This window comes from Psittacula echo (assembly GCF_963264785.1).
Source record: "Psittacula echo genome assembly, chromosome: 4".
NCBI lineage: Eukaryota > Metazoa > Chordata > Aves > Psittaciformes > Psittacidae > Psittacula > Psittacula echo.
The window spans coordinates 30,946,949-31,090,282 of record NC_137738.1 but is presented as its reverse complement, the minus strand read 5'-3'; the positions used below and the strand labels follow the sequence as shown (position 1 = coordinate 31,090,282).

General features: G+C 43.9%; 3 protein-coding genes across 10 annotated transcripts; 2 read left to right on the top strand and 1 right to left on the bottom strand.

Moving 5' to 3' along the window:
* Positions 1-71,344: 71,344 nt before the first annotated feature.
* On the bottom strand, positions 71,345-90,343 carry URB2 (URB2 ribosome biogenesis homolog). Of its 4 annotated transcripts, none has more exons than XM_080616509.1 (10): positions 90,228-90,343; positions 89,809-89,967; positions 88,451-88,627; positions 83,426-86,801; positions 81,354-81,514; positions 79,668-79,778; positions 78,516-78,758; positions 77,397-77,487; positions 76,074-76,213; positions 71,345-72,151 (listed from the first exon to the last, which is right to left on the bottom strand). In XM_080616509.1, the coding sequence occupies exons 2-10, from the start codon at positions 89,932-89,934 to the stop codon at positions 71,954-71,956; spliced, it is 4,623 nt and encodes a 1,540-aa protein (XP_080472635.1). In that variant the 5' UTR covers positions 89,935-89,967; positions 90,228-90,343; the 3' UTR covers positions 71,345-71,953. The 4 variants fall into 4 exon arrangements, 3 of the variants coding, with proteins under 3 accessions (XP_080472635.1, XP_080472636.1, XP_080472637.1); XM_080616510.1 differs by lacking the exon at positions 90,228-90,343 and adding an exon at positions 90,173-90,218; XM_080616511.1 differs by lacking the exon at positions 90,228-90,343 and having other exon boundaries at positions 89,809-90,040.
* A 37-nt stretch (positions 90,344-90,380) lies between these two features.
* Positions 90,381-111,648, top strand: TAF5L (TATA-box binding protein associated factor 5 like). 4 transcript variants are annotated; one of them, XM_080614803.1, is made up of 5 exons: positions 90,381-90,585; positions 95,205-95,349; positions 98,871-98,975; positions 101,616-102,340; positions 108,196-111,648. In XM_080614803.1, the coding sequence occupies exons 2-5, from the start codon at positions 95,208-95,210 to the stop codon at positions 108,991-108,993; spliced, it is 1,770 nt and encodes a 589-aa protein (XP_080470929.1). In that variant the 5' UTR covers positions 90,381-90,585; positions 95,205-95,207; the 3' UTR covers positions 108,994-111,648. The 4 variants fall into 4 exon arrangements, with proteins under 4 accessions (XP_080470929.1, XP_080470931.1, XP_080470930.1 ...); XM_080614805.1 differs by lacking the exon at positions 90,381-90,585 and adding an exon at positions 90,838-90,875; XM_080614804.1 differs by lacking the exon at positions 90,381-90,585 and adding an exon at positions 91,101-91,588.
* A 5,757-nt stretch (positions 111,649-117,405) lies between these two features.
* On the top strand, positions 117,406-141,133 carry ABCB10 (ATP binding cassette subfamily B member 10). 2 transcript variants are annotated; one of them, XM_080616880.1, is made up of 13 exons: positions 117,406-117,920; positions 127,559-127,759; positions 128,110-128,312; positions 130,053-130,187; positions 131,771-131,917; positions 132,440-132,575; positions 134,963-135,058; positions 136,391-136,600; positions 136,870-136,949; positions 137,929-138,109; positions 138,353-138,396; positions 139,901-139,935; positions 140,523-141,133. In XM_080616880.1, the coding sequence occupies exons 1-13, from the start codon at positions 117,566-117,568 to the stop codon at positions 140,812-140,814; spliced, it is 2,115 nt and encodes a 704-aa protein (XP_080473006.1). In that variant the 5' UTR covers positions 117,406-117,565; the 3' UTR covers positions 140,815-141,133. The 2 variants fall into 2 exon arrangements, with proteins under 2 accessions (XP_080473006.1, XP_080473007.1); XM_080616881.1 differs by lacking the exon at positions 134,963-135,058.
* Positions 141,134-143,334: the final 2,201 nt, after the last annotated feature.

Genomic DNA, 143,334 nt, shown 5'->3' with positions numbered 1-143,334 from the left:
AGTTGCCCGGCACTTGTGGGGGCTGCAGAAGGCTGTTCTCCTCTACCCTAAGCACAGGACTGTGAAATAACCCGTGGGAAGCTCTGCTGGAAGTTTGGAGTCCTCTACTCAAAGCCACAAACCAGCATTTTCTCAAGTACTCTGAGCAGTATCTGTGTAAATACTCCCTCCCTTGGCTGGAAGATTAGGGGAAAAACAATTGCAATTTTGTTGACTTAAATTCAACATTTGAAAGCTTTTAATAAACGAGACATGAGGGAGCTTCTGTTGTGGAACAGAAATTGCCATCTAATTCCACTGCAACTTATTGAGCTACAGGCATTTTTGAGAAATGCTATACAGAAATGCCAACCCTTGTCCAAAATGAAAAGACACCACTGAAGAGAGGATGCTTTAAAGCAGATGATTTGTTGCCCATTTGGCAAGTGATGCAGTGTGGCCTCTGTGCTACAGCACTGAACTAGCACTCAAAAATCCTGCTGAAGTCCCAGGTTGTGGACACAGGCAGTGGAAATTGGTCATTGCCAACCTGACTCCTACCTGCAAACTGAGAATGCTCAGACCAGGAAGCTTTGAAATCTTGGGGTGAAAAAAAATGCTTCATTGGAACATGAAGGTGGTGTTGCAACAGCTGGTTTTTGGAGGGAATCATAATCTCTGTGCTAGATGGCTTTATATCAATTTGTTGTGTTTAATAAATTATCAGCAATGTACTCATTTCATGCTCCACTCTGCCTGTTTCTGTGACCCTGCCAATATGAGTGTCAGGAAGGCACAGTTGTGACTAACCAATTCCCCACTGCCTGCCTCTGCAGCTTTCCTCTAATCTCAGCTGAATAGTTTCGTTACATGACATGTTAACGCACCAACAGAACTGGAAAGGCTGAGTGCTCCTCTAGGTGTACACAATGTAAAATCATTAGGTTGCTTAAGAAGCTTCCCAAAGGCGTTCTGTCAGCAGTTAGATAGCAATTACAGAATTAACTCCAACAGATCACGTCTCCCCCTCACTGGCCAACGAGGGGATACCATTTCAATGGAAAAAAGATATCACCTTTCAAAAGAACAATAAGAACATGAATAGCATATGGGAACCATTCACTGGCTACTACAGTATGCACTTGCCAAGCACCCTGCAAATTCAAGTACTGCTCAGACCAAGCTTCCTCACTACCTGCTTATTCAGCTAACTCCTTAGGGTAAGGGTAAGAAAACCCTAACATATTTCAGCAAAGTCTTTCTCTAAATCTATCACCATTGTGGGTCTTTTCCACTTTTGTTATTCTGCATTGCTTTTACTTGCACCTTAGTGTGTCACCTGGAGAGTTCCTGAGGCATCCACATCTGGAGTACCAAACTCACAGCTCATATACAGGCCAAATACAGGCCACAAGCACCAAACCTCATTCACAGGGACCAGGCAGCATTAATTGTCCCGGTGATGGCCACCTCCTGCAGGATCCCCAGGAACAGCAAGAACATCATGGATAGCATGCACAACCATACGGTTGAAGTGACTCTGTGAGGCATAAAGCCCATCAAGCCTCACCACATGGTAATCCTACAGCCATCGTGACAGATGTTCACCCAATCTGATCTTATAGACTGCGGGACTGCGGACAAGCACTGCAAACGACCTGTGCTTGTGCAATACATTGATGAGGGGCTGTCATTTGCAGCGATAGACTGTATGGTGCACAGGCAGGAGATCCAGTCAGATAGAAGAGAACTGGTGTTGGCATCCAGCCCATTCTGACACCAGAATAACAGCATGACCCACCCAGCTGGAAAGTTCGGGCTCACTGCTTTATATTTGTCTAGGCAAGAGCCTGTTAAGTGTTTTTACACCCTTTGCTTATTGGGGAATTGGTTAAAAATGTTCAGCTCTCATTTGCTCCATGAGGGAAGTATACATCATTTTACATTTTTTTGCATCTTTTCTTTCACATTTTTTTCCTCCAAAGGGGGGAAAAAAGACTACTAGTGGAATGCCATTCAAATAAAGCAGAATCAAACCCCCAAATTTAAGAAAATTAAAAACCAAACCAAAACAAAAAACACCCGAAACCCCAACCAAACCCTTCTGAGTTTTGTTTGCCAAAGCTCTGTGTGATGTTCTTAATAACTACAGATCCTGCTTCATGGTAGCTGCAGACTCATTCATCAGTCAGATCTTCTAGTTAGATGCAGCAATCACCGCAAGAGGCATCTTTTGACCTGCGTAGAAAAAGACATGATAGAGCAGAGACTGTGGACTGGGCCAGGGAGGGGCAGGAAGTGCTCAAGAAGGACTTGATGAGGTGTGTAGGTACTTGTTCTGCCAGCATGCATCTGTCTTGTAAATATGAGAATGAACTCTTCAATACTCCGATTTCTATTCTCACATAGGGAACAAAGGAAAGAAAATCCAATTCCAATCCATAGAGCTGCTAAAAGGGCAGCTGTGAAGGAGGACAGGGTCTGAACAACTCAGGGCACCTAAAATAATGAGCAGCTTAAGTTTAGGAAAGTATAACTAGACAGAATGCAGACAAAACTGTACAGGCTGCAGCTGGGTCCTGTCTGAGGAAAGCACTGGGTGTCAAGTTCACTTTTCAGCCCTCTCCATCATTATTCGCTGAGCCTGGAAGAGAAAGAAGTGCCACAGGAAAGCCTGACCCTCTTGGCCAGCTCAGTACCTGCTGGCTGCTCCAACCATCACCTGGCCCAGCCATCTCGAGCACATGTGGGCATTTAAAACCTCTGACCTCACCAGAAGCTCAACACCACCCAGCGAGACTCCAAAGGCCACCTGGGGACCAGGTCCTTTCTGGTGTTACCTGAGGTACCCTCCAGTGCCAGAGGACCCAGGCCCCTCCAGACCACCAGCTGCAGCCCTGGCATGTCATCCAAAGTTGTCTCAATTGTCTTCTAAATGTCCATGTGGCACTTACTGGATCACGGTTTCCCATTCCCCTCCAGCAGTAGAGGCGGGGTAAGTTGAGTCCATATGTAAATCAATGCAGAGCTGGGGCTTAAGATACTTAGCTCCCACTGTGAGTTAAGATTTTCTGATTTCATGTGTAGAGTGCCCTACACATTTTTGCTGTTACACAATCATTTTAAAAGCCAATGAGCCTCCTCACCTTACCTCAGGTACCACCTTCTAATCACCACACAAAATTTTATCCTCTCTATATAAAAAAGCTACAGCAACAGACTCGCCTGCAGAGATAATTAAATGCCGATGCCAGAAAACATGAAGCTGGAGGTTTGCAAAATTTCCCTATGCCTTTTTATCCCCAGCTTTTTTGTTCATGGAGAAGGAAAATGGGAGCTTGCAATGACAAGAAATTTAAGGTAGTCTGTGAGTAGTGCTTTTTTCTGTGAACAGAGAGGGAAGATTTCATTAATCTATTTATCTGACAAGGTACTGCACTAACTTATGCACAGCCACGGATTTTGCTCAGTGTGTGATATTATACTACACGACTGCCAATGTTTTTTTTGGGAAATATGTTTTGGCTGATTGAGTTGCTGTACCAAATCATTCACTTCCCCGTTTTCTCCCTCTGTTTTTTAATAAATATGGCCTGCCATACATCATGTAGAGGCTCTCCCCATCGCACACAGCACAAAGCAGTGGTGTAAATCCAAACGTGAAGAAACAGAGATAAGAAAAAAAAAAAAGGATATACATGTCACCAGGCCCATGTCACTAGCCATAGGTGGAAAATGCAGGATGAGGTTAAAAAGCACAGTGGCTAGAAAATTGCCTGTTTCAGGTGTGTGCTTAGGGGCTGAGGTGCGTGAATTGCAGAGAGAGAAGATAGCAGCAGAACCAAGCCTTTAGCTGGACACCAGCCCCATGTCTTCTGGCTCCAGCCAGCATCTTTGTCCAGCATCTGCTCTGTCAGGCCTCCTAGGAGAAGACGGTACAAGAGCCAGGGCTGCTGTCCACACACACACAGAGGGTGTTGTCCCGCTGATCTCTTGGTGGATTTCAGCAGTAACCTTGCCAATGATATTATTGGCATCGCAATTGTTTTCCCCATGTGTCCTCTTCCATGGGCTTTTGGTGACCTCAGCATCATGCTTGTATTACTGTCACTTCCTCTTTCAATTGCTGCCACTGCTCTGGTTTCTAGGAGAGCTCCCCACAGCTCTCTCCTTCCTGCACTGGAAGCTGGGAATAACCTGCTTCTCATCTCTCCTTTTCTTCTTTCCTGCACAGTCACAGCTCTCAGTCAATGATGCTGTTTTCCTTGCAGATGTCTCCCTATTCCACCTGGCTGTGAATAGCCTTATTCTGCCTCACATGGGAACCAAGGACATGGAAATTATACATTTTTAGTATTCACTAGGGACAGAAGCTGGCAAGGGATTTACAGTCAAGTCTTTAATAATCTGTTCTAAATCAGACTGCAGGGCTCCACCCTTCTCCTCCTCCTTAATCCTGGCCTGTCCGTCACTCTCAATGCAAACAAACATACTCTTTTTGTCTGCCATGCATGTTTCTTTCCCATCTCTTCAACTGCGAGGTCGTATGTGTCCTTCCTTCAGCTTTCAGGGCTTCAAGGCTCTGTCCTTGCTTCCACCCTTTTTTCTTTCTGTATCATTTATTATACAGAAAATGATGCAATCCCCCAGTGAGAATATTACTCTGTTACTCATCATCTGACAGCTCTGCTGGTGAAACATCCATTTCTCTGGCTTTGACTTGACTAAAGCAATCCTGCCCTCATCCTTTCATAAGGCTACTGCTGCAGAGACCCACATCCCTAGCCCATAACCTTGACACTTCACTATTGCTCTGACAACTATTGTTCCTTTATCTCATTCTGCTCTCTGGATGGGTTTTTATCTTGAAAAAGTAAAGTATTCTTTTTGTTTTGTCCTTGCACTCCTTGCACAGCATGTACCACAGTGGAGCTCCAGTCCACAGTGCGAAGCTCAAAGCACTGTTACCAATCAAAGTGATAAAATGATAAATACACTGAAACTGGCAGTAGGCGTAACCAGCCTGATCTAGTTTGTCTCTCCTGCTCTCACACAGGTGCTCAAAACTGACTGACAATGCTGTTAGAAGTGAGGAGATTTCAGATTCACAAGCCATAGTAACCAGCAGGGGGGACTGCAAGGTACTGGATACTTGTGTACCCAGCCTCCAGGTCTGGTGTCTCTACACTTACCTGTATAATAAATTTACACAGATTAAAAAACTCACCTCTGTAATAGTTACATTCAACAGGCTGCAGGCGGCGGGGTTCTTACCATCTCATCTTCCTAAGGCTGTTGTCAGTGAGAAAGCCTACCCTTTGGCTATAAACTATACTTTTCCTTCATTAATCTCTTCTCCCATTATCACTCTTCCCGCATACTTGCTAGAACTGATTGAAAAACAGAGATATTGTTCTACAAAATAAAGCAAAGTCATGTTCATTTGACTGAGTTTGAAATGGAGCTCTTCTCTTTTTTCCTCAAATCCTTCTTTTTGTTTTACTGGATTTTACTACAAGCACTTATCTTAACCAACCCCCTTTTCCCATTAAATGATACATTTGTAAGATTTTCATTGAGATGCCAGATGATGCAGAGAGAACAGCTGCAGCATGAACATCTTCCAGAAGAAGAAAATGTGTTGCTTGCCTTTTGCAGAGCCAAACAGCTCTGTGCCCAGCCCTCTTTCTTTTTCCTCTTCCTGTCTGGTGGCTGGGGAAGGTAGCAGCCCTCCATGCTCATCCAGCAACCTTCAACACGAGTGCCAGAGGTGTATTTGGTGTTAGGAGAAGAGGGCAGCTGGAATCAGATGTTGGTGACAGTATCCGTGGTGCAGCATGTGGCTATGTATGGTAGAAAAAAATGAATGGGGAAAAGGAGGGGAAAGGGAAGGAGGAAGAAGAAAGGTGTCTTTTGACATCAGTAAATATTTGAAGTAAACATAAGATTAATTTTGCAATCTACCCCTTATAAAACCGATGCCGGATGTGGCTTGTTTGGTTTTCATCTGCCAAATCCAACAAATGCTATCGGGGTGGAATTTGGCTATACTTACAGTATTCCAGTAAAGAAACAATGGTCTAGCTGCGGGTAAAGGAAAAAAAGCAACACAGTACAGCAATCTTAGAGTTTGTTGGAAGAAACATAAGAAACACTAGGACATGAATAGCAAAAGGGCAGAAAAAGCAAACAAGAAGAAAGCATATAAATATTTAAAGAAAGGAAATGTCATCAATATACTGGAGCAATGAAAACTACAGAAAAATAATGGGTCAATAAATAGAGCTCTTGGGGAAAAAAAAGCGACAAAGGAACTAAATGTTTTCCTTGCCTCTGAATTAGTTAAGAAAATATATTAACAATAAAACCCGTGGAGGACATGTGTGGGTATTAATGAGCGCGAACTGGAGATTAATGAGATTAATGAAAGAATGCAAAAGAGCGTGTCGTGTAGGATGCACATACAAAATGCCAGGCAAGTATGAGTTAATCCACAGTTAATGTTGGAGATCAGGGATCAAACAGTTGGACCATAAACTGTACATTCTGAGAGAATTATTTATTAATTGTGAGTCAGGAGACTTTGTTGACAGGCGAATCGTGACAGACGTGGGTTTTCTGCCGCAAATAACTTGCTTTCAGAAAGATGAGGTAAAATTGAATTAGATTCTCAATAAACTTCAAATTATGTGGATGTGACAGCCAGGAGTGCCCTTTAAAAGCCTGTCCCAACAGAGGGAGCCTTGGCTCACGTGAAGGTCAGAGTTCAATACTATCAGTCCTGATTTTCTCAGGGATAATACAGAATGAATGAGGAAGCACCAAGAGTTTTCTATGGATGAATTAAATAATAAAAGCATGACAAGATTTTTGGTGGGCAACAGAATTGAATTTCAGAGTAAATGCCAGATGGTTTCTAAGAAACAAACAAAAACAATTCATAGGTAAGTGGATGCTGAGGTAAAATCCAATTTTCTTTGCAAGAATCTGTAAAGCAGAAGTTTTCTCTTTGTCTGTCAGAAAACAATTACTTTTGGAGCCACATTATTACTGATTCTGATGCAAGAATAATGTGCAAAACATATTTGGAAATTATGCGTCTCTTAACCACTAAAACAAAGTGGTTAAGAGACCTACAGCGCTGTACATCTCAATTAGTATAGTAATCTGAGGAACAGTAAAAGTCTTTGAGTTACAAAGGAATAGCCATAATACCAATCTCACCTTTACTGCCATAAATTGGAATTTTTTCTAATGAAACAAACAAACAAGCAAAACGTTGATGTAAAACATGCATATATGTGTATAAGGGGCCTGGTTTTGTATGATTACGTAATTAGAGAACATAGTCTCTCCCCAAGGATATATAAAGGAAAACTGTAAACTTCATTATGGTATTTTTTAATTCCTTTTTGCAAATAGAATAATTATCTCCTAGTAAGTTTCGTTTTAAGGGAAGGTAGTGACAGGAGCTAATGAGTTGCAGACAAACAAAACCATACAAAATGGGGCTGAAGAAAAGCAAGAAGGGACAAGACAAACTGCGACCCTTTCCACGATGTTGTATGTTTAAGCAAGAATTTCTAATTGAGGTCATTTCACTCACCAGAATTAGAACACCAGCTGAGGGGAAGGCGGAATATGTATCTAAATAATTTAAGGAGGATTATTTTACAGAGAGAGCAATAAGGAGGTGGCACAGATATTCAGCAGAAATAGAGAGGTCAGACAATGCCGATGTGAGCAAAATCCTGCCGTCCATGTGGAGCTTTAACTGATGCACCTTTGAGGTTAGCCAAGAACCCAGAATACTGTGGGGAGCAAAGAATTTGTCAGCCATCACATCTTTCTTGCAGGCTGGCTATACAGGGCCATTCATATTATATTGATTTCTGGGAGTGCTTTTGCTTTGCTTTGGCACACATTTTACACATTTACAGGCCATAAAAACCAGATAGAGTTATAAGCTTTATAAAGTTATTATATAAATTGTATGGTTTATGAAAGAGGAGAAGAGAATTCAGATTCACATTTTCCAACCAGTTTTATGATTGAGAAATGCCAGATCTGTCATCAAAATCCCCCCAGCAGGAAGAAAACATGGCAGAAACATATCAAATGGCAGAAAACTGGGTAATTATGGAGGCTTCACCTTTCACAGAAGGTCTGGCAAAGCTGCATTTCTTCTTACCTGTGTGAAGCCACTGACGAGCAATTGTTGTGGAATCTTGTAGGGCTTACCTGAAAAAACAAAAAACAAATCAATTTTGATTACATCATCTCATGTTTGGAGAAAGAAGGTCTTGATTCCAGGTTTACACATCCATAAAGTGATACAAAAAGCTAATATCCATCAAAATTCAGGAAAAGAATTTACAAAATTTCATTATGAAACTTAGTACTTGTTTACTTTTCAGCTTTCATTTAGAGCTTCCAACCATTTTCAACATGTCTTGCATGATGTTATCCTCCTTTCACAGCACTTAAATTTAGGCAAGGGAAGAGTTCACATGGACTGCCTGCCATCCTGACAAGAGGGCTTGAAACATGGGCTAGCATGGAATGTCCTTTCCTTGGTTTTCCTGCTGTGCTCTCTGGATGATGGTGCCTCCTGTTAGCTTCATGCTCACACGCATACAACACGCACACAACACGCACAGGTGCAAACACTGAAAAGAAGGGATCCCTCTCAAAGAACAGCCTATTGAGGCTGACTGACTTTGCAGTCAGACTTTGGCCTTCTCAGCCTCCACCCAGCGCCTGCTTCCAAAGAGCTGGGAGCCCAAATCAATATTGTCTATAATTTCTCATCTTGGCAAAGGCACACACAAGAAAAAGGCACTTTGTGTGCTTCTTCAGAAGAAAACAGTCCTGCACCACTGAAGATCATTTTTTCTGCCTTTCATTCTTTGACTTAGTTGAATCCTGGCTTTGTCCTTTATTGCTGTTATAGAGATAACTGAGACAGAAGCGTTGTGTAGCAGTCTAAGCAGGAAAAACAAACCAATTACAAAATTGTAATCCAAATCCCAACATACCTTGCTTGGTCAAATCTTAATCCTGCTCCTATAGAAGTCAAAGAGTCTCCATAAATGGTAAGGAATTAGCTTGGACAGTAAAGATCCCTGCTTACTATCAATCTGCAAGCTAGCTGTGTTTTATACTCTTATATGAAATAAATTATAAAAATCATCAAAGGCAATGTTTTTATCTGAGACTTTATCTGAGGGAGTATGAAGTAGTGAGGGAGGCAACTCATTTTATTCATACCAGCCTGGGCAGCTTGTAGGAGCCAGCTCATGTCTGTAGGAACAAAGAACACGGTGACCATTAAAAGCTGGAAGGCAGGATACTCAAAGGGATGGCTGTGATCAGCCTGAACATGCAGCTGAACATCCAGTGCAATAGTTACATGGAGAAGAAAAGGAAATATCAAGGAGGCAGAGGAATCATCTGTATAAAGCCAGTGAAACTATTACAGTAATACTGTGCCCATTTCAGAGACTTACATATAAATGTGTTGGTTAGGTATGCAGAAGGGATCAGTGGGCCAGTCTGGATTCCTGAGGTCTCCATGAGCTACTTCTAGAAGGTCTTTAAAAGAGCACAAAGACAGCAGTGGGCATATGGAAATTTCTAAATGTCCATTTATTGAAAAAGATGAAAATGGCTGTTCCAGTTTGACCTCTCGTATAACAGACCTTCATGTGCTCTTTCAAAAGATTTACAGTGATAAAGAGCCTGCTAGAAACCTTAGGAAGCAGATAGATGGCTAGGAACTCCCAGTGTTAAAAAGAGTGAATCTTGTCTGGAAATGGAGCCTTGTAACCTCAGCTCCAAACTGCTGGATGTTGTTAAACCTGTAGGGTGAGGAGCCCTCTAGGATCAGATTTCTGTTCTTGGTGTAGCTATGTAGGCTTCCATCAAGTCCTTTCTGGTGTTGCTGTTACCCAAAGCAGCATCCCCCTTTTTGTAAGTGCAGCCTATTCATCTTCTTCCTGCAAGTACCACTTCACTTTTGGCTGTACTGAAGCATACAGTACTTGTAGGCTCCCATTTCAAGGAGTCATTCAGCTCAGTGGCATGTCGTATTTATTATCCTTACTCCACCACCTTTGGCAAGAAATGTAGGTTTGCTTTTAGGTCATTCATACAGCCAAGGGTTAAAGAGTACAGGCTAAGAAAGCAAGCAGTTGCATATCAAAGATGGTTCTATAGTTAACAGCAGGTTTTGGGCCCAGTTTGCTAACATATTTTTAATCCCATTTAAAATGACATGTTACTTTGAAAAATAAATAAAATTATTTATTAACATTTATTAGAATTATTTATCTCAATAAGAAAAGTTTTATTACTATAACAAATACATAAGAAAAATATGAATACATTACCCCCAACACCTCTGCCACCAAATACAAGTGGTACCATGCTGATATTGAACAATTTGTTTCCCTTAATCCTAAACTGATACGCTGGAGGGAAGGAATGCCATCCAGATGGACCTTGACACACTTGAGAGGTGGGCCAATGCCAGCCTCATGAAGTTCAACCAAGCCCAATGCAAGGTTCTACACATCGGTTGAGGCAATCCCAGGCACACCTACAGGTTGGGAGAAGAGGTTCAGAGCAGCCCTGCGGAGAAGGATTTGAGGGTGTTGGTCGATGAGAAACTGAACATGAGCCGGCTTCAGTGTGCATGCACAGCCCAGAAAGCCAACCGTATCCTGGGCTGCATCAAGAGGAGCGTGACCAGCAGGTCGAAGGAGGTGATCCTGCCCCTCTACTCTGCTCTCCTGAGACCTCACTTGGAGTATTGTGTGCAGTTCTGGTGTCCTCAACATAAAAAGGCCATGGAAGTGTTGGAACAAGTCCAGAGGAGGGCCACGAGGATGATCAGGGGAGTGGAGCACCTCCCGTATGAAGACAGGCTGAGAAAGCTGGGGCTGTTCAGCCTGGAGAAGAGAAGGCCGCGTGGAGACCTCATAGCAGCCTTCCAGTACCTGGAGGGGGGTCTGTAAGGATGCTGGGGAGGGACTCTTCATTAGGGACTGTAGTGACAGGACAAGGGGTAATGGGTTCAAACTTAAACAGGGGAAGTTCAGATTCGATACGAGGAAGAAATTCTTTACTGTAAGGGTGGTGAGGCACTGGAATGGGTTGCCCAAGAAAGTGGTAAGTGCTCCATCCCTGGAGCTGCTCAAGGGCTGGCGGGACAGAGCCTTGGGCAACTTGGTCTAGTGTGAGGTGTCCCTGACCATGGCAGGGGGGTTGAAACTAGACTATCTTAAGGTCCTTTCCAACCCTGACCATTCTGTGATTCTATGATTCTACTGCTAGGTATGGTTCTTTTTTTGCCTTGTTGTTAATGAAATCACATTATTTTGCTCAGGCTCACTGTCTATGTCAGGTTGATATGCTTATAATTACCAATATCTGTATCTTCTGTTTCTCCAGGCAAACAAGTATTTCTAGCATTCCCATGATTTACCAACTTTAATAGCCCACACATCAACTCATCCAGCTCTTTAGAGCTCTTGCTGCAGCCAGATCTACTGGTTAAAAACAGCCAGCTTATTAGCTCTTGCTTTGCATATTGCCAAGTTACTGTTGGAAGGGAACAGATTTCATCTTCGCCCTCGGTGAATTCTTCATGCAGACTTTTAAAAAAAATGCTTGGAACAACAAGATATATTGAAACTCTTTGCCATTTCTACATTAGAAACATGTTTTTGCAGACTAGTATCATTGTTAGGACTTATTGTATTAAGAAGCATCCTAAAAATTTTGGTTTATTGCCATTCACTCTCTTGCCTTAGTTTTTTTCCTTGTGTCCTGTAACTTCACTTAGACATTTACTGGTTTTCCACCCTTCTAATTTATATTCATTACTATCTCTTTTTCCTCTGCATGTGCGTGCATTTGTATTCAGCCACATTTGCCTATTTCAAGCCAGCCTGGTTCTTTTTACCGGCACAAATTTTTTCCTCTTCCTTGGGCAGCTGTGTGGCTTTGAGGCATGCAATAAGCGATTGTGTAAAATTCCCAATTACACTTCCCATTTTAAGACCATGAGAACAGCTGGACAGGGTGTGACCAAAGGCCCATCTAGCGACCTTCCAGCAATGGCCAGCTTGCCTGGAGTACAATCAACTGAGTAGCACAAACACAGCCAGTGGCTCCCTTTCAACTCCTCCTGGGTCCTATGTGTCCCCCGGCACAGTGTGAGCTGGTGGCAGGGACGTTTGAATCCTGCTGGGCTTGCTGGATCTTTCTTCCCTTCCTTTGCCCAGTCAGTTTTGGAATCTGCATGGACTTTCAGCAGCCACACAGCCCACATGACAGGGAACATTCAAGTTTGATTAGAGGATGGATAAAGAAGTGCCTCTTTTTGTTCCCTCTGTCTTTTCATTCAATGCCTCCTCATCACTGCACTCAGTCGTTGCCATTCACATTTTATGCATCATTTTCAGTTGTATTCTGTCGCCCTCCCTCCTCAATCAACTCCTTTCCAAGCTGACAAAGTCTAGTCTATTTAACCACTCCTTGAATGCAATTATTTTCGCCGTATCTGTGATCACTCTTCTTGTCCTGCTCTAAACCTTTCTACTTCTCCTTTACCCTTTTTGAGATGCAGGGAAACAAAACTGATCATATTACTGTGGTGTCTTGCATTTTAAATTTTTCTCCAGGATGATTCAGCTTTTAAAGGTTTTCAACTTTATGAATCTGGGCTTTTAAACTGCAGAGTTTTTCTATGTTACTGACTTGGACTTCAGCTTCTTTGAACACAATAGAGACACTCAAGCCACCATCACTGTTCTTCAGCAAGCAGCAAGTTTCAGCTTTGTGTCCAGTGTACCATTTTGATGAGTTAATGCCTAATTCGGAGCTCTGCAAGGCTGGATGCAGTCCCCAGGCAGGAAATTGTCAGCTATGGGATTTGGCAATTCTGAGGAAATTTTGTTTCTGCCTCATAAAAGCAAAACACATGAAAGGTTTGGATAGAAGCTGCAAGAATAATCCAAGATGGGACAGCCTGGTTGTACAGTAAAAGACTAGTGAAGCTTAATGCTTCTAGCTTGTTCAAGAGAATATAAAAGATTACTTGATCCTGACTTACAAACACCATTATGAAAGGGATTTCTGATGGCAGATGGATCAGTAATCTGGTAGTGTAAAGGTGTAGTAAGATATTACAGCTGAAAGCTAAAGCAGGACAAATCAGATTAGAAACAAGACAAAAGTGTTAGCAACAAGGGCAATTATCCAAACAGCTTAAAGGGTTGTACCGGATTCTGTAAGGCATGATGTTTTCAAATCATAATTAGCTGTCTTTTTAAAAGATGTGCTGTTGCTCAAGCAGAAATTATGGTCTCCAAGCAGACATAATCAGAAAAGAGGTTTTAGCCTGTATTAAGCTAAAGGTCAACCTAGATGATCTTAATTATCCCCTTGGCCTTAAGATCCATGAACCTAGAAAAGTGGGGATAATGACACATATTTAACTATCTTGTATTTTGAATAAGAAAAATTGGGAAAACTGTTCACAGTGAGTAATTGATTCCATACATTTAGGCAGATTTTTTGCTCATAACATATCTGAGAGCAGACCATTAACTCCTCAAATCTGTTTTTCAGATGTGATGGACAGCTATTGTGCCCAGTATTTTACTCAGAATTTGTGAGCTGTGCTGCCTAATTGGCTAGCTAACGGTTAACATGGTAGTTCACCTCTGTGATTGATTAGCATGAAGGCAAAGCAGATAGGCACATTTAAACATTTCAAATTCAGTTCAAGTGAACATGTGTACGAGCATGATTTTGAAATCCATGTTCCTTCTTTAATCAAGCCCCACAGTGTCATGGCTACTGAGGAGTAGGCAGGAAAAATGTGTAAGCATCACTAAAGCAGATTCATTTATTTCAAATGCTAAGGTCTAATCAAGCCATAGCAAAACATTACTTTGCTCATCAGTTATTCAGGTCTAGGTCTAAGGATGCATTTGGTTTTGAAAATGAACAAGTTCCCAAGCCGTTTACTTATACAGTAGGTAGTACAGTGAGGTCCTTCTGGGGCTAATGTAATCGAAACAGCAAATACTCCAGATACTAGGTGTTTAAAAAAAAATGACTGCTTTCACCTAATGTAGGTCAATATCCATGGGAGGAGGTATGGCATACCGAGTGACAAAACAAGTGCATGGACAACTCACTTGGGTTGCAGTTAAATATTACACAAACAAAACTGGAGTATTAAGATAGGGTAACCATAAAGAGGAACATCTGTTAAAGAAAAAAATCTCTTTCAAAGGAGATCCTCTTTTGCTGATGAAACTCATGTAAATAATTTTAGGACCATGAAAAGAGATCCCTAGTGGTGGTGAGGCACATCTGCAAGTGGTCCACTATGGAAAGAAGAGGGCTCCTCCAGGACCACAGACCCAGTAAGTCATGCTTGTGACACTGGACCACAAAAAGGAAGGCACAGAAAAAGCAAAGAAGTGTCTTTTCTTTAGGAATGTGTAACACACAATGCACTTATTGAACAAGTCTTTTATTACCAAGCTGCTTGCTAGCCATCTGCCTCCCCATCCAGTGCACACAGCTGCCCACACCTACATCTGCAGTGCTTATCCTGCAGCCCGGACCCACTGCATCAGTTCCTGGGCAGAGATGCCAGGCCACAGCAGGGAATGGAGTGATCCCTCCTGGTCAGACTCCAAGGGTCCTGCTAGCAACCTGCACCATCACCATGAATCAAAAAGATGGTCCCCCTCCAAGTGCTTGCTGTCTCTGGCACATCCACCCCACTACCAGGAGATGTAACCATGATGCACACAGACATGACTGAGCTGGTCGTGGTCAGTTGTGAAAGCACAGGGAGGCAGCCAGACCACCAGCAAACACTGACAACCCACAGTGAAGCCTGTGCTTCTGCAGCATCAGATTTGCAGCCCACCCTGGATTACAAGCAGTCTGGGTATTGTGACACCTACTTCAATGCTGTATTACAGCTGCAGTGTGGAGATACCCTGCACAGAAGCCAAATGCCTGCAGATGATTACAGAAGCACAGTTGAGTGCGATTAACAGTCATTTGGCCTGCAGTGAGCTTGCGAAATGAGCACAGTTTATATTACACAGAGACGACAGGGAGCACTGGTGAAGGCTGCGACAGGCAAGAGGAAGTAGCTGACTGTGTCAGGGGCCACTTCATTTTTCACCTGCTAGATGGCTTCCCTATTACATCTCCAGCCTGGTGTGGAAATCACACTTGTTCTGTGCCTTCAGTTCAAGGCCAAATTGGAGGCAATATATGGCTGCCTTACTTCCATGCATTTTCTGATGGGAGATGTGAACATCAGTTATGAAACCGCTTGGTACTGCCAGCACCTGGGGGGGAGTGGTACCCCTGAATCTCAGTAAAAATGTGATGCTCTGTACCAGACTAACGTTAGCTCTGTTGATGTCAAGAGCTGTAAGAGCATCTGTGCTCCTGGAGGCACGCCATTGTAAGCAAACAAGAGATAACGTGATGATTTCCTTTCTTCCCACCCATGAAAACAAACTCCTGAGTCATAAAACCTTTGAGGTAACTGAGAAGTACCCGCGGAGGGCAGTGCCCAGCTCAGCCAGTCAAGCACACTAGGCTGCCTTCTCCGCTCCCCAGGGATGATGGCACACAGATGCCACACAGCTGCTTCCTCGTGTTTGGGAGGTGCAGCATTCAGGTGTCTAACCCATTGCTGCAGGAGCTTGTTTCTGCCCCTGCAGAAGGAGGCTGATTTTGAACCTGCAGAAAGCCACTGACACCACCAAAGTCCCTCTTGTCATCTCCAGTGACAGTGTGAAGGCAGACATGGAACCCAAGGTCTGGCCTTTAATTCTTCCCCAGCAAAGAAAACACTTACTGGCACGTGTGTAGCTGTTTGCAACCCATGTATGCTTGCAGTGCTGGCTAATAAATGCCCACACTGTCAGGCCATACATTGCTTTATTGCAGTGTGAGCAGCCAGGACAAAAACAACTGTCTCCCCAGTGCGTTTCCAGCCAAGATCAAAGCTGCTCTTCTATTTCCTTCTGGGTTTGGTGTTTGAATTAAGTGGAAGCTGGGTTAACCCCAGCTCTAGATGCTGAGCCACTAAAAAACTGTTTCATTGCCAAGAATAGTGGTCAGGGTTTAAAGTGCTTTGAAACTGCCTGCTCTGCCTTCGACAGTGGTGGAGCAGTACTAGATTTCTCAGAACAAGTTCAATCCTAGTCATGACCAGGACTAACCTATGTAATGAGCCCTCTAAGAAAACAATCTCTCTTTTCCCCAGATGTGAGCTAACCTCACAAACGCCAGCAGACGTGGGAGGATTTGTGTGATGATGGGCAGGGAGGACTGGGTGCCTTCATCCTAAGAATAGGGCGGGGTGGTTATGGTAAGCAGAAATTCAGATTCATGTCTAGTCTAAGTCAGTCACAGCAACTCCTACCTGTTCTCCCTTTGCATTCATGAGGTTAATGTGGGTTCTCTACAGGCCAGAAATGGGCTCTGGAAAAAGGCCACTCTTTTCCCTCCCTTTCTTTCTCCCTCTTTCCCTCCCTTCTTTCCTTCCCTGTGCTGACTCAGATCTTCAAAGCCAGCCCTGAGCCTTTTCTCTACTACAAGGGTGGGGAGAGCTGACAGTTTAAAAACTCGTGGAAGTTCATGGCTTCATTTTAGGGATTCGAAGGGTTGTTACACTTCAGTGGGTGCAGGTACAGCTTACTTGGGATCTGTTTATCCATAAAACCAATCAACCTATTCCCACCAGCTGCTGTGTGAAGGCTGAGGAGATAGGACATATAAATGTGAGACCTGTTCTTTGATTAGTATGGTTTGTATATCAAGGTTTTATTAGCTTTTACTGCTGCCTGCAATTGCTTCATGCTAGCCTCTTCTCAAATAGCTCCTCTGCTCTCTCTGCTTTCCTTCCCACTGCATTTATGTGAACCTCTTTATTGTCAGCTCCAGTGAGATGATCAAGTTTGGCATTTGCTGCTGGACATTTCAGGTTTATTAAACCTGGTAAAAAATTTCTAACTCTGTAATGCGCTCATGGCTGGTTAACCATGGGGAGCAGAGGGGGTGGCCCTGGTGTACCCGTGCAGGCACAGCCTATGCTTGTTCAGTAACCATACTGGAGGGCAATTCCTGGGGGATGAGCAGGAGAAGTGGCAGGGAGGTGATGTAGGGTGGCTGTAGGCACTCATGCATCCACCTACCTGCCCATGTGTATTTGCCGTGTTCAGGGATACATATTCTAGATATGCATACTCAGATATTTTTATGTCTTAATGCCTGTGCCTCCTTTTAAGTGGACTACTCTTATCTAAGTAGTCTTCCAAAAGCCTTTGAAAGGCCAAGGTTAACTTGAGGAATAAGTAATCTCTGTGGTTTTTTCCTCTCCCTTTATTCTAACCACAAGCACTCTTAGTCCACTATTAATGAGCTCCAGGGACCAGAGGAGGTTTCTTGCCTTCTCCTCTTAGTCTCACATAGAGCTTTTTTTCCTATTTGCCTGCACTTACACTTCTGCCTTCTGTTGAGCTGTGGAGAACTCTCAGCTCTCCTCTGCAGGGGTCTGCCTCTCTTCACTGGATGCACACTACCTCACTGCCAAACTGAGCTAAATGCTTAAATAAATATTTCCAGCATCTGCCCGTTAAAGAACTTGGTCCTTTTTCCTACAGCCCAATTCAAAAAGACGTGCACAGAACAGTTTTATAATGTGGGAAATAAACACTGTTTTCCCTGTTTTCCCCTCCAGTGATTGAAACTTGGAAGAACTGGGGTGTTTGGCTCCAGTATTCCCAGAAATTTGCTACTGAGCTGAAAAACTGCATGAAACTTTTCACATCAGGAAAAGTGTGTGCTCCAGAAAGTTATGAGAATGTGAAAATGAGAGATAATCACGGAAAGTGCTTTAAGCCTCACACAGAGTGGTCACTGCTGGCAATTTGCATAATAACCCTGGGAAATAAGCTATTATGCTGCATGACAACAGCAATAATTAAATGCCAGAGCTGGTCATTACAAGAGTTAACCACTGATTAATTAGTCTGTTTATATCAAAAATCAGGATTGGCTTCACTAACTAACAAATTGCCTGCATACAGCTGTTACCCAAAAAGATCACTTGTTAGATAATTGCTGAAGTCATTTTTAAATTGTTTTAATTAAGTTTCAGTAATTGGACTTCCCCAGTTTATTTTCCCTTTTTTATGGAATGGGGAAGAAGTAAACAGGCACTGCGTGTGTGTAGGTAATATAAGGTAACAAAAGTATGATTGGAAATCCATAGGAAAACAAATACTTGTCATGATCCTCTTGTCCTCCCGAAGGATTGTAGGAAACTAAGGAAAATTATAATTTAATTTTATTTTATTTACTTTGCTTCACGGAGATTTGGTTCCTACCTCACTCCACTTAGTAAATTCATAACAGGGACAGAGATGCTCAAGTCAGTAAATCTTTGTGTGCTCATTCAATTTATTATGTGCGATATTAGCCAGCCAAGTGATGTTGTGGGGGCCAGTTTACAGCTGGGTGATAAAGACGTACTTATAGCTTCATAGTGCCAGGCCCTCTCTGGGAAGCTGCAGTTTGCCTTTCTCTGCCTGCCCTCCAAGGAAGGCTCAGTCAGCTCCCAAGCCTGGCAGGAGGCAAGGGCAGGGGCAGCCATGCCTGGGGCAAGAGAAGACAGGGGACCAGTGTTGATGGTGACAGCAACAGGGCTGCCTTCCCCGAATCAGCCTCCTGACATTGCCAATGTATCAGATCAAACAAGCCTTGGCATACGAAAGAGAAGAAAGTTCTTTTGTTCCTGGAAATTCAATTATAGGGGGTTGCCGTAAAGGGCCTCTTTAATATGTTGCCCCTCTTTGCATTATCAGTCATTATTGTATAGCCTGCTTTTAAAGAAGACTCTTGGGCATCATCGCAAAGGGTTTCTGCATTGTCTCCCCTATCCAGAAGGTCACCTTGTTAATGACTTCATTGATCCATACTTTTTGCATGGTTCAATATGTTATTTTCTGCCACGTTATTTCAGTGGTGTGGAGCTCACCTTTGGGACACTGTCATCCAGGCATGACACTTAAGTTTTGCTGAAATACAGTTGTTTGACAGCTTACTGGGTAAGGTTCAATCGTTAACATATTTGCAGGCTCCAGGTCCAGAATAACAGTAGAGTAATAAGGCCAGAAAAGCAGGAATAATCGCATTCTGTTATCACTTAAAGGGTTAACTATTTGGACCACACCTAAAATACGGGCATATATACACCTCGCTTGTCCAGAAGACAAACACAACCACCTAATCCATGAATTCACATCAAAAGTTTCCTCCCATACTGAACATTAAATTACATTCAATTTATAGCCGTAAGCTACCTGTGTGGCTCTGTTAATACTAGTTCTTACAGCCATTTTTCTTTCCTCTAAAGAAAATGTGATTGCTTTTTAATTGAGAAACAGTCTTATTGGAGAATGGCAAACCCAGAGTTATATCCCCTAGAGATTTCAAAGCATGTGATGCAGTCGCCAGTGGTGTGAGCAGTGGAAACAAGAAAACTCTCTGCTCATCCTTGCTTTTTTGAGCATGCTAGTGTACCCACACTTGCACCTCCCATCCAAAGCATCCTTGAGCAGAACAACTACAAATACATCTGAAAAATCACAGTTGGGTTTGAGGAGGAAGGGATGGACACTTCAGGAAAAGAGCGGAAGGGGCACCTGTGTGCAGGGCATTGTGCTTACCATTTTCAGCCGAACATCAGAAACCACCAGCGAGTGAATCCTGCTCTTTATAGAATCATAGAATCAACTATGTTGGAAAAGATGTTTAAGATCACCAAGTCCAACCATTACCCCAGGACTGCCAAGGCCACCACTAAACCATGCTACTGAGGGCCTCTATGTTCATCCCAGTGGTTAGTCCTGGTGAGAAGTCCCTTGCCCTGGTGATCCCATGCTTTTTTCTGTTGGACTCAGCCTTTGTCTCCTGGCCTGGGCTGTGACTACCAATGAGATGGACGGTGATGGATTGTGGGGGTGAATCGGATGCGATGTCTCATTAGTAGTATTGCTGCATTCATTTTCACCTCGTGTTTGTTGAAACCTCCCTGTGGGGCTTTCAGCACAACTGCCCCATCAGATAGCTCCTCATGCCTGCCACATCCTGCCCAAGCAGCAGCCCGACTGTCAAGCCCCTGACAGTGGAAGGAAGAACGCTCGCTGTCAGTGTGATCTTCCACACCCCACTAGCAGAAAAGAAGAGATAGAAAGGGGGAGAGGTGGGCAGCCTGGTGCCGCTGTGATCGATGACTGCATCAATGGACTCATGGAGAGTGCAGGTGTAGCTGAGCACCCTTGCTGTCTTGCAGAGTGCTCTGTGCCTCTCTGCAGAGAAGCCACTGGCATGGCCAGGCAAGCCCCTCATAGGACACCCAGTGCCCTTGCTCACCCACAAACACTTCTGCCCTCCCTTAGGCTCCTAGCTGTCCTTCTGTCACAGCACAGTGACTAATCTGTATTCTCACTTCTCCTTCTTTACCACTGTAACTTGCAAATGCTTGCTCTTACCGTTCCCGTTTCCCAGGTCCTTTTCTGACACCCCTTCCCCCCAGGCAGCCCTGTAGACCTCACACAGAAGCTGTCTAGACAAATCAGTGAAAACTTGGGAAGCACTTGAATGGTACCACAAGAGGTTAGGCAGGAAAGTTAATCAGGAAATTGCCGTCCATATCCTCCACTGCACAGTTTGAATCATGGATTGTAAATAAGGCATGAGATGCACTCTGAATAATGAAATGATGAAAAGTATGAAATAGCTGATCATGAGATCACAATTTATTTTGGACAGTGAATGTAGGAGAGGTTCCCAGGGAAAAATTAGTATGCAAGTACGTAGGTACGAAATGAAAGATGATACAATGATACATATGGAAATGGGAATCAAATGAATATTGCCCAGGCAATCCTAAGTCTAACCATTCCTATATTCCAAGAGCTTTATTTTGCCGTTTCAAAATCCTCTTACATGCAGAGGATCAAGGCCCTGTTCTAATTGCTTATATGGAAATGCTCCCAACATGGAAAAGGAATTCAGTGATCAATAAAATAGCATTTCATGGTTTTGTTTTGCTATTTTATTGAAGTTTGATTTGACTGTATAGTGGAGTGTGGGGTTTCAGCCATTTCTTTACTTAGGAGGAAAAGAGCTTTGCTGAGCAAGAAAGGAAAAAAAAAAACCCAGAAAAAACCCAAGTCACATAAAAGCTGTTCTTTACTTTTGGTATGTTCAGCACTTTCCTGAGTAAAGTTCACAGAACACTCACATGAATAAAGCAATTTTTTTTTGTTTAATTGGATTGAGCCTGGAGAGAGAGGAAACCAAATAAATCTTTAAGAGGAGGCAGGGAGGAATAGGGGAAAATACTTCAAGGTAAAGTGAGAAGTAGGTAACACTTTCAGGGAAATTTCCGAAGGCAGAGTATTATTTAATGCTGGGTTATTTTCCTGCACTCAAAGCTTTAAAGGCAGAGGGTGCCTGAACTCATTCATAACACAGGTCACAGGATTTCATTCACCTGGTCCTGCTTAAGAGCCATACCAGTGAGTGGTGAGCTTTGCAGCTGTCCACACCAGTGGGATGAGGAGGATCCCAAGGCAAGCAGCAGGATTTCTGTGCCATCCCTCCAGCATAGATCCATCCTATGTCACCACCAGAAGTTTCTAATTTGATTTGTTCCCCAGCAGTGAATTTCACACAGCCAGAATCCTTTCTGGGTTTAGAGGCTCTGGGAGCTGATGGAAGACTCGGAGTGCCCCATTAAGAGTACCTGCTGACTTCATCACCCTGCTGGGAAACCTCATGGGTGCTGGGATGCAGCTGGCTGGGCTGCAATCCCTCCTCAGAGCTGGAGGCCCCATCCTATATGAAGACAAGCTAACTACCAGTGTCTCTACATGCACTCGGTTAGGCTTCAACAACATTGGCTCAAGTATAGATCAGGATGGAACAGTGGTAGTCCAGGCCGCAGCAAGTACTATGATTCCAGGCACATTTTTACACAGCACCGTGGGCTAAGCTGCCATGATTTTACTGCTAGTGGTGTACAAATTGGCCGCATTCAGACTAGCTCCCCTTTACCTGTGATGGCCACAATTACAGTCCAGTAGCCCGAGTAGCTTTGCAATGATTCCTTTTCTCCTTTAGGTTATCAATGAGAAGGAATAGCTACCTGCTCTGAGTAGCATTTCTCCATGCTGTCTCACAACTCGACCTCATTCAGGTACACTAAGGAGAGCTGTAGAATGGCAGACCCAGTGTATAGTTTATAGGCAGTAAATAAGTAAGTATAGGTAAGTATAGGTAGTTAAGAACCCACACACTCCTGTATTTCTGTTTGCCAGTTCATTTCAGAGCTGTTGATGGCTGTTGACTTCGGTGGGGATTTAACTACAGGGACAACAGAAGAGCTGGTTGGAAGAAACATTCCTGTAGGTGTGCTCCTTGGCAGGGCTGTGAAAGGAGACAAGACTTTTGTAATAGTGAGTATCATGATAGTGTAGGCAAACCCTGTCAGCCAGCAGGCAGCTTTTGGTCCCAAATGGAGCAGGGCAGTGTGACAGCGATAGTTGCTTGAGCACTCTGCACCTTCTAGTTATTACCTGCAAATGAACTGTTGCAGACTGGTGTCCTCATTACAATTATCAGAAGCTGCCAGTGTGCATGTCACGGTGGTGATCCCAGAAAGAAATCAGAACTCAGCTGGAATAAAAACTGCTCTCCTTCACAAGAGTGGATCCTCCAGAGCAGGATGGAAATACACCAGTGGCGTGCTGTGATTTGACACAGCAAACACAACTACCGCCCAGGCTGGATGTGAACTGGACGTGGTTGAAGGGGAAGTCAGGATGTGGACTTCCAGCATGTCTCAAAAGCACTATAAAAATAGACTAAGAGATAGCTTATTTACAAATGAGATGTTATTTTTAGCACTGGGGAGAAAGGAAGTGCAGAAGGCTGTGACACTTCTTCACACTTGTTCATTTACCCAGGCTTCCCCCAGAGAGATCAGCAGCCAACACAGGGTAGTACAGAAGGTTTGCAGTGGGAGAGCCAGTTTATGCAATTTGCTTAAGGAAAGAAGGTCTTTTGTGGCACTTGGTGCAGAACAAAAACATGTTGTTCTTCAGTACGGGGCGAGCTATCTCAGGCAAATGCTACCTATTCAACAAGGAGATGAAGAGGACCAGATGGAAAGATGAATTTCCTTTTCTAGGATCCAAGAGAGTGGGCTGATGCTGTTGCAAGCGGAGATGAAGGCTGAGTTGGAGAGTGAGGATCTGGCTGCAGATCTAAAATTTGCTGGGTGGAGGGGGAGAGAAGTGCTGGCCCAAATGTTTATAGAGAAACTGTAAGATGAAGAAAACTAAAGGTACTTCACTGTAGCTCTGACCTTCAGCATTTTAACACCTGCTTTCCATCTGTGTGTTTCTTAAGTGAAGATGCTTTTGCCTTAAAGAACACAGACAGGAACACCCCACCCCACATTTAGGTGAGAGGATGGTGTTCACTTCTTGACCATGGCAGTCCAGCTGTCAGAGTATCTCTGTGCCAGCATGCAGGCCTGTCCTCTGTGACCAGGGGTGTCCCTCAGGTGAGCACAGTCACACCTTACAGCTACCCCAGCCTTTTATTTGCCTGTGATGCCCCAATACCCCTTGTCCCTGTCTCCTCCCATACACCAGATATTCCCACCCTGTCTGTAACCCTTGTCTCTCTCCACCACTGAGGAGAGGTGTGCCTTGCCTCTGCACCTTCCTGACATGAGTGCATCCTCAAAATCTTTCCTCACCAGCTCCTCTTTCCTGCTGTGTCCCCATGGGGTCATTCTTATCATTCTTTCCTGGCTGAGAAGCATTTCACTCCACCTTCCCATTGACAGGTAGCATCTGTGCTGCCCACCACTCAGCACTGACACAGGTTGATGTGTTCCCCTCCCGCTCTCCCCAGATAGCCGCATTTCAGAGGCAGCTGTACGGCTTTTTATAGATGGGACTTAATGTCACTTGATGGACCACAGCGCTATTTTTGTGCCATGTTAGCACAGGCTTAGTATTCTGCGCATGTGAGTGCTTCACCCAAGACTAGTTGCTGAAATATAAATACCACTCAACCAAAGTTATTTAGAACTTCAGTTGGATCGACCTGATCTGAGCCAATTATTTTCCCCGGCAGAATTAATTAGACTGCATATAAAGTGAGTGAGATGTGAAAGACGGGTCTGCGGAATTACTTATTCCATTAACAGTTGGTTTGGGGGAAAAAAAAGAAGAGTTCCCGTCCTTGACTTGGCTTTGTCACGGCCTCGTCAAGAAGAAGGGAATCAGGGCTTTCACATGGGAAGCTGCTCTGCTGGCAACCACAGTTCACTTGATGTTAGTTTGCATCAACAAGCTCCCTGCTCTCTTATAGTCATGATGATAAGGGCTGGCTGTTTACATGCTGTTGCAGAATGCAGGCTCCCTCCCTGCTCAGAACAACTGTTGCTCAGACCTCCTCTGAGGAGTTTATTGCCAAAGAGAGCAAAATGTAGATAGTTTGCAGCAGGTACGCAAGCAGGCATTTCTTCACTGAGTATTACTTGGAGAAAAGCCAGGCAGTGCCTGTACACAAAGCTGGGGGAGCAGCTTTGAAAGCATGGGAGAAAAGTAATACTGGCTTCAAAAGCAATTATTATTTTATGGGAATAACTCCAGCAAGGTGGGGAGAGATGGAGAAATGTTCACGTTTCCTTGGGGCTCCTTTTTCCTCCAGAGCTCAAAAAAAGTGAGAGCAGCCCTACAGCTCCAGTCCTATGTGAATACTTGGTTCTGATGTGACATACATCAGACAAAGCTATTTTTCTTTTAAACACAGCATGATATAAAGGTGCGACTGAGACACAGGGCTGGAAGCTTCCCAGCGAGAGGAGTTCATTTTGTCCCACTGAGCCTCCCTGTGCCCATGCCATAGCTGATCCAGTGCTTTCATGCTTCCATGCCAGATCAGAGGTCTGCTTGTGCCCAGGTTTGTAGGGATTGGGGAACCATTCCCAGCCCCAAGAGCTAAGAGTTTACATCTCACAGCCCATAAACTCTTGCCCTCTCCTTTCACCATCCTCCCTGACAAAATCCACCTGGGCTTTCCCTGCATAAAACACTGTCCCTGGTGCTACAGTCAGACAGTGGGGTTGTCTCCATCAGCAGATGAGTCATTTGTGTCCTCTTCTTTTCCCAAAACAACTTCTTTTGGGTTTCAGAGCCTAGGTGTCCAGCCTTGTGGGAAGGCAGGCTAGGAAGCCGGGGAAGTCACCACCCTTGTCTCTGCAAACAGCTTCACCTTCAATGCAGTTTCATCCCAGCATGATTCTTCTTCCACTGGATCCTTGGATGAAACTCCTCATGGGTAGATTAATGTGAACAAAGCAGCGACCTTCAGAGCATCTGATAGTGAGAAATGTATTGCACATAACCCTGCAACACCCATTCCCAGACTGCAGGGCAGACACAGCACGGGCTGCCACTGCCACCTCTGCCAGGAACAGACAGAGCTTGGGGCTCTCCTGTGGTACAGCAGAAATGAAAAGTAGTACTTCCTGTTTTGTGGGGTTATTTTAAGCACCGGTATCTTGTTTCCTGAGTCACACTAATGCTTTGCAGTTAACTATGCTTTGGGGAGGAGAAATGGACTATATAGTCTCCCAAAATCTCTCCCCTGTCCCATAGCCTGGCTTGACAAGAAGATCAAACGAATCTTGTGAGGTATTTGGCTTCATCCCCTGCAGCCTCTTACCTGCTCTGGAAAACTTTAAGTGCATGCAATTTTGCAATATCCTTCTTCCCTTCATGCCCAGGGCTTACAGCTCTCCTATGGGCTTTTGTTACACCTAATCTAAGGATATGTTGCTATATATTAAGTCAATTATTTCTCATCTTACTTGTAGGAGACACAGAGGAAAGTAAAAAACAGTCCTCTATGTATTGCGATGTTTGTAATTCCCCTCAGTCATCTGCTTTCTAGACAATACCAAAGTCCCACTTATGTTGTGCCTTCCGAAACTTCCATTTTTGCTGCTTTGCCCAGATTGTCTCTGACATGATAACCAAATCTGGGCACATTGTGCCAGGTGGGATCTCAGCAGCGCTGGGTGGAGTGGCATAAGCAGCTCTCATACTGTCTGCCTGCTAACACCTCCTACCCAAAGATTCACCTTTCTCTAAACACCAACATATTATTGGCTTGCTCAGTTTGCAGTGCGCCAAAAGCCCAGCTCCTGTTCTTCAGTGCTGCTGTCTCAGCACTTATTGTGCAATCTGGTTTTATGCATTTGATTTCTATGTGTGGTACTCCCAACTTTCCTCAGAATGATTCCATCTCACTGGGTCCAGGTCATTTCTCTAGCTCATTGAGATCACTCTTTTCCTGATTATGTCCTCCAAACTCATTATAGCTCCTTCCCAGCTTGATGCCTGCTTTCCATCATCCACCCTGATAATGAAGACAGTGAACAGAAATAGTCCCAAGGAAAAAATTCCCCCGAGGAATCCAACTTTGAATGTCTTCTCAATTTTACAAGAGACCAGTCAGTACATTTTTTCAGCCACTTGAATGTGATTTCATGGTAATGTCTTTGTTAATGAAGATTCACCCAAAAAGCTATTGAATACTTCAAATACCCCTTCATCATGTTTTATCTATTTTCTGTGTCCATTAAATAATGGAGTTAGAACTCCCTTTGCCTTAATCCTACTCCTCACACATTCAGAAGAACTGTTTATGTTGCCTTGTTGCCTTGGTTTTACTCTTTGCAAAACTCTTTTTTTTTTGGATTTCAAGTAATGAATGCTCCTGATGCAGCTATATAGGGTTTACTGTAAGCTCTATTGCTCGTCTGCACTGAGACAAGCTGCTGAATTGCTTGCAATATAGCCACCAGCTCTCTGCACTTCTTCACACAGAATTTCTTCCCAAGAGACCCTGCCTAATTGCTCCCTGAATTTGCTGAAATCTGCTTTTTTTCAAGTCAATGCTTTCATTCTGGCATCCTTAGACCCTGAAATAGCCAGTGATTTGTTCCCTGTCCCTGGGTTCAGCAGATGAAGCAGATATGGAGAATGTCCAACTCTCATTGCATAAATTGGCCCCCTCCAGGATGGAGATGGATGGGCAGGATAGTCTAAAAACTGCTGCACTCTTTGATGTGCCTGATCTGTAGGTGATTTTCTGACTTTGACTTTCAGTGTTTCAAATCGAGTGGCTTTTGTGAGCACAATAAAGAAAGGGGGAAAATTGCTGTCAGTTGAGGGCGGGGGAGATAAAAGGTCTGAAGTGACATAAGAGAAAATTATGTAGTTCTGTTCTAATTTGTTCTGTGAGTGATGGACATGACTAGCAGCAATTAGACGAAATTACTGGTTAACTGGGCAGCTGCCAGGATGGACAGAACATAGTCTGGCATATCCAAATCAGCTATCATGGGACAGGAAGCTGGAATTAATCTAGTGGGACCAGAAATCATCCAGAGACTTTAACATTAAATGAGAATTATTTACTCTAACAGAACACTAAAATCAGGAATGAAAACCGCAAAGCAAGTCAGGAAATTCAGTGACCAAGTTCCTTCAGCTAACTTTTCACATGAGTGCACTGAGAAATGAAGCACATAGCTTTTGGTGCCTCATGATATATCACTGTCATTGCGACAGTGAGCGAAGCCCTTTACTTAGAACTTCTGGGGAACAAGGGAAATCTTGACTTTTTCTTAACAAATAAGGGTTAAATACTGCAAAAACAGGTTTAGAAATATTTTAGAACTTAATTATAGTATTTTATCAACTTATAGAGGCAAAATTACATATGTGACTTTCTCAGGAACACTGGCACAGAGCCACATTACAAAAATACTCCTTTGCACATACATCAAGAGAAGACCAAGTGCATTTATGATGCATAGATTAATTCTTCCTAGACATCACAGCCGCTGCTCCAGAGAGGTTCACAAGCCTGACCCTGAGAGCTGTTGATTACCTACCAATAACTTCAACAAACTTCAGGAAGAAATATAGATGGCCAGTGTCTTAATGATGTTACCTGGGGATTTTGACAGCCACTTGGGCACCTGGATACTTCTACAAACCTAGACACTTTTTCCATATCTCTAGCAACGAGTTTCATCCAGATGAGGGTCTCAAAGTCTGATCAGAAAAGGGCCATTCTATTTCAGGGAGGATTTCAGTAAGTGGAAATGTTACCTCTCCCAGATTTAGAAATTGGTGCTTCAGTGGCAGCAGAGCACCTTTAGCAAACCTATCATCAGCTGAGCTACAAAGAGGTTTGTCAGGGTTTTTCTAAGCAGCTGTAATAATTTGGAGTAAGGAGTAACCTGGCTTTCTGAAGTAATTACTTTTCTGTTCCCTCTCCCTATCTCTTTTTCAGAGGCCAGGTTTGCAAGCAGCTTGGCCTGTTTCTCATTTTCATGCCAAATTGCTTCTTCACATCCATTCCCTCCTCCAGGCTGAAAAAAGGAGTATATTTAGGAGACCGTGAGGCTAATGTTTTCTGACAGCCCTAAACAGCATAGGGCTGGGGGCTTATTGACTGCTTTCAAAGGAAAATAAAGCCCATCCAGCCTGCCTTTCAACCAAGAGCCCTGCCTCAACAGGCTGCCTGCCCAAAGGGCAGGGTAGAGCAGAACTGGATCTGGCAGCAGCCTGCCACTTCCTTGAAATGCACAGGCTGAACCAGAGCAGCACCAGAGGGGAGATGCTGCAAAAGTTTAGGTCAGCCCCAAATCATTGGTTAGGTGACAGCAAACTATTCCTTCAGCCCAGCTCCTCAGGCCTGCCTACGACAGACAGCAAGCGGATGGGAGGACATGATGCTTAAGGCTGGTTTGAGCCTGCCTTTGGCTCTGCTTGCAGCTGGAGCATGCTTAGTTACCAGTCCTGCTAAACTGACAGCCAGCCATGCTCAGCCACAGTTTATTATATAGACAAGGCCACATACACCAAGAATGCACACAGCGAGCCACAGTTGTATGCTTAGACTACATTCGCAGTGGGTTAAGTCTGAGCACATGGACTCCCAGAGAAGATGTCAACCCATAAGATCAGAAATGAAGTTACAGTCATGCATGTGTTTCCAGACTGTGGTAAGAGTGAGGTATTTACCTCACCTTCCTTTTTCCAGAATAAGGGTGTGAATGTGGATTATGACCATAAAGATGACAGGCTTTAAGTTGACTCTCCAACTTGCTCCTGGTAGGATGTTCATTTTCCCTTATCCTCTGGGTCTTTGAATTTGATGCTTGCTTGTCTTATAGAGTAATTTGCATTTTGGTATATGAGTCCAAGAAAGAATAATAGCATTTTACTTGTGTAAATGACTATAAAGTGCACCAGGGAAGGGGAAATTAGACTTTTATCTTTTGAAAGAATATTGAAATAAAACAGAGGAAGCTTCAGACTTTAGCCAAAGGACATTTCCTTATTTTGAATTTAAAATACCAAGAGAGTGGTATTACAAATCATAATTACGGAAGTAAAAGCTTTAGCTAAGGTTGTGTTGCTAAATACTCAAAATGACCTTCTGAGCAAAATCTTACCCCTTCAAAAAATCCTCCAAAATTAATGTATTCATTACAGTACTCAAAAGATTTCCATTTCAATTTATTGTCAAGGTTGAGAGGTTCTGAATAGGACTCCTGGGGAGAAGGGCAACTTTGCTATTAAAAAGATAGCACTTTGCTGCCTGAAAGCAATTCCAAACACTGACTAATTCAGCCACAGAATAAAACAGTGGCACAGGACAGCTGTGATTCCCCTTGCAACTCCCATTTCATAGTTGGGAAGCTGAGGCACAGGTGCTGAATACCTTCTTCAAAGCAACAGTCAATGACAAGGCAGGACTTGGACAGAATTTCTATACTCCAAGTATGAGCGGGCTATGAAGACTCCACACAGGTTATCAGGAACTTCCCTAAATGCCCCCCGTATAGTCAGAACAATCCTAATTCTGTCTTATGGCAGTGAAAGGGTGAATAACTATCTTGGGGGAGGAAGAACTTTTTCTTCATGACTCATATGGACCATTTGGATTTAAGTGGTTTTATTTATTTTTTTGCATTAAGGAAAAAAATCACCCACACAAAAGCTGTGGATGCCCAAAGAATCCATTTGACTAGCAGCAGTATCCATTGCTTCCCTTCTGCTCCTGGAGAAGACTCAGCCTAGCTCCTGAGCAGAGGTTTCTGCTCAGTGGGGTTTCTGTGACTCTTCCTGGGTCCTTAAGCCTAGAAGTGCCAACTGGAGGAAGACTGTGGCCCCAAATGTAGTTCTGTGAGGAGAAAAGGCTATGAACAGCAGCTCTGGAAGCTGCCTGCTCAGTCGCCCATGTGTTGGACAATGTGGAGGATGCAGTGAAAGCCGGAGTTTGTCCAAGAGCCACGCAATTGCTGAGCTTTGAGAACAAATCAAGCAACAGACAAGGAAAATATGATTTCCTTCAAAACCTTCAAAAAAAGACCTGCCAATTTAGGTTTGCAATGGGTTTGTGTGACAAGGTTTTGGTAGCGGCGTGGGAGGCTACAGGGGTGGTTTCTGCGAGAAGCTGCTAGAAGCTCTCTCTATGTCCAACAGAGTCAATGCCAGCCGGCTCCATGACAAGCCCACTGCTGACCAAGGCTGAGCCCATCAGTGACATGGTTAGCGCCTCTGGGATTGCACAGTTAGGAAAGGGAAAAAGTTACTGCACAAGAGCAAATGCAGCCAAAGATAGCAGTGAGAATATTGGAGAGAAATAGTCCCACGGACAAAAAGGTCAGTGAAGAAGGGGAGGAGAGGTGCTCCAGGCACTGGAGCAGAGATTCCCCTGCAGCCCATGATGCAGCCCATGGTAAGGCAGGCTGTCCCCCTGCAGCACATGGAATTCCATGGTGGAGCTGATCTCCACCTGCAGCCCATGGAGGACCCCACACCAGAGCAGGGGCATGCCCAAAGGAGGCTGAGATCCCATAGAAGGCCCACACTGGAGCTGGCTCCTGGCAGGAACTGTGGCCCCATGGGGAGAGAAGACCACACTGGTGCAGGTTCGCTGACAGGACTTAGGACCCTGCAGAGGACCCACGTAGTCTGTTCCTGAAGGATGCACCCCGTGGAAGGGACCCATGCTGGAGCAGTTCGTGAAGAACTGCAGCCTGTGGGAAGGACTCATGTTGGAGAAGTTCATGGAGGATTGTCTCCCATAAGAGAGACTCCATGCTGGAGGAGGGGAAGGGTGTGAGGAGTCCTCCCCTGGGGAGGAAGGAGTGGCAGGGGCAACATGTGATGAACTAACCGCAATCCCCATTGCCCGTCCCCCTGCACTGCTGGGAGGAGGTAAAGAACTGCGGAGTAAAGTCAAGCCTGGGAAGAAGGGAGGGGTGGGGGAAAAGCGCTTTTAAGATTTGGTTTTATTTTTATTTTTCATTATTCTACTCTGATTTGATTGGTAACAAATTCATTTCCCCAAGTCGAGTCTGTTTTGCCCATGATGGTAACTGGTGAGTGATCTTTCCCTCTCCTTATCTGTACCCACATACTTTCCATTATATTCTCTTACCTCCTCCAACTGAGGAGGGGAATAATAGAGTAGCTTTGGTGGGCACGTGGCATCCAGCCAGGGTTAACCCACTATACAGGTCAAGACAAAGCTGTGGGACATGTATAAGTGTGGCTTCACCAAGTAACCCTCTAGCTGAGGTGAGCCATCTATCTCAGTTCAACTATTACTACATCAAGCTGAGAAGGGGAAAGGCCTAAGAGACCCTCCACCAGTCTTTAACAATAAAAGACACTTGTAAAAGTGACTGTCACTAGGAAATAGACTTTGAGGTGACAGGTTTTCTGCAGGAATAGGGGGGAGTTTTGAATAGAAAGGTCCAGATTTAATTTCGTTCTTGATGGATCTGAATCCCAAACAGTGGAGGATCTGCATCTGAGCCAGGGGGATGACTTACGGAGTCTTACTTATGGAAAGGAGGAAAAGGGGTTTCCATCATCTCCTAGAGTTTAAAGTTGGTAGTAAATCTTTCAGCCAAACATCCTGCACACTGTGAGCTATGGATTCTGCTTCTCTGCTGAGCCTATGTGCGTTTGACAGTGTAGGCTATGTCCAGGTAAGGCGTCAGTTGACTCTCGACATGAAGGAACTATCTGCACAGGTCAGATAAAAGGTGAATTTCTTTCTTTCCAGTTTTCTTAAGGTGGAAAACTGGGAGAAACACTCATGACCTAAATCCTCAGACTCACAAGCCTCTGAGATAAAGCTCTGCTAAGAAAAAGTCCAGCAGGTATGGAGAACACCTAGTAGTGTTTCCACAGACATTATTGTTTGCTAAGATACAGTCTGACTTGATGAGTTACTACCACTTCCATTGTGCAAAGGAATAGCCAAGTAGAACTCTTTTAGAGGTGGATGCAATTCCAGTGGCTTCACTGAGATGAAACCTACCTACCCCAGACTGGAATCTGACCAAGTGCGTGAGACACTGGCAAGTGTCTTACAAAGAGAATACTCAGAAGCATCAAATCTGTGGCTGCCCCATCCCTGATAGTGTTCACGGCCAGTTTGGACAGGGCTTTGGGCAACCCGGTCTAGTGGGAGGGGTCCCTGCCCATGGCAGGGGGGTTGGAACTGCATGATCTTTATGGTCCCTTCAAACCAAAACCAGTCCCTGATTCTATGAAACTGTTCTGTCAAATCTATGATAAGCACCTGATTGAAGTTATGCATGCTTAAAAAAAATCCCTTGAAAGAATGCTCCCCAACAGGTAGACAGTGCATTAATGAAAGCAAGTATTTCCCTCAAATTATGCCAGAGGAGAAGCTAATTACTGGGAGAATGAGGGAAGAAAAGGATCTCCACCTCCTGCAATCTGAGAGTACTGTGCTATTTTTGCCTCTTGAAATCTAATTTCCATGAAACATTTCTGCAGAGTGCATATTTTCTGAACATGAATTCCTTAGCAGCCTTACTAATACAAATGCCGTAATTCCGGAAAAAGAAGAGACAGTTCCCTGCTCCAAAGGCCTTTGACTGGGAAAGACTATTTCAAACAGACCTACAGCTCATGCCATGGCATTGTAACCACTGCCCAAGTGGGAGTCAGACTGACAGAGGCAGACTCAAAGTCCCCACAGGCAGGTGGTGGGGAGTGCACGTATTATCTCCAGTGGCATAGGGTTATAAATACAATATATAAAATATAACTAGATCTCCACTTTGATTTTAATGTTCTCTGCCAACTCATCCTGATGGCAGATTCTGGTGTAACACAGTGAACAGCATTTGCTTGTCTCATTAGCTGGTTTCATTCAGTGGAGTTTACAACAATAATGACGTAATCTGCAGAGCATTTCTGCGAGTATCTGTATGCTTTGAGCACTGCCACTTGAACGTTCCCTGCTTCTTCAACTCCTCTTCAATATCATTTTTATCCCATCTGCACCACTCTTCTGACCTCCTGCCACTCAGCAGATTTCAGAAAAACACTTGTGCTTTTCCCAACTAACCTCACGTTCAGAAGAACAAATGTTTCATGTTCAGAAGAACAAATTGGCATGCTGAGACAGGGTCAGCCACTGTGAAGCATCTGCCCGAAATCACTGTGAACGCTACCCTGGCAATGGGCTGAAATCCCGTCCCTGGGAAGTGGGAGTCAGGCTCAGCGTCTGCTCCGGAGACCACCACGACAGTATCACCAACAGCAGGAGCTCTGTGGCTGCTGCTGTGGGAGATACTGCCTCCTACCCCAGTGTATCTGTGGAGTGGGCTGGCTCACAGATGCCCTGGCTTTGCCCCAGGAAGATTGCTGCTAGATATCTGCAGTGAAGAACAAAACTCCTAGGGGTTTTATCATTGCCACTGAAGATGGAGAGAGATGCATGGCAGAATCCTGCTTCTAGCGCTGGTTTGGCGTTGGCACTTGAACTCGTGATCCTGTCCCACATCATCGGCCTGTGGTGCCATCCCATGCCTTCTGCCTTGGGAACGGAGAGAAAGCCAGCATAAGGGGACTGGTAGGTGGTTGACAACTTATCTACTCATCACCCCATCATCCCTCGTTGTTTCTACGCAGTACTACATGAGGTTTGGACCTGTCAGCATTAGCCAGTCTTCTCCCCACAGGTGGAAGCCCTTCTCAAAGCACGCACAATATGTCAAGGGCTATGGTCAAGGTGCCAGTTTCCACAGTGGGCACTCTTGCCTCAATCTCCGAAGAACCATTGGCTGAAGGAGGAAGGAAGAAAAGCCCTTTCTATTGCTCCTGCAGGAGCAAGAAGAAAACAAAATTTGGTGCTGCCTCTTCTCTGAAGTTGATGTTACCCTTGGCATGAGCAACCAGCCAAAACTCAGGGTCCTGCGGGTTGTTTCCATTCTTAGGGGAAGCTGTGGCAGTCTTCTATGCCTTTGATGGATCCCTAATCTTTGAAAAGTCTGGTTTTCCTGGACACCAGAAGACTCAAACAACAGGAGACTGCCCTCTGCCCAGAGCCTTGACTGAGAAGTCCCCCACCTCTGGCACTTCTTTTAGTGCCAGGCTCTCAGCAGCTGTGATGCTGAAGACTTTCTCTGCTGCCTCCATTCCCAGTTTCTGTGGGTTTCCTGCTCTCCTCTCCCAGGCACACAAATTGCCCTTGCTCACACTGTGCCCTGAGCATGCCCCCAGGTTTAGGCAGTGAACAGCCACTGTTATTTTAGCTCTTCAATGTGAAGAGCTCTTACTTTCTCCATAAAGCTCTCGGAGAAAACATCTTATGCTCCTTATGCCATAAGAAAATCTGAAATATTACATACATTACATTAATGCTTCAGAGGCTCATTTACAGCCCTATTATAACTGCTCAATGGTAACCTGGACATACATAGCAGCATGACTGTCACCATGGTCTGTAATGTGCTGACCTTTGCATACACAGCAGTTTTTACTCTCCCTGAAGCATAAACCAACAGCCTCTGCACAGAACAAACTCAGAGGCAGTGCGCATTACTGTACCCTGGAGCAGTGCCTCTTTTCTCCTTTGGGATCTGGGGAGGGAAGACATGCAATAAAAGGAATTATCCATCCCGATACATCTGGCCTGTGTGCCATGTCTTCAGAAGCACCCCCCTACCAGGCTGTGCCAGCAATGTGCTGCCTGATTCTACCTCAGTCACATCCAGGCCTTTTGCCTGCCCTGTCAGCCAGCCATGGCTCAGGCTCTTGGTAGCACAGAACATTCCCGGGTCCACAAATAGCCCTCAGCGTGCAACACCACTTCCTCTCTTCAGGAACAAATAACTCAGTGTGTGGATTCAAAGTGGGACACTTGAAGGCTCTTCAGTGGCTCCGCACATGGCAGGACCGAGCCCGGCAGCTCTGACTCACAAGCAGGATGGTGCAGCAGGTCTTGCACGCAGGCAGTTGCCTTGCTCCTCTCTGGGAGGCCACTGGCCCCACCGCAGGTAACTCAGGTGGACCTAAGGTGGGTCCTGGACCAACATATTTTGCACACGAAAGCATAGAAATGAAATGGGCATCAGAGTATAAATTGAGTGGGATCCTCAATGGAGAGGACTTCCATGGAGGGTGGAAAAGGGAACCAGCTGTCCTGAGAACACTGTCTTCATTCACAGGTCAGAGCCTTCACTGAGAGCAGGGTCAAAGGGATAGTGAGGCACCCATGAGCCACGCACAACAACCTTTTTTAAAGTCTTCATGTGTTATACTTTCACAGTTCAATTTCTTGCAAACAATCCCATTCAGAGGCATAAATTGTAACTTGCCAGGGGAAGGCTGTTGGGAAAGAGAATTTTTGAATTTCAATGGACTTTGAAGGCAGAGTTTCTGCTCAAGACAAGCTCACACCTTTCCTGCATGGAAAGTTGTATTAGAATGAAATCCAGTTAGGGTGAAAATGCACTCAAACACAGAAACCCAGCCCTGAGCCCCAAAACTACCCAAAAAAGTATTTTTATTTTCTCTTTCGTTATTTTTTATCTCAGCTATTAACATTCTGCTGGTATCTCCATTCACATGTGAACTGGACATGTCCCTTCACTTAAATCTGTCTGCAGAAACAAAAGCAATACTCTTACTCTTGGTAAATATAGGTAAAAGCAGAGTGCAGGTGCTCCTTGCAGATAAGGTAAAAAAGCAACTTCAAGTATTAGCAACAACTTTCGAATTTTTAGTAGCTGTGTGCCAGAAAGCTGGGATATGAATACATAATTCATCTTTGTCTTTATTCAAGCACAAAAAATCTGGGTTCAGAGACAGGTTAAGTGACAGGATTTCTCTATTGTAAGAAAAGACAGCACTGAGGTTATGTTCAGTTCTATCGGACATGAGCATTTGATTTGTTTCGAGTTACAAGATCAAACAGTATCAAAAGAGGTGCCCATTTGGGGACTAGCATCTGAATTCCAGCTATGGCAAGAGGCCACAACAACAACAGACTCATTTCTAAAAAGATATAAACATGATTGATCTGAATCACCCAATACCTTGACCAAGGCAACAAGCCACAGCAGGGTACAGGCACACCACAGCCATCAGCCAAATCACACACACCCAGTGCAGAGGAGTAGGACCAAAATCACCCTGGTCCTCTATCCCACCTCTTCTCCATCAGATAAGACAAACCACGACACCCTTAGTCTCACCAGCACTGCCTCGCTATGTGTCATGAGGTTTATTCCAACCCTGGCAGTAGGTGCTGCAAGGGGGCAAGGCAGACCCTGGCCCCTCATGCCTGAGCTCTTCACACAGCGCCAGTGTGGGTCTCCATTTTCCATATTGTTTGATGTCCAAGCATGGCAGGCCACACAGAGCTGACAGCTCACATGGTCTTATGCCTAGGGTCTTATCCCTACGGTCTTATCCCTACAGTTTTGTCACTTTTCTTCTGGAAACAGGCCAGGTTTCCAGAAATGATGCTGCTTTGGAAACCTGGCTCTCAAATCCAACATGCCTGTTTCCCAGGTCTGGAGGAAGGTGAGGGGCAGAGATGCTCTTTGGGTGGTTTGGGGGATATGAAAGTGTTGTGTGAAGATGTCTGCTTCAAAATGTCTACCTCAGGGCAACTAAGAAAGTTGTCCCATGGACAACTACAGCACTGGTTCCTAAAGGCACGTGACCAGGAATTTTTAAAACTGATTAGCTACTGATACGTGTTTCACATTTGTGTCAGCCCCGCACAGTGAATTATAGCTTCCCAGATCTTTTATGTGTTGCAGTTGAATTTCTTTTTTGATATTAAGGACTGCATTCTTTTTCTTTGTAATATATTTTTAAGAGTGACAAGAGATCGATAAAAACATGCAATTTAGGGATCTATAAAACCCACATAATTTAGCTTCATATCTCATGCTTTAATAAAAGAAGACATACCGGTCAGCTGGTTTGCACGCAGGTATATATATCTATGTCTCTGGTTAGGTTCATGTTAGGCTTTGTGCTTTTAAGCTATTTAACACTTAATTAGGAAAATCAAAATATAATTAAAATATTGCAATGTGAGTCTCTTCTCCTCAGCTGCAATGAAAAATAACAGCCTGCCCCCATTTTTTGCATGGGAAAGAAAGAAAAGGAAGCATTAATCATAGAATCATAAATCACTCCCTATCCCTTGCATTTTTTATGGACATTTGTTGCAGTTACACAAATGAGCAGTGTTTTTCTATAGACTTTCCTCTGTAGGCCTGGATGACTGTGACAGACAGTCAGCAGCCAGCCTCATTTATAAATAACTTCTGGCTACTTAATGTGACCCTGCCTGGAAAGCGAAAAGCTGTGAAGCAGAGAGCCCTGATGCTCTCCACGGGGATCTCATTCTCCGCATAAAGAACAGAGCTACCAGCTAGACAGAGAGCTCAGAGCTGCTCAGCTGCTTGCCAGCGACTCTGCGTATAGAATCAACCAGCCACACGAATCAGTCCCTTGATCGCAGCCACAGTCACACCAGGCCAGTGGAAGAAGCCAGGAGAAAACTCTCCTTCTGTGAGAGTGAGTGGCAAGCTGCTGAATCACTCTGGCAGGCAGGAGTCAGCATGTCTAGGGGAAGGGAAAGTCAATGTCTCCTGGAGGGAATATTAATAATAAAAACCAAAGCAAGGACATTCAGGACTCAAACAGATCTTTGCATTTAGTCAAAAAACATTCCAAGAGTGGCTCCATGCACAAATTAATATTTCAGGAGCCATAAAACAATATTCATTTTATATTTATGATACAACATTATTCATCCACTAGGGTTTCAAAGTGTTTTACAGCCGTGCACTAAGAAGGCATCTCGTTTGCTGTGAAATGCAGCCATCTTGTCACAGGAGTGGTTGACAGGACTGTCTAGGGCACAAGGGAAAAACGGCTGCCATCAAGGAAATCTCACAGAGCTCTGCCTTGCTGCTCCTCTTCTCCAGGTCTAGGATGAGTCCGTGTACTTGCAGGAGCTGGGCTTAGGGAAACAAGTGGAAAAATTAGGTACAGCAGCCACAGTTGAATAGAGAAGTTTTAGACAAATTCTTATTGAAACCTGACTGGTCCAATGCGGGTAAATGAAGATGTAATAACATGCAAAACAGATTTTATCTTCCTTCCCCTCAGTCAGGTGGCAGAAGAAACTATAAATGTCTGTCAGGAGCAACTCCTGTTTTGGAACTCAGAGCAAATCCTCAGGAGCCACCAGCACTGCAGCAGGAAAACCACCGTGGGGGAGATCCTCTCCCTGCTGGGGATCATCCCCTTCTCAGAAACTGGAGGGGGGGGCTTCCATTTCTTCTTCTCTCCACCCCTGGCAGCCTTCTCCCAGCACAGGAAAAGGGATGCAAAGTTAACCCTTTGTTTACTGGGGACACTCGTTATTCACCAGCCCATGTATATATACACCCCTTCCATAGGCTGAATTTACGTGAACAGTCAATTCAATCAGTGACAACCGGTAATACCCTTCAGAAGAAAAAATGCAGAATGCAACACCTCTGCCACCAAACTAAATAATCCCGTATACATAAATATTCTTGAAATACAGAATCTGTATCAGAAGCAACAGAAGTTGTGATACGGGATGTGCTTTGTTCCAGTCTTATGCAGATTAAGAGTCAAATAATGCAATTTCAGAGACAGACACAGCCCCAAATCCAATTTTCCTCTCAAATAGAAGTACAATAAATAAAATGGGTGGCCAAAACAACCTACATAACTCCAAGCAATGCCACATACTTGTATTTTTCTTGTGTTTAGGTATATGTGTCCATACACATGTACATAGACATGAATATGAAGTTATATTTACTGAGAGACGACGTTTGCTTTTGGCCTCTCTATGGAGACTGAGTATTTCTAAAATAACCATTAGAACTCCAGAGAGAAGGGAAAGTGAAAAAACTTTTAATTTTCATCTGGAAAAGACTTCTGCTTATTGATAGGACTTCTTTCTGCTACAAAGTTTGCTAGGAAAAAGAAGAAAGAAAATGGTAGCTGCAGCTTACTTAGCACAAATGCAAGCATAATTTGGTGGAAATGTATGTTAATAGGCATCTGAATCTGATGATACAGAGCACAGCAAAGAGCACACAACCTCCTATAGCTCTCTGAAAAAACGAGGACAACCAACGTGTGCCACTGGAGGGTTTTCAACTGAGGTACACAACGAGCCCTTCTAGCTGCGTGTGGCATACCAGACAGCACTTGTAGCTGCTTGAGAAAGACCTTCAAGTCCCCTAGGACAGCAAGCCAGGTGCTAGCACTATTTTACAGCCAGGGGAAGGATGCATCACAGAAGGATTTGCCTTGTAAGAACCTCTCAGCTGGACCCTGCCAGTGATCAGCAACCTGCTCTCCCAAATCCCACCTTCCCCAGCCTAAGCACTGCCATAGGCTTGCTGTCCCCCTCATGCCTGAAACTGCGCCTAATTTTATAGTACTGCTTCTATCTTTAAACATTCACTCAACATACTCTTAAAGAAAGTTTCCCCCTACGCCTCTGTGTACGCTGGATTACCAATCACGTGGGCGCTATGTAAATGCTTGCAGAGTACAGCGGAGTATTTGGTGTAAAAATATTTAAGAGTTCAAGGGGGAGTTAGAAATCTATAAGATCAGCAAGCCAGGGTAAGAGGCTAATTCAACAGAGCTTAGCTGGGACTGTGCAAGCAGCAGAGAGGGATTCCAGCTGTATCTGAGCTCCAAGCAAGATCACCTGTTTAGTGGTGTCATCTCACCCTAGTAAATTTCCATTGCCTACTCATGCCTCAAAACTTGACATTGTTCCCAGCTTCGTAGAAAAATAGTAAATTTGTGGGTGACAATTAACATGTACAGTAAAACTTATATAGATGAGAAAAGGGATTGCAAGGGGTCTAGCCTGTATTTCAGTCCCAGTCCCATTCCCAGAACCTCTAGTAAATTGCAGGAACAAGCATTTTCCAGCTCAGCGCTGTGATGCTGTTACCTGGGTGCTTGTATTTGTCATGACACACATACCCAGGAACAATCTGGAAGGTGGGTCTTTCAATTCAGACAAGAAAATCTTTTAAAAGCAACCCACTCTTATAAAATGATAGCTCTCTGCTAGTGAATCTAAGCCAAGAACTCTGGGGACAGTGAACACCTTAATGTTCATTTAACATTTGTCTTCTATTAAAACCCCTGATCACCCCATGGACTTAATCTTCCCAGCCATAAAATGAACCAACAGTATTTACTTACCTGGTTTGTGGCTAGAGATGTCTGCAGTAAAGGACTTGCAGAATGAAGTAATGAATGAAGAAAACCTTCTTGTCTGCCACAGTGTTCACCATTTTTGGAAGGACATAGTGTGAAGAGCATGTTGAGCAGCTGAGGTATCTGATAGACTGGTTTATACAGACAACTGTGTCAATCATAAGCATAAGGCCACTGTTGAAAGGCTCTGCAGGTCAACTGGACATTGCTGTGCTGTCCCATTGGGACAAAAGGATGAGGTGGATGGGATGCGGTCGCGGGAAGAGCCCCTCTCTGCAGCACCAGCATGTCTGGGAGAAGGCTTGACACAGGGCAGGGCGTACAACAGGGAAGCAGAAGTTGTGCTGAAGAACAAGTCACTCTCCTATCTCAACACTATTGTTTACACCATGAAAAAAGTTTCCATCCCAGATTCCCTGATCAAGTTGCAGCACAACCACCATAATACGATGTCCTGGTTTAGCAGTAGCAGTCATTTTTTCTACTGGTGCAGTGCTGTGTTTTGACTTTCGACCTGGGAATAATATGATAAAGCTGATGTTTTCAGTTGTGGGTCAGAATGTTTACCCTGACCAAGGACTTTGTGAGTCTCCTGCTCTGCCAGGGAGGAGGAGAAGCCGGGAGGAAGCAGGGACAGGACACCTGACCCAAACTAGCCAAAGAGGTATTCCATACCACAGCACGTCATGCCCAGGAGGTAGAACGGAGAGCCCCCGGAAGGGCTGGATCACTGCAGGGTGGGGGTGAGGTACCGGTTGGTGAGCGGTTGTATTCTCTTCCTTGTTATTTCCTTTATCATTATTACTATTAGTGGTAGCAGTAGTGATTTGTGTTATACCTTAGTAATTAAACTGTTCTTATCTCAACCCGTGGGAGCTGCATTCTTTTGATTCTCCTCCCCGTCCCTCCAGAAGCGGAGGGAAGAAAGGTGGGGGGGAAGTGGACTTTGTGGTTCTGATTTACGGCCTGGGCTTAAACCACGACAGTTCTTTTTGGCGCCCAACGTGGGGCACGAAGGGTTGAGATAACGACAGATCTGACCGGAGTGTGTCTAATCGTATTTGTGATAAGCATTCAGTGTTTTAGATTAATAGTCACTCGTCACAATGCTGATTTATTGGCTCTCAAAGTTGTTGTTTTTGATCTCACAGTCTCAATATGCCGTAGGTTACTTAGAGCCGGTATTTGCTGTGTTGGTGTTTTTCAAGTATGGGGCTTGGGCTAAGGTTGTTGTCTCGTTGTATTTTGTAGCAATGACTTGTAATACAATAGAAGGATTGATCATGAAACTGATCTGGCTTGTGTTCCCAGTGTGGTCACCACCTTTATACTTTGGGATGGACGTGGCCATGGACTTGTACCTGGCCGTCCCGCTGCTCTTCACTGTCCTGGCCCTCGTCCTCGCCTCCGTCTTTGTGAGGCTGCGGGGAGCCGAGGGAGAGCGGCCCCGGGAGCCGGCGGCGGCCGAAGCAGCCCGGGAGAGCGGCCCCGGGGACCAAGCGGCGGCGGGAGCGGGGCCGGAGGCCGGGAAGGAGGCGGCTGCCGAGCAGCGGGAGGAGGCGGCGGAGGAGCAGAGCCCCGTGGCCGAGTCCAGCCCCGCGGCGGCCGAGAGCATCCCCCGGCAGCCGCTCCCTGCCGAGCCCCGCGAGCCTGAGCCCCAGGAGGATGCAGGAGACCAGGCAGCATTTCCCAGCAAGGCAGAGGAGGAAGATCTGGACTCGGAAAAAGAGAAGCTGGTGGTGAGAAAGCCTTCAAGCACAGCAGCTACACTAGCCCCAGTGACAAGTACAGCAGCATCATTTGAGAGTTCTGAATGGCCTTTGGGTACCCTTGGGACCTGCCTGCTGATTGTGATGGGGATCAGCATGTTGGCACACACACAAAGTGTGTTCTACCCACGACCATTTTGTCTGATCCTGAGAGTTAAGCAGAGTCAGGTTTGGGTCTTGTCTGGGTTTAGACAATACAGGGGGACCGAGAGGTTTTCCCCAAGGCTGGACAGTCATGAGTGTCAAGGTGTGTGGGACAGTATGGGCGAGTATCTAATCCACTGGGCCCCTCCAGTGCTTTGGAAGCGTCGGAGATGGAAGGCAGCTGTGTGGAGTCCCCGACAAGTTGCAGAGACTGCTGCAGGGGAGGGTGAATCATTTTGAGCCTGATGGGCCCATGACACTTCAGGCCATCAGGGCAGAGATGCAACATAGAGATGGACTCATGATCGAGGGGTGGACTTTGCAATGGGCCTCTCTTGCTCTGAAAGACTGTTACAAGTGATGGTATATTGAAAATGTGGGATCTGAGCATGACATGAATGGTATGGAATAAGGGGTGGATACTGTCCTGGTTTAGCAGTAGCAGTCATTTTTTCTACTGGTGCAGTGCTGTGTTTTGACTTTCGACCTGGGAATAATACTGATAAAGCTGATGTTTTCAGTTGTGGGTCAGAATGTTTACCCTGACCAAGGACTTTGTGAGTCTCCTGCTCTGCCAGGGAGGAGAAGAAGCCGGGAGGAAGCAGGGACAGGACACCTGACCCAAACTAGCCAAAGAGGTATTCCATACCACAGCACGTCATGCCCAGGAGGTAGAGCGGAGAGCCCTCGGAAGGGCTGGATCATGGCAGGGTGGGGGTGAGGTACCGGTTGGTGAGCGGTTGTATTCTCTTCCTTGTTATTTCCTTTATCATTATTACTATTAGTGGTAGCAGTAGTGATTTGTGTTATACCTTAGTAATTAAACTGTTCTTATCTCAACCCGTGGGAGCTGCATTCTTTTGATTCTCCTCCCCGTCCCTCCAGAAGCGGAGGGAAGAAAGGTGGGGGGGAAGTGGACTTTGTGGTTCTGATTTACGGCCTGGGCTTAAACCACGACATACGACCACTAAGCATCTCTCTACCCATGGCTGCTCTCAGCTGATGCCTCTTGCAGAACAGCGATCTTTCTCTTGTGTCTCCCAAGGTAAGGGCAGGGAGCAGATCTGTGCTGCTCCCCTGATGATCAGAGCGCCAATTAAGGACTGCCTTTCAGTGCTGCAACTCAAGCAAAAGTCAAAAGGCCGCACTTCACTCTATTTGCGTTTTCCTTCCACGATGCTTGGTCACCAGCAAATACAGGAATAAAACATTATAACAGACAGCTCAGATATATCCAAGTGGTTCTCTGCTCTGGTGTCTGGTCAGTACTCAACTCCTTTTGCTCTTCCCTCTGTTTAACATGTCACGCTGTCCACACACACAACCCCTCACCCCCTTTTAGGGCATAGAACCTCATGCCACCTCATCCTACACTGCCTCACTGCTCCTGAGCCTGGTCCACACAGCCATCAACACAGGTGACAGGCAGCATCATTGCTGGGCTTACTGGAATCTCCCTATCAAGCACACGACAAGCACAGCTCAGCTAACTCGTGCCCCTGCCGAGGCATCCGGTGCCATCTGCTGAGCATTTAAATACTCTTCAGAGGATGGAGAAGGCTGTGTAGGATGAGCTGGGTTCACAGGTAGGTTTGGCGTGGGACTGGCCACAGGCAGGGCCAGATGGCACTGCAGGACTCATCACAAACACAAATCTCCACACAGGGTTTCTGGTTACCAAACAAATAATTACTATGTCCCTTTAGGATGTGTATAGCATGTGCCAGCACAATTACCACACGTGGAGCAGAAAGGGACAGTGCCATAAAACAGCAGTCAATAATGAAAATTATCCCAGGAGGGAAGGCAGGGAGGGAGAGACCTTAGCTCTTCCTCTTCTTTTTTTTCTTTTCCCCATGTTTAGCTCCTTTCAGTTTCTCTCCCTCAGCTTCTTCCATTGTTTTTTCGATCACTGCACAATTTTTTCCACAGTCAAATATTTTCAGTGTTTTCAGTTCTTGATGGGTGCAGGCTTCTCCTTCTGCCAGGCAGGGACAGAAATGCTGGAAGGCAGAAGCATAGCCTCTTTCAAGTCGGTCACCCATGAAGGCAGCTACAGATGACCCGCAAGCTCTACGAATGCAGCCCCGTCTTGAAGCTTAATGCTCTTGTAAGGCTGCTTATGGTAATAGAACTCAGCATTCACTATGAATAATCACAGATTTTATTTATAGTGACAAAATGAGAGGCCCTTTTATGCAATATTCGCTTGGGTTACCTAGGTCAATAGCAGCCTAGTCACAGTGACTCATACTGGGGAATTCAATATTTTAAGCACAGCCCAGTTTTAGTCTGAGCTTGGCTTGCCTTCACTAACTGCCTTGATCTCATTTTCCTCCTTCGCTACCCAAAAGAGACTACAGCATTCAAAGTATTCCATGAAGTACAGCACCTGGCTCTTCTTATCCTATCAGACATGAGTCAGTGATCAAAGACACAGAAAGGGGTGCTCATGCTGTCTTTTGGAAGAGTTTTGCCCAGTGATCTATAGAAAACAGGGGCACATGTGTAGGATGGGGCACTGCAGAGGCTCCCAGCTGTCGTACCAGGACACCATCCCTGAAGGATCAGACTGTTGCTGCTTTTATAGTAAAGCCACCTGAGGACCCAGGCAGGTGAGTGATTCATGCAAGGTCATGTGAAAACCAAACAGAAGATCTGGGAATAGAGCTGTGAAGCTCTCAGGACAAGACCCCACCAGGAAATTGCCTGCAGGTTCAGACAACTGAAGGAAGAGTGATGCTTGCTGAAGCTTTTTGCTCTCCCTTGACATGTAATGAGCAACCTGTTCCTTTTGTCCAGGCACAAGGTCCCGCTTTTCCAGTGCAGCTTCAAAGAGGATGTGCGAAAGCATCCCCCACTAGAGGTACAAGGTGGTACAAGGGCTACCCTAAAGCAAAGGAGGGAATAAAAGTGTCAAATAAACTGCATCATTTGGACTGGAGGACTTCCCTCATCAGGGACCTGAGAGCTCTGCCATGACAAGCTCAGGCAAGTCATCAGAGAGGATTTTAGCTCTGTACAGTCAAAACCCTTAAAAACAACAGCAGTGAACTGCTGTGCACCGGTGTGCCTCCAGTCCTGGGAAGATCCACCCAGCCTGGTCCCACGATGTATGAACAGAGAAAAGCCACTGCACAAATCCACCAGGAACTAAGGGAAAGGAGGAATGTAGTGGGCACACAATCTTTTGTGATTATAAATTACTTTACAAGCTTTCATGCAAGGATAAGCTCCCTTATTTTTTACCTTATGGAGTTAACTTGGGCTCTCATTGAACACATGGACCCAAACCATGGGCCTGAAATACCTGACAAGTCAGGACAGATTAGGAACAGCCCTGCTGGAGTCCACAGTGCCTCGAGGACTGCTGGAAGGCAGTTCAGACCTGGATGCCTCACATTGTGTTGGGGTATCGATTGACCCCTGCACTGCCAACACACTGAGTGCACAACAGGCAACAGGGCAGAATGTTCAGTGGCTGTGTCAGCCCCAGGAGGTGATGCGTGCTCTGCAACTGGCTTTTAAACATGCCATTCGAAAAGCTCCCTGAGATTCTGCAGCATGCAAGCCGCCACCATTTTTCACACAATCATAATTTCAGGGTGTCTTTTATTTTTCCCCCAGTAAAACTGGCCAGAAAAGAAACTACTCTGAGACGAGAACTAAATCGCTCTGATTGAAGTCTTTGCTGTTTAGAAGGCTCATTATTGGAACAATGGACATAATAAAGTGATGCTTGTTTACATGACTTTTCCATTAGCAGAGGAGAATTTGTGGGAGGTGTAAACTTCCAGACATTCAATTTGAGCTGTTTAATGAAACATTTTAACTAAAACGAAAGGGTGATTTACCACCTAAGCTTATTGCTTAGTAAAAGTAGATGAGAACATTTTAGGTGCAAGTAAGAGATCAAGCCTACACTTTGTTTTTACACATTGCAGTACTTAACAACACATGCAAACTTCTCTGTGTTGTTACCCAGTTACAAACCCAGGCCACAGTCACTATTTCCAGGAGGTCCGTGACAGCCCTACTAAGTCTGCTCATGGAAGGAAAGGCTTCACTCAGCAGTCTCTAGTTACAGGGCTGGTCCTTCAAGGGCAGCAATGTCTGTGTTGGTGAAGGCATCATTGCTGTATGTCACACAGCATCTTTGGCCAGAGCAACGGAATCTCTTTTAGTAAAACAAAAACAACCCAAAAACCCCAAATGTTCAGCTAAAAACTGAGGTAATCCCTCCACTCTCCAGCAGAGCTTCTCCAGCAGGGAGATGTAAAAGGACTATCCGTTTACCCTGCAACCAAAACATTGCTTACTTCTAAAGAAGCAACAACTCCCTACATCTGTCCTAATGTGGCCAAAGTAGTGTGAAAACAAAACTTTGGTGTAAGACTTGAACAACAACCTGTTACCCACCATGTGAGACTCAAAGGGATTTATCATGCTCTCTTCTGTCCAGCCAAACCTGTTTGGCTGCTGAGTAAGGACAGCTCTTTGTAATTTTTCTGTGGATGCGATAGCAGGAAACAGCTGTCTCCTACACTGAGAACACTCATCTTACTGGGCATGACCGCTATCGTTGTAGGAAAGAATGCATAAAACAAGAGGAAGTTGTAGCTCACCCTACTGATAAACATGTTGACATGCTAGTGTGCTTTAGAGGAGTGCAAATGGAAACAGAGGTCGGAGCTGGTCAGGATGCTACCCCGTCTGTCAGTACGAGAAGGCACTCTTAGCCACCATGCTGCCACGTGGAAACATCACTTGTTCTAAGTTGATTATTGATCCTCCATATAGCTGCCTCTTCTGCAATTAAGTCTCTAGAGAGGATAGGGGAGAAAAATAACTTAGGAAACAAGAAGTATCAATAGCTGCTGCCGAAGTTCTGAAGAGCTTTATAGATTTAGGATGCTGGAACAAACACCACAAGCTTCCCTTGTAGAGAAACTATATTCTTACACAAAAAACCACCTGGGAGTTAGATTACTTCAAATGGAGTTATGAAAGGAAGGAATTCATACCCTGGAGTTTAGCTTTTGAACGTATCTTTATAAATAACAAGTTCTGCTGTGGATATACTGGATACAGCAGTCCACGGCTGACTCTGCTCTCCTAGGAAGGGCAAACATCCTCTGCTCTAGCACCAACATGCATTTCAGATGGTCTGAGCAAAAGACCTGAGGCCTCTCAGTTTCCCTATACTGTAACTCACTTCTAATGATGAATTTGCACTGCTTCATCTCCAGGATGAAAAAGTGTGCATTTCTATCCTCAAAGCCCCTGCTCTTCCATACCAGCAGGTCAGCAGCAGTAATAGCTGCCATTAGCTAATAGCATTTGAAGCATCTTTATGGATCAGCTGTGAATTTGTGCATGACATCCATATATAACATAGAGGAAAGGAGCTCCCTGCACATGAAATTTAAAAGAAAAAATAAATAATGTAGAAAATAAATCCAACCCTGGAGGCAAGCCAAAACCAAGAAATATAAGTGATGAGATGACATCAGCGTGGCCAGTGCAGTTCTCAGTTTTGAAGGACCTGGTGAATACACAGTTCTTACATTTGGCATTACAAACCAGAGAAATTCTGCCACGGGAAAAAAAATCTTAAATGCAGTTAAGATGTCCTCAAAGTAAACGTATGAAAAGCTTGATTTGTCCTGATGGATGGATAGACATTGTCACAGTTCACTTCATCTGACAGGACTAAGACTCATACATGGTACAAATTGATTCAGGAAAGAGACGACTGCCACGTGCTATTACTGCTATATTTGATCTTAATAACGATGTACTATAAACAGATTTTGTTGCATGGCTGCTTCAAGGGAAAAAATAGAGAAGCCCAGCAAGAATCAAAAATTCTCCTGGGCATGCTCCCCTTGACTTTGAAGGGTGGGAATAATCAAGTTAATTTTTGTCCTGCTTTCCCCCTTTTGTCCTCTCCATCCACCCCATCATCACTGCACTTGGTGCTCTTAAAGGATTTGCTAAAGGCAAGGGAAGGAAGGAACTAAATCCCTGCTGCTTGTGGCTTCCAGATGTTGAATCTAAACACTCTGGAGCTTAATTCTTTTTCTACCCTGTTTAGAAAAGAAATTCTGGTTTAGTTTAACCTTCTGTCATGCAAGACAAGCAGAGCTTTAGGATTCCTACACGCTCTGGCCACTTGCCCCAGTGTCATTGCCTGGACATATAGAATGGCTGCACCTCTGGGGAGTTTAAATAAACAGTATCACTGAAGGATAAATGCAAAGCAGTTAACCCTCCTCTTGAACACACAACTTTGTGAAGCAGAAAATAGGCAGTGGTAATGTGGGGGCGCAGGTGACATCCTCCGCTCCCTCACCCAATGCACAGCACAGCAAAGGCTGGAAAACACATTCCCCAAGTTCCGTTGGTAGACACTCCACCTGCAGAGGAGAAGCATCCAGCCTGGCACACAGAGCCATGCCCTGTGTCCGAGCAGAGAGAGCTCTGCCCCTGGCGCTGCCCAGCACTTCCAATCCAAGGTGATCCTGGATGTGTCACTGCCTGTCCCTCTGCCAGCAGTACAGCAGCCTCCCATGAGGAATGGGGAAAAAAGACCTATTTGTTTACATGGGATCAGTCACTGGATGTTTGCCTTTTTTTGTTTTTTTTTTTTAACTCCATGAATAGCCCTTATTTCTTCTTGGACGCTTCCTGCCAATGAGAGCAGAGGAGAAGGGAAACAAGATACAATCAGTGTGTTAGCAAAATTCACCCTTTACCATCAGAAAACCCCTAAAGATTTCCCTTTTTCTTCCATTTCCTTTCTAAAGCAAACAATTGAAAGCAATCCACCAGAGAGTATGATTCATCATAAAAATCTCTCTGTCTAATCAGAATGCCCCAAAAGATTTTTGTCGTCTTATAATTATGTTTTAGCAGCGCTCCTTCACAGCTTAAATGAACCAAGGCAAGAAATCCCTTGGAGTCCCACAGCCCGTTATCTGATGGGCAGCTTCAGTCCCAGGTCACAAAGCAGAAGTTAAAATTGATTTCATTACTGTCAAGGGCAACCTGTCTGACACCAGATTATCACACTTCTTCCCACCTTCTTCCACTCTCCTCATCCCAGCACTTGTGGGCATAGGCACACGTGTGCTTACACACACTTAGCCCAATTTCCTTATCCATGTGTCATATCTCCAGCAGATTTTGACAGCTATACAGGTAGAGGCTGTGAGCTGAGTATATTTACTCAGAAAAATATTTAGCTGTAGCACGGTGAGCTGGAAGGAGAGGGAATTGGAAGGACATAATGAAGAAAGCGGCAGCAAATGAAAAGATAGAGTGGGTAAGTAAAGAAGAAAGAGCCCTTAACAAAAATGCACAGCAAATAGAGAAATGCAAAAGATTGTTTCTATGGCAATGTAAGTAAGACTGCAAAACTGCTGTCTCCGAGCAAATGTATTTAAAACAACACATGATGCAACTGAGGTAACAGCCTGTGTCGCTAATGGCAAAACGATTTAGCAGCGCTGCGCCTCCAGCGACCTCCACCCCTTCACCACCAGTTGCAATGGGAAAGCACTGCCGCACATTGCGGTGTCAGGGACCTTCTGCGGGCGGCAGTGTCCCCCCTCAGCGGCCATGGCCAGGCAGCACCGCTCAGGCTGCAGGGTTGTCCCTCCCCACAAACACAGGAGGCCCCAAAAAGCAGAGCAGCCAATCCTTGCCAATAAAAGCTGCTCTGCCCCACTCCTGCTTGCCTCCAGCACTGCCCTGGAAGCCCACAGGGCTCCCAGCCACGCTGGGGTACTGGGGGTGTCAACATGGCAGCTTCAGCAAGGCCTCTCTGTCCCACCACCCCACTGACTCCATCACTCGCGCAGGGCCAGCCTGAGTGGGACCTGGGCTGCTCTCAGGACTAACCGGTGTCCTTCTGCTGGCTGGTGATAGGTTTTTGGCAGGAAGGTGCGAATCTGGGGAAGGAGGGGATCCGGAAAGGGCTCAGCTGGAGCAAGGAGAGGGAAAGAGCTGCCATGTGCCTTTTTAGAAGCTTTAAATCACAGACCATAAGAGAAGGCAGGGGACAAGATGGGGAAAGCAGTGATGCTCATGGTGGGGTTTCTCAGGCAGACAAGGCATTGAAGTGACCGTAGGAATGGACAAGAGTGAGGTCTGGGCTTGGCTGACAGGAGGTCCTGGGCATTTCATGTAACGACATCTGCTCCATCGCTACCTTCACTGCAGCACTGGTCTGTACAGGCAGGCAAGGGAAACAAGTCTCCCCACACACAGATCAGGCTCATGGCTTGACCCAGCCATGGTGACTTGAATGCTCCCCTCCTGCGCAGTTTTGGGGACATCTTAGACACATGCTGAATCCCCGATTGAGCCGTGTTATGAGATTTGCTCCTCTATGGCTCTTGCTGTCCCGTGTCACAGTCAGATCACTGCCTGCACCCTGCCTCTGGAAAGGGAAGGCGTGCCAGGGCAGGCAGCGACAGGCACTCAGTCAGGCTAGCCCCATTACACACACTAACTGCCTCCTCTCTCACAGCATTAGTGCCATCAGTTCACCAGCGATCTGTTGAGCCCTCCCTGCAGCTTGCCTTAGATTGTTGACAAAAGCTTAAGACCTTCAAGCTGTGGGCATATAATGTACCGTAAAATAAAACATTACTTTGTATGTGATAAATTAGAATTAATTTTTAGGTCAAATAGACTGAAATAAAAGCTTAAAATAGAAGGGAAATGAACTCAAGTGCAGGCTGATGAGCCTGTTCTTAATCTGCTGCAAGGAAGGCAAGATTATTAAGAAGAGAAATCAGTGTTTCCTCTACATGTCCTTTCTCAAAGACCCTGGCCGCATTCTCCTGGAGACATACAAGACCTTCCTTTCCAAACCAGGATTCAAATAAGAAGTCATTCAGACATTTACCTCCATGCTCTGGGAGGCAGGTGGCCACATGCCAGCAGCCCCAGCCCTCCCAGCCTGGTACACCAGCCCCTCTCAGTGACCCTCAGCAAGCCATCTGTGTTGTATCAGCATCAGAAGCAACAGGCAGAAGGTGACAGGTGCACTTGTCTAAACTAAACGATGCTGAGTGGTTCTTCAGTGAAGGACTCGCAGTGTAAGATGTAAATTGAAGTGCAAAGGGATTGCTTCAACATACATTCTTATCGGTTTTGCTGCTAGATGCCCCTCTTTCAAGCCATGTGGCATTTCAGTTCCCTAAACTCTATTATGCCTTATTTATTTCCATTTTCTGAACAGTAAAAGCGATAACCTAGCACCTCAGGCACTGGGCTGAGGCTTTGGAGAGCCGGGTCTAGCTCAGCACTGAACGTATAACCATGGTAATACCTTTATTGAAAAACCAAGGATAGTAAGTCCATGCTGCAACTAAATCCAGGTTATAAGAGCCTCATGTGAGGGCCCATTGAGTGCTGAGGGCTTACACTGCTACATGCTTTGCCTTTGAATCAAACTCGGCTTATTTTTTTAACAGCAGCTTATCTATTCTTAGCGCTTTTCCATGTGCTATGCCACTGCCATTTACCAACACACAGCTGGTGTCAGCTCCATTTCTCTGCTGTCAACCTGATTAAAACACTAGTGAATGAGGCGCTTTCCCTACAATTAGCCACCTTTGTTCCCCCCAAAAAGCTGTATCTGGATGTGGTTTCCACTATATTAACCAAGTGGTACAGAGCTTTCCCATGGCAGCCCCTTTCTCCAAGAATGTTGCATGGACATCACCCAGCTGTTTAATTCTGGCTGTCCCCTTTCTGCTAGGTACGGGAGCGTGCCCATGACCAGAAATTAATTACATGTGCAAGGAAGGGAAGCCAGGCTGGTGCCTGAAAAACTCTTAGGTTGTGACAACCTGCTTTTATTTCTCAGTGATCCAGACTTCACTTCATCCATACTCTTCCCTCCCACTTTAAAAGGCAAAGCTATCCTCAGCCTACTGCTGGGATGGGCTGAAAGACATATTTCCTGTTCACAACAAACACTCCAAATTCTCTCTTTTCTTCTCCCTTCAAGTTCAGGGTTTGTTTTGGTGGTTAGGGTGGGGGGGGTTGTAAAAATGATCCTTGTGGAAGCAGCCTGACAGCCCTGCTGGCTGAAATCTGCTGTTTATCCACAGAGAGGGAACGTTTTGTGCCGCCGAAGCTTTCTTATTCTCATCACCTACATGCTGCTAGTCTGCTTTGAAGAAGCACCTCTAGAGGTGAAAGCATACTTCTGTCTCTAAGCTAAATTCAATTCCTGATCTCTTTGCAGAGACTAACAACAAGGGAAACATTTGGCATGATTGATGGGAGCCAAATGAATAATTCATGGAAGATCATTTATTTTGATGAATTTTAGCCTCTTTTTCTGTTTGCAAATTGTCTGCAAGTAGCTTATGAACATCTCAAACGTATATGGGATTTGAAATTAACTGCTGGATACTTTCCGCAAATAACTCCTAGCCTGTAGATTGCTCATGAGCCATTCAGCAGAAGCATTCCAAACTCCAAATTCTAGCCATGTCGATTAGCTTTGATTGCTCTCAAGAGACAGAAGCTCATCTATGATGCTGGTGTAAATGTGGAGGAACTCCACAGGCTGTGCTGGGACATGACTCCAGGTCAACTTAGGTGTTACCAGCCTCAGAACCTGACCAGAAGAATAGTTCTGTTCTCCAAGCAGGTAGGTAATGTTTAAAATTAGGTGTCCTCGGTGACTGGAAGAGGAGAAAGTAGAAAATCATTTTATGCTTACATATTTTTCCATGAATCATAGAATGTTTTGCTCCACTAACTCTCCCTGACAGTAAACATCTGTATCTTTAACATGCCTGGCTATCAGTCAGAAACCTGTCATTTTTACCTGATGAATTTCCCATCAGTTACCATGACATTCCTGCTTCAAAAAAATCCATTTGCTAAAGCAAAGACAGGACCAAGCTCACCATTAGGCTGTCTCAGCTCCACGCCAGCTTTGCTCCGCCTAAGTCAGCATCATAAAACCGGTGGGATACAACAGAGAACTGTTGCAGGGGGAAGTAGCTTTTGTTTTTATATTTTAATGACAGTCTTGTAGTAAAGCAGACCAAGAGAGGGCTTCTGTTGACAGGGTGCTATTTTGGGGAAGCAGAAGAAAGATCTCTCATTGAGCTAGATAAATCTGGATACATGCTCATTGAGCTAGATAAATCTGGATACATGCCCATTTAGTGAACACTTAAGCGGTGTTTGTCTGAGCCTCGTGGTCCTTGTGCTGAATTCCTGCTGGTTTTCTAGGGACCACTACATCTATTTTACACAAGGCCTTAAATGGCCAAGCAGCTGGGAAAGCCTCTCAGTCTGTCACTCTAATCACGTGGAGTACATCTGAACAAACAGCCCAGCAGTGAAAGGCCAAGTCACCTGCCCGAGACCCATGGTTGTCAGCTAAGCAGGCAGATAAGTGCCTATCTCAAAGCTGAAAATCTGACTGAAAATCCTCTCTGATCAGGTTCTCCAGCTTCAGCAAGACCTCAGCTGCTCAAAAGTCAAGACACACTATTGCAAACATCAGGGAACAACCCATCTGAGCTCTGACAGCTAGATGTTGGTTTTCTCCACACTACTCTGGCTGCGGAACAGGAAACTCTTCATCAACATTAAGGAGCAGTTCATGCTGCTCCTTCTTTACCTTTCCACACCTCTACTCCCGAAACCAAGACCTGCTCCCAGCCTCTCAGCCCTTTTCCTGTTTGCCACAGCCATGCTTTGCTGTATCATGCTTGTTTTCTCGCTCCAGTCCTATTGCATCAGAAACCCAGGGACAGATGAGGAGGCAGGGTGACAAACACAAGCACCCTTCACTGCAACACCAACAGAGGCAGAGGCAGGTGCTGTGCCAGGGTGGGGGATGGCATTTCCTCGGGGCAGAGCATAAATTGTGTGGCACTCCCAGCCCACCCTACATTGGTGTCAGTCAGCCTTTTGCTGAAATACTTGTAAGCTCATCATTGCTGAAGTCTTTTTGGCAGCCAAGTCTATATTTAAGACTCTAATCACAACTGCACATGTTGTAAAATCACCCTAAAAACCAATTAGCTTTTATCTAAGCTTATGTTCAAGGGGCAATTCAAGATGTGGGAGCTGGCACCAGCTCAGGGTCTGTGTCTCTTTGCCATGCGTGCCATAAAAACAGTGTATGGCACGCTTAAAAGAGAACAAAATTATATATAATGGGAAATTAAGAGGAAGAACCATGGAACAGCCTTCATAAATTAGGTGGACAGTCAGGCTGTATTATATGCACATGTGTATATAATCCAACGGAATGAACTGCTGTGAAAATGCATATTTCACTGAAGAGTCTTTGGGTGTTTTATTACTCACTAGTTTCATTTCATCAACGGGGGGGACTAGGGGGTGGGTTCTGTTCATTTTGAGAAAAGTTCAGGAGGGAAAAATAAACCATTCCAGCTCATATAATTTCTGTAGAAGGAAAGGGATGGTGTAGGAGAAGGAGATATTTGTCAGGGTTCGTATCCAAATCCATCACCAAGGTATCCTGTGAGTTCTGTTCAAACACATTAGCTGTGTTACAGACATCTACCATAATGTCATTCCGGACAGCAGCCATACCTCAGGACATAGGCTGATCCACAGCAAGGTCTACATCTAAGGTCCAGCAAAAAAAAAAATTCCCTCTGGAATTGAACTCCAAAGAAGTCTACATCTTGGCTTGAAAGATTCAGCACTCACCATGCTGGGAGGCACAGAGTTTGACTCGATAGCCCTTTGATCTCTTCTGGTCCTTTAATTGCACACTGTGAGTTTCTGAGCAACTGGACATTATTTTCCATGCAATCCTCCCTACAAAAATAATCTCTTTATTGGTCTGTAGTCCCCACTGGTCATATTTCATAACCCAAGACCCCAGTGCTTCTCACTAACTCCTGGTGCACTGAGAGTGAACCATAAAGCAGCTAGTGTTTGAACAGCTGCCAGGAAGTGCTCCTACTTGCAAGGATACTGGCTTGCTTTCCCAGGCAGTGGGTGCTTCATCTTTAAAATCAATCTGATGCATTGGCACAAGCCCAGGGAGTGTTAGTCCATCTGCTGCCTAACTCCCGGTTTGTTTGCAGAGGCTTGCCGTCAGCTGTTCAAATGCCTCTTTTTTCCCCTCCAAGGAATTTCCCTTTTTTTCCCCCTAGCCTCCACTAGGATCCCAATAATCCCCACTTTACTTTCTCTCTCTTAATCACCCTCCAGAAAGCTATGGAAAGAAGCTTGGGAGCACACAGTGCAATTAACACTACTTCTTATTTATCTGGCACAGCAAGCACTGTACCATGGAGTAGGTGAAGCAGGAGAAGCTCAGGTTTCTGAGGCAGTGTTTGTTACTATCAATCCCAAGCTGAACACTATTTCTCTGTGGGGCTAGAGAATGGGATCCTACTTTCCACATTTTCCTCCCACCTCTTGCAGAAATAAATCACTGCTGGTAAGAGACCAGTAGAAGACCTCACCAGTCACCTGCTGCCTCATGGTGGTCTCAGACAAACTCCTACTGCTTTGGCACTTCTATCACAAACTTAGCTACTGCAATGAACAAGGAGGTCTGGAACTGTGGGGAAGTTAACGCTGCTGGCGGATGCAGTAATGTGTTCTGTGGCTGCTAGCCCCCAGTCTGAGGGGATATGCTTTTCACAGCCCAGTGAGTACCTGGATACCCATGAGGAGGGGCTTTCCAAGCCTCAGCCTTCTACAAAGGCTGTTAAACTGCCTAACAAGTTCAGTGCCAAGCCTGCCACAACAAAATTCAGAAAGGCATCCACCACATAGCACCTGGCTGAACCCAGCTTTCTGCTGGAGGGATGGGGCTCTGCACCACACTTGACACACTGTCTCCATCCCTACCCTTCTTCACCACCTTCTGAATCTAGGGAGAAGACCATGTCCCAGCCAGGTAAGATTTAGGGCTGTTCAATCTCTTGCGTGGAGCCCAAGCTAGCTGCCGCAGCAGGATACACCTTGTACATGGCCTTGCTTGTTCCTGCCTGACCCTTTGCAATAATGCTCTGGGAAGAACAGCAGCCAGCCTCCTCCTATTCTCAGTGCAGGGCAGAGGTGAACACCAGCATGGACAGGCACTGACTGTAACCCCAAAGAAGAACCACTTGAGGATGGGACAGTTTTCTCTTTGGCGCTTCCCAAGGTCACTGAACACCCCCCTGGGACAGGGGGAGAGATGGGATAGACTTTAACAGCATCCAGTTCTTCTGTCTGTCTGCAACCCCCGCTCCCCCGCTCATGCTGTGCCCAAGCCGTACGACACAGTGCTTCTGTCCTGGCTTGCAGTGGTCCTGCTGCCCCAGCCCTGAACAAAGACTCCCATTCAGCCCGGACTGTGCAGTGGTTTTAGGCTACAGATAAAATCTACCATTGTTGCCAGCACTGCAGCCCAGAGAAATTAAATGCAATTTGCCTTTGTTCCCAAGCACAGACCCCCATTTCTGCAGCCGTAGGAGTCTTTACAAGTACGCTCTGTGCTCCCCATTTGTTCTCCGTGTATCACCTGCTTGTCAGATAATACCCAGCAAGGCTGCAGGATTTAGTCTTGGTTGCAGCCTGCTCGTGTGCAACAGCATATAGATAATCTTTTAGGGCTGTAGCTAAGCATGTATCTTGTGCAGTGGGACGTGTTTCAAAATGGAAACATCAAAGATCAGAGATCAGGCAGTGGGTCAGCAGGCAATGCAGCTAAAGCACAGCAGGTTTCCCACTCATAAGGGAAAGACATCACTACTTCGAAGCCTGGCCATCCACAACTCCTCCATAGCTGGGGCAACAACAGTACCTTGCCTCCAAATCTCAATGCAAGAAATCCTGTTCCTCCAGCCATTGTCCCTTGTATCCAGAAATAAGAGGATAAAACTGAGCCAATGAAAGTCAGGCTTGAGATCAAAGAAAAATTTCCATGACATTAATCTTTAAAGGTAGGAAATAACTTCCTGAGGATACTGAGAAAGCTCTAGTGTTTGTTCTGCTTTATCCTGTAACAGAAGAAAACAAACAGCATGAAGAAAAAAAAGCCAAACCCCCAAATAACCAACTTTTTGATAGTACAGATGACATACTATATAATTTAATGAGCTTGGTTTGCCAAGACACTTCTGATGTACCAGAGACACCCATCTTGTGAGTCCTCTGAGTATACAAATCTCTGGACACCCACAGAGCTCCACTATGATCAGCTGAATTTCCTGCAGACACAATCTGAACCCTGCCTACTGCAGCTCTGTCTCCTTCTTGTGGTTGGATCACAAATACTGCCAAGGCAGTTCAGTCTCTTGATAAGGAGATGGGTCCCTCAGCTCACAGTTCTGACACTTGATTAGCCGCTACAGCTCAAGAAGACAGTGCTTATCTGCCAAGCTGCAGTGGCAGACTGCATACACACTTAGCCTATCACAAAAGTGAGATAAAAATACGTTTGCTTAAATCTTTTTCATTGCAGCTTACGCAAATACACTTTACTTCATGTTTGGTCACAGCGAGCGCTGCGGGCCTGAGCCTCCAGCTCATAGCAGGTTGTGTGTTTAGATCCACAAATTCCAGGTTCAAGCCTAGATGATGATGATGCCTAAGGCCATGATGTTAGATCAACACAGGACACAGATCTGCACAGAGCTGACAGTAAGACTAAGGTTTGTAATTTTGTATCAGGCTTATCACCATCTGATTAGCTCTATCCACTAGCAGCCATCACTTACCTCTCTAAAGTAACAGCATTCAGGTCACCAGCTTTGCAATTTGTGAGCAGTGAGGCAGAAAAATCTCTGATTTAGAATAGATGAAGCTCCAATTGGCTGATGCATAAAATTAGAAGCTTTATTTAAAATAGCCAAATATGGGTTTCCCCCCACATTTAGAAATCTTCATCATCTGCACATTACCTCACTAGCTTCTTCAAACACACATAGATATTTGCTCTCCCAACATACCAAGGGAAAACTCCATGAGTCAGTTCCTGGTAGAGAGCACAGAGAGCTGGATAGTCCTCTGCCAAGTGGAAACGATTAAAACCACAAATCAGCTAAAACCATATGGCAACAAAACATTGGTGTTTCTCCTGCTCCCTAGAAGGGCAGGGCAGAGTTCTTGCAGATGTCGAGAATCTGTCCTTGGCCCACAAAAAGCAGATTAGCGCATTTGATCAACTCTTATCTGCGGAAATACCCGACCCAAGACAGGAGGAGCAAAAGGATCAACACAGTAGCATGGCTTCACACAGATGGCACATAAAGTGTCATCAGACTGACAAGTGACAGGGCTTATGATTTTCGTGCTGCTGCAGAAGTTAGAGGAAGTGAAGGCATTTCAGAAAATGCACGTTGAAAACAAGAGTTGAAAAAAGTTGAAACATTTAGAGCAGTAAAGCTGCTGAGTGGTCTGCTATAGAAGCTGACTTCCCCTCAAGCGGTCTTACGTACCACATTCATGTCTCAGACCAGTTTAACATCTCAGAAGCCTGAGAATTATGGACATAGTCATCATATCTGGCTGAGAGAATATTTCACGCTCAGTACTGAGCTGCAGCTTTGCTTTTCTTTTAACAATCACAATAATAGCCTGTATTTTTGGAACCTAAGGAATGCCGTACAACAGGCAAGAATTATTTCTGTAATCAATACACAAACAGAGGAAGTGCATGAAGGGGTAAAATACTGCAGATGCTGGGATATAGCACTAGTTAGCGAGGATGATAAGCAGCCTAACAAGGATGACCCTGGCAGCACCAAGAATTAGAACCTAGGCAAGATGAAGAGCCATGAACCTAGGTATCCACAAAAGCTGAGCACAAAGCCACCTCAACCTTTGCTCAAAGAACAATGGAGGACATTACCTTTAATAAAGGCTACAACACAAGGCACCTACACTTACTACATCCCAGCTTATAGTTCTATTGCCAATCAGCCACAATTGGGTAAGGCTCATTTCCAGTGGTAAACACCTTGACAGGGAAGAGTAGCATATCCTGTGGGAACTCAAAGCCAGGAAAATGGAACCACCCACACTGTAACACACACCACACAGTCTTTAAGACCTGGTTTTCAAAGCTCTAGAAATCCACCATTCCAGCTAATATCTGTCAGCTGCAAGAAATTAGTCACGTTGTGGCCCTCCTCACCTGCAGTCTACATAGGCCTCAAAAGAAAAGGAGGAAGGGGCTATCACAGCACTGCTTTTTGTCTTAACCTATCTCATTCTGCACTGCAATTCCCACCCTAGCTGTCTCTTGTAATAAAATAAATACATTCTTGAAGTACTATAAATAGAAAGCGGGGCAGACCTTGCTTTGAACTGAGTTTCACTGGGGATCTCTACTCTGCTGTCTTCCTGCATGCTTTCAATTGAACTTTTCCTACTAGCTTTGAAACAACAGCCCAAAGCAGACTTGCATCTGAACCTGTGAATGTTTCTTTTTAAGATTGTCCCAGATGGATGGACTCCTAAGCTGTTTGGTTCCCAAACAACAGGTTGCTATCACTGCACCTTAAAGTAATGAAGCTTAGTGGCTCACATCATTTCAACCTTTCAAACAGGCTGAAAGATCAGTTCTAGCTACAGAGAGGAAAATGCATCACAAGCCCTGTGACCATAAACTTCATTTGCTCCAATCCAATTTCCCTTCCTCCCTTCTCTCTTGCTACAGAGCCTGAACAAGTCTCACTTTTGTGCTGAAGCCCAAGGCACATCTTTGGCATCAGAGGTTTTACTGCAGTGTTTCTGCAATACTTTGGCCACCTTTAATCAAGGTAGCTGGGATGGCAGTACCTGCAGTGCCAGGATAATAAGGGCTAAAGGGAAGTCAGCACCCCACCCAAGGCAATTTGTAGCCAGGACTGATTCTGACTTTTGAGCTTTGGCACCATTTGTCAAGAACCAGTTTTCCTGCTGGCTGGTGCTCTGAGTGCCTGCATCTACAGGACAGCCCTACTACTGGGCAGGGAGGGAGGTTTGGGATGGGGCCGAGCTCTACTCAGTGTTCAGGACCAACAGTGCTCTGGAACTTCAAGGGCAACTCTGTGCATCCCCTTCAGGTACTAGTTTGAGTTTCACCAGCCATATTTGCCCAGCCTGTGTGCCAAAGACCGCTGCCCCACAGTAGAGACCAGAGAGTGCAGAAGTGTGTTAGCTTCTCTGCAACTTGGTATTTGATTTTTAAACCATCCTCCCCAGTGGTTTGGGGTATTGGATCAGTCTCAGAGCTGCAGAGTCTGAGGTGAGACTACAGCTCTGCTCCCCTGGTGCTGCTGTAGGGAAAGTGGTGCAGTGGGGCTGATAAAGCCTATGTGCTTTGGTTAAACCACCTGAAGCTCTTCCACCTGAGTGCTGTGAGAAGTGACTGCCAGTGGTGGCGGTAGGCACTGCTCTTATAGCAGCAAATAAACTCTGGTCACTTCTCAGTGCACAGATTCATCTTCCCCATTCCCTTTGTAGCCTGCAGGCAGTCTGTGGCAAACTCTACAGAGCCAAAGGTGTCAAGAGGAAGAGTTGAGCTTTTGTGACAAGCAGGCAGGTGGTTAGGAAGGATCCTTCTATTCCTATGACCCCCTCCTATCACAAACACTTCTATTTTAAGTCAGGATTTTCTCCCTTCAAGATCTCAGGCTAGGTTAGCTTTTTCACTAAAAGAGGATGCTGACAAACACCTTCCTGGTCTGACGAAGTCTGAGCGAAGCTGTGGGGGTGTCAAATCCACATTAACTGAAAGAGTTCTTAAAAATATATATCTAATATTTGCTCCGTTTGGCAAGTCACTTTCCATCACAGTGGCACAGGCAGACTACTTGAACTTTCAATTAGGAACTAAGAGGTATAAGAAAAGGGCTCATTCTCCATGTTCTAATAAAATCTACATTTCAAAGTCAGAGCATTCATCCTGTATGGTGTCAGCTGTAACATTTTACTCCCTTACTGCTGTAGGGAGCTCAGTAATGTAGCTATTTACAACTTACTGCAAATCTGTGTTGCTGCAGAACAGCTCCTACCTATGCTGGGTTGTTTTTTTTTTTTGTTACAACCTCCTCCACTGCATTAAAGAGCCCTCCCAGCACCTCATCTGTTGCCCTGCAGAAGTATTTGCATACCAGAATTGAAAAGCCACTTCTCAAGCTCCTTTCCGAAGGCTACAGTTCATATACAGTGGCTAGCTTCCCAGTTTAAATAAATTACATGTATTTACAAGCTTAACCAATAAAATATTAATAGATTTTATTATAATTAACATTAGTGGTATTAGCCTTTTTGTTCTTTTCCTGATGTTGGTTTAATAACACTGCTGAGGTGCTCTACTTAAAGCATGGATAGAACACAACTCCTGCCCCTGAAGAGCTTAATGTCAAAAATTTGGCTTTGTGGAAGATATGTTGGAATTACCCACAGGTTATTGGATTTGCTACAGCAGTAACTATATCAAGCTCAATGGACTGTGATGGAATACACAAGAGGTATGGCCATATGATCTAGTAGTCCCTCCTGGTCTTAAGCCTGTGAATCTAAATAAACAAGACAGGAAGAAGACAGAGGTGAAATCACTTAGCAAAGAGCAGAGCCTAAGATGCAAATCACTAAATTCACAGTGCAGCATCCCCATTCCAGCCACTAAGCCACTAATCGAGTCTCAGAGCTTTTCTGAGCCATGTCCCCATTGAAAGAAAACATTTTGTGTCCTTCCACCAACATTTACAGTGAGAGTAGGAGCAAAACAATATACATATGGTAACAGATACACCGTATGTGTGTTTGTGTGTGCTTTGAGGGAACAACAGACAATGCTTGAAGGGTAAAGATGGGGAAGGAAAGCAAAATTTCATTCACTTTGGATTACAGTTTTCAATGCCTTAAACCCCCAACATAGTTGTTCATGACCTTCTTCCACCTCCTGGCTCCTGTAGCTTACCCACTGTGAAATACTCCGCTAGATTATACTGGCTCTCATAAAAACACCTAAAATACCAAAAGCATACATAAAAGTCAAACTTTCATATAGGCTTTCTGCATCTTGCAAATCCAAACTATTTTCATATTCTCCTCTCCTGCAGGTCCCATTCACCCATGAGCTCCTGTTTTGCATGTATGTGTTCTAGCATAAATGTTGCATAGCTGCGCAATTAGACGTAGCTTAGGGTAGACAGAAGCAACAATGGCTGCACAGCTGCCATCTGGAGTAGCAGGGGTAGGTGGAGTTACACCTGGAATGAAATTGCTCCTCTCCTTTCACAATGCAGCCTTGTTTACCTCAGTCTCTCGTTCTTCTCATCATCCCTGTTCCCTTTCATGTCTTTGCTATTAAAGTTATTAGGAAAATTATTCATTCAATTGCTTGTAGAACCTGCCCAAAGATAAATACATTCAGCTTAATAAACCTTGTTAGCAGGAAGGAAAGGGAGAATGCCTAATTAATGTATTAATGATTATAAAGCATTTTCAAGATGAAAAGTGCCATGAGCTCTAGGGGCACATTTCTGCTCTCTGAAGTCCCTAGGAGTCATGTTCAGAAGCTAATTCTAAACATTACTGCTACTACAGTGTGTGTAAGGGAAAATATATTACATTGAAAAATATATTACATGAAAATATATACATAAAATATATTACATTACAATAAAATATACTACAGTGTGGCAAGGGAAAATATGCATGTACCACAACAACTCCTCAACACCATGGATCTGCATAGAGAGATTAACACATCTTCCAGATACTGCCTGTGTTAAGATAACACAGCTCCTTATTCTCCTCTAAAAACAGGAACGGAGGAGTGCCAAGAGGAGTAATTTAATGCCATTCACCCATGCTCTGTGGATACACGGCCCAGCTGTAATAGAACCAAACTTACTTAGAAAGAACAGATTGAAACTTCACACCTTGGAAGTCGAACACTACCATTTCTTACCACTCACACTAATGGGTTTTCCCCAACTCTTGCTATGCTAAGAATCTCCCCTCAAACATGAGCTGCTGGGACAATCCCCTTGCTAATAGATGGGATACAACAGTTCTGGTGATGCTTTTAGAGAAATAGCAGCTTAGGGCAGAAGTGCAGGCAGAAATACCATGAAAGATGATAATCCCTAGCTATTGCAGGAAAAGGCCGTGTGGGTCAAAGGAGATTTCCAGCTGCTGAAGTTTCCATGGCTCAGGAACAAAAGTATTTCTCCTAATCCAGATAATATAGCACAGGCTGAGATCATAGACTCATAGAATCATAGAATAGTTAGGGTTGGAAAGGACCTTAACATCATCACGTTCCAACCCCCCTACCATGGGCAGGGGTGCCTCCCACTAAACCATGCCACCCAAGGCTTTGTCCAACCTGGCCTTGAACACCACCAAGGATGGAGCATTCACAACCTCCCTGGGCAACCCATTCCAGTGCCTCACCACCCACATAGTAAAGAACTTCTTCCTTATATCCAATCTAAACTTCCCCTGTTTAAGTTTTAAGCCGTTACCCCTTGTCCTGTCACTACAGTCCCTGATGAATAGTCCCTCCCCAGCATCCCTGTAGGCCCCCTTCAGATACTGGAAGGCTGCTATGAGGTCTCCATGCAGCCTTCTCTTCTCCAGGCTGAACAGCCCCAACTTTCTCAGCCTGTCTTCATACGGGAGGTGCTCCAGTCCCCTGATCATCCTCGTGGCCCTCCTCTGGACTTGTTCCAACAGTTCCATGTCCTTTTTATGTTGAGGACACCAGAACTGCACACAATACTCCAAGTGAGGTCTCAGGGGAGCAGAGTAGAGGGGCAGGATCACCTCCTTCGACCTGCTGGTCACGCTCCTCTTGGTGCAGCCCAGGATACAGTTGGCTTTCTGGGCTGCGAGCGCACACTGAAGCCGGCTCATGTTCATTTTCTCATCGACCAACACCCCCAAGTCCTTCTCCACAGGGCTGCTCTGAATCTCTTCTCTGCCCAACCTGTGGCTGTGCCTGGGATTGCTCCGACCCAGGTATAGGACCTTGCACTTGTCATGGTTAAACTTCATCAGGTTGGCATCAGCCCACCTCACAAACGTGTCAAGGTCCCTCTGGATGGCATCCCTTCCCTCCAGTGTATCAACCGAACCACACAGCTTGGTGTCATTGGCAAACTTGCTGAGGGTGCACTCAATCCCAGATCTGAAGAGCAGATTTGCCTCTTTCCTGCCATAAGAAATCTTCCTTTACAGCAAGGGAAAAGAAGTTGCTTAGGAAGTCTCTTAGATGTCGCTGCACAAACAAAATATGAGCTGCTAATAACAGGTTTCTCAGACACATTTCCTCTGCATGTGGTAGCAGGAGGCACATACTCTGGGCTCTCATTATGGGCTTAGGTTATGAAAACTTTCATGGACATATTTTAAAATGTCACTCTGCAGAAATCAGGTACTAGCAGCTCACATTTGCATAGCTGTCTCCTGAAAACACTGAGCAGTCCCGACATAGCCTAGAAAAGCAAGTTAAAGCACACACTAAAACAATAGCAAATTTCACATGCATCTAGTGGGAAGGTGAAAGGGGAAGAAATTATGCTGATAGTCTACACGTTTTCTGGTTATCGCTTGTGATATTTGGAATAAACCAAACAATGCTGCATCACTCATCTCTGTAGCAGTTAAAATAAATAACTAAATAAAATCTCAGTTCACCTCGGTACCCACAGAGCATTAAACATTCTGTAAAGCTCACAAATCCCTTACAGGGAAGACTCATGTCTGTGTCAGAGACCAAAGAAGGTAAGTCCTCAGCAAGCAAAGCACAAAGGCGACCTGCAGGAGGTGCAAGAACAAAGCCACACCAAAGCCCCGAGCTTTACTCCCAGCCTCCAGTGCTCAGGATCAGCGGCACCCCCAGGCCTTGTGAACAGGAACAAGCAGAAACACGCTTGTGTTCAGTCACACTGCACTGTGCTCAAGTGGCAACGTTTTTTGCCAGGCTAAAATCAGCATCTGTTTGTTCTAGCATCTCTTCTCACGTGGTAAGCACGGATGGCTACTTTCCCTGAGAGTTACTCGCTGGATGAGGAGTAATAAATCAGCCTTCACTCCATAAGTTAATACACTGTCCCCTAAAGCTGAGGCTTTTTTGCTCAGGCCATGTAATTTACTCGCAGCAGTAGCTGATCAAATTGTCATTTATGGATTTGTCTGTTTGTGCCCCCACATGAAAATTGGATTTTTCGGTAACATGGTCATTTACTCTTCCTCTCTTTTCCTGGGATAGCAACAAAATCCAGACCCAACCATCCCACTCGCTGAGGTTACTGAAGGGAACTCCCACATGCTGCTCTAAAACCGGCATGGAAAACTAAACACAGATCAATCACTTCTTCCTGCAGTGTTGTTGCTTCTCCCACCCACCGTCTCTCGCACCTGGCAGCGTGTTAGGACAGCGAGTGCCCGCTCACAGTTCACACTGCTGCACACATGGAGGCCCGCCACTGAAAGAGGTTTCTAGGGGCTTGCAGTACACCAAATAAAGCAAGGGGTGTTTAAGATGCACTGGAAACCAGGAACAGCCTGGTTTTCAAAGCTGCCCTGCTGTCAGCCACCAAGAGCTTCTTTACCTCTTGTAAGCTTCCTACTCCTGCCCAAAATCAGATCATCAACAAAGTCATCTCATCAGCAAAGAGCCTTGGCAACAGTCTGATTACATCCCAGACCTCCATTCCTACTCTTTTTCTTCCCTCCTTTCCTGCAGCAGAAGCAGCTCATGGTCTTAATCCTTTGGACAACAATGTTCAGCTTTGTGAATGTTCCTGAAAAGCCCCAGCACCGCCCTGTGAAAGCCTGCAGAACCAAACCCTCATCAAGCGCGGGCTGCAGAAATTAAAGCTGAAATGGCATTACAGTGACTTCCCTGCTGGAAGAGCCGATCAGCTATGGAACTTCTCCCTTCAAGAAGCAATTCTGAGTCCAACTGCCACAAAAAGTAATCAAACCAACAACAACTGCTTTGGGGCAAAAGTTGGTCTCCACTAGTCTTAAAAGAGAAGCCCAGAACTACGTGTCAGAATAAGACTTTTCTGACACAAACAACTCTATACCTAGAAAGGACCAAGCAGCCACTGCTAGAAAGTTGCTGCAGGCCTGTACCTCTTGCCACCCTACGCTTGCATTAAAAGATGCCTACAAAAGAAAAATGGATTTTGCCATTTTTCAGTCATTGCGATCTTTAGAAATAGGTACAAAAGTCGGCACGCTTCTTTGTGAGGAAAGGGACAGCAGTACAGCTTAGGCATCTGGAGTACCTTCATTTATTCTTCTCAAATTGTCTTGCAGATGTGTCAAGGGGTTTGCTAAAGGGCTATCCCAGACTAAAAGCTCTGGGAAGGTCACAGGGACATACTTTCTTTTACAAACTTTCCAGGCTTTAAAGTCACAAATAAAACCCAAAAAAACCCTTTCATACTTAAAAAAAAAAAAAAAAAAGGTAGGTGAATACAAATCAGCACTGCTCCATAGCAAGTCGGGTTTCACTTCCACTTGGCTGTGACTTCAATCTTACAGGGTTGGTATAACAACAGAAGCATCTTCCTTTTTGGAAACTTTAACCATATGCAGAGTACTTCACTGATCATAGAGCAGCAGATGCCAGCACTGCCGGCAATGATACAGTGGCACTTCTGTAGGTTTCTGATGGAAAATTTCAAGCAGCAGTTTCACTGACAAAAAAAAGGAATCATTTCTCTATGCTTGCAAACACGGTTCAGGACACAAATGCAGCTCTCCACCTGCATGGTCAGAATCTGCTTCAGGTAGAAAAACAACTGTTGTAGCTCAAAGCAAGTGTCCTTACAAGTGTGTAACATGCAAAGATTACAGAATCCCACTATAGCTTATACTATAACTTGGAGTCATAGAAACATAGATTTACTAGGTTGGAAGGGACCTCAATGCTTATCTGGTCCAACTTTCCTTGGCAAAAGCATGACCTAGATAAGATGTCCCAGCAAATCTTAAAAGTGTCCAGTGCTGGGGAATCCACTGCTTCCCTGGGGAGATTATTCCAATGGCTGATTGTTCTCACTGTGAATAATTTTCTTGTGTCCAGCTGGAATTTCCCCAGGACTAACTTGTGCCCTTTATCACTCATCTTTTGCATGTGACTCCCTGTGAAGAGGGAATCTCCATCTTCTTTGTGGCCACCCTTTAAATACTACAACATGGTGATAAGGTCTCCCCTAAGCCTTTCCTCAAGGCTGAACAAATCCAGTTCTCTCAGCCTTTCCTCACATTGGCACGCTTCCCAGTCCTCTGATCATCTTTGTGGCCCTTCTTCTGGACCCTCCCCAGCCTATCCACATCTTTTTGCATAGCAGGAACCAAAACTGAACACAGTTATTGCAACTGTGGCCTGACAAGCACTGAGTAGAGCAGGATGATTTCTTTTATCTCTGCTGGTGATGCCCTTGTTGCACCCAGCATCCTGTTGGCTTTCTTTGTGCAACAGCACACTGTTCACTCATGCTGAGCTTGTTGTCTACCAGGACCCCAGGTCCCTTTTCACAGTGCTTCTCCCTAGCTGAGTAAAGCCCTGCAACCTGTGCAGGGATTATGTTTTCCCAGGTGCAAGACCTTACACTTCTCCTTGTTGAACTTCATAAGGTTGTTGTTAGCCCACTCTTCCAGCCTATCCAGGTATTCCTGCAAGGTGGCTCTCACTTCCAAAGTGCCCACTTCCCCACTCAATTGGGTATCATCAGCAAACTGTTACCCCTGTAGATATTTAATGGTTCAGTAATAATGATATAGGGAGCTCTCAAAGTACTCTTTATTCATGCTATTATGTTTTAACCCATAAAGGAAGCTACAGAAGGAGCCTTCTGTTATCCAGCAGCCCTGGACCCACATCAAGTATACAAATAGGAAATTACTGATCCATTTCACGCTCGAAGGAAAGTACTCAGTACATTGTCTCCTGCCAGCAGATATGAACAGGAAAAATAATTTCTTTCTAACCTCACAAATAATTTCTGCCATCTTACATCATCATCTTTTCTTGCATTTCTATCCACAGCAGCAGGTAACTCAAATATCAAGCCCCACTTGCAGATAAGTAGAAAAATCAGCTGATTTTCACAGCAGCTACACAAAACCAAGGGACAAATAAACCTAATATGATCTTTGCCAGCGATGACTGTTCTTCTTGCCCATCCTGTCTCTCACTTTATATTTGAGTCAGTTTTGGCACAGCAGACTTGAGCACTGCCCCTACACGAATAACACGGGCTGAGACACAGGCTGAGCCTGTGCAGCACAGCCAGCACAGGACCAGCACAGGACCTTGATATCCCAGCCTGTGAACTCTGCCTACAGGATGTATGTCTGTTAGCACAGCAGCAGCCAGAGAAGCTCTCGGAAGAGATGCACTGGTTCAACAGCTGGAAGTCTGGCCAAGATTGTGTGCAGGACTGTGCTTTTAGGTTCACTTGCACAACTCTAACACTCGAGTGAAACAAAGGTTTCGATGCTGTCCTTTAGCTTTGATACGGTGCTTCCTCCAAAACTTTCACCTTCCTGGTGCTCAGAGCTCTTAAACGAACCCAGTCTAGGAGAAGGGACTCCAAAACTGCAATTTCAGAGGGTGTTTTTGTACCCTTGCAGGATGACGCCACCGTGTGACCAAAGAGGAGCACTGCACCCACATTGGTATGGACTCGGTAAAACAAAGCCTGCTTTCTCAGCAGGTGGTCCTCTGCCAGTGACTTAATTTATTCTAGCTTAAAAAAAAACCAACCCAGAGCAGTTCTTGGACAAAGCCCTAGGATTAGCAAGTGAAACACAGTCTTCTTTTTAACCCCTTTGTAACTTCCACATAGAAACGCTGCTTTGTGTTTCAGAACTCTGCTGCTTAGCCTGGAGAAGGAGGAGGGAGGCCTGGGGACAAGTAGCTGTTGCACAGCATATTTGAAATGAAGGTTTAATGTGGCAGGGTTTCAAGTTTTCATTCATTCAAGCACTGTGTCCCTGTTATAGTAGGAGGTTGTTATTTCCATTACCCCGTCAGTTACTTGTTTTCATTTCCAAGCCAAGAAGTTAATATTGATAAAAACTTTAAAAGTTCGTATTAATGAAATAAAACTCATACCAACTCAAAGAGTCTATCTCCTTTAAAGCAATGAGTAAGCTGTTATTTACTCTGTGGTCTACACTCAGAAGCTTTTGAGCTATGTGTGTGGCTTGCAACCATATGGCTACATCAGGGGAGCCTTGACACTTAGACGCCAGAAATGCTACCTCACTTCCTTCCTCCCCCGCTCCAAACCTAGCGCTCCTTTTTATACTGTTCTTTCCAGATCATCTCCCAGTGCTCATAACCTTCCTTCCTTTTACTACACTATTAACTGCCTTCACCCTGGAGACCCCCTCCGTTTGTTGTCCATCGGGCTGCACCCAGCTTACACCCATTTCCTTTCTGGGACCTACTTCTCTGTCCCACTGCCTGGTGGGGCAGCAGTAACTGCCCTTCCCAACACTGGCCCACATCAGCTTTTCAACTTTGAAATAAAATACAGAAATGGCACAGTGGTGTACAGGGTCCAGCTTGGATGGAGTTAACTTCCTTTGCAGCAGTCCACCTGGTGCTGTGCTTTGCATTTGCAGCTAGAACAGCATTGGTAACATACCACTCTTGTGGCTACTTCTGAACAGCGTTTGCAGAGCGTCAAAGCTTCCTCTCCAAGCCTACTGCTCAGGACGTAAGGAGGATCATCTCCAGTTCAAAGGACGAAGTTTAGCCAGCACAGGAGGCTCCACATGGCAAAGCTGGAAGAGGTGAGCAGGCACCAACATGAACTGCAGAGGTAGCTGCCCCAGGGCTCAAGGCAAAGACTGCCCAGGAGCCACCTGAGACCTGATGTTCCACCCCAGTCACGGTCCCAGTGGAGGTCTGTGATGTACCAGAAGCGTCCTGCCAAGGCCACAGCCAGTGGGACAGCGCCAAGATGAGCATGAAGGGCTTTATGTTAGACAGCAGCTGCCAAGCCAAGCCATGCCATGCTCCTGCCCTGGCTGCCCCAAGGTCCAGCTCCACCTGCCTCCGCACACCACAGCCTGGCTCGCTTCCCTCCCCTGCGCCATGTGGAGCCTTCTGCCTGAGCCAGACCTCATCCTCTGGATCTTGCTATGAGGCAGATGGAACCAGTAGAAGTGGTAAGCCACATTCTAGTCTTCCTTGCCCATGCACTACCTGTAGATTAAAGCACACATCACACGAGAGTATTGAGTTTTTACTAGCTGTGTGCAAATGTGAATATCGTTTTACCACTTACATAAGAGTTTACATCTTTAGTCTCTATCATTTTCAAGGAACTTCTGTAGTTTAGCTAATGAAAGGGAGCTGTTTGATAAAGCTTCTTACAGGCTCAAATGTGATTAATTTACCACAGTTTATTAAATTACTGTCAGCTGAGCTGCAGTAAGTCCCAGGGCTTGCTCTTAAAGTGAATGCAAAACAACAAGCCTCAACTTAGATCAAAAAGGTCTCAGATAGGTCTTGGTAATTAACAGGCTAAAAATGTACACTGAAAGTGACCAACAGACCAGATGACTAAGTGTAATTGCTTAATGACAGTAAATCGACCAGAGATCTAAGTAGTCAGTCTTTTTGATTATCATGAGATCACCGGATAATACAGCTGGGGAGGAAATTCAATAGGTCAGACCAGGTTGCCCAGGGTGACACTGAAGAGCAAAACCAAACAAGCAAAGAGATATAAGCTTTCAAATGTTTTACTGTATTTGCACAGTTCTGTACAGTAACCTACTGCACAAATTTCTTCAGTAACAAAATGTAAAACAACAGGTACAAAAATAAGCACTTTGAGTGCTTTAATCTTGCTTACTATGTAAGGGAGTGCAGGAGTTATAACCCCCAGTGGCTTTTACACCAGACTATTGCTTCCAGAGGAAAAAGCACCATGCAGTGCTAAAGCCTAAAGCCTGACAGCTGGTACCAAGCTGCAGCAAGCTCCCCAGGGCTCCCAGCAAGTTCACTGGGGGCCAGCAGAGGTCCAGCAGGACCAGATCTAAAGCACATCCTCCCTCCCTACTCTCCTCTTTTCCATTTGAAGGCTGGCTGTACAGTGATAGGTGCAATCCATGTTTAGAGGACCCTCTTCAGACTTGATCTCACTAGTCATCCCAAACCAAACAGCAACTGAGGATTTTCTGAGCACTGCAAGATCAATTCACAACTGATGACGTAGCACCAGGCAGGAATCATCATGCAGTGTACTTTTCCTCCCCGTGTTTTCTTGCTTTGTGGTAGTGGTTGTAATCATTATACAGATCCTTAAAGACCTCCCTTACACCTGCTGGTAGTGACGTATTTAAGAACTTGATGTCCCGTTCAATGCAAAGGTCAAGAATGTGATATATCCCTTCTGTGAGATGTTTCTTCACAGCTGGGTGCAAAGTCACCTAGAAGAAGAACAAAACTGCATTACGCTTGAAGACAAAAAGGCAAGAAAACATCCTCTCCACAGTCAGTATAGATGGAATGCTGACAACGTGTCATCCAGTGCATCACACCATCTGGAACAGCCCATTAGATAAAATCCAAGATTTTGGTGCAGTATTTTCCCGATCTTTGCAAACTTGTTTTGCAGAACAAACGTGCCCCTTGCAATAAAACCCACAGAAGTGCTGCTACTACACACATCAGTACTGATCATCTTGGTATCACATTAAATCCCTTCAGCAGAAACATTGTAATTAAAAAAACCCAAAATACTTGTGCTGGATTACACAGTTCAGTAGATTCTGTATGTCTCATATTAGCTGTATGCTCCTAAGTCTCAGTTTCAGATGAGCTGTTCCTTTAGGCTACATTGAGCAGTCAATCAGTTTTAACTTATCATTTAACAACTTGTTATTTATCTGACAATTTGTATCTGAGGACTTCAATGTACAAGCCTTAATAATAGGCGCATTCAAGAAGCTCAGGAGATGTGCACTTCCTTGATCTGTTTTAACTTCAGGAAGCAGGTACTTTCCTGAAGTCATGCAGAGTTGAAGGAATACAACGAATGACTCAGGACTCAGTGCCCTGCTCCTGCCATTACTCCTGCCCAACCCAGAAACCAGCAGAACCACCATTACAACCAGGAACATACATGCTGACTCTGGAGTCCTCTGGTGCTCCAGGCTAACTGAAATCTGTCCTGTGCTCACAAATCACTTGCTAAATACTTCACTGCCTGAAACAGTGCTGGCCTCTGGCATCATCACATTATTTTTGCCACAGAACCATGTCTTATCTTCTCTGAATCCCCAATTCACTTTATGCCTCCAGACCTAAGCCGCTGCACTCTAGGCCTAACGAAAATTACATAAAAAGCTGTCATTAAAATTCAGACTTCTTTCTTCCTGAGGCAGCTAATAAACTTAGTGCTAACGAAGTGCACTTCTAATCACTGTGACAGACTCGTGCTCTCTTCCTGCCCTAAATGTAAAACAGCTAGTATATATTTTATTAGACCTGCTAACACAGCTGAGAAAAACACATAGCAGGCATTAAGGCACATAAGCATTTCTTTGGATCTGTGACCCTGAAGAGTTTGCGTGTCCAAAAGGTTGTCGTTCTTCGCCTCTGTGCTATTTGATCTATTGGCTGGTTATAACAAATGTTATTTCTCCCTACGTCATGCGCTAATTTAACAGAACAGTTGAGCTTCATGACTCCCAGTGAATGCACTGAGCTGTGATCTCCCCTCCTAAGGCAGAGAACTGACCGCAGAGAACAAGGACAGGAAAACCCACAGCTATTGACAAGATGGACCAGATGTCCCACCTGGGATAAGCAGATACCTCAGAGCTGCAGTTAATGGAACTGCATCCCTCACTTCACAAATTAATCTGGACCCATGCCTTATTTGTGCCATTCTTGCTTTGCAGTGCAGTTTCTATAAACACCCTCCAATACCACTATGGGAAGCAGAATCACAGAGTTAAACAGCTGCCACTACTGGCTGGCAGTTAATTATGCTAGTAAGTGTTTTATGGTCTATATAGTTAGCACAACCAATCTGTCAACCACTACAGAGCTCTTGATGTGAGACATTAAAAATGTGAAGAGGTATTTCACTATTGCTGTATTAAGCAACAGTTCATAGACAACAAGGGAAAAGCACTGTCAACAGTATGAAAGAGGCTATAGATGCCACCCAAGCCAGCAAGGAGTCTTTCTAGATTAACACAAAATAATTCACAAGGATATTTTATTTCCTGGTACAAAGAGGAAGTACTGAGGGAACTGTTACTCAACTACTTCAGGAGTAAGCAACTGTTTAGGCCAGCAGCTTTCACCAGTTTTAGCTTGCACACCCTTAAAAGGGTTCCAGTAAGTGTGCAGATCCTCATATACAGATTTAAATCTACCAACGTGTTTTTCATAGTTACCTCTGATGGACCCCCAGGGTTTTCAGAACACAGGCTTAAAGCCACTGATGTGGACTCAGACAAGATGAATGGCTGAAAGAGTTTTTCTCTCCCTCTGCAGCACAACATGAAAGATGTGCAGTGCCCCTCTTAAGACAGGCACGCTGAGGCCTCTCCTTCCTCTGATATCCACCAATTCTCACCAGTCTAATGAGCAAATAAATCATCACCTATTTGTGATCTATCTATTCTGTCAGACAGAAAACTGTCACAGTGTCTGGTGGCTCACGCACCAATTCCCCTCTCTAAGCCCAAAGGTTCCATGCATACATTACTGATCTGTGGTTTCAGCTATCATCCATCACCTTCCATTTCCCACTGAAAGCATTGCACAAAACTTTCCTAGAAGTCTCATGAGACTTTGCACTCCTGCTAATACTGAGGTAAGTGTCCTTTCAACCTGAAAAGGTCATCTGATGATCTGAGTCAGGCTTTCTGACTTACATCCAGCAATGAACAGATTACAGAGTTCAGAGGCAGAGTGGAGCATCTCCCTTACGAGGAAAGACTGAGGGAGCTGGGTCTCTATAGTTTGGAGAAGAGGAGACTGAGGGGTGACCTTATTAGTGTATATAAATATATAAAGGGGGAGTGTCATGAGGATGGAGCCAGGCTCTTCTCAGTGGCAAACAATGATAGGACAAGGGGTAATGGGTATAAACTGGAACACAAGAGGTTCCACTTAAACTTGAGAAGAAACTTCTTCTCAGTGAGGGTGACGGAACACTGGAACAGGCTGCCCAGGGAGGTTGTGGAGTCTCCTTCTCTGGAGACATTCAAAACCCGCCTGGACACATTCCTGTGTAACCTCATCTAGGTGTTCCTGCTCCGGCAGGGGGATTGGACTAGATGATCTTTTGAGGTCCCTTCCAATCTCTAACATACTGTGATACTGTGAAATAGAGCAGAAGTAGCCTTAACAGTAATTTGTCCCTAGTATTTCCTGAATTACTATGTTTACTATGTAAACACTAACCAACTTATTTGGAATGCTAAATAACATGGCTAAAACCTGATATATCCCAGGTTATGTCAAGCAATAGACAGGCTAAGGCAATAGAGAAGACAGCCAAATTTAAGCTCAGTAACAACCTTCATGGTTAGTTACACAGGTTATACCATAAGCTTTCAGAAACACAGCACCAGTTAGGATATTTTTGTGGTAAAAGAGCCTAAAAACAAAAACTAAATTCCTTTCTGTATCTCAGCCCATGCCAGAGCCCCAAATAATCAATTTGCAGGTACTTGCAACACAAAGCATTCAAACTCTGGTGATATCTAAATCCATTAGGCTGAACAGAACAACAATTTGAACTTAGGTCTGAATGTGAGAAGCTACTGACCTGGCTCTGGCATCTGTAATAGCAAGGACAGCTCTTTTTAGTAAGGACTGGAATGATAACTTTGGTTCCAAACGAGAATTACTGAGAAGGTTACAATTGTCCAGGTTGGGAACAATTTTTTTCTGTTCACTTACTCATTTAGACTGGATTAAAAGGCATTTTCAAAGAGAAGTTTTCTCCATTACTTTGCCAGATGGAGCCCTAACTGCTATCAGTCCCGGACAACTGAGACTAGCTAGGAGAACCTAACCACTAGATGAAGAAAAAGCAACACCCAACACGACAGAAAAGCAAAGCAGTTCTGTAAATAGGTATTGCATTGTTTTGCCTTAGAAGAAACACAGCTCACACCTTTAGAAACTTTTCCCGAGCTGGGTAAAAAAAGTTCTCAGGAACTCTTGCTCAAAATAACCGAGTCTCAGTCAAACCTGTATCCCCATGAGACATAGCAACGTTTTTCACTTCACAATTTATAAAACTTAACACAGTTGCCTCTGGAACAGGAACTCCAAAGCTAGCACAATACCACGGCACTTTCAAGACGTATGAGAACATGTTACCTTCTGCAATTCAGTCACATACTGAGCCACAATGAAAGCAGAAAACACAGTGAAGTCCTCCATTTCTGCAGCTATATGAGTATACATCCGTTCCAACAAGTGTGCACACCTCAGTATAACTTCAAACTCATCTGTGTTGCCTAAAACAGAAAGAGAATTACAGCCTGGTATTTGAGGCTTAAAAAAACCTAGGGAAATAACCCAAACAATCACCCAGTCTTAAATGATTTTTGAACTACATGAAGCCAACACCAATATGCCCACTTTATCTTCTTTTCTTATCAAGCTATAGCTGAGAGGCCCCCACACCTCCACAACACACCATATGGATCTCTTACAATGGTTATTTTGTAAGAGCACACTGAGTCCAACTCCACATGCAGCGCAAGGCAGAAAGTATGTTATAAATGCTGAAGTGCTAAAAACAGCAGCTATGGTCCCTTCCATGATTCAGTCCTAACTAGCACTGTGGAGGAGGGAACAAGGAGACAGGAAAATTGCATTCTCTTCTACAGAAAATCAGAAGACATATCTTAGAATGTCTACTAAGACACTCTTAGAAACAGCATAGTAAGAAAGATCTATAATAATAGAGCTCTATTATGTGGAATATAGCAGCAGAAGCCACTTTCACGTGATCCGTTATGAAAATAGAACAATCTTGCAAGGATAAACAGCACTTTTTTCAACCTGAGGATGCCACATATCCGTAAGTTTCCCGTGACCCTTGCCTTATGTAAACATATTGCAGAAACAAGCGAAATCTCAAAGTCTGGCACCCATCTTTCCTTCATTTCGAACATATAGATATATCATTTAATCCCAGCTGATGCTTGAGATATGTGTAATGTTCTGGCTTTATGCTTAGCATAATGGTGACAGTTCAGGTCTGGAGTAAACATAGTTCCAGTTTCAGGAGACTCCATTTAGTAGGACTGACCGGGGGCTATAATTCAGGCATATTAGCATGTATCACTAGAGTTCACAGCCACCATGCTTTCAGGCACACGAGTTGATAGGAAGAGCCCAACAAGCCTTACTAGTTCCTGTCCACTTACCAGCCAGGCAGTGGAGAATACCTTAATCATCAAAAGCAGTGCTGTCTGAATGCTCCACAGGAGTTACCTTCATAAGCCCACAATAGTACAAACCTCATCCTCAATTTTACATAAAAGACAGAGAGAGCTAACAGTTTCAGCGCCACAGCTAAGTTTTGAGGACTTTGCTTCTGATGTCAGACTACCTTGTTCTGCATCTCCTCTTCTAGAACATATATAAATTACAGTGTGTACATATAATGCAAAAGTGGAAAAGATACGGTACCTCTGTCTCCTTTTTGACGTCCTTCATGCATGACAGAAACAACCAGACGATGGAAACTGTTCAGAAAAGATGGTGCTGCTTTCACCAGCACCTGCAAAGACACAAAATAAAAACATCTGAGATTACGTAGTAAAACAGAGTGAAGAGGGTAGAGGTACACCACTCCATAGTCTGAGGGAGATGAACTCCTGTGAAGAAAACTATATAGCTTATAGAGCTGTCAGGAGCAGGGACGATCTTTTCATTCACATCCACACAGTATCTCGCACATGAGAATCCTGGGACAGAACTGCAGTCCTGGCCATATGCAAATATAAATAACAAGTAAATGTTATATTAGAGTTACTTCATCTCTCCAAAGCAGCATTTGACTCAGTACCCTAATGTCTAGGGAATTTGCTGTTGCTGGTAGAGATCCTGTGCAGCCAGACAGATTCACCGAACACAGGGTCCAGTAACACTACAGATCACTGTGTGAAAACAGCCTGGCTAGGCAGCTTTCTACCACAGGGTTTTTGTAAGGGCATTTTAGCAATACGTACTGAATTGCTTTTAGAATTTGACATTTCCCCATCTTTCACTTTCTTCACTCTCAGTCCTAATACAAATGCATGAGGCCCCTTTCCTTTTTAGTTCCACCTCTGCCTGCATATTCCGTATATTCCTAGCATGACTTCACTTTGCCATGCCAGAAGGCTGACAAGAACACCAGGATGGTACAATGTTTGAAGGTCACCAACTTCTAACATGTCTAAGCCCTGTTTTTAAAGGACTGCAGAATCTTGATCTCCAGTGAGAATGAGGTCCTAGATCCTGAGCCATCTGTGCTTCCAGAAATCCATCATTAAAAAAGGGAAAGTTTTCTTCTAATCTAGCATCAGATGTTGATAAGCAATCTGCTGCCAAAGACTAATAATGCAGGCATAAATCAAAGCAGGAGAGCAACTGAAATTATGTGATGTTCAGATTCTCAGCCTTTTAAATGACAACTGATACAAGGCACTTTCAAACTATCGGAACAAATTTCAAAACCATTGTTAAAAGAAATTTGTCATCACAGGCCCCTGTGCTGGTTGTTTCTAACTTTTCCCCCCTCCTCCCACCCCATCATAGATATACCTTTGGATGACATTGCACAATAGAGAAGAGCACTTCATGGACTCCCAGGAAGACACCGCGATAGTCTTCTGTCTTCAGATGATCAAGAGGGACTGTTAGGAGAATGCTGAATGCCAATGCCACATGGTGTGGATTTATGAGAACCCCTTCTCCTTGCCTTAGCAGAGCTGCTACAGTCTCTAGAATAGGTATGACTATGGTGGAAATCAGTGACTGGTCCTGACAGGCCTCTTTGGTTTGCATCTACAAGAAGACAAGAAAAAGGTAAGGAGGAGTGTATTAGCCACCTATGACTTCTATTCACACACCAGAAAGCCACTGTGCTCTCACTTGAGTCCATATAACTAGACTGGCAGGGACAGTTTGCACTTTAACCATTTTTGTGCAACTGCACCCTGGGTGAGGGTGACTATGATGCATTTCAAGTGAGCATTGATGAGAGTGTGGAACTGGAACTACTCCCCAGTCCCCTGACAACCAGCACCTCTTTGCACCTCCTCACATGAGTGCACTATGCTGTTCTCTCTGTTACACACAGGCAAAAAGTGCATGCTCACGAGTCCCAGGCATTGCAAGGCCAACCTTAGACAAATTCTGGTCAATAGACACCATCACTACAAGAGAAGAAAAAACCCCCCCCATCACTAAGTTCGTATGTTGTACATATGAAGGACAGGAAACTTGGGTTTGGTTACTTTCAGTTTCATTTCCCCTTCATAATTCAGTGAATTTATATTATTATTGTTTTAATATGAGTACTCTTTTCTTCTTGTTTTGCTGCTGTGGACTCCTGCTGTAACATGTGGCTGACAGTTACCTTCTCCTCTGGACAGGAGGAAAGACAGGAGACTCAGACTCTATTCTCTGCAGCCTAAGAAGTTTCTCCCAAGCTCCAGATTACCTGGTGCAGTCCCAGAGAATTAATGATAGTAGAAATGGATGACCTAAACACTGCACTATGGGAACAGATTTACTTAAGGAAGGAGGAGAGAAAGGGTCTAGGCCAAAAAACAAAAGTGCAGGTGAATCTGGTGTGGATTTGGCTAGTATCATAACTTTTTTTGCATGCCTCTGTGCATGTTAGATGTAGCCACTACAGACTCCAAAAAATAAAAGGGGTAGGTAATGAAGTTATAATAACAAGATACTTACAGCTAAAGCTGTGATTATCTGTGGGCTGGCAAACCAGAAAGCTTTCTCTTTGTCTCCACTTAATGGGCAGCTGAGCAACAATTTGGTTAGCATAACAGCTGACAATACTTCCTGCAGAAAGCAGATTGATGATCAGTCACAGGTACAAGATGCACTGGCTCCTGTCAAGTATAGAATTGCTCTTTCAAGGGCAGTGGCAATTTTGAGCATTATCAGAGCGTTGACACATGCAAGTCCTCTCACCAACACATCACTTTGGAAACTGTGAAGCAAGCAGCAACTTAACAAAATTCAATATGCTGAGCAGCACTGGCCCAAATGTACTGCATGCTACCTTTATTTTAGAATCAACTTACTGTACAAATAGGCTTAGGCGATTTTGAAGAAAGGAAAGCCTTCAGCTGCCACTAGGTAATGGAGGGAAGCAGAAGAAATACAGGGACACCAGTACACCATACACCAAGAATGCTGTATTTGGCAGAAGGGTTTGTTTTTTTTTAACTTGCTGACTGATAAAAGAAACATACTACAAACTACACTCAGGTGGCAGGAATTATATTCACAGTATAAGAATTCCAGATAGACTTGGATATATCCATGTCTATTTCAGACATATTCATGTCTACTTCTAACAAATAAGAGCCAGATAAATCACCAAGTTTAATCCAAGTTTCATTCTCAAGTCATCGAGCTTTCTATGGAGGATACAACTGGCTTTTTTGCCAAAAGTGTTCCATATGTCACCACAGCTGCTTAAGCTGCTCTGGAAAAAGGCATATTATGTAAAAAGCTACTGAGTGGTATCTAGTTATTACAGACTAAAAGTCTTTATAGAGACAAATACCAAAAGCACTGGTGCAGTTTTGGTTTTACTTAAAAATGCCAGTATTTCTGCAAGTGCCTTTAACCCTGTTAAGAAGAGCCACAGGCAAACACTGGTTAAACTCACTGGCTGCTAGGATCTGTTGAGAAAACACTCCCATCAGCAAGTATTAAAAAAGAATGCTCCATCCCTGGCAGCATTCAAGGCCAGGCTGGACAGAGCCTTGGGTAACATGGTTTAGTGTGAGGTGTCCCTCCACATGGCAGGGGGGTTGGAACTTGAGGATCTTAAGGTCCTTTCCAACCCTAACTATCCTATGATTCTATAGGAATCCAGCGTGGCATTTAGCATCACAGCTGTGTGACTTCTGTTGACAATACACGGAATTAACACTGCCGAGTCCTTAAGCTGGACAGAAAGTTTTCCAGCCTGTTTCCATGATCTTTCCACCTCTCTCAATTTACAGAGAAAAAAAAATATATATAATTTTTTAGGGTGGTGAGACACTGGCACAGGTTGCCCAAAGAAGTGGTAAATGCCCGATCCCTGGCAGTGTTCAAGGCCAGGTTAGACAGAGCCTTGAGCAACCTGGTCTAGTAGGAGGTGTCCCTGCCCGTGGCTGGGAGTTGGAACTACATGATCTCTGAGGTCTTTTCCAACCCAATTCATTATATGATTCTATGTCCAAAACATATCACCACAGTCATCAAGCCATAGCCATGTAAATTAATTTGACCTGACCACTGAAAGTGAAGCATAAAGGAGGAAACATATTTATCAGATGGCATTCAGCCAAGGAAATTTTTTTCAAGATACAGAAAACTGAAGAAAGAAATTGACAACAAACTAAGCTCATGCCTTACTTTAGCCTTCTGTTGCCAAACATTCCTCATTTCAAGTCCCTGCAGCACCAGCCTCATTATGGTATAAAACTCCTCATCAGAGCAGTTTCCCAGCAGCTGGACAAGCACCTCTGTCAGCTCCAACTCCATACTATGGATCACCTGGGTTGTGATTGGAGGACCTGCATATTCGAGAGGCATAAACATGTCTTAATCAATTCCCAAGACAAGGACTTCCACAGGTAAAAACAGAGTGAACTGAAGCTCAGAATAGCTCTATGGGCACCTTTTTAACACTCAGATGCATACAGGGCCCATGCTTTCCCTTTACCTCCCTCCCCACAAGCGCAATTAGCTACTGTTCTCAAGTATTTCCTACCCTAGGGGTCGCAGAGCAGTCACCATACCAATAGCAAGCCTTCAGCAGTATGGAAACACTACAACAAAGCGTGTTCACAAGACAAGGCAGTAGGCTAAACAAGCCACAAGGCTTTACTATAGATCCTGCCAGAGAGCCATGACATGTCACGAAAGCATTAAGCTGACAAGTTTAGCTCTCTGTTGATCATAAGTCACACTCCCCACCTACTCAATTATTACTATGTAGACTGTCCTAGACTAATTTATATCTTAAATGATTCTGAAGGCTTTTTTTTTAGTTCCACAAGTATCCATAGGTAATGCCAAAAGTGCTCTTCAACAGGAATCAGTAATCCATCTTATTAAACACTGTACTAATTCATCAGAAATTCTTACAGCTTTTTACAGTGAGTAATTATGTCTCCAGGCTAAAGCACGTTACCAGTCTTCACTAATAATGTGAAGTACAGGACGAGACAGGAGAAAAGTCAGCAGAAAAATTACAGCAATCGACACGTCCTCCTGGTCTCTAGTTCTAATGTGAAATCCTGGCTCTCAGTACCCCCACTGAACCCTGCAAAATGCTGAAGGATCAAAATGCAGGCCAGGGAAGAGACAGGCTAAGCCTCTATCTATAAGTTTTAGCTCAAACTCAGCTGTGCAAATTCAAGGTCACATTTTCCATGGAGAGCTGTGCTCTGTTCCTAACGACCCAATACGACTATAACATTGACATTATGACTGTAGTTCACTTGAGCAGCAGCCTCCAAAGTGGGGTATGCACACGATAATCCATTGAGATGCATGAATTATAAATGAAATAGCCTTCATAAATCAAATGAAATGTAAAAATAGTATTTATTTCATTTTTATCTTGTGCATGCTTTGTAACGTATCTAGCGTACTAGTAGTGTTGCACATGCATATAATTTATAAATAAACATACATTGAGGCTGCATGCACGTTATTTTTTAGAGAGCATTGCACTAGAGCATGTTAGCAGTAAGCCTGAGAAATTCCAACTGTCTGAAGAAGTCGAAGAGAACAGTTATGCCTGTGCTGTGTTCAGTTCACCTCTTGTTCTGAACAACAAACATAAAGGAGCCATTAAGTCACACAGCTGGCAAGAGAGGTTTTACATGTAATTTCTAGTCCTGGCTCTTTAGCTGATGGGGCTAAAGGGACTGATCAGCCAAACTCCCACAGCCTTTATCAGAATTATGGGTGTTCAGCATCCTTAAGTTAGGTGACTTCCACTGTTCTACAACCTTGCCTATCAGGTACAAAAATAGATGAGTATTTTAACGTAAGGTCCTCCAAGATCCTCAGATAAGCCACAGCAGATCTGCCCTAGTCCACATCAGCTGCTTCAGTGGTGCCTACTATACCGACTACATGAGTAGGACGCTGCACCTTCAGCCCTACATGCAGAAGCATTACCATGTTCCTGTTACTGTCAAAATGCTCTACAGGGATGAGCAATGCAGGACCTCAATTTATTAACATCTTCCAGAGGATCATTACCAAATTAGATGGTGGCTGTGCTCCAGGTACCACAACACTGCCTCCGTGAAAATTTTCCTGTTATGCATTTACAAAAGAATAGCCTACTGCTTTAACACAAGTAAATCAATACAGACTTTTTGGAAAGCTCTATGGTTTCCTAAATGGCTTTTAACTCGCCTCTGTGCTGCAACATTATCAAAGGAAGTGGAGAAAGGGAATTTTCATACCAGTGAGCAGCTTTTTTATAGCAAAAACAACAGTGACGGCAGTTTCTTTTCCAGGATACAGCTCTGGCACTGAGCAGAAGACTGTCAGGAACTGCAACGAAAACTGAAGGAACTGCGGATTATCCCCTGCACACGGCAGCTCTTTCAGAATCTGCGAGTAAAACTCTTGATACAGTTTAATACGGGGTTGCTTCAAAAACCCACTGGGCTCCTTCTGCCAGCCCTGGACAGCATGACTTAGATCTGCTTTAAGAAGAGTAGTGACAGATGGTATGAATGCTACAGACAAAGGCTGGTTCGGGGTGTTCTTCTGAAGCCCTTGTTCAACAGTTCTGTCCATCTGCAGAACTACCAGCTCCAACAGAGCAGACAGTACATCCGTAGAGTGTGGCTTTTTTTCTGGCAGCTGCTGAAGGTAGAGCGTGACAACATGACACAGTGTGGTGAATGCCATGAGCAGTAACTGCTCAGCCGCAGGATTCCCATTTCTGCAGCCTTTGCTTTGGCCTGCACTAATGTCCGGCTTGCAGCTCTCCAGGAAAGACATGAACTTTTCCAAGTTCAGCCTCACACTTTGCCTTCTTTCAATAATCATCTGAAGGAAGTTTTCCAAAAAGGCCTGGACTTCTTGGAGATACTGTGCCCAAACAGGAGCAGTCAAGACATCAGTGAAGAATTTGCTAGCTGTAAGCTGGGAGGTCATGACAGCCTCAAGAACATCGCTGGCATGAAACACCTTAAGAACAGAGTTGACGTTCCTGCCATCTTGCAGGCACCTCAGGAGATGGAAGCAGGTGCTTAAAAACTTCATCAGTAACGGCTTGCTGCAAGAGACTCTAGCCCTGGTATTGGCCATCAGGGACAGCAGCACCAGAAAACACCGGGTACAGTCAGAGGGAAGAAGACTGTCTAATTTCAGAAGAGAAGCAACTTCCAGCAAAACCAAGAAGCTCTCTAGATGGCTTTCTTTCAGGATGACCGGGCGGCCGTTTTTTGCTAACAATACTATACGCTGGGCAACCTTCTCCAGTGTCTTCCACGACAGGCTGACCTCATCCTTCGGCAGTTTGTTTTCTAACGGTGCTTCCAACAGGTCAACAGGTCTGTAGCCAGCCAGGATTTCTTCATGCCAAGGGATGTCACCTGCAGACAGCTGTTGAAGTGGCAGATCTACTGAATCCCTGGCAGCAGTGGACAACACCCTAGTGAACTGATGAATAAGACTGGTCATAAAAGCACAATGCAGGACCTTCATTTCTGGGAGAAAGGAGCTATGCATCAAACCAAGAGATACCTTTCCAATGCTGATGGAAGGCTCCTGGTCTGTGGCATCTTCCTGAGTTTTGGCCAATACTAATGTCTCTACAAGCAGATCTGCAATGTACTCTACATCTTTCAAGGATATATATGGCAACAGGATAGTCAGGTTGGATATGATAAGGTGCCAGTGTGCTGTGGGGTAGTTGAGATCACTTATTGCGATGATATCTCCATCCCATGGTTCAAATTCTCCCCTGCTCATGCTGGATCTCCCAGACTCTAGGATGAAAGCTGCAGCATGCTGCAAGGCCTGTAGGTCAGCTTTGTTCTGCATTAAGATCATCTTCATTTTCTGAAGTGTCAGCAGTTCTAAACAGTATTTACTAGTGGAGGTAAAACTATTTGCAAGTTCCATTACTCTGTCCCAGCACTGCTCCTCCACACCAGGAAGGAGAGCTGAAATCCCCCAGTGCCTTGCAGCAGGTTCAGTAACAGCATCAGCACTTTCAGCTCCTGGAGACACATACTTACTGCAGCTAATACCAAACAAAGTATCTACTTCAACCCAAGTGTAAACAAGAAGGAGAGCAGAATCACTAGCCTTTCTTAGCCAAAGGTCTGACTTCTCTTCCTCTCTCCTAGGAGCCTGCAGCAGCTCCATCAGTGGCAGAATGATTCCCTTCTGCATCTTTGCCAACAAACTCTGAGTGCGAAGGACCACAGGGGAAGGAGTGATATCATCTAGGCATCTCATGTTGAACAGAAAAGCATGCAGCACTGAGCACACTGACAGTAGCTTCAAGGACATGTCAACCGATCCTTCAATGGCAGGAATGATAAGGGTCTGGCATTTCTCCACAAAGAGACACAAAATGTCCAGAATCTGGTTGGGTGGCAGTTCAAGGAGGCATTCACGAAGCTTTACTGTCAGGCCAGCAGAGAAGACAGGCAGCCTCAGTTCATCAACTGCTGGCTGGCAGATGACTGTCAGCACCTCCTCAAAGAGCCGTGGGAACTGTCGCAGCTTGGAATAAGTCTGAAACACGGTGTTGATGAGAGTCTCCTGGGGCTTCTTTGTACGTAGCTCGGAGACCTTTGCATCAATCCAAGCCGAGGCCACTAAGTCATCCAGGTCTGGCTCTAATATAAGGTGGTTTAATGATATCAACAGTTTGAGACACCTGAACCAAGCAGGGATGGAAGCTTGGGAGTGCCTCATCAACATCTGTGCTAGCTTACGGTAAAACCCAAACTGCACCTCCTTGTGCCGGATACGGTCACTGGCAATGTTATAGATATCATTGCTAAGCACCAAGTTCAGAAGCTGTTCCAAAGCAAGCAGCTCCGTGCTCCAGTCCACAGGAGAGAGCACATCCTCCCTGATGCCCTGCTGCAAGCCAGAGAGCCTGAGGCAGCCAAAAAGCTTGCTGAACATGTGGAAACACACAAGGTGGTTTTCTGCCTTACAGTATGAGTCCAGAAAGAGCTTATATAGCAATGACACTGACCCAGCCACAACAGCTCCATGGAGGACAGGTTCACAAAAGTCACTGCCCAGCTTGGTCTGCACTGTGTTGACTGGTAGCAAAAGGTTTTTCAAAGCTCCTTTCTTCTTCTCCTGGAGTTCCTGTTCTGGCAGCAGCTCCTCTTTGTAGGATGAGAAAAGCTCAGGCTGGAATAACCCAGCCTGCAGCAAAGTTTCTACCTGGTTTCGGATTTCCCTGCTCAGATGCTGACGCACATGGCTGTCATCTGCTTGTGTCCAGCTCCTCACCGTCATCAAGTGCCTCAGGAGCAGACATGGCTGCAGCAAGTGACTTGTCACATGCCCAAACACACGATTTGGGTTAGTTTGCTGCCTCTGGATCAGGAGGTACTGAGCAAAGGTAAGCTGGAGGACACTGAACAACTGGGAGCCCACAGCATCATCAGAAGCCAGCTGCTGACATGCCAGCTTGGACAGGTTGCTGAGGAGATCAACTAAGAGCTCGCACTTTGCTGTGTAAATGATGGAGAGCGAAGGAGTAGAAAGGATGCCACTGGAGCAACTCAGCACTGTGCCAATGTTTTGCTGTGTTTTTTGAGAACAGGCCTCTGATAACCTCTTATTTATGACCTACAGGTTAGGAAGAAAAAAAAAAACCGAACAGTCACTTTTGCACACAAAGATAAAGCTCATCATAATGAATCAACACCGTCTTCTGTGAGCTGCCAGTAGCTGGCGCTGGGTTTCCTCACATCAGAGGTCTCAAACTAGAAGCTCCTCTGGTCAGAACGGTGTCCCTGCATTTGTTTGTACCACAGGATGAATGAGAAAGCCCTCATTCAGTACCACTGCTACTGGCAACAGCCTAAGATTATCTATACTTGATCCTAATAATTGATCCTGTGGAAAGGGAGTAGGAAGAAAAACTAGAAATTTCGTCCCTTTTTGCAAGGCCCCCAAACTTCTGCTCCAAACAACAAACCCCCACACAACACACATCCCACCTTTGATCCAGGAAGCTTATTCAGTAACAATGCCCATGACTAAATAATCATTTTTATATCTGAAAAAGAGAGAGCTTCCTATGCTGATGTGTGGAATGTGAAGGATGGTTCTTTCTCCTCTTCGAGGGTAAAGAACAGATATAAAGAATTGTTTACTTATACTTGCATTTCCCTTCCTTTTCTCAATCTTTGTGTTGATTTACCTTTGATCCCCTTTACATTTGCTCCGTTTTCTCACCTCCAGATAATCTTTTCACCAAACAAATTCAGTAGCAATTTACAAATCTACCTCTATTCCAGAGTTAAAAACCTCATTTGTCTCCTTACACCTCACAGTGGATCTTTCATCTCCTCAACACAAGCCTCCCGGATTAAAAGACATCCTTAAATTCTTTGCACTGGATGCTTTACCACCTCTGTCCTTGGTCTTTAAGGTACTCTGGTTTGTCACCTAAACTTCAGCCAGACAGGTGTTCGCCCTCAAACCACATTTAAATTTGGCACACTTTCTATGTAACATCTTTGAAGAACAGAATTCATCCAACCAGTTCCCTGTACCTCACAACTCGATTTCTGCAGGTAAAGCCAATCTTCTCCCTCTCTCTTCCAAACAGATTACAACTAAAAGCGTCATTTTCCCCAGTCATTTTCACTGTCTTTAAAGGCTATTTCTGTAACCAGGAAGCTGAATAAGAAGCTACACTTTCTGGTTCAGTTCTAAACTGTAACTGAAGTCTCCCCCATTCACTTTCATCTGAGGCTAAAATAATGCTATGATTAAGATCAATAATAATTCAGTGCCACCACTGCTCAGAGTCATCATAAGAAGCTGCTTGGTCTGCTGGACAGCACATCACAGTGCACAAGTATTCAAGCCAAACACACTGATGAACCCCACTGTGAGCAAAAACAGTCCTTCCCCCTAAGACTTCCAGGCAAAACAGCAATATAAGCAGTAAATAATACAGAAGAGCAACATATGGAGCTAAGCCTATTGCAGTACTCAGACCAGTTCACTCTCTGATAGTCTGAAGAAGTAAAAGAGACAGAGGAAAATTATTCTTATACCACTTTGCCATTTTTTGCCTTAGTGCTGCACAAATACAAACTGCATTGCAGAACAGAAACAGAGAAGTTTTTAGTAGAGGTCCTAAACGCCATCAGATTAATTATTACATATTTCATGTAATGCCTGACATTGTGAGGAAGAGTCCTACACTGTAAAAAATACAAACTTCTATCTAGCACGTAACAAACATCCCCAGTTTTAGTTACCTGTGCAATTGAAAAACTGAGCCCAATTGTCTTCCCACTCTTTAAGAGATTCTGTAGCCTTTTACTGTGGATAACGTTGTCTAAATACGCCCAGAGTTTCTCAACAACTTCATCCTCCAGTTCAGGTTTCTTATTGTAGTATGTAACCAACACATGGCTTACCCAATCGAGTAATACCTGTTAATAAAAGGGAAAAGAAATAATCTTTAATAACCTCCATGTGAAAACAACGCAAAAGTAATACCTCTTCACAATTATACACCTGTGCCTTGAGAACTGCTCTGCATCCAAGCAGGACAGGCTCTGAACAAGCAGAGAAGTTCACCCTTGTAGGCTGCAGTTCTTAAGAGCCTTCATTCTAAATCCAGTGTTGGCCTTGTACCAACTCAAAACAGCTCTCAGGCGACAACATCCTAAGGCCCCTTCATCAGGGCATAATTCTGACAGCCCATGCAGATTAGCCAATACAGTCTTTTAAATCAAAACATAAAGAATCAGATGATTTTCACTTTCTGACAATTGGTATTCTTTTCACATTCCCCCTCTTCATATGTTTAAATTTACTACCTAGAAATTCAGCCCTAGGCTTTTAACTATGTGCAAACTGGAAAAGGCTGAAACATGCTAATTTAAATTACCGATTTAAAAATACAATTATGGTGTAGGTTTAATATTCCAAGTAACTGAAATAACAAAACATGGGTCTCTGATGGTGAACCCCACAAAACTGCTAGGCTGGTGGAGCAGCACAAGACACCCCTCTCTCAGGGAAACACTGAACAGACCCTCAGGAAACAGGCTCAAAACAAACAATTTGAGAGGACAGGGTGGGTTCCAAGCAGAGGACAACAAAACACCTTCCAAAAAGAAGCCCATGAATCCACAGCACACTCTTTGCACATACACAACAGGTTCAGAACACCAGAAAACACACATCTAGTGGCAGTCAGTTCTCCCACCCTGAAGTTTTTTGCTCTTAACCATGACCAGAAGCATCAGACATCAGACCAGAGCATCCTGTACGGGATATAATAACCAGTGTTAATGACAGCTGTGAAGGCAGTGGTTTTTCAGCTGTCCCAGAGACACAATTCGTGCACTATCCTCTCTATAAAAAAGATTTTCTTCCTGCCCTAATGCAGACCTTCCTGCTGAAACTACCTGAAAGATGATGTTATGAAAACATTTTTACCACCACACAAATCAAGAGACATCACATCACAGCTATATTGGCACAACTACCGAGGGACAGTCAAGAGCTAGGTCTGGATTCTATGAATTAATTCACCCTCAACAGCAATTAACTACTGGGATTTTTTGGGTATTCCCTTCCGCCGCTTACCATTAAGAGCACTAACCTGTTCTTTATTAGGCAAAACACACTGGTGGGAAACCCACGCAAACCGCGCTAGCTTGAGTTTATCCTCCCAAGAAGTCTTGGCACTTTTCAGCTTCAGGTAAATCCCGGAGTAGATGGCTGCCATGGGGACCGGCACGGCAAAGACTGCGAGTCACGCCTGAAACAAACCTCACATGAGGAGAAGGCAGCACATCGGAAGGAAGGCCCTGCAACCCCAGCCCTTTGCTCACGGCCTGACCACCCCGACCGCCTCCCCCTCGGCGGGGCAGGCCCGGCACACCCCGCTCCCCGGTGCACACTTCCCTCCCTCTCCCCAGACCCCGGCCCCCCTCTCCGGGACCCCGGCACGGCACAGCCCTCACCCCGCCGCCGGGCGCACGCCACACACTCTCCCCGCCTCCCCTCCACCCCGCTGACCTCTGTCCCCGCCAGGCAGCCACAGCCGATCGCCGATCGCGGGAGGCGGTGTGTGGGGAGCCCCGCACCCATTGGCGGCCGGAGGGCGCCTGCGCGCGGGGCGGCCTCAGTCCCGCTCCCCCCCCCCCTTTCCCCGCGCTCGCCAGCGGCGGCGTGTGTCAGCCAGCAATGGAGCGGCCGCCGCCAGCCGCCGCCGGCCTCTGGGCACCGCCGGCCGCGCCAACGCCACCACCACCGGCACGCAGGGGAGGCGGCGGCGCGCCCGCCGGCAGCGCCTGGCGCCGCTGGGCGCAGTGACAGCGCCCCCCCGGCCCCGCCGGACCCTGCCTCCCGCCGCCACCGCCGCCTGCGATGCTCAGTGAGTGGCAGCGGGCGGGCAGCGGGGACCGGCTCGGGGCCGCGGCCAGTGCGGGATCGGGGTGAGGGAGCGCGGGGGGGGGGCAGTGCCGGCCGGCTGGCGGCGGGAGCGGGCCCCGGGCATCCCGCCGGACCGCCTCGTGGCGGAGGCCCGCAGGCCCGGCCCGGCCCGGCCGGCGGCTCCCAGGAGGCCGGCCGCCCCTGGGGGGAGGCCTTGGGCAGAGTCGCGGTTCTGGGGGCAGCCCCGGGTGGGGACGAGGTTGGACGGCTGTGCGCCCCGGGGGTCGCGAGGTGGGCTTTTCTCTTGATACCCTCGTCTTTCCCTGGGCAGTGCACGGGGACGCTTGGCAGCTGCTTATCGCACCGCGCTTCCCCTCCCCTTTTCCCTGTTTCTCCGTATTCATGTTTGCATCCCGATAGGGGAAGAGTTTCGCTGTCGCAGCCCCTCAGCGAGCCCTCCGCCGCTTCCCATCCGCAGCGCTGACCGGGCGGCGGCAGCAGCGGCCGCCCCAGGAATGGGCGAGAGGCTCCGCGGGACCCATGGCCTCGGCCCCTGCCCACCCGGGGGCCAGTCCCCGGGCCCGAGCTTCTGTTCCGGCAGCTGCACCCGAGGAGGCAGGGTCAGGCAGTGGTGCTGCGGGCAGGAGGAGCGCGTCCTGCCAGGGTAGCGCAGGGGATGAAGGCTTTACGCATGGGTGAAACGCACTGCTTGGCTCTGTCTGCAGGGGGGAGTTAGAAAATACGTTGTGGAATTGGAAAAGCTTAATCCCGACCTGGGCCAAACACAAATGGATGCAGGCTCTTGTAAAATCACAGCCGTTTCCTCTCTGCCTCTGCATGTGAATGCCGCTGCTTTGGAAGAAGTCTTTCTCCCTGGTCCCTGCTATCTACAGCATTTTTCCTATTTTCCACCACCACGCCGTGTCTCCATGTCGGCTTGTCGTGTTTGGTTGCCTGTGTTTCTGAACTGCAGCCGCTGCATGCGTGATGTCCCTTGGCTCTAGGTTCGTGGTTATCTACCTGTCAGTTTACCCTTATTTTTTTTTTATTTTGAAGTCTTCTGTATTTTAGATTAACCTAATGTCACAGCGTGATTTAGTGTTGTCAGTGTGCCCCAAGTTTCACCTGTAGTGGTAAGGGTGAAGTACCATCTGTCCACAGCTGAGGCCTGAGACACAGTTCTCGGTAGAGAATACTCAAAATGTGCTTCTGTGTGGTATTTTATTGGTTTATTTTTTAAAGACTGCTTCTCCTTGGTTCTTCTCTGATGCTCTTTGGTCTTTCCTCACTCTATTGGAAGTAAGACACTTCTGTCCCAGTGTCAGGACAGGAGTGCAGAGTCCTTAAAAACAGCATTTCCAAGACTAGTTTTCAAGTTCCTTTTTGTATGTCTGCAGTGGTGATGTTTCAAGGCTGTGGGATCTGCCTAAACCTATACCTGAGGTGTAGCATAGGCAGGAAATGAATTTCCACAGCTAATTTCCCGCATCTTTAGGGAAGAGGAACTTGTGATGTGTTGTGTATGACCAGGCGCTGCTCAGGGTTTCTTCAGTGGTTTTGGTTCCTCAAAAAAAAAAACCCAAAAAAAAAAACCCCTTAATATTCTTTTTCCTCTGTGCTCCAGTTTGTGACACTGCAGAAGATGCTGCATTGTAGCTGTGCAGACCCCCGATGTGATCTTTCTTCTCTCTTCCCTCATGTATTTTGCTTATCAGTAAAAATGGTTAATGGCATTAGTATTTATTGTCCTCTCTGGCTGTTTGAGAAGAATGAGGCAGCTGGGACTTTTGACCAGTTGTTTCAAGCTTTCTGCAGGCATGGACAGGGAATGCTGTATGATTCAGTTTGTTTCAGATTTTAGAGATTATCTTCAGTGATGGGAGCTCGAGTTTTATATTAATTGGAGGCTTGTCCTTTTTTGCATTTAAATCCTGCATCTTTGGCCTGTTGTGAACTGGCTCAGCTTGAACTCAGCTAAAGGCATTTTGGCAGGCTGTCCTTGTGTTTATTTTATGATATATTCTAATTTTGAGGGCTTGATAAAGAATATTTGTAGGAATGCTGGTTTTGCTCCTCTTGTACTTTTCATGAATGTTTTTCCTGCCTCTGTGACATTGCTCTTTGTAAAGCTGAGGGTGAAATATACGGGCAAAGTGAATGAAGAAACAAGTACCTGAAATGAAAGTAGGGGTGATGGTTTGTCTGATGCCAACGGGTGTTCCTTGGTGAAGATGAATTTCCTGTAAGGTAGTTCCTGTTCTGTCACCTGGGAGTAGGGAAGGAGATACTGCTTGTAACTCCCACTACTGTGACTGCCAGGAGTACACAAGGTATGTGAAGGGAGCAAGAAACTGTACAGCTGCAGATACCACCTTGCAAAACTTGGCTGAAGAAACTGGAGCTTCCCTGTTATCCCTAAAGCTCTGAAAAAGCTCGGGTTTGAATCATCTGCCAGCAACTGCTCCTTTCACAGGCCATTCTCTCTTGCTGCTAAAATGTCAGATCCTGCTGTTAAAATTTGAGGTTACTTACTGCTTATTTTGCCTACCTTTAAAATTTATCATTTTCTGTGTTCATCATCTGTTCATTCAGCAGCTTAAAAAGGCTGATCTCAATGCTGCTCTTGTTTGTCACTGTTATTTCAAAGGGTCCTCTGGAGTTCTGCATCTTTCACATGCCAGTTTTCGGTTTCTCTGATCCATTATGAATTTATGAAGAATTACCTGTACTCACCAAATCTAACCTGGTGCAAACTGATCCCATAACTGAAGCGAAACGAAAGAATGGGCAAGGATATTTCTCGATGCTCTCTCTTTGCAATTAAACTGCAGGCTTGAGACGGATGTGCACAGTTCTGACTGACTAAACCACTTCAGAAACATTTAGATGAATCTGTTCTGTGCCATTTGGGGAGTGAATTTCTTTTGGATTATAAGCCAGATGAAAGAATCTAGATGCAAATTCTCCAAAACAGTTTCTGGACTTGAAATCTGTGAGATATCACCTATGCATCTATGAAAGCATCTCAAATACAATTATGTTGCTACCCAAACCTAAACTGTACAGCAGAGTGCATGCAGAGGTGGACCTGGGCAAGTCACTTGCACGTTAGTCCATGCTGCTGGCTGAAAGGCAGAATGGAACGTAATACATTGCGAAGCTTAGTTAAGGGTGTTTTCTAGGTGGGTACCAAGACGCTGGTCCATCCCTGTGTTCATCTTTCTTCGTGATCTTCATTAGAATTCTATCTTCCCTACAGTTTTGTGCAGCAGAAGTGTTATATTTGAGACAGTGTAAAGAGTCGGATGCAATTTGTTTAATTGCAAGGAAAATGAAATAGAGGTTTGTTTTTGGAGTGGAAAAAGTTGTGGTTGAAACTCATTTTAATAGGTCTCTTTGGAAATGCTTTGAAAACTCCACTTTGCTGATGCCCCTTCACCACAGTTATTTCACCTGTGAGAAAAAATGGAAATCTTAAGGTTTTTGCCAAAGCATGAGGGTTTGCAATGTCATGTATCTGTTTAAAGTAACTTTTGCTGAAACCTTGCATCCCCATCTGCTTGGAACTTCACAGAGGGCTTATTGTTCTGCCAACTGGGATAAGCACTAAAGTGTGCATGGGTATTAGAAAAGGCTTCATTTACAATAATTTTTAATGCTGTGATTTTGTGGGAAATACGGTTCATATAAGGGGGAAAGGGCATCCTTCTCTGTATCTCTGAGAAGTTGTGTTTCATCAGATTTAGCTACTCAAACCAGAAAGCATGTGAACTTGTGAAACCCATGCAGGTCACTGGTAGTGAAGCCATAATGTGTAGATTCAGGCTTTACCTGTTACCCTGATAGAATAAAAACGTTCTTTAGTTATGCTTTATTTAAAGCCTTTTAGGTTGTCTAAACCTATGTGTACAATCAGTGACTATTGCAAAGTATTGGTGGCGGTCAGGGACTACTCAAATTGCAAGGGAGTGATTGCCTTCATCTTGGTGAGGTTCTTTTATTACAAGCCACAGGCTAAAAGCATTGGGCTTTCAGTTTTGAGATACTACTACTAAGTGGTGTCTGTGAGGACTTTTATAGGAGGGAATTCTAGATAGATGGGACAGGTGAAAAAGGCAAAAGGCTCTGCTTTTGTTTTAATTTCCCTTTATTTATTTTTCTTTTCTGAGGATTTACCTGACTGAAGTGCAGTTGGTTTTTTGGTTGCTCAAGCAAAGGAATCAGAAAATGACTAAAGAACACCGAAACAGCCACTGTAAAAAAACAAGGAGGAGAAACACTCCCTTTTCATGAGCTATTTTTAACAAAAACAAATGCTGCAGCTCACCACTGCACTTTTAGTCTAGAATCCTCAAAAGTGGTTTTGATTCCTTGGTGACAGTAGTGGAATTAAGCAGCAAAGTATCTTCAGGGATCTGACTCAAAGAGTTTAGTTACACCTCAGTACTCAGAGGCAAATGCATAAAAGATTTTTCTCTTATTTCAGTAATGAAGTTGTTTGACTTCAGCAATGAAAATACCTGTTTGTTTTCTATCAGTTTATCTTAGTGTATGGAGCATGTTTATCTTAGCATATACCTACCCAGCAAGAGCCTCATCATCTCTTTCTTTTCTCTTGAGGTCATGAAACGCGTACGCACAGAACAGATTCAGATGGCAGTGTCCTGCTACCTCAAGCGCCGTCAGTACGTGGACTCGGAAGGTCCCCTAAAACAAGGGCTGAGGCTGTGTCAGACTGCTGAAGAGATGGCAGCTAATCTCACAGGTAAGGCTGTCATATTTTCCACACATGCTTCTTTGCAGAGTTGTGACAAGTGTGAGTATGTACATTGGTAACTGTGAATTTGTCTGCATGCATGGACAGCTCTCCTTTCGAAATAAATTTCCCGGTATGAAGTTGGAGTGGATAGGAACTTTTGAACAATAAAAATATGCATGAAAGTGTGACAATGTGAGATTCATGGTCTGTGAATTTCAGTGAAACAGCAAGCTGAAATGGGGGTATAGAAAGGGCATATGTCAGTGTAGTGGAAGATGCTTATGTTGTATCCCAAAGAACATGAAGTCTAGTGAGCAGTGGTGCTTTGGGATGAAGGTGAGAAGAACCTAGTTGAAGAATCAAGTAGAAGCGTGAAAATCTGTTGTACTTTTGTACTCCAGGAGGGCTATGTCATATGAAATGGCAGTGATACAGGCTGATTTCTTTCTCTGCTCTGTCCTGGAAAAAAAAACAACAAACAAAAAATCCTTCAGAGGGTGAGACAATTTATTTCCCTCCATGCCCTTCCTCCTCTTTCTTAAAGGCTTTGGAATCCTGCTATACTACTTGCTTTTCAAATTGTATCTGTGACAGACTTCATAGTAATTATTTTTGTTACAGCAAACTGTGTTATTGCTTGAGTTTGTACAAATATTGAAAGGATGCAAGCAATGTAGAGGTTATAAAGATTTAATTTAATTGTAAAACTGAGAAAATACTGGGCTGACCTTTGGGTGAAAATGCAAGGAGGAAATGCTTTTATAAATGAAATTGCTTGGATTGTGACAGCATCCCAGGCTAAGAGTGATACCTTAGTTACTAGTGATACAACTTGATTTGACGTACATTAGTTGCTGTATAACTCTCTGCTTGTAACTAGGTAAGATTGGATGCCAAAATAGCACTTCCTTCCTCTATAGAGTATTTTGCCATAGTTATAATCCAAAGATGAGTGACTGGTGAGTAAATGTCTAGGCTGACTTTCTCAGGGGCCTGAAGGAAATTGGGTAATATTTTGTTGTTACAAGTGACTTACGTTTTAGTACTTTTCATTTCCTTGCTGTTTTCAGAGTAACTATCGGAAGTTTGTTGTAACTCACTGAAATAACTTTGGGGGAAATGGGGGAGGAATGAAACCAAAATAAAATGTTAAATTATTTTTGATGGGAGATTTGATGGGAGATTTTATGGGAGAGGTGGGTAGAAGGGTCAGTGTTGAAATGGGACCAGAACTTGGGGTGAACCATGCCAGGAAGGCACAGAAGTATCTGAAATAGGAGAGATGAATTAGATTACAAGCCCTTGCATTTGCATATGGCATCATCCAGGAAAAAAAAAATGTTTTGGGAAAGAGTCTGAATGAGGGCCTGATTGGGTTTTGTCTTTTTACTAATCTTCCACTAAATGTTATTACTGAATTTCTTACTAGTCTGTGTGCTCATGCCAGTGCAAGGGTTTTGTGGCTGATGATTCAGAGCTTAGTCATCAGTTTTCATTAGAACTGAAAATGGACTGTTCTCATGTATTTAGCTGCATACTACTTGTCAAACATGTTCGTAGTAAGCTGTCAGTAAGTATACTGCAGTTCCATGAATAACTGTTGAAAAAGAAAATCCCAGCTTATACTTACTCTGAAAACAGAGTCTGAAATACTTTCTGCTGCAGTCATGTTAGTTTTGCAGACTGATTGAAAGCTGACCAGATTCTAAAGCCTTCATTGCTTTATTTCAGGGAAATAAAAGACAGGCCATCATAATTTTGTTTTTCTTTGCTTTGACCATAGGTGACATTGAAAACTGTCACTAAACATTGTTGAGTTACTATATGTGTATGCATGCAGTCTACTTTTCTCATGCTGAATATTGATTACACTACATTTCAATTCCAAATAGCAGAGGTTTTTACTTCAGCCATTAAGTAATACCAGTATGTGAGCCTCAAGTTCTTACCAGCTTTGGGTTTCTGAAGCAGCCAAGCTGTAGAAAGAAAGTGCACTGTATCTCTGTCTTTTAACAGGTTGTATTTGTTTATTTCTAAACTGACTAGAGAGAAGATAGGGTATTGGTGCTGGAATCTGTATTTGTTCTTTCCCACAAGTGGATCATGAGCACAGTCCTCTGCTTCCAAAGGTGAATTCAGCTTGCCCTGGAGAGTTGGTAGACATTCCTCCTGTATTTCCATAAGCTCCAGGAAGACAAAGTGTCTTACCAGAGAGAGTGAAAGAGAAAGGGGAGAATAGCAACAGGCTGCCTGTACGCCATGTGCTGCTCTCTTTCTAATTAGCAGCATTGAGAAGAGCTGGAGGCTGGCCTATCTCTCTTAGCATGCGAACGTTTGATAATGTTGTTTATAGACTTCCAGGGCTGTCAGAGTTGCACCTCTGTGCATGAGCCCAGTGCTGGAACAAAAAGTGATCAGTCGGGAGGAGGAAGGCAAAGAGAGAGGATGTAAAGCAGTTGGGGGGCAGGGGAGACTGAAAGAAGTTGCAGTGAGAGTAATGAAAACAGGTTTTGTGGACGGGAGGATAGTTACAGATTTTTAAAAATGTAGGAAAAGAAACCACTGAAACTCTTTGCCTTTTCATGCTCTTAGAAGAGCAGACAAATAAACGTATGGGTTATCATTTTGTAACTTGTGTTTCTAATCACTAGTATTTGTATATGCTGAGGTTATGTTGGTGGGTGTCTGTAAACTTGCACAAAGTCCTCTGTTGGATTTTGAGAGGTTAGCAGGAGAGCAAAGGTTTGGTGCCGGAGAAGGAGAAGCAAATTCCCTTTCTAAATAGTTCAAAACCGCTTTTACCAGCACTGATGCTGATTCTGAAAATCATTTTAACACCGTTGCAGGAGACCGTAACAACTGGAGACCTTAACCAGCTGCCCTTTAACCAAAAATCCTGGAGGAGGACATATTCTGATTAAAAATTACTAAGTGTTTGCTTAGAGATTCAGTGTGTTTTCACCACCATCTCTGGAGACTAGTAAATGATAATGCTTGTCACTTGTTGTAATTAACAATAACTGGGACAAGGAATTTGAGACTCTGAGGCAGTGCCACTGCAGACCTCCTGTGCATGATTACTGGTGGGTCCTGCTGTAAAAAAAACTTTGTTTTGGAGGAAGTTGGAGGTTGCTTTCCTCATCTTTTCTGAGAGCAGAGTAGTAAAGCCACTGAGTATCTTGTAGAACTGTTAAGCGATCTGTGATGGTGTTACTCTGAATTTCTTGGGAACTTAAGGTTGTATTTGAAAACTTAGAAGTATATTCTTGGGGAAGCAGATGAGTAGCTGAGATTTTTAGGTTTGTTTGGCTTTTTTTAAGCTTTCGATATACTTTCTCATTCACGATCTGTCTGGGTTCTTAATGCCATGTTTAGATGCTTCAGACTATGCCATCTCTGGACAGTTTGAGAGGTGAAATGTCGTCTCATGGCTGCATTACTGTGGGTTTCATGAGCAGCTTTGTTTCCGAACACACATGCAAAACTCCTTAAATCCCTATTTAATTGTTACTTATTTTATTTCACAGTCCAATCTGAATCTGGTTGTGCCAACGTGGTGTCTGCAGCTCCCTGCCTGGCGGAGCCACAGCAATATGAAGTACAATTTGGACGATTACGCAATTTTCTCACAGGTAAATACCAGGAAGCAAACGAAAGTAGATGTTTGGGGGGGTTTTGTCGTTTTTATTAGTAAAGGACAATATAATAAAATTTAAAATCATGTCTCTAACAATCCTGAGTTCTAGTTTAGAGATTTCAATTAATACAATTAGAAATGTTTATTTTTGCTGTTGTTGTCTGAGTACTTGAGTACCTTTGGCTTTTGTAGATAGCTGACTGCCCTTTCTTATTCAAACATTTGGTCTTTGTAGATCTGCATATACAGGACAAGAAGGAAGATTAGAGTGCTCTATGTGGAAGGCACGTAACTTAGAAATGAGTGTAGTTCTCTGCTGTCTCATAGTGTAGGTTTTTAATTTTATTCATAGTTGACTTATTTTTATGATGGTCTAGATTTTAAAGGGAGAATGTTCTCTTAAATCTGGAGGTATATGATAGAAAGTAAAAAAACCTCTCATTCTGTAGTGTGATGCGGAAGACAATCATTATTTTTCTTTTTTTATTTATATAATTTCTTAATAATAATAAAACCAAAGGTACTCCTGAGAATGTCCTTATTTCTTCTAATAGTCCCAAATGTGTGAAGAAGAAAGCAGATAAGGTTTTTAGATAATAGCCCCAAGGAAAGTGAGGTTGCCACTTCACCCACCTTTGGGCACATGTACGTTTGTCCAGTGTAGGGATTTGATCCCAGTGTGCATAATGCTGTGATTAATGTTCGTGATAGTTGTTGAAGGGAAGGGTAAGAAGGGAAGGCAGAGGCAGAAAATACTGAAGTCTTAGCCTTGCCTGCTAGAACAGTTCAACACCATTGCACTTCAGTACTGAAGGTAAATCCTTATGGGGAAGTGCTAGGCATGGTTTTGGTGTTCACGTCAAGTGTTTTCATGGTTTTTGTCTGTGTTTCTCAAATTTCTTACACACATGAACTGCTTCTGTTTTTGCAAGGGAGTAACTTCCCAGCCAGCCGCAAGGCACATCAGGGCACTTCCCATCTCTGTGATGCCTGAGGAGTGGGAAGGGGACTAGGACCACTGAATAAACTAGGAATTCTTCTAGAAGCCTCTAGTCTAACCGGCTGGTCAGAGCAGGGCAAAATCAGGGTTTGATCAGATTGCTCAAGGCCTTGTCCAGCCACATTTTGAAAATCAGAAAATGCAAAGATTGTTCTGCACCTCTGGGCCCCAGCTGCAGGGCTGAATGATTTGCTGAGGATTTCCCTTGCAGCAGCTTGCCTGTCAACGTTTCACTGAGCACCTCTGAAAACAGGCTGGCTCCTTTTCCTCCCTAATGTCCACTGGGTACTGCAGGCAGCAGCTGGATACCCCCTTATTCTACTCCAGGCTAGACAGACCCAGTGCCTGTAACCTCACTTCTGTTTTCCTGGGTGAACATTTTCTTCATTCCTATTTCTGCTGACTACCCATCTGTACTCTTTTTTCCCTCCACTGCAGAGTAAGGTCCTTCCCCATGTTACATTTCTAGGAAAAAGCACCTGCTGGTTGCTTACAGCTTTTACTACACACAGACCACTGTTTTCACTGGCTTTGGCTCAGTTTCAGTGGGACAGAAAGGAAAATGATGCCTAAGTATGCAGATACGTAAATACACCACACACACACTGTAGTTACTTATCTAGAAACGGGAGAAAAGCACAGTATGGACCAGAGAAAGTCTAGAGGAGTGCTCAACAGGAGAGGAAAAATAACCTAATGGAAAGGGGAAGAAAAGAATATGCTTTGGTAGTGGCAGGAGGGAAGTACAAGTTGAAAAGCAGTAATACTGTTCGAAGACCAGCAGTGCTGTTTGAGGATCAGCAGTGCCTGTTTTGTTCCAGTAATCTGGACCATGTGGTCCTCTGGTAACTCGTTGTTGTGGCCCTGTATGTTGCCATGGTGTTCTGTGGCAGTGCTCTACTCCTTATAGCAGCAGCCAGCTGAATGTGGGAGGGAAACAGCCCCAAGAAGCTGATGACAGATTAGTCTCTGGAAGGTACAGCACAGCCTCACTGGGAGTTTGTTACACTGTGTACTAGGAATTACTGCTGGGGTTTGCACATGAGCAGGCACAGAAATAAAACAAGAGTGTAAAGCGTATTGCAGTACATTTTGCAAACTAGCTTCCTTACTCCTCGGGACAGATCAGTTCCATCCAAAGCACCACATGCAAGTTTTACTGAAGTTGAGGGGAGGGGGGAAGCCACCAAAGTTCAGGCCCACACAAGCTAAGTAAATAATTTTGTTAAATACTATTTTAAATATAATGAGTAAATTTTAAAGTCCGCTTATTGCAATAAACAGAGCACACAGTTTTCCTTCTTAAATAAATGGGGAAATTTCAGTTCTCATGTATTTTATAAGGTGGTATTTTAATAGGTGGCCCATGCCTAAAAAGGGTTTTGAAATCTCTGCATTTTGTTCTGAAAAGGCCCCTCACTGACTTGCAAATCTCTGTTCAGATCTGTAGTAGGTATTGTGTATCCCCTTTAGGTTGCAGAAGAGCTTCACTTAGATGCAGCAACAAAAGTTTCCTCTTGCTTGCTCTCTGATGCCACTGTCAAGGTTTATTGCAGTAGTCGTCCTTGGTCTGTTTTATTCCCAGTAGAAGATGATTGAGAAATCATTCACAGTTTGTTGCTGTTTTTTATATAGATTCAGATTCTCAGCACAGCCATGAAGTGATGCCTCTTCTGTATCCCCTCTTCGTCTACCTCCATCTGAACATGGTCCAGAATGGCCTAAAAAGCACAGTGGACAGTTTTTACAGCCGCTTCCATGGCATGTTCTTGCAGAATGCCAGCCAGAAGGATATCATTGAGCAGTTGCAGACTACCATGACTATTCAAGATATCCTGTCCAACTTGAAGCTCCGGGCTTTTCTGGACAACAAGTACGTCATCCGCCTTCAAGAGGACAGCTACAACTACCTTCTTCGCTACCTCCAAAGTGACAACAACAATGCCCTGTGCAAAGTCCTGACCTTGCACATTCACCTGGATGTGCAGCCTGCCAAGAGGACTGACTACCAGCTCTATGCCGGTGGGAGCTCCTCACGCAATGAGAGCAATGGCCTGGAACCCAGCGATGTGCCAGCTTCCATTTTGCAGAACGAGGCGGCGCTGGATTTACTGCAGGACAGCATCAAACGTGTCAAGGATGGGCCCCCTTCCCTAACGACCATCTGTTTCTATGCCTTCTATAACACAGAGCAGTTGCTGAACACTGCAGAGATTTCACCAAATAGCAAGCTGCTGGCTGCTGGGTTTGATAATTCGTGTGTGAAGCTGTGGAGCCTGCGTTCCAGGAAGCTAAAATCTGAGCCCCACCTCGTTGATGTGTCCCGCATCCGTCTGGCTTGTGACATCCTGGATGAGGAGGTCTGGATACCTTTCCCTGTTCCCCCTGCCCCCACCCCTTTCTGCTTTAGGCATGCATTGCGGAAAATCTCATATTGTCTCCAGGGACTCTGAGGCTGTTCCACAACCTTTCTGCCTTGACACACAAATTTCGTAGCCTACTCTTGTCGTTGTTCTTTCCTGTGGTGTTTGTAAATGTTGCAGTGAGTTTGTGCTCAGGTCATAGTTTGCTAGTCCTAGGTGCCGATCTCCCAGCTGTCCTTGAACAGATGGCAGTACACAGGCAGCCCTGTAAGGAGAAGGCTTCCTTCCCTGAGGAGCAAAGAGCCTTCTTGTGGATGGGAAGATGAAACAAGGACATGCGAGCAGTAAAAACACAACTGTGGTGAATGAAAACTAGAAAGAAAGCAGCTCAGAACAACCAGTCAGAAGGGTGGAGAGAAGAGGGGAGAGATGCAGGAAGTGGAAAATAAAGACAAAGTAAGGAAAGAGCCAAAGGGGGCTGGTCTGAGGCCTGAGGAAGAAGGGATACCTAAGTGCAAAACTGAATTTCAGTTATGACCTTATCCAGAGGTGAAGAGTTAGCATGGAAAAATTATACAAAATGTCTCTGTCAGGGAATCTGCAGTGTAGAAACTGCAGAGGCTTCCCACTCTGGAGTGCTGGAGACAAAGGCAGGGCTTTGTGTGCCTTCACGTGCCAGGCTAGATGGCATCTTCCAGTTTACTGGGATGTTTTCTTCCCCTTCTAGTCACACCCTTCCTCCCCTCTTGCTGTAGCTGCCCACGTAGCATCTTATATCTGGTTAGAGATCAGAATTTGTGACTCTTCCTTTGTTTAATCACACCCTTTTTTTTTTTTTTGGGGGGGTGGGTAACATCCTTTTTTCCACTGTTTTTCTTCTCACAAAAAATACCTAGTGGCAGGGTTCTGTTTATTTTGGAAGAGTGTGGAGAGCTTGCAGGATGGAGACTTATATGGTTAGGGATTCCTTTGTTAGCTTGAGAAGGGGAGGCAAGCATCCAGGTGAGATAGCTGACTGCTCCCCAGGTTAACCCTTTCTGCAGAGCGAGCAGGTAGGTGAGTCAGACTAGCCCAAGATAGAACTATGGACTTGTTTTCATTATAAGCTGCAAGAGTGCACAGGACATGTGACTATGTATTGCCTGCCATGGAAACCAAATGTCAATAACTGAAGCAGAGGAGAACTTCTCTGGTAAATCAGCAGGTCACCTCCTCTGGCTCCAGACTACAGAAAAGCGAGATACTGCCAGGTTATCAGGAGTGTCTATTAGCTTTTTTTGGCTCAGAGACAGATACTTGGGTATTGTGTGTGTGTATTATGAAACAGCCATGGAAGCTTGAGTAAAAATGGCTCCTTTGTTGGCTGTTTCAATATTTTGTGTGTCCTGCAGTATTTGTCACAGATCTAAACCCAAAAACTGGTCAAAGACCAGCACAGATCAAAGTCATCATTGCCCTGAATAACTTCCACTACTGACAAAACAAATAGTGACCAGATCAGGAGTTCAGAGTTAAGGGAGGATACCAGCCTGAACAGACTGCTGGTTACATCTCCCAAATGCAAATGAAAGCCTGTTAGCCACAAAGGAAATAAATTCCAGTATCTGGGAGTCCTAAGTGAAAATACACAGGGACCCACAAGTGGGAACATACCAGCACCTGCTTGGGTTCCCCAGGAAGTGGAAGCTGCAGATACCAAGACAGACCAAACAAGACCATCCTTACTGGGCTGCAGTCATCATTCATGCAGCTTAGTCAAACAGGGCCTGTGTTTCAGACTCTCACTGCAGTCTCATCAGCAAGCAATTCACAGCGATAAACCTGATGAAGACTGTGACAAAGAACAGAAATTCTGAATGTGCTTTGATACTACTTCAGTGTATTCTACCAAATAACTTGTGAGGAGATTAAGCTTGGCTGGGTTTTGTAAGGTTTCTTTTGGTTGATTTCTGTATTGTGTAAATAGCTTTGGATACTGTATTTAAGTAGTAGTGCCTGAAATAATCTTCAGCTCGATTTCTGATTTGCTGCAAGCAAATAGGTCCTTTCTATGAAGATACAGAAGTCTAAAACTCTGCTAGTTTCAGTAGATCTTGTTCAGGGTGGCAGTAAAGCTACACTATTGGGTTTAATATCTGTTTGTGTGTATATATATGTGTGTGTATATATATATATAAAAATGAGGTTGAGACTTGGCAAAAGTGTTAGAAAATTGCTTTTTTTTTTGCTAGTCCATGTAAAGTCAGTGTCCCTAAGGTTAAAATTGTTTACTCGGTCTAGATTGATGAATTTTGCTCAGTGTGATGCTCCAGTGTACTTCACCAGTGTTGTCTTGCTTTCTGGAGGTAGGAGAGGCTTACTATTTGGGGATAAAGTAAATCCATTTTTATAGTAGCATCTTACAAATGCCACTTCATAGTCTGTCTTACTTAAGGTCCAGTATAAACATGCAGTTTTACAGCTATGCAAGTGGATGTATTGTTTGTCTCTGCAGTTTTGCCATGCTCATTGCTGGTACTACGTAGATCAACATCAGAAAATAATACTGCTTATTCCAAGCTGCAAGAGTGGCAGTCTGTAAGTTTTGTGAAGATGAAAGACTTGACAGCATTCAGCTCTGCTTCTAAGATTCTGCTTTTAAGTGGCAGTGGTCCTTCAGGTGGTAATGGGCAGGGATGATGCTGACAGACATTGGTGGAGGTCAGATGGAATTCTGGAAGGAGCAGTAAGAAATGTCCTGCAAAGAGAGCCCTATCTACTCCCTCACGTTTCCCTGCTAGGAAGCGCCCTGCTATAGGCAGTTAAGGGATCTTTCCTCTTGGCATCTTAAAAGCACTGCAGGATGAGATAATGACACATGGGAAACCTGTTACTAGTTAGAAAAAGGGAGGGGACAGGGTGAGATTTCTTGGTGTGTTTCAGGGTTTTTTTGAGGTTGTTGTTGCTTTTTTGAGGCTTGCTTATTCCCTTGAGGCGTGCTCTGGGTGGAAGATTAAGGTAACTTTTGTCAGCGAGATAGTGTTTGCTGCTCACATGGTGAAATGTATCGGCAGTAGATTTTTTATGGGTCCAGATGACAGTCATGCAAAACCCATTGCTGATTTAAGTAATAGCTGAGGCAGTCTCTCCATAGGTGTATAATTTGGAAGGTATCCTATGTAACAAAGCATGCCAACATTTTTATTCTTTTCAGTTTCTTAATGTCATTCTTGCAAGTCTTGTTCTTGCTCGGGAAGACTTCCTGTTCACTGTTAAATTCTTGTTTAGCTCACTTTAGTAGTGTTGGTAGGTTTTCCAGTTCTGTTTTATTACTTAAAATCTGTTTTAATAGTTCTTATTTTCAAAATGGATAGTTCAAATAATAAAAGGTAGCTTTTAGTGTGTGTGTAGGTTATTGATTAAAAGAGGCTTACATAACTTAAATTTCTTGTCCATTCCAAGGAAATACAAATCATTTATGCTAACCTGCAGCAGCAATGACTTCAAAAGGAGCTAATGGGTATCTGGGTAGTGCCCAGTGGTGTGTTATATCCTGGAAACATACACAGTGTGTGAAATGGAAGTCATGAAAAAATATTAGGAAGAGGGATTCTCTGCCTCCCTGCTGATTTATAACACAGGTTGTAACTTTTCTGTAGCTGCTGCAGATACAAATCTACACGGTAGTAGCTGTGGGATGAAAGGAATAGTGTGCTTGATCTGACAAAGAAATGAGGCTTGGTTCTGTTAGGCGGTAATTCAGTGCCTGCACTTCCAGCTGCTTTGTTAATCTGGTCAGCAGACTGACTGCTGTAGGGAGGAAACGGAAAAATGCAGTGACTCAGAAGCATTGTAGGTATACTGTTTTCATTGAGCTGTAACAACAGTGTGCAGTTGATATGTTAAGTGTGTGTCAAACAGAAGTCAAAGACAAGATTTATTACCTATGACCGTATAGGAGTGTGGTTTTGAATGCTGCAGAGGCATTACGAAATAAGCTGCTGTTGTAATGCAAGAAAAGAAGGGTAGGTACTTGTAAAAGAGAAAGAATATGTGCTTGCACACAGCCCAAGTAGCCCTGTATGAATTTGAAGGCAAAAAATTAAGTACCTAGACTGGCAGAATTTACAGAAGCTATTGTACATTATACGTAACTTGAATGGGCTTCCACTGGTAACTTGTGTGGAGTCTTGTGGCCATAATTAAATAGTATAAAATGCTGCAGGTATCAGCCTCTCCCTTTAATGTGGTATCACAGCCTAGAGATGCTGTGGATCCCAGCAAGCAATGCTCTATCTGAGGTAGAAAAAGCAATTTGAATGAGAATGGGGCTTTGCATGCTAGAGCCTGCAATTTCTCTGCCTCACCTCCATAGCACAGATGAAGTTGGCTCCCAGCCACACCATAAAACTCCCATGGGCACTGACTACTCTGAAGAGAATTAGCATTGCTAAACATGGCTTGCTGCATACTACTGAACATGCAGTTGAGATGGAAAAAGGCAGTGAGCTAGCTAAGCTCACCTCTGAAGGGAGATTTGAAACCACTGGAAGAGAAGGGCTTCCAGCATTGTTGCTAAGTCTGAAGCAAAACTGTCTGTGGGTCCTGAGGTCAGAGGAATGAGAGATGTCATGTCAGCCAAGACAGCTGCTCAGGACACATTGACTCCTGCTGGTCGCCAGCAGTCCCCCAGCCCTAGGGAATCGGGTTTCCTCTTGGGGCAGGAAGTGCTCCTTCTGCAGGAAACAGTCCAGTTTGTGATGATAAAAGTTAAAGGGGCTGCTCACAAACAAAAGGGTGTTGCATTGAGTTTGGTAAGCAGAGGTTGTCCATGGAGAAGTGTTACTGATTCAGTGCTGAGTAAAAGTGTCTGCCTGACAGCCCTGAGGAAGGGTGGTCTCAACCACAGATGCACTCTAAGCCATGGTTATCCTGCACTCTGTCAGTGAGACCCCAGTTTGTCAGGCAAGGGCACTCTGAGGTTTGTTGAAATTTGTGCAGTTTGTAGTCTTTGAGCATCAAGAGGTGCTACTTGAGTAGAATTTCAGAGGCTCTTACGCTCCATCAAGGAGATTCCTTTAGCACAGCTCACTGAACAGTCTTTAAATGTGAAAGCTTTTACTTGCTGACTATCTGCCCTGGTACTTGGATTGGAGAATTACAGGATAAAAAGGTTTCCAGTGCCATCCTTTTTGTGGTTTTTCATCTTCTCCTAACCCAAAATAGATCCTTTGACCTAAATAAGCTGCCTATATTTGCTGTTCTTGAAGGTTGTTGAAGGGTGAGGATGTGAAAGCATCCTGGTGGAGCATGCATACAGAAATAGATATTAAAGCCTTACTGGGTTTCTGTTCACATGTGGAGCTAAGAAAGAACATCCAGCAGATAGCTTGTCAAACATGCTTTTTTTTCCATCTCCTGCCTTTTGTTTAAGACATCTGTGTTTCTTTTTCTCTACTGCGAGATTGACTTCCAATAATGACCACACCAAAACAGCACATGCCAAGATCTGTTTCAACATCTTAGCCAAATGTTTAGTAGAGAGTGGACAGCGAATAAGCATTTGCTTTGAGCAAATGGAAAAATGACATAAAATACTTTTTTCCCTATTTGCGTACAATCCCAGGTTAAGGTGCCTTCTGCAGTGAGCATAAGGCTACCCAAAATAAGGGTAAAAGCTTTATATAAAATCTTATCTCGCTATCTCTTCAGCATTAGCTTAGATGTAACAAATGCGTTTGTGTCTCAGAATGTGCCATGTCTAAAATAACTTCTGTTTTAAAACCCGCCTGTTTTCCTCATGGTGGTTCCTGTATTTGTTGAGCGGATAAACATGCTTTCCTTTCTTGTTTCTTTTTCTCCTACTCGACCAGGAGGAAGAAGATGACAGTGCAGGCACAGAAATGAAGATCCTGAGAGGACACTGTGGACCTGTGTATAGCACAAGGTTTCTTTCTGACAGTTCAGGACTTTTATCTTGCTCTGAGGACATGTCCATCAGATACTGGGACCTGGGAAGTTTTACAAACACTGTGCTGTACCAAGGACATGCCTATCCTGTCTGGGACTTGGATATCAGCCCCTGCAGCCTGTACTTTGCCAGTGGTTCCCACGATCGCACTGCAAGGCTCTGGTCATTTGATCGGACGTACCCACTGCGGATATATGCAGGCCACTTGGCAGATGTAGACTGCGTCAAGTTCCACCCCAATTCCAACTACTTAGCAACAGGCTCCACGGATAAAACTGTGCGCTTGTGGAGCACTCAGCAAGGCAACTCAGTGCGTCTCTTCACTGGGCACCGCGGTCCCGTGCTAGCGCTTGCTTTTTCTCCCAATGGTAAGTACCTGGCATCAGCAGGTGAAGACCAGCGGCTCAAGCTGTGGGACCTGGCATCAGGAACTCTTTACAAAGAACTGAGGGGCCACACGGACAACATAACCAGCCTTACTTTTAGCCCCGACAGCAGTTTAATTGCTTCAGCATCGATGGACAATTCAGTCCGGGTCTGGGACATTCGGAACACTTACTGCAATGCCCCTGCAGATGGGTCTTCCAGTGAACTGGTTGGTGTATATACCGGACAGATGAATAATGTACTGAGCGTACAGTTTATGGCCTGTAATCTTCTTCTAGTGACTGGAATTGCACAAGAAAATCAGGAACATTAATTTTTCTTTTCTTTCTTAGGGAAGTTGGTGGGTGTATTGAATGCCAGAGTCCATTGGAAGCTGAGATTACTGACTGTGAAACACTTTTCTTCTTCTGCCCCCTTGAAAGGCACGTTCATGCAAATGCTTTAAAATGTCTTGCCTACAAAAAGGCATGTGCTGTCAAATGATATAAGACAAAAAGGAGGAGGGATGAAAATAATATACACATTCTAATCTTGTACTGGTAGGGATGGGGGAAAGGGCAGTAAATCCAGTAGCTTGGGGAAACCAAAAGCCTAGTTCAGACAAGTGAAACTGCCAACCAGATAAGCTGCTGACCTGCACTTAAACATCCTGCATTGATTGATGGGCACATCTTACCTACTGTTAACTGAGGCTTGAGTGTGTGGAGAACTACTGGCCCAGTATTTTTCTTTTGCTTTTCTTTTCCTGGTATTGCAGAGGACCAGCATTTTAAGACCCTTCTATTAAAAGAACGTTATGTATTTTCTACAGTGGTAGTGGTCCTAAATATTACAGCTCCCTATAGCACTTCTGGAATATTTTGGACTAGCTAAGTAGAAAATACCATCTTTCTTTTTAGTAAGTGGATGGAAATCTGACCTCAGTTGGGGCCCATCCCTGCATTGTAATTTGGGTTTGGTTCCTGGTACTAGCTGTGATGTTTGTATTTATGTTCTATTAATTAGGAATCTTTCTGAATCTGGTTGCACTATGTTTTGAGGATTGGAGGACAGTGGAGGTACACTGGTGGCTTTAAGGGTTGCCTTGTCTGGAGGAAGGGCACAACAGAACAAAAGTGACTGAGCTTGGACTCCTAATGGAAACAGGGCATGTCCATCCACCACTGCACCTCACAGAAATACTTCCGTAAATGGAAGTTGGCAGTCCAGGGAGAGGGGAACAGGGAGAGAGACACACACACAAAGTGACATGGGAAAAAATAGTATTACTAAATTATTGTGTGTACACAGAGGCAGCTCTGCCAGTGTTGGATTTTTCTCAAAATGTGGCAATATCAGTTTCATGAACACTTTGTGAGATAAATCATCAGCATTTACAACAAGGATCTGCGGAAAAAGCACGTTCTAGTTTGTCATTTTGAGAGATTAAATATTTCTGCTTTCTGGAAAGAGTTATTTTGTATTTTGTTTTCTATTAAAAGCATTTAGTTTAAAAAAAAAAATAAAAAAAAAAAAAAAAAAGTTTGGTCCCTTTCTGGGAAACTTGCTCTGACTTGCATGGGAAGGAGACGGCAGGAGCTTGCTTCTGCGCTGTTTGAGCCAGAGCCCACTTGGCGCTTGGAGGCTAGATCTAGTGGTCTTGTTCACCTGGTGCCTGCTGGTTTGATATCCCCCTACTTGCTTTCTGCAGAGTTGACTTGGCAGATCATGGAGTTAGGTTATTGACACAGCTTTGTAGGTCAGCTGAAGTGCACGTGGAAGATCTAGGTATCCCCTGAGATTGACACTGTGCACCAGAAGGCCTTGTTCTGTAGCATTGTGTGACCTTTACTTTGTGGTTTGATGTTCTAAAATGCCTCTTTTGAGCAAAGGCACAACCCTCATGTTTTCTAGGCGGGCTGTTGGTATTAAATAATATTTCCCTTCAGCTTCCCTCAGGACTTCTGGACCTTCATGAGATAATTCTCTTGAGAACATCCAAACAATCTAAGAGTTTAGATGACAGCTCACAATTGCCTTTTGTCTATTTACATGTTGATAAATGACCAAAACCTTTCATGAGAAAACGTATCTGACCTTTCTGAGATTAGCAATAGCATGTGCTGCAGCTGAGCTCTCGGAGAGCCAGAAACCCCTCTGTATGCTTGGAGTTGAATGGCACTGCTAAACTTTTGATGGCTGTATATCAAAAGTGTGAAGCAGTTCAACAATCCCAGATTAGGATCAGGCATTTTGAAGTAAAACCCACTACGGCAGATGGTTGTCTTGCTGATGCTTTGTGATATACAGGTCTCTAGAGAGACCTTTTCCTTCAGATCTAATGAGCTGATACTGCTCACCAGACTAAGCACATTATATTCTTCAGCCTGCAGTAATCCCTGTGGTGGTTTTGAGGTTTTTGTTTGATTCTGTACATTCTAGCCCAAAGATTTCATTGTGAAATGACTGCTCTTATAGCAGAGTATCAAAGTGCTTGGCTGAATGCCTGTGTGAATACCTAGGAAGGACCGATGTTCACTGGAACTCATTTAGATGTTTGTTGCCATGTGTCCTGAGCACTGTTTAGATTTAGAGCAGGCGGACTTCTAGTGCTGAAGTAGAGCAAACAGTAACCAAAAGGGAGGAAATAAAGCCGATATGAGCAGGGAACATCTTTGTGCCCTTTGACATCTTACTTCTGTAGTGGAATTGGGTTTTTTATGAGTTTGGTTATTCTGAAGTGTTTTGCATACAAAAGTGACAAAAGTAAAGAGACTTTGGAAGCAAATCCTATTGTGTGTATGTAGGCTAAAAGATGTAAAAGTGATTTCTGAAGTCTTGGGAAAATATTATCACTAATGATGCACTTCAAACCTATGAACTTTTTTGTACTGTGTGGACGGTTTTTGGTGCACATGGAATGTAAATGTTGGAAGGCAGGAAGCCAGGAAATAATCTAGACTATAAGAAATGTCTGCAATTGATTGACAGCCTGAATTTCAAGTCAAAAAGGGGGGGGGGGAGTGGGGGGGAGTATGAGTGGGAGGAAGGAATACCATTAAGTCTAGTAAAATTTGGACCATAATCGCTCAACAACTGTGTAGTTCAGAAATAAGCCTGCATTTGCAGAGATCCCTTCCTTACTCTATTTTAAACATATATCATAAAAAACACAAGAGCATTTAAATTGGCATAGTTAAGCACTTAGTAAGTGTCATAGCAGGGACTGTTGCTGCTTGTGAGTCTGTGCATTACAGTTCTCAGTCACGTAACTGGGTGTTCCTTCCCCTGCAAACCTCTGCTTTTTTCTTATGCCTCCTGGCTGATGCACAGTGCACCAAACCCTGCATAGTATCAGCCAGTGGCTAACAGGAGGTACTCTGGGAAAGAGGGCATATAGGCAGTGATCTTTTCCTGGTTTATATACTTCTGTCTTCTCACAATTAGTGTTTGTTCGTTTGGAGGGTGCTGGTTTCTTTTTTGTGTGTGTAAACCTCTGCAATAGCCACCAATGGATTTAGTTCCTGTTAATTTTGTCTCATCCCATTTATTAATCAGCTGTATATACCTGTTGCTTCCACAGTTTGCTGCAGCAGGATATTCTACATCTTGATTTTATGAGGGCTTGGTTTTGACATCCATTATCTGATAATTTTGTTCTATTCTCTAACCTTGTGAATTGGTAAGTGAATACAAAATACACTTTCAAAAGGTGTCAGGTAGTCTAGGCCACAGTAAATATAGATAAAACTGAGGTACAAGTCCATGCTTAGTCACTGAATGCTGATGAAAAGTATATTCCAACAGACTGCTACACCCATTCACGGGTCTATGTTAAAGTTGCCCTTCCCACTTTTAACACTGGCATTTCCTGAGCAGCTGCTGCCACACTGTTCAATCTAAACATCTTAACGTCCCAAACGGTGAAATTCATCCTATTCCTTTGGATTCTGGCTCCTTTGTGAAAAGCTGTCTCTTGCAAGTGTCTTTAAAATCTAAAAACATTTTACAGATGCGGTATTTCCATTAGAGATCCGTCGGGTTCGCCAAGAAAAATAAAAAGGGCTTCAGGCTACTTTGCTAACCTTGTTTCAACTGTTGTTGACTTTGTTAGTCCTCCAGGCTTAGTGGTTTCTTCAACAAAGTCCTGAAATGGCCTTCCTTCTGAGTGGTGTCTAGTTGCTTGCAGTGAGCCAGGCTCTAAAACTGTACCATTGCAGGACACTGATGTGACAGTTAAATTAACTGCCTGAACGTCCCTCGCCAAAGACTATCCCATCATGCTGCATGCTAGCTATGGGTTTTATAAAAGTACTGGCTAGGAGCCCAAGCTGACTGAAATAACAATGCTCACCACACTCAGTGTCTTTCAAGTACAAAATACTGGTAAGATTTGGACTGGTAATCTTTTTTAACAATTTTAAACATGCATCTGGCTTTCTGTCTGCTGGACACTGCTGTACAACAGCACCAAGCAGTGGCTGTACAGAGAAGGTGGTATATTCCAGGTGTCCAGTTTAAGACAAGGTATTATCTACTGCATCTGTTATCCTGCAGAAATATTCTCTTGGGACGGTGAAATTACTGAACAAGGCAGCTGTGGAAGCTGTTTCTGTAACTTGGTATCATAGGTGTTACTCTATAACTGAACCATGTTTGCAAACAGGAAAAAGGATCAGCTGTATTAAGCTGAGAGTTAGATGAGGAAGACTTCTTCAGAAGCCTGCTTTATCACTAGCCCTGCTTTCCTACCTAGTCCAGATCTTTGCAGTTCCACTTTGGATATAAAAATTTCTTTTCTTTGCATAGGTTTGTGTTCTTCAGTGAAGTCATGGTCCTCTGTTTGTGACAAGCCTGATAACAAAAACATTTTTATATACACAGCCAGGGGATCAGCTAAGAACCATGACTACAAGGTATTTGGTGCTGTACAAGCATATCAGCATACCCTTTGACGCTTTGCCTGGAAACAGGAGGAAGAAACTCCACTTGAGTCACTCTGCTGTCAAAGGTGGGAAGTCTACCTGTATTGCTACCCCAGCTCTGGAGAATGGGGTAGGAGGCAGAGCAGGAGCTATGAGTGTAAGGGCACACGACTAGGGTCATGATGGTGTACACTTCTATTTCTTTGCTCTCACTTCTTCCCCTCACCTAGCAGTGAGTGAGTTTCTGTTCACACTGCTACACATCATATGACACCACCAACTCCAGCAGCTTTGGTAGGGTGGCGGGGCTGGCTGGATGGCTTTCTGAAATAATCAAGCTGCCTTCCTTGCTTGTATATTGCCTGTAAATATTTCCTTAATCAAGCCTGGGGTTGGTTTGTTCCTTTGTTTAGGGGTGGTGGTTTTCGTTTATTTGTTTAAGGGTTTTTTTCCTGTGCTTAAGGTTGTGAGGTAGGCTGTAGCATACTGAACTACCTGTTTCCATCTGAGAGAAGCCTTTGATCTTGTGATACTCTTTGGGATATTTGGGGGATATCCTGCCCCCCTCCCTAATTTGGAAGGTGCCAGATCAGACTCTACTTTCTCTTTTACACTTAGGTAAGCAAGCTACCTAGACAGCAGTGAATGCCATAGCTCTATGCAGTGGCACAGCAATGCTCCTGCTGAAGCATCCAAAGGCCAAAGGCTGCGCATGAGTGTCAGGAAAGTTCCTAAAAGCAATGAATAGAGCAGAGGTAGGTGGACACTAGGAAGATCAGGCTGTTAGATAAGAAACACTCTTGCTAGAAGGAGTTTCTTGGTCTCTGGACAGTAGTGATAGTACCTGTCCACTCTGATAACTGCCTTAGGCCAGCCCTGGACCTGGCTTTGCAATAGCTCATGATGCTTCATACGTAGTTCATGGAGAGGGAAAGCACAGTGCAAATAAGGGCAGAAACTGCCACATGCTTGCTGCAGTGGTAAACTGGGGTCATGCTGTAAGACAACTCCAGACAAACAAGTGCCAGCTGCGTCTGGAGAAGGGCCATTTGTCTGGCATCCAGAAAAGCATAGCAGAACTCGTGTAATGACAACTTGCCCTTTAGAACTAGCACAGATCCTTCCAAAGCTGCATGTAGTCAACACCAGGAATCAGCCATGCCCAAACCATTAGCTTAGGCATCCCGAGGTCTGGAGTTGTGAGCACAAATGCAACTTTATAGTATTTTAGCATAACACATCACAACTTCAGCCTATTGCTGGAGTTGAAACATGTTTGCACAGTTTTGCTCATTTTTTTGTATTGGTGAGCAGTTTAGCTGGAGACTTTATGTGCTAGACTGACTGCTGCTGCTTTTGCCATTTTTACTTAGGGCAATAGCAGAGCAACGTGGTAAACAAGCTGGAAAAGAACAACCAGAATTTTAGGCCTTCTCTCCCCTCCTGGCAACTCCACTCCACTAGTGCAAATATTTCCTAACCACTTAGGATGACTGTATAACGATCTGTGAGTTTTGGGGGTGGTTGTGGTGTTTTACACTACTTTTTCCCAGAAGCAAAGCCTAAACCAAACTGGAACATAAAGCCCTGCTGCATAGGAACTTCCTGTCACCTTTGCTGGTCAGATCAGCCCTGTTTGTGTCTGTATGGATTGTTTTATTGCAAGAATGTGGTGCTTCTTACCTGCAAAATTTTATCAAGATATGACCTCTCCCATTTCGGTGACACTTACATGCAGGGATGTCACAGCCATAGCTTGCACCCCTCACTGTGTGTGCTCCTCTGGCTGGGTTGCACTCTGTCCCCGTCAGTGGGAACTCTGTTGCCTCTCTTCCACCTGTGGTCACTGTTCAACCCTGCATTCACTGGGTTTCCTCTACCTTCCAGCGCTGTCACAGGCTTGGCAAGAGCCCCATCCCTCAGTATTGCACTCAAGCCAGAGGTTTGCTCTCTGTAGTGTGCCCCAGGCCGCAGTTGATCCCCATCCCCTGGAGATGGCTGGGGCTGGTGTGGTGGATGTGATGCGTACCTGCAGGCAGAGGGAACAGCACTGGCCCCCGGGGGGCACCATGACACACAACCTGCAATGGCGGGCGGCTCCCCACAGGCCACAACAGGCTCAACTAACCGTCCCTCTTATTAAAAAAACATACCATTGTATTGGGTCTTTCCCTACTTTATAGAGTTATCTCCCAGAGTTCTGCCACAAAAAGCCCCTTTGTTCAGGAAACCCAGGTTTAGTCGGCCCGAGGCCGCCTCAGGGTGCTGACCGGGCCCCCCCACAGAGAGGAGCGAATTAACCAGAACCACCGAAACCGCCATAAAACTGAGGGGAAGAAAGAAGGGGAGCTTGTTCGGGTCAAGATTTCCACCCCTCGCAGGGCAGAGGCCGCGATCTCTTCCACTAAGGCAGGGCCGGGCCGCCGTGTCCCGCCAGCCTCGCCGCTCGCCCCAGGGATCGATTGGTCGCGCCTCTGCGCCGAGGGCTGCTCGGGGAAGCCGGGAGCGCCAGAAAGGTCCCCGCAATGTTCTGCGCGGGGAGGAGGCGCGAAAAACAGCCTCACGCTCTGCCTGGCGCGGGCTGCTGAGGGGAAGGCGCTGCGGCCCGGCCCTAACGGGAACTTTGGGTGAAGGAAGCGTTAATGGAAAGAGGGGTGCTGCTCTCCGGAAGCCGGGGAAGCCTCATTCCCGGCGCGCGGGGAGCGCCCGCAGGGGGCACTGCTCCTAGGGCCCCTGCGGTGAGCGGCAGCCTCAGCGCCCGCTGGCGGGGAGGCTGGGTGTGAGAGGGGAGGAAACCCGAACGTGTCGGGTGGGGTTGCTGCCTTCGCAGCGTGGGTCCCAAAAGGTTTCAGCCATCCCCCGAGGGCTGTGAGGAAGGTTTATGCTGATGTATGCTCAGGTATCAAGGGAAACTGCTCCGGCAAGGTGGTGGTTTTCCCAGGGCGAGGCTCCATCCCTCAGCACGCTAGCTGGGTGTGCTAACCCCTCCATTTCCCTAAACGCTGGGAATTTGGCTATGTCGTTTATATTCGTGTTTTCTCCTTTTAATATGATTTTATTCATTCACAGACTTTGAAGTGTGGTTGTTCAAGCAGCACTCTTGCAAAACGCATCTCACAAGCTGATGCAAACAAAGAAGCTTGTCTCAAGGTTTCTTAGTAGAGTTGTAGGTATCACTACAGCAGACTCTGCAAGGGGGTGAACAGGACTCCCAGTGGGATCAGGTCCCTGCTGTGGCTTCCAGCACTCCACAGCCTCAGGACAGCTGTATTCCAGTGACCCAGTTTCCTTAAATCATGGTTAGGGGCAGTAGATTCTTTGGAAGACGGCTTGTTCACTGAGCAGTAACACGTGAAGAGGACAGAACAGTGAAAGGCTGTTCATATAGACCTGGTAGGCTCTGGTCTAAGTATGGGCATGTAAGCCATGTTCATATGGTTCCTGTAGCCGCTAGCCTATGGGGTAGGTGCATGGTGTCTCTGCAGGTACCTCTCCTCTGGCTGGAGGCTTTCTCTTGTCCAGACCAAGACCAAACCCGGTGACAACGCCAGCAAGGCCTGACAGCCAGCCTGAGCTGCCCTCCCCTGGCGTGACCCGCGCGGGCCCGGGAGGGAGGCACGGGAACGGGTCACGGTCCCTGCTTCCTTCTCCTGGGACCAGGTGTCTCAACTCTGGGCTCCGAATCAGGTGGAGCTCTGCTGCTACCGGGTAGGGCAGGCCCAGGCCCTGTCGCCGACTTCTCCGGAGGCCAGGCGGTGGCAGAGGGCGCTGGCCGGGGGCTGAGGCGCGGCCCGGTGGTCGGGAGGAGGCCGACAACCGTGTCCTTATCAGCTCCTCGCAGGCCGGCAAAGGCCTGGGCCGCTGGCCCATGGGCGGCGGCGGCGACGACTCGGAGGCGCCTCCTCCTGCCGCAGACCCGCGCGGCGGGGACCGGCTGCAGTAGCAGCAGCGCCGCCGCCTCGGCTCCGCCGCGCCGGCCGCATGGCGGGCTACGCGCCGCGCCTGCCCTGGCTGCTGCCGCTGCTGCGGCGGGCGGCGCCGCCCCCCTGGGCCCGGGCCGCCGGTGGGGCCGCCGGCCTCCGCGCCCCGCCGCGCCAGGCCAACAGGTGCGGGACGGCCTCCTCGTTGCCGCCGCCGCTGCTGGTGCCTGTCGCGCCGTCATGCCGCCGCCTCCTTCTCCCTCCAGGGGCGGCCGGCAGCGGCCCGCGCTCCCTTAGCGCCGCCGCTGGAGCGGAGCCGCAGGCGCCGCCGCCACGGGGGGCCGCGGGCACCTCGACGCGCTTTGAGGCTCGGAGGCTGCTGGCCCTGGCGCACCCCGAGCGCTGGAGACTGACAGGTACCGGCCTCGGCCCGGGGCTGCCGTGCCGAGAGCCGGCCTGGGGCTTTGTCCTAGCGCGGAAGGGGCCGGGGGGGAATCGTAGGGTTGTCCTGGGCCCGGCAGGGTGTTCCAGGAGCCGAAGCGTGCGGCGGGCCCGTGCGCTGCAGGGCGGGGGCTCCTGCCCCCCCGCCCGCCTGCACGGGGCACTGCCCGGAGCGGCTGTGGTCGCAGTGAAGAAGGTCGTGTTTCCCTCCCGGATCGGCACATAGGAAAGCTTCTGAGCACAACGTGGAATCTTTGAGCGAGCGTTCGATACGTGTAGAAAGCTAAAAACATGCACTCCCTGCCCCCTTGCCTTTGTGGTTGTTTTGAAAGGAAGGCAAAAGTTTGGGAAGTTACAGAACTTCTCCCTTTTGCCGGTACTGTTGGTTAATGCCTCTGTGCGTGTTCAGTGCTGTCTTCACAGGCAGCCTGCGATAAACTTGGGCCTGAGACTATACGGAATGAAGTAAAAATGGGAATCCTGAGCTTATTTAAAAAAAAAGAAAAAAGAAATTGGAGTTCTGTCTCCCAAGAATTTCTTAACCTAAAAGTTTTGTAGGATGCATTAAGAACTATTTAATTTTAGAGTCTGCATGGCAAAGGCAGCACCGTGGTTGTATAAATTGTGCCCTTAAGAGTGGTATTATCTACAAAGAGTAGAAACGAACTTTTCTGGATATTGGTTCTCATGGGGATAACAGGATAATAGTTGTTAGTAAGAAACCATTATTACATGGTTTCGTTTTTCTTAAAACCACCTTTGTTGGTGAGCAGCACGTGTGTTGTCAACAGCAGTGTGAGACCTTTGCAGAACCCTGGGTAGTTCCCATTCAGTGGGTGAATGGTGTTTGAAAGAAATGAGGTGAGGTTGGTAGACTTACATAAAGAGGTGGTTTGAGAAATGCTAAACACCTGCACAGTGGATGGTTACAGAGATTTGTGGCACGTTGGCATGATGTAGCGGAAATACTTCGAATCCTAATTATTTTTTATAAGAAATAAGAATTATTTCTATGCCATGACCACCTGTTTTATGCAGTTAATGCCACTGTCTTGGGTGTGCAGAATAAAAGCAGGGGAAAACTGATAGAACAGTGGATGGGGCTAGATGGACAGGGGAAAAGGTTAGTCTTCAGGTAAGGCTTCAGTCTTACTGAAGATTATTTTTCTTCATTGGCTTATGGACTAAAAAGGCAGAAGCCCTTTGCTAGTAACTGATGTTCAGTCTGTTCATATTTTGGTGAGGAAGTGAGGATCTGATAAATAGGTTACTTGCTGATTTTACTATGGTGTTCTTTGGTTTTCCTCATTGAAATTGAAATAAATTGGTTATTTTCAGCTTGGCTTTTAGATGCCAAACGCTCCTATCTAACCGAGAACTTAACTTAGTTCCCTTTATTGGGCACTTGCTGTCGATTTGCTTATCACAGGCACGGTACTGTACATTTGTTTAAAAATAAGGCTAAATATCATTAATCTGTGCAGCCTGCTGATAGTTTTATCTAAGTAAATGGGCCATCACAGTTACTAAAAATCAGCTACATGCAGTTTTGTCTTTTGAGATAACAAAATGGCTTGAAATAAAGTTTAAAAAAGAAATAACAGCTTGATGATACCAAATTATGAGGGCAGAAAAACTACACAAATGTAATAACTGCTTTTCAGCATTCTGCCGGTCTTGATTCTAGGAAAGGATTCTTCTTCACTATTGACAACCTACTTAAGGGAAAACTTGTGTTGTTTAGTTAAGAGGCAGATTGGAAAAGCTAGGAAGGAAAATACTTTGGGTCATTATAGAATACCAGGAATAACAAGTGTGCGTGCAATACCTTCTGGGTGGTTGTATGGAAACCACATCTGGCCATTGTATATAAAATATGTTAAAATATGTTTCATTTTGCTCTTATTGCATCTTTATACTGAGAAACTAGCTTTTAAAAGCTAAGTATCTCTGTTTTCCCTTCATTCAGAGAAAGAGGAGGGTTAATGGTTTCACTGTATGAAACAGTGAACCAAGGGTAAAACATGTAATTTCCTCTTCAAGTCCACATAACCAGTAAGCAAATGCTGTGGGATCTCTTAAGAGCCTTACAGATGCTGTTTCGTTCTGCAAGAAAGTTGAGCTTTTCTAGGTCTTCCGCATTTTATATACCCAGTAGCTGGTAACATAGGTGTATAGCGTTACCACTGTGAAGTGATAGAAACATTTTCTATGATCCCATGTGCTGTAGGTCATGATATCCTGCTCATTGAAACTGTGCATTAAAATTCACATTCATAAGGTCACATAAGGTGAGTTGCAGTGATGGCTTGGGGAGCAGAGTGTGTTTTATAAGGAGGTTGAGCAAGATGAGGTTCACCCACTTGGTCTGGTGGAGAAATGGTGTCAGCTGGGGAGGTGCAGGTACAGAGGTGAAGGTGACCTGCTCCGGTTGTGACTGGCACCAAGAGACGGTCGTATCTTGTTTTAGGCAGGGTCTCTTCACCATCTGCTGGCTCGGGATGAAGTGGTGTGCTCTGGCTGCGAGTTCCAGTGTGCTGGCATGCAGCACCTCTTGTTGTGCTCTCCTTGTATAAGGAGATTCTGACCCTCTGGAGGCTCTTGGGAATGAAAATAAATGTACCAGATACCATACTGTCCAAAAAACCCCGCAAAAACCTGAGGATCAGTGTAATGTGTTCCGTGTTTCCGTGTTTCATACCCCGTTACTCCTAGAGCCGTGTAGAGTCACAAATAAATTTTAAATGGAACATGTGTGTTAAATTTTGTTTTTCCAATTTAAAGTGGTAAAAAGATGGATAAATACCATGATGGGAATTCACTCTCTCAGTACCCACAGTTTTGTATAGTGAAATTAGGAGTTTGTGAATTCTGCTTAACAAAGGAGAGAAGTAATTTTAGGAGTTCTCTGGCTGATTCTGTACAGTCAGGTCAGGTAAACCTGGGTCTTCAATTAAATTCAATTCCCAGGGAAGAGGACAGGGCTATTGTTGAAGTTATTAAATCCTGCTGTCTGTGTGAGGCCACAAAAAGTGCCTTTTCAAAATGATCCCTTTTATTTCCTCCTGCCTCCTCCTTTTTTCCCTTGTGAGAATTTGTCTTTTGCACTTTATCCAAACCACACTCAAAGGAAACAATAGTTCTAGTGAATTGTAAAGTAGGCACAAAGAATTCTGAAATTTTTAATCCAGTAGCAAAGTATGCCCTTTCCCTGTGCAACACTCCTTGTGCACTGAGTAAGGCTGTTTTGTACACAGGTCTTCTCTACAGATGTGCAAGAAATGTTATTTCAGAAGTTTTATATTAGCATTTTGGGCATAATTAGCAGTAGTTGTTTTCCTATACGTTGAAATTTGCTATGAAATTAGAAGAGCACCTTATTCATAATCTGCTTTTGCTGTATTTTAAAGTTACACCATGTCATGCATTTTCTCATCCCTGAATGAGAAATACCGGATTGCTGTAGGTGTATCTTTTAGTTTCTAATAAGCAATAAATGCCTATAAAAATAACTCTAAAGGCAATAAGTTGTACCTCAGACTACCTGATTTTTAGGTGTATTCTTTGCAATGTAGTTCAGAAACTATTTTGATAACTAGGGATGATTGGGGTAGTGAGCAACTTGATTTTTTTTTACATCTACTGGTGTAGAACACATCAGCTGTGAGTATTGCTACTAGAAAGTCATGCTTTCAGTTATTTATACTTGTACAAGCTGACATTTCTAAGGTGAAACACTTGAGTAGGAGTATCTTTGAAAACTTCAGTTATTTTAGGAAATTAAATTGGGCAGATAATATGTATTTAGTTTGTAGTAACACGGTTTCATTTTGAAACTTGTTCTTCCAAGCTTTGTAGCGTAAGTCTGACCATCAGCAGGCAATCCATGCACTGTTAAGGATATGTTTTAACCCCTCCATTTAAAAATTACTGAAAGGCAGACGATTGCATCTCTGAAGAATCAGTTTTCATATACCCATTTGTACTATTCCAACCATGACAGTGAATAAAATTAGTTCTATAGTGTGCGCAATGGGAAGGAAGTTAATGGAAGCAGAGGTGGAGCTTAGAGTCACTGGAGTACCCTGCTCTTTGGAACCTGGCTCGAACCCGGTTGTTGTAAATCTTGCTGTTTCTGTGCAGTGACCTAGGAGCTGGGAAATCCTTGGCCAAAATTTGGGTTGACCTCTCAAGTACATGTATGTGGTTCACTGGGTTTTGTTACTGGATTTAGTTACTGTAAAGTGGTTCTGCTCATCTGAAAGCAACTCAGTAACCACACTGGACTTGAATTTTCTGAAAGCAATTCTTGTGGTGTTAAAATCTGTGTGGTATATAAAGGGGTTCTTTACTGACCATTTTCTCATGTGCAGCATGCCTTTTCTAGAAGTCTAATAGGATACATTGGGTTTTTTGTTGCCTCTCCCCATAGTTTTCGTTTTGATTTTGTCAGTATTTGGTATGAAACTCGCAAAAGGTCCAAGCAGCCTTGTAGCTCTATCACAAAAACATTCCTTTTCTGTGGCTAGTTGGAGGCAGTTCCTTACTTCAATTTGGTGGTGAATTGTTAATGGAGCTACTTAGGTAAAAGACATTGCAGAAGCAGCAGCTGCTGACCACTGTGATCAACTAGGTGCTTCCAACTTAATTCCTCTGCAGAATGTTTTTGCTACACTATTTGTGTAAATTGTGAAGATAGAGGGAATTGTAGCTAGATTGGTCTGAAACAGAGACTCTCTTCTGCGCAAGATAAACAAGTTAAAGGCTTTCATTGTAAAGGCATGGTAAAAACATGAAAAAAGAAGCTGGACTCACTCCTGCAAAACGAGGGTTGTTTTAGTACTTTCCCGCATTTGGTGATTAGAAACTTAGTTTTGTGGCTTTTTATGGCTGAGGAAAATCAGCATCATGAGAAAATGCAGTAGAAATTTTGAAATATGTTGTCTTTGAAACAAATTACAGTTTTAAAATGTCTTCAGCTGAACTCTGTGAGTGTGTAATTAATGATTTATGCTGTTTTAACATGGTGTGATAAAATGCAGGAATTAGTAGTGTTTTCCTACTTTTCCTGAGTGAGCTCTATGCTTCCGCTGTGTCTGAACTACAGACTGGTGCACTGTCCAAAAACGGTAGTCCAGGGAAGCTGTTGAAAACATTGTTTCTGAAGAGAGTGTGAAGATACTTGCTTGCAGTCAGAGTCAAGCCTCCCTCTTTGCTTTCAAGTGGAGGTTTTGCACAGCTCTACATAGGGCTTCCATCAGGCTGTGTGCCATGCTGCCTCTTCCTCCAGCTCTCTTGTGCAAAGCAGCAGTCTTATTTCCTCTTGCCTTTTTTGGGCTTCTTCTAGTCACTGTGTGCTGCTCAGACTGGAAGGACACTTCTGTTGTTAAATATCTTCTCTGAAACCTGTTCTGAGAATCCTTCTATAGCTTACTCTGGGAAGGCTCCTTGATACTTTGATTGCTCCATAGCAGAAGGAATCCTGGCAGATCTGTCCTGTTTGATCATAGAAGCCTTACTGAAGAGCTACCAAGAGTGACTTCTGTCAATCATGAACACCTTGTGACTCAAAGAGCAGCCTTTCTTCGTGATAGACTTCTTCTGTAAGCTACATCATATAAAGGTTCTGAGCATAAGGGATGACACCAGCTGTTTTTCTGGGGCTCATTCCTGTGATGGTATCTCACTGTGTCCTCCAACCCCTGGACACTGGTCTTGTTCTTGAGATATTATCTCAAAGGTATTGTCTGTCTTGAAGCAGTTTTATGCAACTGTTAATTTCTCCAAACTGTTGTATAATCCTGGTCAGTCAGATGACCATGAGCTGTCTTGAAGATATTTTCAGTAAGTTGTGTAACTGTATTGTTGTTGTACCAAAGAAAACAGTCTTTACCATGTGAAAACCTGAACTACTCTTTTTGTGCTTAAAAAAACCCCAATGAAACAAAATAAGAAACACTACAAATTCAATAACCACATCAATCTGTCTGTAGAATGTTCCTATAAACATTTTCTAAAAGCTGTGGTCATCACTGGAAATAGTAACTTGCAAGATTCAGTATATTGACAATACCTGCAAGTTAAGACAACTCCACTCAAAAAACAAGCTAGCAGCTTTCCAAAATGCACCAGGAGTGTGGAATACAGCCATGCTATTGGACACGAACTGTATTTTTCTCTGAGCACAGTATTACAGTTCTTCTTAATAATGTAAGGATGATTCCAGAAGGTTCTTCTTGCATAATAATAGGTGTGGGCCAAATATCATGTAAGGATTTACTTTAACACAGAAAGAAAACCACACCACTCATACCTAACCTAGAACTGTACAGAACATCCTTAAGTGCTCACAAAGGACTCTGGAAGAATATTCTGTCTTGAAATGACTGTTTGCAGAACTAACTTCAGGGTTGATACCAGTCCTTCAACATCCCTATATTAATCCAAAACAAATTCCTTGTGGGCCGGGGTTCACCAAATAGAAATGGAATTTACCCAACCAATAAATGTAAAATATATCAGTGCATCTTTCTTCCAGGAAATAATAACTGAGGTTAAAATCTGTGCATTTGTGTTTAAAAAGCCCTTTCTCCTACAGGCTTGCAAGTATTTTTTGGCTTTGTATGCTTTCACATACTGTACTGGGTGAGAAGGATGCTCTGGTAGGAACCAGCAAAATTAGAAACTTTCACTCCCTTGGCAGTGTTCTTGCATGTAGAAAATTGGTTTATGACACGTTGGAGTCGCTTAGTCCATGTTCTGCTGGAAGGTTTCTGATAGCTCTGCCTACTTACTGGTTTACCAGCTGGTGACCAGTTCCTTGTCCCCAAAATACATCTACTGTGGAATGAAGTTGCATATCTGCTGTCAAGAAGCAAGCCCACATTAGCCGTAACAGAAAGCATGCTGATCTTAGTGATAAAGACATCTCTTTGTGCAATGATCTGGATTTCTGAGGACTGCTCAGCTGCAGCTGGAGACAGCTTCCCTTGTCTTTGCTTCTGTTGCCATTTTGGCGTAGCCCTGGTTTTATCAATTCCACTGATCTGCCTCACATTTTCTTTATTTTCATCACACAGCCTACAAAACAAATTGATTCTAAAAAATAAAGCTTCCAAAATACACTCTTGTTTAACATAATTCTCTAGTTAACGGAGTAAGCTATGTGAAACTAATACTGTGAAGTTTACTGTGACCTTTTGTTCTGTCAGTAACAACCTTCAGTGTCCCAGAAGTGTCTTTATATCTGGTTGCTGAACACCTCGTACTCCTCCCTTTAGCCAGTTATCATAATGGCAACTCTTCTTTGAGTGAGGAGATAGGATGAGTGTTTGCTGGTTCCTATTTCTTCAATTAGTCAACAATTAAAAAAAAGAGCAACACTGTGGCATCCATGCTGTTTTCTCGTTGTTCTGCTGGTATAATCAAAGTGAGAATTTCAATTAGGGAACCTTATTTTGGATGTGACTTGGGATTAAATTAATAAAGACAGGTATATTGCGTAAGGGCAAAATTACAAGTGACATCTGGATTATATAAATTTCATCTTCAGGACTGCACTGGTCTGGTACATTATTGACACTTTGTCTAATGTTGAAGTATCTCAGTAGTCTTCAGTTTGTTTTATGTACTAGTGTTTGATTTTAGTTCAGTTGAGGCTGTTGGAAGTAATTACAATGAAACCCATGTTCGTTTGAATAGCTGAAGATAAATCCAAGCCAGGAAGGCTGCACCACTGGAGACAGCCATATGGGATTTTTAGCCATACAGCCCTCTTCTTTCAGTGGATATTTATAGGTGCAGCTCATATGTCCATTTCCATCCATAACAGAAATTGTTATGGATGAATTGGACTAGTGGAGACTGAGCTGCCATGCGGCACTGTGGTTACAAGCAATGCTTTTGACCATGTCCAGCTGCCTTACAGACCAGATTTTCTTCACAGGAGATGACCTGCCTTTTGTTGGGTTTTTCCTACTTCTTCATAGCTTGAATACATTAGTTCAGCCAGGTTGTTAACAGGGTCACTCTTTTGAAGTTTTATCTAGTAAATAATATGATTATGAGACGTGGCTATGGCATGGACCATGGATGTTTGCAGCAGGAAGTCTTTCCCTTACTACTATGGCTTCTTATAGTTTCTGTAGGTTCAAGTTAAAGATCCTAATCCTTCAACTTTTATCTGCTTGTTGACCTTCCTGTAACACAATGGAAAGATTGCAAACAAATCCTGAATAGGACCTGCAGGCTGCAGATTGAATGCAAAAGGAAGGGTAGAGCTTGTTTGGTCAGTGTGTGCAGCTCTCCCAGCACTGCTGTGGGGCACTGCAGTGAAGATGCAGAGAAGTGTTTGTTTCAGGTGGTGGCAGGTCTGCATGTTTGGTACCCTGAGTTCTTAATCATAAATACACAGCTGTGTTTATACTTCAAGTAAAAATGGAAACAAAGCTTTCAATGTGTTTGCGGAGGTGGTAAGAGGCATCAAACCTTCTGTGACAGATGTTAGAAATACTGCTTACATTAACGCGCTGCTGGAAGGCTCTGCTGTCTTCCTCATAGAAGTGATACAAGCTCAGTAGAATGGAACACTTGGGCAACTTCAGGATTTTCAGCACAGTGTTTTTGCCTTTAAAGGCATTACCTGCTCGTATTTTGTAGCAATCCTGTGAACAGTTGCTTTAGGCTTGGGGCTGGCTGTTGGAAAATCATGCTGTATAAATAGCATTGTTTGTTGTGGTTCAGTAGTTTTCATATCAAGTTTTTTCAGTTTTCAGTTAAGATGGGATTTTTCCTAGTTCTCAGCCTTCCAACCTGGGCTTGCTTTTTCAGAGTCAAGCTGTGTTCCTGGCTCAAGAAATTGCTTTGCAGATTAAAGTTCAAAAGGCTAAGTCTTGATCTAGTGTGATTTTCATACTCTGTGATACAGCTTCAGACAGTTACACAGGTTGCTCCATGGGTGACCTTGCAACTGGAATTCAGGAGTTCTGCTCAACAGTGCATGTGCTTATAATTCAAGCTTACGCTATTTTTCTTTTAGACCAACAACAGTAAAGAGTAAAATAAAACAAATGTATATAAATTCTGCCAGTCAAGAATAAATGTACTGCTTTTTTGTTGTCCTTCCCCCCCCCCCCAATAAAATTGCATGTTTTAGTTCTCAGATCAGAACTTCAGTCGATTGCTGTATCAGAAATAGGCAGTTGGAAGCTTTAATACAGTAACAAGCGTGCATAGTAAACCCAAAGCGAACAGGAGCTGAAGGACTGTGGGGGATATGTGGAAAAGGTGATAACTGTTAATGGTCCCTAAGAATGACATCTGTGAAAAGTTAACCTTGTTGGATGGTGGCATGGAGGGTTAGACAAGAGAAGTAATTGCAGGACTTTGACTGTATACAGAGGCTTTCAGGGTCTTAAAATGTACCTTGCCTAATTTAATTTATACAGTGACTTAAAATACCCCATTCAGAACAGGGCCTAAAAGAAGGCTGATTATTTAAAGTGGCACTCTCAAGCTTAATAGAAATTTCAAGCGAAGAGTTATTTCATATGTGCTATTAATGATCTTGCAAATTCAGAATAATTTCCCTTTCCTTTTCCTTGTCAATTTGCAGCTGCCGTTGGCTTTCTGACAGTTTCCAGTGTCATTACCATGTCAGCCCCTTTCTTTCTGGGGAAAGTTATTGACATTATTTATACAAATCCCAGCGAAGATTTCACGGACAGCCTGACCAGCCTGTGTGCCTTGCTGAGTGGAATCTTTTTATGTGGTGCTGCTGCTAATGCTACTCGTGTCTACCTCATGCAGACTGCAGGTAAAAGTAGAAGCAAAAAGCACTACTGAGAGTCATCTTTTATTTTCACAGAGTCAGGATATCTAATAATCTGAAATAAGATCTTGGCACTGGCTGAGAGATCCTCTTGGAATCAGTAGCTTTTTACCAGATCAAAGGTAAACTAATAGTGCAAAGATAAGGAGGCTGGAGTAATTGTTCATTTTTATTTACTGTTACAGGACATCTCAAAGCTCACTCTGTTCTGGTATATTAAAAATCTGTAATGTGACTTGTTCAGTGCTGCATGATCCTGTGATTTTTATGTTGTTGGTATCTGTGTGTATCATGATCCTTGTGTGCCATGCTTAACTGGCTTCTGTTTCCAACAGGGCAAAGAATTGTGAAACGTTTGAGAGCAACCATGTTCTCCTCTATTCTGAAGCAAGAAATTGCTTTCTTTGACAAGACAAGAACGGGAGAGCTGATAAACCGCTTATCTTCAGATGCAGCCCTCTTGGGCCGTTCAGTGACGGAAAACCTTTCAGATGGGCTCAGGGCAGGAGCGCAAGTATCTGTGGGGGTTGGAATGATGGTATGGTGGTCTCTTCCCTGCTTGTCACTTCTTGTAGTTTCAAGTTTGTTTCAGTCATATTAGGCAATGTGTGAGTGTGATTCAGTCCAGGAAGTGTTGTGTGATCTTTGATAAAAGTATATTTCACTGGTTATCCACTGTAACTTTTATGTACTGCTTTGCAACAGATGATGTGCCTGTAGCCACTTGATGTTTACTCACAGGCCAAAATATGGGTAATGAAGGTTTCAAATAACTACTGTTGCTGCCCAAATTTATCAAGGAAAGTATAGTAGACAAATAGCTTAACTATTCTTACTGAGCAACTGGTCTAGTAGAAGGTGTCTCTGCCCTTGGCAGGAACTAGATGATCTTTAAGGTCCCTTCTAACCCAAACCATTCTATGGTCCTCTGATATTAAAATAAATGATAAAGTTTCTATGGTTGTAGGTAAAATGGGGTGTGAAGGGCCTGATGTAAAAGTCATTGAAGTTGGTTAATTCTGGTTAAAGACTCGGTGAGCAAAGGCAGCACTGAATATCAGATTACTGTTGATGATTTTACAAGTGCTTTCTGCTTTAGTCCATCAGCAAAGAATATATTTAGGTATGAAGCATGTTAATGAAGGCTTCAGTGCAGTGCATCTGTTAATACTCCTTGGTGGTCAGTTAGTTTACTTAAAAATCTGATTTCCCTGCATGTTTTCTGTGGTATTTTTCTATGCTTATCTGAGAAAAGATACATTGGTGGAAATTATCTTAAGTGAGGGTGTAGTAATTCCTGCTGTCTACCTGGAGTTAAAAACAGATAGCAAAAAATCTTCTCATAAAAATAAGCTTCCAATATTGATATTTTTAGAAACTGTTAAGAGTTTCCACTGTGAAGCTTTAAAGCTTTAATACTTTGTCACAGATAAGAATTATGCCTCTCTGTAGTTATCTAAGCAAATAGAGTATAAAGTTTTATCTTACCGTAGATTAAATAGAATATAAGGCATTCTGCTCAAAAATGCTGCCATGATACTGTGTTAAAAGGTAGACTGTAAAAGCTTGCCCAGAAAGATTATTATGAAATAATTATAAAGCCTGTCAAGGAAGTAATCTTTGAATTTTTCTGGAGAGTTTTGTTTTCAATGCAGAAAGCAGGATAAAATGAAACCACATTAATTTCAATGAATCTTATGAAAATAACCCATTTAGGAGCTTTGATGGTTACTGTTGTGAGTGATAAGATTTTGCAACAGGAAATTAAATCTATTATTCCAGGTTATGAGCGTTCATGGGTGTCGGGGACCACTGGTGACCTCCATCTGTTGCTCGGTTACCCAGAAGTAGTGTATGATATTTCTCCACTCAAACTTTCTGTATTACACCATCTATTTAAAAGTTGTGAAAGCGCTTTAGGAGCTATATAATAGTTTATGTCTTTCAACATCCCCAAGAGATTTCCTAGTAGTTCTCTTTACTGGCAGGTTAAGATACTTGGCTCACACCACACAAAGAACCAGTGAGAAAGCTAGAAATGAAATCCAGACCGCTTTGCTTATAATCCTTTGTTCTAACCGTGGGACACATCCCAAGTACTGTGGAGGAATGGTTATTTTGCCTGGAAGAAATAAAACATGATAAATGAAGGCATGGCAGCTCTAAATTAAAATCCTACTAGTTTTAGAGAACTCCAGGAAGTGAAGTTGCAATTCAGTGCTTCAGTGGTTGTTTTTAATCTGAATGCTAGCCCCTGACACATACCTTTTTCTTCTAGTTTTTTGTGTCTCCTAGCCTGGCTGCGTTTGTTCTGAGCATTGTGCCACCCTTGGCTGTCCTGGCTGTGATTTATGGAAGGTACTTGCGAAAACTTACTAAATTGACCCAAGATTCCCTTGCAGAAGCAACACAGGTAATCTTTTAACAGACGCTTTCTAATTAACTTCAAAGTTGCTCTAGTGTATTTAGGTTAATATCTCTGAAGTTACAGATCTTCTGAAGATAATTGTACTGTTGATTGCCCCAAGCCATGCTGAGCCTGTCTGTAGTTTTGCACCTGAGTAGCATGAAAGGTAAATGTCAGTAACACTTACACATAGATCTCACGAACAGCCATGCTTAGGTTGTCCATGACAATATCATATGGAGGTACCAGGCCCTGAGAATTTGGAAACGTAGGAAAGGTTAAGGAGGTTAGGCTTTAGCTGTGTGAGAGGATTAAAAAAATCAACTTATGAAGTCCTGTGTTATTTGGTACCTAGGTTTGAAAAACACTCTTCTTGGACTATGTTTATCAGTTTGAAGCCTTCAGAAGCATCCTAGATGGATCTGTCTTTAAAGAAGACTTTGCTAGCAGGTCTTTCTCTGGAATGAATCTTTGATGTTTGACTTTATCGTCAGCTCTTTAATGTTTATGCAGCTTAACATTACTTAAACTTTTGTGGGCATCTTAGCAGGTACCCGGATAATTGGGAGGAAAATAGAGGAAGCTGTTGAGGCTGTTGTAGAGGAGCCTTTCTTGGGTTTGCTGACTGTGCTGAAATTATACTGCTAAAGCGCTATCAGAGAATAGTAGTGATGGTGACCTTTTCCTTACAGGCTGAGGGTGGGGAAACATCATTAGAAAGCATAGAAATATAATTAGGAAAGATCTAGCTGAAACAGCCACACTTGTCAGCTGTTTTAAACTTGGGGTGTCCTTTGTAGGACTTCTGCAAATTGACTGTGCAGAAGGAAGATTAGCCCTCTTCTGCTTATCTTCTTCGTCCTATGTTGAAAGGAAGCTCATGCCTTCGTAAACTGAGTGTGGGACTTCACACAAACAAGCAATTTTAGTGTTCTGTTAAATTTTCAGGTTCAAAGGGGGATGGAAGAATAAGAATTATATTTTTATATCACATACATATTTTTTATTACATATATATTTTTTTACTCACAGAAGGAGGTCTTGTTCTTTATTATACCATCACGGTGCCTATTATCAAGTTAGCATAATAGGTTACAACTGAGGTAATTTTAGAATTAATTCCCAGTGTTGCTTTGATCAGCCAAGTGGAATTGTTTCAGGAAATAACTGCAGGCTTTCTTGCATGATTTAATATAGAATAGAATAGTCTTTATTTTTCTTGTCCCCATCTTGTTATTTGCAAGTTTTGTGAATAGTGATTTTCTTATGTGCATTGTTCACATCAAATTACGATGGGGGTTTTTTAACCCTACTTTTATATTTTCCTATCCCTGCTAGCATTTAAGGCAATCTTGAAGTTCTTTTTAAACTGCCTGGTCATGCAGTTTACTTTTATCTTAATAGAATTCAAAACAAAATAAAATTGGGGGGGTGGGGAAAGGAGGGCATGACAAAGTTCCAGTGGTATCCAAAGGAATGTAATTGGAGATTAGTGCAGTGATATTGGTTCAACTTTCAAATGTTCTGTAATATGAGCATTCCAAATTGTGTGTCTGTGTGTGTTTGTTTTGTTCTTTGCTTTAATGTAGTTAGCTGAAGAGCGTATTGGAAACATAAGAACAGTTCGAGCTTTTGGGCATGAAGTGGCTGAAATGGAGAAGTACACAAAGAAAGTTGATTATGTGCTACAGCTGGCTAAGAAAGAGGCACTCGCTCGGGCAGGCTTCTTTGGAGCAGTAAGTATATTTTGGTGAAAGTAAACCAACCATGTTATGCCAAGTGTCAGTTTAAAGTTCATGAGGATACTTATAAACCTGCAAATTAATGAAGTGCTGTGGGAAGACTAGACTTAAATCAGTCTAAAGGAATCTGCAGGGTGTGCAGGTGGGGGAGGAATTGCATACAGCTTGCAGTGAGTTTGCTTAATAGTATCCTAAAACTGCAACATAACTGCAGACTATCAATTCTTCTTCTTTAATGATGATTGAGAATAATGTTTGGTTTTCTTTCCATCTTGGGGGAAAAACCCAACCAACCAAAAAAGGAATTATTGAAACAGTTGTTGAATGCCAGCTGGCTATTGCCTTGGTTTGCATTAGAATTGGTTTTGTTCAGATTTAACTCAGTCCTCTAAAAATCTTAGATACCCCCCCTAGTGTAGGAATTCTTTTATTAGAAGGAAAATTCTGAAACAGTATTTTAGAGGATTAAATTTAAGATGTATGTGACAAAATCTGCCTTTTCCTCTTTTTCCTTAGAGTGGCCTTTCTGGAAACTTAATCGTCCTCTCAGTCTTATATAAAGGAGGATTATTAATGGGCAGTGCCTACATGACAGTTGGTGAACTCTCATCTTTCTTAATGTATGCTTTCTGGGTTGGAATAAGCATTGGAGGTATGGAATAAGAAAATAGATTTTCTTCAGTTCAAAGCGTTACAGTCAGTATGGGGGCGGGAGGGAAGAAACCCTTAAAAGATCTGTCTTCCTTTAAAAGTCTCTTCCAAATGATCTTCCAAAAAATCATACTTCTTTTTTTTTTTTTTTTTATTCCTGAAGAGTTAATTAAAATTTATGACTTCATTTAAGCCTTCCATTTTCCCAAGTGAATACGGGGGTTATTTATTTCAATGTGTGTATGTGATGGACACATTTTAATTTTCTTTGCGTCTAAATGAAGATAGTTGATATTTTTTACAAAATACATGTGTCAATGTTAAACATACTCTATTTAGAAAGGCTTGCAGAATTTAGCTGTAATTTAGTATAGAGTGTTTTGAGCTGGAAGAGTTAAAGAAGGTGCCAGCAGAACTCTACATTATGGTGTTTTCAGGTCTTCCTTACTGCCTTCTCCTTGAAGCTCAGACTGTGTAATCTACTGGCCCAGAAACACACTGTTAATCTTTTTGACAGAGCAGTCTTCACTACTGCATACAGCAAAAATGAAGATAAGGTACTTTGAACCTTACCTGATTGGAAGGGTTCTTCTTTAAAAATGAGAGTGTTACTTCTGATAGACCAGCAGGGCAATGGAATGCCGCTGTACTCTTCTAAGACTAAGCCTGATACCATGGGAAGCACAAAGATGCACCTGAGGGCAAAATTCACAAAACCCGCTTCCTTGAATATCAAAATTCCAGTGGCACCTATTCCAACCACCAAACCCCTTTCTTCTCTGCTTAAATCACACAAGTTTGGTCAACAGATACCTGGCACTTTGAAAGCATGGTACAAAATAATGAAAGATTAGGTTAGAAGCACTGATAAAAGGTAATTGAAGTAATTTCTATTTGCTATAAAAACATATTTTTAAATTCTACTTCAGATTATTGAAGAACATAATTTCGCACAGAGCTGAAGTGAATGCGTCTTGCCACAAGAGGCTTGACTTCCTTGATGCCTCTATAAGGCATATAAATCTTGCAAGTGCTGAGTCTGCTTAGTGTATGTCATCATCAGTAAATGCAGTGAACTGTGAAGCTCATTGCATAATTTGAGACTTTGCCCCTTTTTTATCTAACAGTTTGCTGAACATAAGTTATAAATATTAAAAGCATTTTCTAATTAGTATTTGCTGTCTGTATTACATATACTGCTTTTTCATGAATGGTTGTGAATTTGCAAACCTCAGTGAGTCTTGAGGTGCTCTGTGAGGCCACCTCCCTCTGTGCTCTGTGCCTCCTCCCCTGTGCCCTGCTCTCAGATGTAGATGCTTTGGCTCTTTATTCCAAGCAGACGGCTCTTCACCATGGCTAGGTGCTTCGTATCACAAGCTTTCAGGTGGTCCTCAGCAGCAGCATGATGAAATGTCCTGTCTGCACTTACAGACTCATGACCTTGTGCTGGGCTTGCTGCTCTGGAAGAATAAACCAGTAAACCTATTTTAATATACCTTGGGTTTTCTTCCCTCCTGAAATCACTGTTAGCACTATAGGCATTTTAGGGTGGAGGTAGTTTATTCTATATGTTTATTCTGTTGGAATTCAGAGATTCTGAAATTGGTTACTCTATTTTGAAAGACACACAAAAAATGAAGAAATAAGACACATTTATGTCTTACTCCATTTTTGGTTCTAGGCTGGTTTCTGGGTTTATTTCAGCCGGAAAGCCCTTCAGCCAAGCCAGCTCCAAGATGATTCACTCAGCTGCTAGGAGCTAGGACCCAGTACTATACGCAGGCCTTGTCTTTAGCTTTTGCCTTATCCCATAGTGTTTGAAGCATGCTGTCTTGGGAGACTCATTTCTTTATGTTGTCCATTCTCCACATAGCTTCTCAAGCATCAGGTCCAGCTTAAGTTCTGTGCCCTCTTTCCCTGTGGCTTACTCAAACAGGCTCCTCTGTACTAGTATAACCCTGTCTGACAGAGCAGTGTTGAGAGTGCTCCATTCTACTGAATGCTTTTGAAAATACAGCTGGTTGTATGCAAGGCTGTTTCTCTAAGGCTGGATGTTGTTCTTGCTGATAGATGGATGAAAAAGAGTTACTTTGCTTTTGAGTATATGCAAGCTTATGAGTATGCATATATGAGTATGAATGTTTTCTTTTTTCTTGAGTTATATTTGGTTTACAAGTACAAGTAAAAATGGTGAGTAAGGGTTATTGGTAGCTCTCAAGTGAGACTAAATGGGATTTATATCAGCATGTTTGATAGTGTGTTGGAGTAAAAGATCCCCTACTCATCTGATGCTTCAAAGGCTGGTGGTGAAATGTATAATGGTAATTTTATGTCTCCTGTGTCTTCCATTCCATATGGATGCATAGTATCATTCTGCTTTTTGTTTAGGTCTAAGTTCCTTTTATTCTGAGCTAATGAAAGGACTGGGCGCTGGTGGACGTCTGTGGGAACTTATTGAAAGGAAGCCCCAGCTTCCACTTAATGGTAGGTTCTTGTTTTCTACTATTGCCGTCAAACTGAACGCCTGGAGAAGAGGAGGGAATCTGGGAAAAAGAAAAGCAAAGTAAATTATTTGTTCTAGGAACAGCAGGACTAGTGAAATCTTGATTGCTACTGATGGATGTTTGTGTGTCCTATCCACAGTTACTCTTTAACCAGACATGGGCCTGTGCCACCATGTGCTGTGGCTCGTTGGGGGTTACTTGTGTGTTGCATCTGGAAAGAGTTCAGGGTTTTGAGTTGTGTATCTTTAGCATGAACAAACACTATTCAGGTGGTGCCCTGGTGCTGCCAGTTTTCACAAAACTGGTAGGAACTTCATCAGTGAGACTCTGTCCTTTGGGAATGCAGCACTGCTGTCTGATTAGTTTGCTTTGTACGGATATGTGTTGCTGGCATTTAAGAGGGCTTGAAGAAATTGTGTTTCTTTGTCTTACCGATTATAAACTTGTTCTAGTAGTGATAGTCTGAGGTAATTGTTTGTATCAACCACTGCGCTCCAGAAAGAAGCTGGTTGTATTTAGCTTTGGCAATCATTCCTTCATGGTGGTTTGTTATGGTATTTTACAAACTGAAATTCTAGATTCAGTGAACTAGAAGGAGTTATGCCTCTGACTGGTCTCTGAATACACTGGTTGGCCTAGGAGGAGTTATGCCTCTGATTGGTCTCTGAATACACTGTTGTCCTGAATTTATCAAAAATACACTCTCATTAAAAAAACCCCATAAAAATAGTCATTAATGCAACAAATCTAGCAGCAGCTTTATGCCAGTGACAGCCTCTTCTTAAAAGCTACATAGCAGGTATTGGAGACGGAACTGTTCTTGTTCAAAGAGAAGGGTGTTTCAAGTGACTTTTGTGGCCTGGTGAAAGGGTAGAAAGTGATTTGCAATGTTGATCTTTTTTCATGTGTTCTATGGCAACAGGACTTTGCCCTGCAACAATGCCATTTTATTTCATCGCTTCTCATTGGCAACATTTAAATTGTTTATAATATATTTTAGAATTCAGCTAATTCTACCAGAAGTGAACACTGTTAGTTGTTAGATATCAGCAAGATGCAAATTCTCCCTCTTGCTGTAGGTTTCCTGCTGGTGAGCAACCTCAAATTGCATTCAGGAACGAGTGGCCTACCACACAAATTCAGTCATGGCTGAAATATAACCCTTGTGGTCCTGAATTGTGGCTTGCAGCTATTCCTACATTTAACACAGAGATAAGATATTTTTTTTGGGTATCTCTAAAGTGTGTTCCAGGAGGGCTGAGCTGATTTTCACTTGTGTTCATGTTTCTGTATTTTATTATTTGTCATATAGAGGGAGTCACATTGGGCAAAGACACATTCAGAGGTGCTTTGGAATTCAAGGACGTTGAGTTTGCATACCCAACACGCCCAGAAACATCAATTTTCAAAGATTTTAGCCTTTCCATTCCAGCTGGCTCTGTTATGGCTCTGGTTGGCTCAAGTGGTACAGGGAAATCAACTATTGTATCCCTTCTGCTGAGGCTGTATGATCCTATCTCAGGTATGGTTTTTGTGTTGCTCTCATTCATGACAATTGATGCTTTGCATTTCATGTACACCTTATAAGCAGTCAGGGTTCCTGTGCTTGAGGTCCTGATGTGACTGTTCCACTGATGCACTGTGCTTCCTTCTGGGGCGTACAGTGCCCATGTAGCTTTGCATTTCTGATCCACCAGTATGTGATCCCCAGGGGTCGTTGTTCTCAACTGTTCTTTCTGCTTCTTTTCAGTACTCGTCAAACATACTTGACTCTACTGTTCTTAATTTAAGGTACTATCACCGTTGATGGCTTTGATATCCGTCAGTTAAATCCACTGTGGTTCAGAACAAAGATTGGAACAGTGAGTCAGGTGAGGAAGAAAAGTAATTCTAAGTCAATTAAATAATTTTGTGTGATCAACTAGCTGTGCCTCACTTTGCTTTTTTTGAAACTCCATAATCTTGCTCCTCAGTGAAACCCTTCCCTCTCACCATAACTGCTGTTGTGCGTGCTTTGTTCTAAAATTGAGAGCTAGTCCCATTTTTCTGTAGTGCATTTTTAGACAATCACAGCAACTCAAAGTGTTGGCTTTGAAGAAAAGTGTGCATGTGAAGACTGGGAAGTACGTTGTTGCAAACTGTATAGATATACCATTTTGATGTTTGCTATGATTCGTTGAAGAAAGTAACACAAAGCTTAGTATTTAATTAACACTTCCTATTAATGGAAATTACACAATCATATTTTAGACAACCATTTGGAAACTGACCTCCTGTGCTCTCTGTTGTTTCCAGGCAAACACAGTTCCAGTAGGAAAGCATGAAAGTGCAGCACTGTTGTCATTATCCTTGTAGTGTTCCCTCTGTAGTAACCCCAAAACTCTGGAAATACAGAGAGGTGTTCAGTAATCTCTTAAACATAAACCACTTGACCAGCTAAAATATGTATGTTAGCTCCGTCATCTCCCCAGATGCTTCATAGTGTAATTAACTTTTAGGTTGATGTCCTGGTTAAAAGCACCAGGGTAACTGGGTGTATATTGCATTGCAAAACATCTACTTTAGGTAATAATGCCACCAAAAACTTTTGTGCAAAAATGCTTTTCCTGTAGTCACATTAACATTTGTCTTTTTGAATGTATGTATTCCACTGAGCTACCAGTAGGAGCTTCGTACTGATATTTATACTCCTTTGGTTTGAATTCAGTTAATTCTAGTTTACATACCTGTTTGGATAGAAAATAAACTAATACTGGGGCTTTCAAGTGGGATTTATGTTATTTGAGATATAGACAATACATGCATGTAACTACAGATCTACCATATTAGTTATATTTTTTAATTTCTCAGGAACCAATTCTGTTCTCCTGTTCCATTGCTGAAAATATTGCCTATGGTGCAGAGGATCCTTCTACGGTGACTGCAGAAGAGATTCACAAAGTTGCTGAAATAGCTAATGCTGCTAGTTTTATCAGAGATTTTCCAAATGGGTTTGACACACTAGTTGGAGAAAAAGGCGTTTTGCTTTCAGGTACATCTTTATATTGCTTATTTTAAAAATCTTGATTCTATAGAGTGAATTAAGAATTCTATCACTTTTTTGTTACCAGTTGTCTCTCAAAGTCATAGCCTGCCGTAAGTATTAAAAAAACCCCTTCTTTATCTCCTTTCTTGCCCTAAAGTCCATGTGCCTAATTCTGCTCAGCCCAGGCATTCGGTTAGAATCACTTCACTTCTGGTTTCCCATTTCAATTTACTGAGCTTTTCCCCCCAGGTGGACAGAAGCAACGAATTGCGATAGCTCGAGCTCTGCTCAAGGTAAGCCAGCACCCAAATAGCTATTTAACTGCTCTGTGGGGAGGTGGAAAGGGTTAAAAAAGAGGCAGTCTTTCAATGGGAAAGGTGAAAAAACATTTTTAAAAAGAAAATTGTATCTTTTACATCAATGAGGAAATTTAAAAGGATTGAGTGCATTAACTAAAGAATTTGCTTATGTAAATGCTTCTTCCTATCTTTTTGATGGCTGTTGCCAAGACTGATGGTAAATCATTGTATAATGGGTCACTTTCTGAAGGCCAGGTCAAGGATGAAGGAAGACTTGAGAAATGTGGTGCTAATAAACTCATATATGACACTTCTGTCCCTGTGTTCAGATCCCTATTGCTGCTAGGTTGATTTTTCTCAGTTGCAACCTACTAGCTGTACAGATGCCATGTCTTGGCTTTGAGGGGAGCTGATCTGGATTTCAGGACAACTATTTCAGGCACATTTACTCCTTCAAGGGTTGGCCTCGGTCTGGTTTTGGGGCAGGCTCTGTGCTGCATAAATTTGAGGAGACTTCTGAGGATCAGAAGGACAGGGAGTGTGATTCGGGAACAGCCATGGGGCCTTGCAGAAGGCAGTTTGGTGCTGATGCTCAGCTGGAAGTTCTGGCCCTTGCTGAACCCAGCTTACATTTACGTTAAGCTGCGTAGGTCTCTCTAGCATCTCAGCATGACCAGTTCCGCTAGATTACTAGGAATTCCTCATTATGCCAGTTCTCTTTTACCATAAATGCTGAAAAGCTGATTGCCTTTCATGTCAACTACAGTTTATGGGGGTAGAGACTTTATTTGGGAGGAAAAAAGAAGGTTGTAAGAATTGAGTAGTTGATAAATATACGATTGGGACTGCAGTGGAGTGTCTCTCTTTTCAGATAAAGTTTAAACCTTTACTCTCAACTTTATCAAGGAAGTTTGGAGTACGTACTGTAATTCAGAAGAAGCTTCTTAGGGATTTGAGTGTTGGCATTTTTTGTTTGGGTTTTTTTTTATTATTTTATTGAATTGGGAAGAATTCTTAAATGCTAGTTCTTAAGTACTATGTATTTCATCTACAGTGAAATACTGCTTATTGGTAGGTCTTTGCTATTTCTTGTTACTAGACAGTTATATATAGCAGACCACAAGCAGAGAGTAGCTGAGCGTCTGTGAAAGATCCACAGAAGAGCAGTAAATAGGAAATTTAATTTCTGACTGCAGTGCTTCCAAATACGCATGAAAAATCATCTCCCACATTTAGTTTGTAATCTTTCAAATAGTACCAGGTAATAGTATTCTGTTACTTCAGTTTGGAAAATTGGAGGATGGAAGAGTGCTGTTTCTGTTTTGTCCTCTTAGCATTTAGACTTCTTAAAAGTAGCACTTTGAATGACACTTAGTTCTTTTGATGAAGTAAGTACACGTACTTGGAGTTTTAAGCTGTATGAATGCTGTTCTCTATTAATATAAATACACAGATCTTGTCTAGTTGTTATTATAACTGATTTTACTTTCTTCTTCAGAATCCTAAAATTCTTCTGTTAGATGAAGCAACAAGGTAAGAAAGAAAATAAACAGAAACTAAGAAATTAACCTGCAAAACTCACATACGGGAGGTGTTCTCTATTCTTTCTTTCTCTGCATGCCTTTCACAAATCATCTAGCCACTTATTTTTGTCTGCCCACAAGAATGTGCTTTCTAGAATGTGTGAATTGGTTAGGAGACGTGTGATAAAAGCTGCTTACGCCACGTGGAAAGGATAGCTGGTACACTGTGTTGTAATTTTTGAGGGAGTTAAATATGTAATATGTAACTTGATTTTGAATCATCTACTTCAGGCTTTTTTGTGTCTTTAGTTTGAATGAAGATCTTGGTGTGATAGATGATTACACTGCAGTATAACTTCTTTTTTCACTGTTATTTCTCCATGCATATATTTGCATATGAGAATGTAATGCCTGTAACTTGGATGCATGCTCTAAGCATATTCAGAAAACTTGCCTGCAGTTCCATTGGTTTGTACTCACCAACAATAGCAAGGGTTTGCAGTTTTAGCAAGGTAAGCCTCATGCATGCACAACTAACGTGTCTGAAAATAACAGATACCTTCCTCTCTCCCCTTCCCACTTCCTGTTTCTTACTAGTGCTTTGGATGCTGAGAATGAGTATCTAGTGCAAGAAGCTCTGGACCGGCTGATGGAAGGGAGGACAGTCCTAATCATTGCTCATCGTCTGTCGACTATTCAGAATGCTGATTTTGTTGCAGTTCTTGGTGAGGGCAGAATTCTTGAATGTGGAAAACATGATGAACTACTTGCAAATCCAAATGGACTTTTCAGGAAACTAATGCAGAAACAAGCTTTTCTTCAGAATAGTGATGCTTTTGCATTAGATTTACAACCCAGAGAAAAGGGTGTATTAAAAGAAAATGTATAAGAGAATATGTGAATAGTGGAAGCTTACAAACTACAAAGAATATAACTTATGTTTCACTTATGTAAAGTAAATGTTATATTTTTCCAAAATGTACAAAATATTCTTTTGAAACTTAAATGTGTTTAAACTTTTTATTGAAAGCTTTTTAATAATTATTGCAACTTTTTAAAATGTCTATCATATTGAGATAATTTCAGCGGATAGATTTTTCTGCTTTTTGTTGAGACCATTTAGAATCTTGTTTGCTGTAATGCACTGTATGTTGGTGTGCTGCATTCGGTATTTTAAGGGTAATTAAATGACAATCTTTTCATATCATTCTCTTCCCTTTTCAAGGAACTTTTGATTTCTGTGCTTGTCAGTAGTCTTAAAATGCACAACACTAATGTACTCTGAATTTTCTGACTTCGCCACTGCACTGTCCTTTCAGTTACCATTTTGTTCTGAAATGTGAAAGTTGATTATGATCCCCATCTACAGTCGCTGTGGAGAATTACACATGAGAACACATTCTTTAGAGTATGGAAGCATAAGTTGGAAGAAAGTTCTTTAAAACAAAACCCCAACAAAAACAAAAAGAAAGGCAACCAAACAAAAATCCTACCTGACTTTACATATAAGGACAAAGGAAGTATATCAGTATATTGTCAGCATAGGAAAATCTAGAATTTGCATGCATTTTCTTCCCTTCTCCATTTTCCCAGTTCTTTAGTTTCACTTCCTTTCTAAGATAATATCCAAAAGAACACACTCATACGTATATAAGTTTTTTTCCTAAGGCATGTGTAAATTTTTTACTGTTACTTAAGTTTTCATTGATAGAAATCCCAGGTTTTGCATAACTGCTTTACTAGAGACAACTACTAAACTGCCTTCTCAAGGACAGCTAGTAAAATAATAGCATTACATTAATCTGGGTAACTGCAGGAGGGTACATTTGGCAGGAAAGAGTAGGCTTCATGTTTCTAATTTAAGAATCTCTTCCAATAGAATCTCTCTAGACTTTCTAAAGATGCAAAACCCCACCAGGTAATTTAAAAAAAAAGCAAGATGCTTTCCAGATCACATTAAAACTAATCTATGCTAGGAAGACTGGTTGCTGGAAAACTTTATTAGCAATAGGTGAGATATCTACTGTAGGGCAAGCTAAACCTGTTTATCTAATGTGCCATTTATGGCACTTTGTAGCACATAGTGAAAACACTAAAGAGATCCCTGTGCTAAGGAATGAAAATAAAATCACACCCAAATGTAATTTTATCTTCTGATAATACTTTTACTAGAAGCAGATACTGTGCTAAAGATATGCCAGAAATACCACTGACCCAATATTCTGTTTCACTGTTGACTACCAAGTATTCTATTTAGAATGGATTTAGAGGGGATCAAACTTTAAGCCTTACTCATGTACTGTCTTCTTATGTGAGATGCAATGAGCCTCGATTCATGTGTTTACACAGGTTACAGGAATTACTTGCAGCTGAACTGAATGACTGTGTCTTTTTCTGGCTGTTTTATGTCTAATTATTTTATATATTCATCAATGATTTAGATGAGGGAATTGAGTGTACTGTCAGCAAGTTTGCTGATGACACTAAGCTGGGAGGAGTGGCTGACACGCCAGAAGGCTGTGCTGCCGTCCAGCGGGACCTGGACAGGCTGGAGAGTTGGGCAGGGAGAAACTTGATGAAATACAACAAGGGAAAGTGTAGAGTCCTGCATCTGGGCAGGAACAACCCCAGGTTCCAGTATAGGTTGGGGAACGACCTGTTAGAGAGTAGTGTAGGGGAGAGGGACCTGGGAGTCCTAGTGGACGGCAGGATGACCATGAGCCAACACTGTGCCCTTGTGGCCAAGAAGGCCAATGGCATCCTGGGGTGTATTAGAAGGGGGGTGGTCAGTAGGTCGAGAGAGGTCCTCCTTCCCCTCTACTGGGCCCTGGTGAGACTGCATCTGGAATTTTGTGTCCAGTTCTGGGCCCCTCAGTTCAAGAAGGACAGGGACCTGCTGGAGAGAGTCCAGCGCAGGGCAACAAAGATGATTAAGGGAGTGGAGCATCTCCCTTATGAGGAAAGGCTGAGGGAGCTGGGTCTCTATAGTTTGGAGAGGAGGAGACTGAGGGGTGACCTTATTAGTGTATATAAATATATAAAGGGGGAGTGTCACGAGGATGGAGCCAGGCTCTTCTCAATGGCAAACAATGATAGGACAAGGGGTAATGGGTACAAACTGGAACACAAGAGGTTCCACTTAAACTTGAGAAGAAACTTCTTCTCAGTGAGGGTGACGGAACACTGGAACAGGCTGCCCAGGGAGGTTGTGGAGTCTCCTTCTCTGGAGACATTCAAAACCCGCCTGGACACATTCCTGTGTAACCTCATCTAGGTGTTCCTGCTCTGGCAGGGGGATTGGACTAGATGATCTTTTGAGGTCCCTTCCAATCTCTAACATACTGTGATACTGTGATACTGTGATGTCTTTTGTTTATTAGTTGTTCTGGCAGGCACAGAAAAGTGTGAA

What these genes read in the sequence shown, in the direction of transcription:
- URB2 (XM_080616509.1), bottom strand. Translation starts at nt 89,934, where the DNA reads ATGGCAGCCATCTACTCCGGGATTTACCTGAAGCTGAAAAGTGCCAAG. An exon ending in TTTTGCCTAATAAAGAACAG is followed by an intron (nt 88,628 to 89,808) that starts GTTAGTGCTCTT and finishes TTTTATTAACAG; the next exon opens with GTATTACTCGATTGGGTAAG. An exon ending in ATGTGACTGAATTGCAGAAG is followed by an intron (nt 72,152 to 76,073) that starts GTAACATGTTCT and finishes TTCTTCTTCTAG; the next exon opens with GTGACTTTGCACCCAGCTGT.
- TAF5L (XM_080614803.1), top strand. Translation starts at nt 95,208, where the DNA reads ATGAAACGCGTACGCACAGAACAGATTCAGATGGCAGTGTCCTGCTAC. An exon ending in ATTACGCAATTTTCTCACAG is followed by an intron (nt 98,976 to 101,615) that starts GTAAATACCAGG and finishes TTTTTTATATAG; the next exon opens with ATTCAGATTCTCAGCACAGC. An exon ending in GTGACATCCTGGATGAGGAG is followed by an intron (nt 102,341 to 108,195) that starts GTCTGGATACCT and finishes CTACTCGACCAG; the next exon opens with GAGGAAGAAGATGACAGTGC.
- ABCB10 (XM_080616880.1), top strand. Translation starts at nt 117,566, where the DNA reads ATGGCGGGCTACGCGCCGCGCCTGCCCTGGCTGCTGCCGCTGCTGCGG. An exon ending in GCTGTATGATCCTATCTCAG is followed by an intron (nt 136,601 to 136,869) that starts GTATGGTTTTTG and finishes TCTTAATTTAAG; the next exon opens with GTACTATCACCGTTGATGGC. An exon ending in CTGTTAGATGAAGCAACAAG is followed by an intron (nt 139,936 to 140,522) that starts GTAAGAAAGAAA and finishes GTTTCTTACTAG; the next exon opens with TGCTTTGGATGCTGAGAATG.